This window comes from Oncorhynchus clarkii, chromosome 6 (assembly GCF_045791955.1).
Source record: "Oncorhynchus clarkii lewisi isolate Uvic-CL-2024 chromosome 6, UVic_Ocla_1.0, whole genome shotgun sequence".
Taxonomy (NCBI): domain Eukaryota; kingdom Metazoa; phylum Chordata; class Actinopteri; order Salmoniformes; family Salmonidae; genus Oncorhynchus; species Oncorhynchus clarkii.
Window position 1 is genome coordinate 50,237,302 of NC_092152.1, and position 122,924 is coordinate 50,360,225.

Consider the following 122,924-nt stretch of genomic DNA (forward strand, 5'->3'; position numbering starts at 1 on the left):
TTTGACTTTATGAATTTTTATATGTCCGAGTTTAACTTCAGAGGAACTAGTTGTCCAAACCTACGATGGCGCAACTGTAATGTGTCTGTTATTTGTATTTACTGTATGTAGAGTCAATCACATACACAATCACAGTATTACACATCAAAGATTTTACTCCTTGCTTAGACTAACTCATTCTTAGCTCTTTTGTCTAACTGTGTAGTGTCTTGTGTTATTGTTTTTTGTCTTCCCAGTAAAACCCTGTCCTGCGCTGGTCAAGCCTCTGAACACCTCAACTCATGCCACATACCCTCATTCGATCACTGCTGTGATCCCTTTCCAACACAGTGTAAGTAGCCCTCTCATCCCCCTTCCCCATAATATTGTACTATAAATGTATTTATTAAATGCCTTAGATTAAAATAATTTGTCTTTGATGATTTTTGAAACACACTTTGTGGTCTCCGTGCATTTCCCATCCTCCTTAATTTTTCAAGTTACTAGCCTCCACTGCTAAGGCTGCACTTATTGTTTCTGGGGACAAAAATAAAGGAAATCTGAGGAAAACGCTACTGAAGTTCTATAAACACATCTGTGCTACTCGCGCATCGAGCACTCTTGACCATTGCTACTGCGCTTTCCGGGATGGATACAAGGACCTCCCCTGAGCTCCCTTCAGCAAATCAGATCATGCCTCCATTGTGCACCTCCCCTCCTATAGGCAGAAACTTATACAAGAAGTACCCGTGGTAAGGATTGTTTAACATTGGTCTGACCAATCGGAATCTATTCTTCAAGCTTGTTTTGATCACGCGGACTGGGAACTGTTCTGGGTTGCCTCTGAGAATAGTATCGAAATATACACTGACTCAGTGACTGAGTTCATCAGGAACTGCATAGAGGATGTTGTTCCCACTGTGATGATTAGAACTTATCCAAACCAAAAACTGTGGATAGATTGCAGCATTTGCGCAAAACAGAAAGTGCCAATCACTGTATTTAACCACGGCAAGGTGACTGGGAACATGGACGTGTGAAAACAGACCGGCTATGCCCTTATTGTAAAGACGAATGTGGCCGGGACTCCAGACAAATGCCTCGCTCCCAGACAAGCTAAACACTTTCTTTGCCCCTTGGAGGAAAACAGAGCCGCCGACGCAGATCACCACCACCACTCATGAGGACTGTGAGTTCTCATTCGCTGTGGCTGATGTGAGTAACACATCCAGATGGCATCTAACGCCGCATCCTCAGCGCATGTGCAGACCAGCTGGCTGGAGTATTTATGGACATAATCAATCAATCCTTATCCCAGCCTTTTGTTTCCACTTGTATTTGGATGTATTATTGATCCCCATTTGCTGCTGTCAAGGGAGCAGCTACTATTCCTGGGGTCCGGCAAAATTAAGGCAGTTATACAATTTAAAAAACATTACAATACATTCAACAGATTTCACAACACACTAAGTGTGTGCCCTTGCTTCAAGATGTCCACCATTGTTCCTGTACCCAAGAAAGTGAAAGTTACTAAACTAAATGACTATTGCCCCATAGCACTTACTTCTGTCATGAACTTCTCCAACACAATGATCACGTTAGCTGACTACACAACAGTGGTAGGCCTGATTACCAACAATGATGAGAAAGCCTACAGAGAGAAGTTCAGAGCCCTGGCGAAGTGGTGCCAGAAAAATTACTTCTCCCTCAATGTCAACAAAACGAAGGAGCTGATCATGGACTTCAGCAGACAGCAGAGTGAGCACTCCCCCATTCATAGAGAGTGTGAAAAGTTTCAAGTTCCTCAGCATGCACTTTACTGAAATGGTCCATTCACACAAACAGTGTGGCAAAGAAGGTGCAACAGCACCTCTTCAACCCAAAGGTTGGCCCCTAAGACTCTCACGAACCTGTACGGATGCACCATTGAGAGCATCCGGTCAGGCTGTATTTTGCAATTGCACTGTCTGCAACCGCAGGGTACTCCAGAGGATGGTGCGGTCAGCCCAACGCATCACCGAGGGCACACTGCCTACCTTCCAGGACATCTACAGTCCCACTGTCACAGGAAGGCCAAGAAGATCATCAAGGATGTCAGCCACCCGAGACACAGCCTGTCCACCCCGTTACCAACTAGAAGGTTGAGACCGTAGAGGTACATCAAAGCTGGGCCCAACAGACTGAAAACCAGCTTCTATCTCCAGGCCATCAGAATGTTAAATAGTCACTACGTGCCAGCCTCCACCAACTAACCTGTGATAAACTATAGTCACTGTTACTAACCGGCTACCATCCAATGCTTTACTCTGCACCATAGAAACTGCTGCCCTATGTACATAGTCATTGAACACTGGTCACTTTAATAAAGTTTGCACACTGTTTTACCTACTTCATATTTATATACTCTATGCTAGCCTATGTAGCTGCTGCTGTACAGTACACAGCTTTTTCTATTCATATCCTAAAATGCAAATCAATTTATAAAACATTTTTGAAATGCGTTTTTCTGGATTCTTTTGTTGTTATTCTGTCTCTCACTGTTCAAATAAACCTACCATTAAAATTATAGACTGATCATTTCTTTGTCAGTGGGCAAACGTACAAAATCAGCAGGGGATCAAATACTTTTTTCCCCTCACTGTACATGTAGGTAGAGTGTTTATGCATGGATAATAAACAGAGGGTAGCAGCAGCGTAAAAATGGAGGTGGAGGGTACAATGCAAATAGTCCGGGTAGCCATTTGATTAGCTGTTCAGGAGTTTTATATCCCTGGGGTAGAAGCTGTTAAGGAGCCTTTTGGACCTAGACTTGGCGCTCCGGTACCGCTTGCCATGCGGTAGCAGAGAGAACAGTCTATGGCTAGGGTGGCCGGAGTCTTTGGCTATTTTTTGGGCCTTCCTCTGACACCGCCTGGTATAGTGGTCCTGGATGGCAGGAAGCTTGGCCCCAGTGATGTACTAGGCCGTACACACTACCCTTGTAATGCCTCTCTGGTCGGAGGCCGCACAGTTGCCATACCAGGCGGTGATGCAACCAGTCAGGATGCTCTCGATGGTGCAGCTGTAGACATTTTTGAGGATCTGAGGACCCTTGCCAAATCTTTTCCGTCTCCTGAGGGGGAATAGGCATTGTCGTGCCTTCTTCACGGCTGTCTTGGTGTGTTTAGACCATGGTAGTTTGTTGGTGAGGTGGACACCAAGGATTAGCCACAGCAAATTGGAATTCGTAACATATAGAAAATGGATGATGGACATCCACACATGAATACATACCATACGAAACATAACATATCATACTAATTGGATTGTGTTGGATTTACATTTAATATGTTACGTGTACCCCTGATTCCAGGTTGCATGAAATTACATCTAAATCACCTAAAGTATTAACAGCTTCTACCTGCAAGCCATAAGAATGCTGAACAATTAATCAAATGTCCAGACTGACTATTTACATTGACCCCCCTTTGTTTTTACACTGCTGCTACTCACTGTTTATGATCTATGCATAGTCTCTTAGCAAATTACCTCGACTAAACCGCACATTGACTCGGTACTGGTACCCCCTGTATATAGCCGTGTTATTGTTATGTCATTTTCTTGTGTTACTTTTTGATTTTGATTCTATTTTTTCCACTTGTGTTTATTTAGTAAATATTTTCTTAACTCTATTTCTTAAGTTGGTAAGTTCATTGTTGGTTAAGGGCTTGTAAGTAAGCATTTCACAGTAAGGTCTTTTACATTTTTTTTAACCTTTAACCTTTTTTTTAACCTTTATTTAACTAGGCAAGTTAAGAACAAATTCTTATTTTCAATGACGGCCTAGGAACAATGGTTTAACTGCCTGTTCAGGGGCAGAACGACAGATTTGTACCTTGTCAGCTCGGGGATATGACCTTTCGGTTACTAGTCCAACGCTCTAACCACTAGGCTACCCTGCCGCCCAATATGACAAATAACATTTGATTTATTTTGTTTATGAAGTGTAATGGCTGTTAAAAAAATATGTAAGCTACAATTAACCCTCGAACTTAGCCCCTATATGAGAGTATACAGTAGCTTAGATAGCCCTGAGAAAGATATGATTGAAGTTGCATTCACGATTCACATTCACCCCAGCGGTTTGTCTTGAGCCATTTCCCCTCAGATCTTCCATTTGATACCGAGAGGATGTTGGCTAATCAGCCTTTTGAGGCAACATTCTCTCAGTTTCACAACTACAACCTTTTTAAAAGTCTGCACTGCAGATGGGCAATGTGGAGAGAGTAACATGAGTATTGAGTACACTGTGTTGACCTGAAGGTCCTCAAAATGCTAAAGGATACATTTCTACAGACGATCATATTTGCTTAAGAGCAAGGAACTGATGGTTGTGGAAGTGATGTTGGCATGGATTTAACATGCCTAATGGATTTAACATACTTTAACTGAGAAAATTAATGAGTCTATGTACAAGATCTTCAGTTTCTTGGCAATTTCTCGCATGGAATTGCCTTCATTTCTCAGAAGAAATGTAATTGTTTCTGACCATTTTGAGCCTGTAATTGAACCCACAAATGCTGAGGCTCCAGATAATCAACTAGTCTAAAGAAGGCCAGTTTTATTGCTTCTTTAATCAGGACAACAGTTTTCAGCGTGCTAACATAATTTCAAAAGGGTTTTCTAATTACCAATTTAAAATGATAAACTTGGATTAGCCCACACACCGTGCCATTGGAACACAAGAGTGATGCTTGCTGATAATGGGCCTCTGTACTTCTATGTAGATATTCCATAAATTGTTATTTCCAGCTATAATAGTCATTCACAACATTAACAATGTCTACACTGTATTTCTAATCAATTTGATGTTATTTTAATGGACCAAAAAGGTGCTTTCTTTCAAAAACAAGGACATTTCTAAGTGACCCCAAACTTTTGAACTGTAGTGTGCATATTATCTCAATTACCTCAACTATCTCATACCCCTGCATATTGTCTCGGTACCGGTACTCCTTGTATATATCCTCGTTATTGTTATTTTATTGAGTTACTATTTCCCTTTATTTGCATTTTTTTCTTGCTTTTTAACTCTGAATTGTTGGTAAAGGACTTGTAAGTAAGCATTTCATGGTAAAGTCTACACCTGTTGTATTCGGCACGTGTGACAAATAACACTTGAATTGATTTATTTGGTTTATGAACTGTAAAAATAATCTAGGCTACAATAACCCTCAAGCCTAGCCCCTATGTGAGAGTATACAGTAGCTTAGATAGACATTAAAAATATATTATTGACGTTGCATTTACGATTCACATTCACCCCAGCGGTTTGTATTGAGCCATTTCCCCTTAGATCATCCATTTGATACTGGGAGGATGTGCGCTAATCAGCCTGTTGAGGCAACATTCTCTCAGTTTCACAACCACAATCTTTTCAAAAGTCTACGCTGCAGATTGACAATGTGGAGAGAAGAGTATGAGTAACATGAGTATTGAGTAAGCGGTGTAGATCTGGAGGTCCTCAAAATGCTAACGGATACATTTCTACAGACGATCATATTTGCTTAAGAGCAAGGAGTTGATGGTGTGGTAGTGATGTTGGCATGGATTTAACATGACTAATGGATTTAACATACTTTAACTGAGAAAGTGAATGAGTCTATTTACATGAGATATAGTTACACAATATAAATAGAATGCATTATGCACATTATTCATTGCCCTAAACACAACACACAGTCCAGGTTCAAATAATGGAAGTACTCTAGGGTGCATGGCACTAGTACAAATCAGGACATCACCATAAGCATAAAAACCACAGTAAAAACGTTGGTGCAACCCACTTTTGTCAGAGCAGCTCAAATGATTTAGAGTGTTATTTGAACCCTACAAATTGTGCATACATCTTGTCATCTTCCCAGCAAAATATCCCACCAACAGATCTTGACCCTTGACCTTTCAGAATCAGACTGACTACTTAACTCAGGGGAGAACGACTGTCCCCTCCCACTGAATAACGGAAGTTCAAGGCTGACCGAGGTACTTTAGGCATTGTTTGCAGAAAACAGGACCCACATTGTAGTGAATGGAAAAATGGCAATCTTCGTGGTCTGTCTTTGTGTAAACAAAATAATACTTAGAAGACAATCATGGTACCAATAATTGCTTCTAACACACCAGATGTACACTATATATACACAAGAGTATGTGGACACGCCTTCAAATTTGTGGATTCGGGCATTTCAGCTACACCCGTTGCTGGTGTATAAAATCGAGCAAACAGACATGCAATCTCCATAGAGAAACACCGTCAGTCAGTTCGTCAAGTCAGTTTATCACATTTCTGCCCCGCTAGAGCTGCCCTGGTCAACTGTAACGCTATTTATTGTGAAGTGGAAACAACTTGGAGCAACAACGGCTCCGCCACGAAGTGGTAGGCCACACAAGCTAACAGAACGGGACCACAGAGTGCTGAAGCGCATAAAAATATTCTGTCCCGGGGCCTCCCGAATGGCGCAGAGGTGCTAGAGCCGTCTCTACAGGCCTGGGTTCGATCCCGGCCTGTATCACAACCGGCCGTTATCGGGAGTCCCATAGGGCGGTGCACAATTGGCCCAGGCTCCTGATCTGATTCTAAGACTGTTATTCAAATGGAAAACCCAGACTATTTGCATTATACCCCCCCCCCCCCCCCTTTTACTTAGCACTGACATTCTTACATTGGCTCTGTACACACTCACACCTACTACCCTGACACTCCAAGACACACACACACACACACACACATACATATTGATGCCACACAGACACACACTTAGACACACTTTCACTCTCTTCATATACGCTGCTGCTATGCTGTTTATTATCTATCCTGATTGCCTAGACACTTTTACCCTTACCTACATTTACATATCTCAATCAGTGGTGGAGAAAGTACTCAAATGTCATACTTGAGTATAAGTAAAGATACCTTACTAGAAAATGACTAAAGTAAAAGTGAAAGTCACCCAGTAAAATACTACTTTAGTAAAAGTCTAAAAGTATTTGGTTTTAAATATACTTTAGCATCAAAAGTAAAAGTAATCACAAAAATATATCAAAAAATAAGTATAAATCATTTCAAGTTCCTTATATTCAGCAAAACAGACTGCACAATTTTTTTTTTGACAGATAGCGAGGGGCACACTCCAACACTCATACATAATTTTCAAACAAAACATTTGTGTTTAGTGAGTCCGCCAGATCAGATGCATTAGGGATGACCAGGAATGTTCTCTTGATAAGTGTGTGAATTGGAACATTTTCCTGTCAAAATGTGATACGTACTTTTGGGTGTCAGGGAAAATGCATGGAGTAAAAAGTACATTCGTTTCTATTCGAATGTAGTGAAGTAAAAGTAGCCAAAATTATAAATAGTGAAGTAAGGTACAGATACCCCCAAAAACTACTTAAGTAGTAGTTTACACCACTGATCTCAATTATCTCAACTACCTCATACCCCTGCACATTGACTCGGTACCGGTACTCCCTGTATATCCTCGTTACTGTTCTTTTATTGTGTTACTATTTCAATTTTTTTCTTTCTTAGTTAAATTTTTTTCTCACTTTTTAACTGAATTGTTGGTTAAGGGCTCGTAAGTAAGTATTTCAAGGTAAAGTCTACACCTGTTGTATTCGGTGCATTGTGACAAATACATTTTGATTTAGAAGTATAATTTAGTTGCTAGTGGCAGCCAACACCAGTCGGGCTTCAAGCTGAGTTATTCAATGAGAGGGGCAGCACTAAGCTAACCAGCAAAGTCACTTCCAGGAGTAGCTCAAACTGAGCATGTTATGTCTACATGACTGACTAAATTTGGCTTCAGTGCGCTATTAAGTCTTCACATAGGAATGAATGGTGTCATGTAATCAATGGCTTTGTCCATTCATATATACAGTCATTGACTTAACTAATGAGTCAGTGGTGATGTATCCATCAATATTCTCCAATTAATGCCCCTGGTCGTAACTGCGGCCCCTCAGAAGGCTCGCTGGTGATGAGATTGGAGAGCTTGATTGGTGAGCTGGAGAAGTCACTGCTGTCTGTGACTCTGATTGGTTTCAGCTCAACGGATTGCTCCGCCCCCACAGAGTGGAAATAACTTCTGTTGGTGAGGCTTGTCTGGACTGAGCAATCCCAGACTTCTGTGGGTGACTGTGGACAGTACCCTTTTTGGTGCAGGTGTTGAGTAGAAAAGGATGGGCAGGAAGGTGAGAGGGAGGGCAAGGAGGAAGACATGGATGAAGAGTAGGAGGAAGGGTGCACAGGGCAGAATGAAGAGGAGGGAATGGTGGTGGAAGAGGAAGAAAGGCGGGGGAGTTTGGGGTGAATGAGAGGCATCCTCTCTGACATGGTTGGCCTGATGTTCAGGATCTCTATGTCACTGCAGACGCAGTCCCCCACCTTGAGACACCGCAGCCTCTCACTGGTCTGTAGATGTGATGGACAGAATAGAGGATGAATGGAATCAGGCGAGAAGTTGCACAGTCATTCTATCAGATTGCAAAACAATAATTGTGACTATAACATATTGTACATCCGTTTATTGCCATCTGTTTAAGGTAAATCCAAATGAGAGAAAACACCGCGGACAAAGAGGCAGTACTCATCAACTTCAGACACATGAGACATATGAAAGCCTGTACAGAACTGCACAGTACCTCATGTATGTGTCGGTCCAGTTCAATTGGTTTGATGTTCATCCCAGCAGGGTACCCAAACAGCTCCACTATACAACTCCTCAGCCTGGAGGATAGCCACAGAGGAGGTTAGACAGGGTTCACATTACACTTTGACTGTTAAGGATGACATAGTGGTATGGAGGACCAATGTTAATCTTGAAAAATAAATTGTACGTGATAATGTTGAATGGATAGTGTTTAAAGCGTCTCACATTTTCCAGAATAGACACAGGAGGATGGCAAGCCCCAACAGCAGCAGGAGAGGAGTTAAGATCTTAGCCAGGAGAATAGAGGCTGTCACAGGACACAGTAACACCAGGTCATTAGTACTGGGCTCAGAATGTCATGATCTAAAATATAAATGTGCTTTCAGATTTAAAAAGAGTGAGCAACACACCACATAATTGTGTGCCTACTGGGCTTTATTTTACAGGTACAATTGTATGTCAAAATATAGAATTCCGCCTAAATAGACATACCCAAAAGTTATTATTTATCTTGAGAGAGCCATAAACAATACCTAGCAATTATTGTACTGCCAGAAAGATCAAAATATCCCCTTTCTGGTAAAAAAAAAAATATATGCATTGCGGAGATGTATTCACCATATTAATTTTTTCCTCTTCAACAAAAGTGGGAGTATAGGGCATGAAATGATTGAAATGCTTTCTAAATATAGTAACAATCAAATTATAAATAACTTACTATAATATTTCCACTTCTCTCTTAACTGTCAAATAAATATGATCATACTTAGTGACAGTGCAAAATTGGCACCATTTCATATAACTTATGACAGAGCGGCATGTGAAGCGGGACAACCAGAGCTTTCACGGTGTGCTGTGCCGTTCACAGAACGTTCTGTACACAGAAAAGTTGGTCTGAAATCAGTCCAGAACCACTCAAAGTCCCCAATATAAGGGACTTAACGTTTAAGAGGTTTTAATTAATACATTTCAATATGACCCAGTCTGCCCCTGCCCCTAGAGTGCTCCAGCCGGAGTTTGACTCACGGATTGTCTGGGTCTTGACAGTTACAGTAGTATGCGGGCCTGGTCCAACATTAGTGAGTGCACTCAGATGGAAGGTGTACTTCTGGTGCTCCTGCAGTCCTACTATGGTTAGAGACTTATTGTGGGGGTCTGCCACCGTCTTGGTAAAAGGACCTAGATACAGGAAACACTGTGTCAGAGGAACAAATCCTTTCATGACTTATTTTCAATTGAATAGCTTGTTACCCATGTTGACATTGATGATACCCACTTGGCACATGACCTGGTGACCTCTGAGACCCTGTCTTGTGCACGGTTACCAAGTAACCAGTGATGAACCCTGGGTGAGAGTGGTCGTCCTCATGGTAATGCCACTCCAGTGTCACAGAAGAGGAAGTTGTTCGAATGGGCTCAACCAGACTGGGAGACTGGACAGGCTCTATAGGTTCAGAGAAAGGAGGAAGAGAGAGAGAGGGGAAGAGAGGGGAAGGGGTTACCTACCACTTTCACAACCCATTTCTTAGTTGTCACAATACATAATCACAACGTAACCCACTCACTGAGTTCCTGGGAGTAGCCAGTGAGGATCTCCAGTAGTTTGTCTCCTTCGTCAGTGCAGCCATATATATCAAAGGTGTACCTATGACCCGCTTTAAAATCCCCTGCAAAATATATATATTGTAACTAAAAGGTAGTGCCAGTAGGTTTTAAGTTGAAATAGATTTTGGGCAGTTTCCCTTATCTTTGTTACTACTGTAATCACAGTATTCATGTACGATGTTACCTAAAAGGGTAATGGTGGTGTGTGTAAACCTGTTGTGTGATACCTGCTGGTAGGGACACTGATGTGTTTCCCACTGGCACCCTCCTCCATTGCAGAGTGCAGGAAACTCCGCTTCCCACTGTGCACCACTCTACAGTGTACCCACAAGTGACACCTTCCTGCTCTTTCCAGATGAGGTGGAAGCCTCCGCTGGCACTCCCACTCACACGCGTGGCATTCCAAAGATACTCTGGACAAAAGACAATAAGAGAGCTAGAGACAGTCTCACACACACAACTGCTGTAGGCCCAAAGAAGAGCAACCTGTGTACAACTGTAACAGCAATAAGACAAAAATGTTGGCTCAGTTATCAGCACAAGAATTGGAAAATATGTTGGTGCAGCCGTTTTGGAACAGGTGTTGGCACAAAGCAGGCAGGTATAGAGGGCTTGCAGTTGACGTATGGTGCCTCCTGGCGGCCATGTTGGAAGACCACCGCATGAATTCTTACGACATCAACAGCTAAATAGCTTCCCCAAATTGCATGATAACAGTGCCTAAACAAATATGTACACCGAGGAGATAAGACTCAAGAACTGTCAGAAAAGCAAAGAAACTGTTTTGCCTGTCAAGCTGTCATTACAGGGTCTGCTCCAATCATTTAATCACTGGTAGTAAGTCTGATTTCAAGTTTAATTGTTAGCTGTTATGCTAACCAGGTGTTAAAAACAAGACCAAGTTAGCCAACATTAGCTAGCTAGAAAGCTTGTAGTCTAGCTATTAGCATGTGTCTCAAACATAGGCAGTGCATGATTTTCAAGTTTTGGGGAAGCAACTTTTTCACCCCAAAAATTCACCTTTAATAAAGCATTGCATGCATCTATCATTGCACTTGCATACTAATGTAAGCCTACTATTCCTACTAATCCTAATTTGATTGAGTAGATTGGATAGTCATAATTGAGAGCTTGGTGGTGCAGGCCTATAGGCTATATCAGAGTCGTTTCTTTCCTTTGCACAAGAAAAATGTGGCGTTTGATAAACATGCAATTTTACTATACTTTATATAACTGGAAACAACTAGCAGAATATTTTTTAATACGGGAAATCACAGGGTAGAGGCCTAGGCCTACTCTGTTGACAACCCAGACTATTTGAATTGCACCTCCCCCCATTACGCTGCTGCTACTCAGTTTATTAGCAATGCAAAGTCACTTTAACTCTACCTACATGTACATATTACCTCAATTAACCGGTGCACCCGCACATTGATTGACTCTTGACCGGTACCCCCTGTATATAGCCTCACTACTGTTATTTTACTGCTGCTCTTTAATATATATTTTTTTACTTAACGTATTTTTCTTACAACTGCATGGTTGGTTAAGGGCTTGTATGTAAGCATTTCACTGTAAGGTATACCTGTTGTATTCGGCGCATGTGACAAATAAAATGTGATTTGATTTGACACTGACAACAGATCAATTAAAACAACCTTGTCATTGAATGCAACCATGTAATCTAGGCCTATGAAAAGGGGATACACAAATTGTACAATATGACATCCATCTACCCTGGAGGAGGACATTATTGTCCCAAAAAAATTCAGTTGCACTGAACCAATGATGATTTGAACTTTATTCAACTGAGGAGGTTAAAGGTATGGACATCACAGCATGGGACAAATGCCTCAATGGGATAAGACAACCTGCTGTGTTGCCTATTGGTTGTTCCAGCCCAACAATAGATTGAATCTTTATATGACACCAAAAGACCTGAATGAATTAAACACAACCAAAATAATCAAGAGCCCTGATGGTATAGTTGACCTGAAAAAGTGATATTCTAATAGCTGGTGTGCTTTTCATTTCTTTATGGTAGGTTCACCAGCTGACCTCTATCAAGACACCCATGTCGACTGGATTCCCACGGTGAAGATGAGCAATGCTGCAAGCAGCATCAGTTTTAACTTCTACTTCACCCTTTTCTAAATATGGAAGGAGATGGTGTCATTGGCTGTGCTTTGGTCAATCTGAATGATTCTGTTGTGCCATTTGAGTAGAGCAACTTGTCATCACAATAAAAGTGCCCCTTAAACCACACGAATATATAACATTTAATTTGGAACAACATGTAAAAATGATTGTTCATGATATTGTAAACATACTGTACTTTAATAATAGGCTATATTGTTGTATGGGTGAAATTAAGTATTTTGTCATCTCTGCTTTGCCCCATTAAATAAAAATGATTTCTTATAGCCCAACTATTTTCTTTCTTGATATTTTAAACACATGTAGCATAGACAATGTAATTGTTGTGGTCGTCTTATGAAAAGCATCTTCATTATGACAGTAGAACCTCCAAGTGCCACTCAGACCTTCTGGGAGAAAAGTATCTGGCTTTACTAAGTGGTAAAAGGTGTGTGTGTGTTTTAAGATTAGAATCCCATTATCTCCTGCTTCCATACATTTCACTACCTAGATTGCAAGGGTTGGCTTTTCTATGTCAGCCCAAGGCATGTACAACATCTAGTATAATGATTAGCCTCATACATTGTCTACTGGTATAATTTTTATATTGAGAAGATACACATTGTTTACATATTGTTGAGATACAGTGTATAAGTTCAGCTATTCTCTGCTTCAGATGCACAATGTCAAGGGGTGCATTGCAAATTCCCATAAGGCTAATGCCATCATTATGTAGACCAGTGGTTCCCAACTCTGGTCCTCGAGTACCCCCGACAGTACACATTTGTATTGTAGCCCTGGACAAGCACACCTGATTCAACTTGTCGACCAATCATCAGGCCCTCAATGAGTTGAATCAGGTATGTTTGCCCAGGTCTACAACCAACATGTGTGCTGTTGGGAACCACTTCTGTAGGGTGCTGTTTGGGGTACTGGAGGACTGGAGTTGGGAACCACTGCTGTAGACCTATGGTTGCATTGGCATTACATCCCATTATCAGCTGTAAAATGAGTTCACATGGCTGGTATCCTGAAAAAATGTTTGACACTCAGATAAAACTAGAGAGCTTACAACTGAACAAAAAGGGTTGTAATGTTCATTTGAGAATGCAACACAGAAACAGATAAATTAACAAGATTCCCTTCCCCTCTTTATTGCAGGATGGTGATCTGTGATTAATCAACATTGACACTAGTTTATCTTGAATAATAGTTTTAAGGCAGCAATTAAAAAAAGTTCCCTTCAAAGAATCAACACTCATATAAATTTCAAAATGTACAGTAAGATAACTTATATGTAAAGGTTAGACATGTTAGTAACAAGAAGGCTATTATTAGTAAAGCATTATTTCAGGTGAACAAAAAAAAGGGTAACAGTTTACTTGACACCCATACACAACACACTGTGTAATTCAGGCCGCTACTAAACCACTACCACATATCTACAGTACTAAATGTGTGTATAGCGCGTATGTAATCGTGTGTGTGTATAAATGTGTCTGTTTGTGCCTATGTTTGGGTTGCTTCACAGTCCCCGCTGTTCCATAAAGTGTTTTTTTAATCTGTTTTTAAATCAAATTTTACTGCTTGCATCAGTTACTTGATATGGAATAGAGTTACATGTAGTCATGACTATGTAGTACTGTGCACCTCCCATAGCCTGTTCTGGACTTGGGGACTGTGAAGAGACCTCGTGTCAAGTGGACCTAGCACGCCCACATTCTCATCGACGGGGCTGCAGTGGAAAAGGTTGAGAGCTTGAAGTTCCTTGGTGTTCACATCAACAACAAACTAACATGGTCCAAGAACACCATGACAGTCGTGAAGAGGGAACGAAAAAACCTATTCCCCCTCAGGAGACTGAAAAGATTTGGCATGGGTCCTCAGATCCTCAAAGGGACCTACAGCTGCACAATCGAGAGCATCCTGACTGGTTGCATCACTGCCTGGTATGGCATCTGCTTGGCCTCCGACCGCAAGGCACTACAGAGGGTAGTGCGAACGGCCCAGTACATGACTGGGGTCAAGCTTCCTGCCATCCAGGATCTCTGTACCAGGCGGTGTCAGAGGAAGGCCCTAAAAATTGTCAAAGACTCCAGCCACCCTAGTCATAGACTGTTCTCTTTGATACCGTATGGCAAGCGGTACCGGAGCCCCAAGTCTAGGTCCAAGAGACTTCTAAACAGCTTCTACCCTAAGCCATAAGACCCCCCCCCTCCACACCACTGCCACTCTCTGTTGTCATCTATGCATAGTCACTTTAATTAACTCTACCTACATATACTGTATATGTATATACTGTATATATATACTACCTCAACTAACCGGTGACCCCGCACGTTGACTCTGTACCGGCACTGTATATATTGCCGGTATTATATTGCTGTATATATTACTGCTGCTCTTTAATTACTTCTTAATTTAATCTCTTCTTCTTATCCGTATTTTTTTAAACTGCACTGTTGGTTAGGGGCTCGTAAGTAAGCATTTCACAGTATTCAGCGCATGTGACTAATACAATTTGATTCAATTTGATCTCAACTTGCTCAATTTCCACATTATTTATTACAAGATTTATTTGAGTTTTAGGGTTTAGTGAATGTTTTGTCCCAAATACAATGCTTTTAGTTTTAGAAATATTTAGGGCTAACTTATTCCTTGCACCCACTCTGAAAATAACTGCAGCTCTTTGTTAGGTGTTGCAGTCATTTCAGTTGCTGTAGTAGCTGACATGTATTGTGTTGAGTCTCCGCATACATAGACATTCTAGCTTTATGCAAAGCCAGTGGTATGTCATTAGTACAAATGGAAAAAAGCAAGGGGCCTAAACAGCTACCCTGGGGAATTCCTGATTCTACCTGGATTCTACCATGTTTGAGAGGCTTCTGTTAACCTGTTGCGACGACCAAACCCGGATCCGGGATTCTATTTATAGACCTAAGCTCATTACCATAACGCAACGTTAACTATTCATGAAAATCGCAAATGAAATGAAATAAATATGCTATCTCTCAAGCTTAGCCTTTTGTTAACAACACTGTCATCTCAGATTTTCAAAATATGCTTTTCAACCATAGGAAAACAATCATTTGTGTAACAGTAGCTAGCTAGTGTAGCATTTAGCAGGCAACTATCACAAAAACAAGTAAAGCCTTCAAATAAAATAACTTACCTTTGAAGAACTTCTGATGTTTTCAATGAGGAGACTCTCAGTTAGATAGCAGATGCTCAGTTTTTCCAAAAATATTCTTTGTGTATTAGAAATAGCTCCGTTTTGTACATCACATTTGGCTACCAAAAAAAAAAAAAAAAAAAAAAAAAAAAACGAAAATTCAGCCCTCAAAACACGAACTTTTTTCCAAATTAACTCCATAATATCGACTGAAACATGGCAAACGTGGTTTAGAATCAATCCTCAAGGTGCTTTTCCACATATCTCTTCGATGATATATCCTTCGTGGAAGCCTGGTTTCTCCTTGCTCTCAAATGGAAAAATAATTGCACCTGGCTTTGCGCTCCAATTTCGACGCAGGGACACCAGGCGGACACTTGGAAAATGTAGTCTCTTATGGTCAATCTTCCAATGATATGCCTACAAATACGTCACAATGCTGCAAACACCTTGGGGAAACGACAGAAAGTGTAGGCTCATTCCTTGCGCAATCACAGCCATATAAGGAGACAATGGAAAACAGAGCTTCAGAGATTCTGCTAATTTCCTGGTTGACGTATCATCTTGGTTTAGCCTGTAGAATGAGTTCTGGGGCACTTACAGACAATATCTTTGCAGATTCTGAAACTTCAGAGTGTTTTCTTTCCAAAACGGTCAATAATATGCATAGTCGAGCATCTTTTCGTGACAAAATATTGCGCTTAAAACGGGAACGTTTTTTATCCAAAAATGAAATAGCGCCCCTAGAGATCCAAGAGGTTAAAGAACACCCTCTGTGTTCTATTATACAACTCTTTAGCCACATTATAGCAGAGGGTGTAAAGCCATAACACATACGTTTTTCCATGATCAATAATGCCAAAAGCTGCACTGTAGTCTAACTAGAGAGCCAACACAATAATTGTATCCTCAATTTCTCTCAGCCAATCGTCAGTAATTTGTGTAAGTGCTGTGCTTGTTGAGTGTCCTTCCCAATAAGCATGCTGAAAGTCTGTTGTCAATTTGTTTACTATAGCATTGTATCTGGGCAAACACAATTTGTTCCAGAAGTTTACTAAGGGTTGGTAACAGGCTGATTGGTCGGCTATTTGAGCCAGTAAAGGGGGCTTTACAATTCTTGGGAAGCCGAATGACTTTAGTTTCCTTCCAGGCCTGAGGGTATACACTTTGTAGCAGGCTTAAATTGAAGATGTGGCAAATAGGAGTGGCAATATCGTCTGCTATTATCCTTAGTCATTTTCAATCCAGATTGTTGGACTCCGGTGGCTTGTCACTGTTGATAGACAACAATAATTTTTTCAACTTCTTACACACACTCTGGGGTATGTATTCTGGCCAACATCCAGTGAGATTGCAGAGCGCCAGATTCAAATACAGAAATACTCATTATAAAAATTCAGAAAACAAAACATATTTTGCATAGGTTCAAAGATTAACTTCTTGTGATCCAACCACGGTGTCAGATTTAAAAAATGCTTTACGGCGAAAGCATACCTTACGATTATTTGAGAACACAACCCAGTTGACAAATTATTACAAACAGTAACCAGCCAAGCAGAAGCGTTACAAAACTCAGAAAGAGATAAAATGAATCCCTTACCTTTGATGATCTTCATATGGTTGCACTCAGAAGACATTAATTTACTCAATAAATGTTCCTTTTGTTCGATAAAGTCTCTTTATATCCAAAAACCTCCGTTTTGTTTGCGCGTTTTCTTCAGTAATCCACAGGCTCAAATGCAGTCAAAACAGGCAGACAAAAAATCCAAATTGTATCTGTAAAGTTCATAGAAACATGTCAAACAATGTTTATATTCAATCCTCAGGTTGTTTTTAGCCTAAATGATCTATAATATTTCAACCAGACAATAACGTCGTCAATATAAAAGGTAAACAAGAAATGCACTCTCTCGGGAGTGCGCATGTAAAAGCTCTGTGACACGTCAGGGGTCCACTCATTCAGACTGGTCTTACTCCCTCATTTATACGAATACAAGCCTAAAACAATTTCTAAAGACTGTTGACATCTAGTGGAAGGCATAGGAAGTGCAAATTGAGTCCTAAGTCAATGGATACTGTAATGGCATTGAATAGAAAACTACAAAATCAACAAATAAAAACTACTTCCTGAATGGATTTTTCTCAGGGTTTTGCCTGTCAAATCAGTTCTGTTATACTCACAGACAGTATTTTAACAGTTTTGGAAACTTTAGAGTGTTTTCTATCCAAATCTTCTGGGCCCCGAGTAGCAGGCCGTTTAATTTGGGCATGATTTTCATCCAAAATTCCGAATACTGCCCCCTACCCTAGAGAAGTTATCTTGCCAATGAAAAGGTAATTAAAGTAGTTGGCAATATCATTGGGCTTTGTGATGAATGAGCCTTGTGATTCAATGAGTCTTTTTTCTCCAAAATGTCATTTAAGGTGCCCCAAAGCCTTTTACTATAATTCTTTATATAATTGATCTTTGTTTCATAGTATAGTTTATTATTATTTTTTATTTAGTTTAGACACATGATTTCTTAATTTGCTGTGCGTTTGCCAATCAGTTGGGCTGCCAGATTTACTTTCCATATCTTTTGCCTCATTTCTCTCAACCATACACTTTTTCAATTCCTCATCAATCAAAGGGTATTTTACAGTTTTTACAGTCATTTTCTTAATGGGTGCTTGCTTATTAGTAGCTGGAATAAGCAATTTCATAAATGTGTCAAGTGCAGCTACTGGTTGCTCCTCATTATACGCCACAGACCAGCAAATATTCTTTACACCATCAACATGTAAATCAGTACAAAACTTATTGTATGACCTATATTAAACCCAGCCTTTGGAACTTCGGTTTTCCTAGATATGGCTACTATATTGTGCTCACTACATCCTATGGATTTGGATACTGCTTTAAAGCAAATTTCTGCAGCATTAGTATAGATGTGATCAATACATGTTGATTTAATTCCTGTGATGTTTGTAACTACCCTGGTAGGTTGACTGTCAACCTGAACCAGGTTGCAGGCACTTTGAAGTTTTTTCTTGAGTGGGCAGCTTGATGATAGCCAGTAATATTTAAATCACCCAGAAAATATACTTCTCTGTTGATATCACATACATAATCAAGCATTTCACACTTATTATCCAGATACTGACTGTTGGCACTTGGTGGTCTATAGCAGCTTGCCACAAGATTGGGCTTTAAGTGAGGAAGATGAACCTGTAGCCATATTGCTTCAACAGTATTTAACATTAGTTTGTCTCTAAGCTTTACGGGAAGGTGGTTCTGAATATAGACCGCAACACCGCCCCCGTCGTGAATTTCTGTCTTTCAGGTAGATGTTATAACCATGTATTGCTACCACGCTTTCTTTGATTTCCACAGCGAGTGACGTACCTCCATTGTTGGTTGGTTGGGTCGAGAACAGCTCCGTTCTCCAGGAAAGGGGAAACCTCTTCAGGTATAAAACCCTGTCGAGTGCCGGACAGTCGGCTGTGGAGAGCTGAAACGGCGGCCAAACTGCCACCAGACCAGAGCGGAGTCCTGCTACTGGGGTGGAAGAAAATGAAAAAGTAGGCGGCCGTGTGTTCCCCAGTAGCTTGTGTAGGTTTGCTACTTGCTTGCTAAGAGTAGCTGCTTCACTCCTGTAATCCTCCGCAAGCAAGCAGTTGCTACATTGAAAGTCAGCACGGGTCCACATTGTCCTGGAACAAAGCAAAGTAAACACAGCTCCTGCAGTGCTGGAAACGTTCAATAGCGGCTTCCATTTGAGACCGCCGAGCCAACTAGGTTAGCTGGGTATTTGTGTCTCTCCCCCTATGCGGAATCTGACAGGATCCCGGGACAGACAGCAGCGCTCACAGCAACTTAGCCTAAGAGCCGCAGGATCCAAAATAAATAAAAACATATAAAAACACTGTCAGCTTTTTAACCGAGGTCTTTAGTTCAGGTTTCGGCATTCAACAGCGTTCTGTCACACCCTGATCAGTTTCACCTGTCCTGATTATTGTCTCCACCCCCCCAGGTGTCACTTGTGTTCCCCAGTGTATTTATCCCTGTGTTTCCTCCTCTCTCTGTACCAGTTCGTCTTGTATGTTTCCAAGTCAACCTGTGTTTTTCTCATTCTCCTGCTTTTTCCATTCTCCTATTTCTAGTCCTCCCGGTTTTGACTCTTGCCCGTTTCTGGACTTTGTACCCGCCTGCCTGACCATTCTGCCTGTCTTGACCATGAGCCCGTCTGCCACTCTGTACCTCCTGAACTCTGATCTGGTTTTGACCTTTTTGCCTGTCCACGACCATTCTCTTGCCTACCCCTTTGAATTAATAAACATTGCAAGACTCCAACCATCTCCCTCCTGTGTCTGCATTTGGGTCTCGCCTTGTGCCTTGATACATTCAACAACAAACATTAGTAGCACTCTGATGAAAAAGCATTATGACCATCATAATTATATAAGCGAGATAGGCCTCCTGTACATGTCCTTATGATAGTATCAGTCAAAAAAGAGGGTTTCCTGAAATCTGCTCCTACATTCATCCCAGTCATCAGCAACAGAGCGTTAGGGTAGGTGCATGTCTGACATCATTGTATGCGCAAATACAATGATAATTTCAGAAAATGTTATATGATAAACATACTGTTGACAAGTAGGCTATGGTGTAATGGAATGTTTTGCTTTGTGTGGTAGGTTTTGTGGGTTTTGACACGTATGGAGGTGTCATAACCAGCCATAGAATTACTACATTGGTAGGTTCTGACACTCTTATGTAGGTGTCATAACCAGCCACAAAATAACAATATACAGTGCCAGTCAAAAGTTTGGATACACCTACTCATTCAAGGGTTTTTCTTTATTTTTTACTATTTTCTACATTGTAGAATAATAACACATATGGAATCATGTATTAACCAAATAGGTTTTGAACAAATCAAAACATATTTTATATTTGAGATTCTTCAAAGTAGCCACCCTTTGCCTTGATGACAGCTTTGACACTCTTGCCACTCTCAACCAGCTTCATGAGGTAGTAACCTGGAATGCATTTAAATTAACAGGTGTGCATTGTTTCAAGTTAATTTGTGGAATTTCTTTCCTTCTTAATGCGTTTGAGCCAATCAGTTGTGTTGTGACATGGTAGGGGTGGTATACAGAAAATAGCCCTATTTGGTAAAAGACCAAGTACATTTTTTGGATCCATCCTCCGTGTCTTTGTCAGACGCAGAGTAGGTGAACGGATGATCTCCGCATGTGTGGTTCCCAATATGAAGCAAGGAGGAGGTGTGATGGTGTGGGGGTGCTTTGCTGGTGACACTGTCTGTGATTTATTTAGAACTCAAGGTACGCTTAACCAGCATGGCTACCACAGCATTCTGCAGCGATACGCCATCTCATCTGGTTTGAGCTTAGTGGGACTATTATTTGATTTGCACAGGACAGTGACCCAAAACACACCTCCAGGCTGTGTAAGGGCTATTTGACCAATAAGTGGATTGATTGAGTGCTACGTCAGATGACCTGGCCTCCACAATCACCCGACCAAAACCCAATTGAGATGGTTTGGGATGAGTTTGACCGCATAGTGAAGGAAAAGCAGCCAATAAGTGCTCAGCATATGTGGGAACTCCTTCAAGACCGTTGGAAAATCATCCCTCATGAAGCTGTTTGAAAGAATGCCAAGAGTGTGCAAAGCTGTCATCATGACTGGTACTATATGTCAAATGAGAGTGTTATGACCATATTTTGACAGGTTATGACAAGTTATGTCAGCTGTTATGACATATTATGACATGGCTATGACCGTGTCATAACGTGTTATGACGCTGGGTGTCATTTAAAGTGTTACCAAAGAAATTCAATACCAGATGTGGCCAACCTCTCTCCCTGATCTACTTGATGAGCATACTTCTATTTCAGCCCAGAAATAGCACACTTGATAATCAACCCTTTTAGGTTTGATAAACTGAATCAGGTGTGTTAGTGCGGAGCTGGAACCCAAACTTGCACACCCAGCAGGGTTGGCCTGCTCCAGACTTTAGAACTGTATTTTCGTTTACACAATTTGCTAACATAAGTACACATGTAACCCTTGGTATACAAGGAAGTCCCTTTGTTCTCTTGGGACATTCATTGGGACCTCTTCACCTGCAGACAGGGTGAAGAGTGCTTTGTATCTGAGGACAGAAAACATCATAAAGAAACAGACTGCATTATACTCAAATGATACAGTACTGAATGTTTCTATATCTCTCGTCCTTATAGTTTCTCACTAGGGACTGAAAGTGGATAATTTTTTCGTAACGTCCTCCCACAAAGGTACCCCCCCTATCCAGAGTAGCCTACTCTCCCTTCTTTGACAGCTGGAACTGCTAGCTAATCGTTTCACCCTATCCAGTGGATGTTAGCTAGCTAGCTACCAAGCTACAAATGCGTGTTTAAGTTACAATGATAAGCTCATTGTTAGATGGTGATATTTAATTCACTTAGCTAGCTATGCCGCTTGTAAAGCTAACAGCTCATTTGGGTTAGCCTGCACATTAAGTTCCTGTAGCTATCTTATAATACATAGTTAATATATATATATTTACTTACTTGAATAGGTTCTCCCACTGCCTCTGTTTTCTGGGTCCTTAGAGAGATTAAATAAAAGGCAATCTTCTAGAAATTTCCGGTGGTAGCAAAACGCAGCCATTCTGTAGACGATTGGAGGACTTCCACCATATTGACTCTGGTCATCCAACATGTTGCCTGGTGTGTTTGCTAGTTGATTTGTGACGCAACTGCGAGCCCTCTATTGCCACAGGTGTTGATAACTGACCTATTCTCTCCACCGGAGGTATGGTGATGTGGCCTGGGGGGGAAGAGCCAGGCTGAATAACAGCCTGGATGATCATGTCACATTGCCCTGGGCCAATGGAGATCTCAGTCTGGGTCTGCTCTCTGTCCTTCCACAGGATCCACTGGCACCCCTCCTGCCTCCAGCGTACCTTGTAGCCCTGGATTTTAACACTAGATGCCGAGCCACTTAATTGCTGAGGAGAAAGAGAGAGATGTTCATGTGCTGAGATTTGATCAGCACAATGTAAGACCGGGTTCAACACTCAATAAACCAATAATCTGAACTGTCTTTCTCTCCTTGTCTCCTCTCCTTCATCTCATCCAGCAGTAAGGCCTCACCGGGATCCAGAGCAGAGTGACGTTGCGCTGACCATGGGACAGCAATCTGACCCTCCTCCACACATCCAGCCTCACCAGGGGGTCTGCACAAAGAAGCAGGAAGTGGGTTCATCAACCCATCAATAAACCTTCAAAAAGAAATAACTTCACCACTCCACTATGATAGGACTCACAGGTAGTGAAGTGCGTGGGTTGTGTCCACTCTCCCTCTAGGTTCCCTCTCACAGCACAGCGCGCCCTGGTGGCATAACGGGTGTTGGGCGAGAGCTGCTCTAGGCTGACATCACAACGTTCGTCCGAGCCTCCATTGCACACCTGATGCTAACACAGCCACAAGACAGAATGTTACTGGGTTTATATCAGACCCATGTGGAACATTCATTAATGCAAACTGCAGCAAAACATTTTGCAATGGAAAACAGTTGAGCTGATGAGCTAGTGTGAGCTATATTGATAATTACATTTTGTCACCTGTCAATGATTGTTTTTCTCACCATGGATATGCTCTGTAAGTCTGCTGCTTCAGCCAGGTGTGTCGGTCTCCTAGGCTCTACTGGGTCTGCTGTTATCTGGCAGAAGAGCTCCACCCCAGACAGGTTCCCCCTCACAACCCAGGACACATTGGCTTCTGTCACCCCTGGACTCACTTTCACTCCCTCTGGGACTGGGAACACTTCACACACACAGCATGCAAATACAATAGATCTAGATACCACTGATGATCAAAACATTGTGACACTAAAGGTGGTATAGGAGCAAATGGAGACTTTTTTCCAATGTTGTGGGTGCACACCAACATTACTCATCGAATGTTAGCCATAAACAGTGTTGTAATATAAGAGCTGTATGACATTTATCTCAGTATTTCCTGTCCTCACCTCTGTCAGTGATGTTGAAGCTGTAGCTTTGTTTCTCCTCTCCTAGCTGGTTTTTGACTACCACTGAGACATGATACCACTCTAAGCCTGGGACAGCCTGGAACCTGCAGAACCACTCACCACACTTGATAGGATCCTCAACAGTGTTCCTGCACAAACACAGTGGAGAGAGAGGTAAGAGATGTGTCTGACACAGTATGATCATTATGCCTCCACGTGCTAATAATCTGTTGCGATAGAGAACACCAGAGGAAGCTGGTGGGTGGAGCTATACAAGTTTGTGTGTGTGTGTATGTGTGTGTGTGTGTGCATGTGTGTGTGTGGACTCACTTTATGTGAAGGGTGTGTGTACGTTTGTAGGGTTCATACAGGTTAGCAGGTCTACCAGGGTTCCAGGTGCAGATAACAGTTCTCAGGTCCTCAGTCCTGCAGCTCAGGTTCTCCGGCCTCTGGGGAGAAACTAGATCACAAACATAAAGTAGTGGTGAGGTGAACTAGAAAACGTAACAAAAATTGAAGAAAATGTATGTTCTTGCTTAATTAAGTTGTCTTAAAGGCCCAGTGCAGTCAAAAACGTGATTTCCTGTGTATGTACAGTGCCTTGCGAAAGTATTCGGCCCCCTTTAACTTTGCGACCTTTTGCCACATTTCAGGCTTCAAACATAAAGATATAAAACTGTATTTTTTTGTGAAGAATCAACAACAAGTGGGACACAATCATGAAGTGGAACGACATTTATTGGATATTTCAAACTTTTTTAACAAATCAAAAACTGAAAAATTGGGCGTGCAAAATTATTCAGCCCCTTTACTTTCAGTGCAACAAACTCTCTCCAGAAGTTCAGTGAGGATCTCTGAATGATCCAATGTTGACCTAAATGACTAATGATGATAAATACAATCCACCTGTGTGTAATCAAGTCTCCGTATAAATGCACCTGCACTGCGATAGTCTCAGAGGTCCGATAAAAGCGCAGAGAGCATCATGAAGAACAAGGAACACACCAGGCAGGTCCGAGATACTGTTGTGAAGAAGTTTAAAGCCGGATTTGGATACACAAAGATTTCCCAAGCTTTAAACATCCCAAGGAGCACTGTGCAAGCGATAATATTGAAATGGAAGGAGTATCAGACCACTGCAAATCTACCAAGACCTGGCCGTCCCTCTAAACTTTCAGCTCATACAAGGAGAAGACTGATCAGAGATGCAGCCAAGAGGCCCATGATCACTCTGGATGAACTGCAGAGATCTACAGCTGAGGTGGGAGACTCTGTCCATAGGACAACAATCAGTCGTATATTGCACAAATCTGGCCTTTATGGAAGAGTGACAAGAAGAAAGCCATTTCTTAAAGATATCCATAAAAAGTGTTGTTTAAAGTTTGCCACAAGCCACCTGGGAGACACACCAAACATGTGGAAGAAGGTGCTCTGGTCAGATGAAACCAAAATTGAACTTTTTGGCAACAATGCAAAACGTTATGTTTGGCGTAAAAGCAACACAGCTGAACACACCATCCCCACTGTCAAACATGGTGGTGGCAGCATCATGGTTTGGGCCTGCTTTTCTTCAGCAGGGACAGGGAAGATGGTTAAAATGGATGGGAAGATGGATGGAGCCAAATACAGGACCATTCTGGAAGAAAACCTGATGGAGTCTGCAAAAGACCTGAGACTGGGACGGAGATTTGTCTTCCAACAAGACAATGATCCAAAACATAAAGCAAAATCTACAATGGAATGGTTCAAAAATAAACATATCCAGGTGTTAGAATGGCCAAGTCAAAGTCCAGACCTGAATCCAATCGAGAATCTGTGGAAAGAACTGAAAACTGCTGTTCACAAATGCTCTCCATCCAACCTCACTGAGCTCGAGCTATTTTGCAAGGAGGAATGGGAAAAAAATTCAGTCTCTCGATGTGCAAAACTGATAGAGACATACCCCAAGCGACTTACAGCTGTAATCGCAGCAAAAGGTGGCGCTACAAAGTATTAACTTAAGGGGGCTGAATAATTTTGCACGCCCAATTTTTCAGTTTTTGATTTGTTAAAAAAGTTTGAAATATCCAATAAATGTCGTTCCACTTCATGATTGTGTCCCACTTGTTGTTGATTCTTCACAAAAAAATACAGTTTTATATCTTTATGTTTGAAGCCTGAAATGTGGCAAAAGGTCGCAAAGTTCAAGGGGGCCGAATACTTTCGCAAGGCACTGTATATATGTATCCAAACTATGAAGTTAGAATAATACTGTGAAATTGTGCAAATTATAGTAATGCCCTTTTAGTGTAAGAGCTGTTTGGAAAGACCGACTGCATTGGCGTATGTGGAATTAGAATGGAGCAACTGACTTAACACAGTCATGAAACGTATTTACTTGACTAGGTCATTCCTACAATCCAGTGCCTTTTCTGTCCCCGGGAAATATCACCTCTTATTTAGTGTAAATGTGGATTCCAAAGGCCTTTAAATATAAAGTTAGGTGTCGTTCAGCATAAAACAAAAAGCTATGGATCTCAAATAGAAGTTGATGCATTTTGTTTTTAGTGGACGAAGGCGTTTTTGCCACGTCCCCGCTATTCATCAACTTCTAAATTATGAGAAATAAGCCATTCAAAATATAATATTCAAAATCTTTCTTAATTTTTTATAATCCTACTTAAAATCTCTCTTATTATCCTTTTTTCATGATTATTGTATTTATTATTATTATTATATTTAAGATTTTCTGTGTGTCTTTGATTTCACTTTCCACCCTGTTAGTTTGTAGTAAATCCTTCAATAAAAAAAATAGCCCCCCTTGAATGTTTTGGTACATCTACCGGAAAGCTCCTCTTTGTTTACACCCATTCAGCATTGTTAACACCCTCTTAAGACTTAGCCCCACCTATCTCTTTAAGGATTCATGTCAGGCTAAACAGAGTGACTAAACAGAGTGACTAAGGTAGTGTAGTAAACAACCAAAGCTTTCAAGACTAAAAGTGCTTTAAGGTAAAAATATACTTTATCTAGTCCTTGGCCTATATCCTAATCTGATTTTGAAATTGTCCAGATAAAAATATGATATAAATATTTTATAATTATTATCTGATGCTTACCCAGACATTGATTGGTCATGTGAAAGAAATGCTATAACCACCACCCAGCCACATCTAGCTAAATGGAGAGGTCACTATTGTTTAGACATGTACACATGTCCATGAATACAATAGATGGCCGTAATCACCCCCAGACACAACTGGCTAACTTGATGGGATGTCTTTTGTTTAGACATGTAGCTAGCTAGCTCTCTTAACACTTCTTAGGGCTGAAATGCCGTTAACGGGATCGATATGACAACAGCCAGTGAAAGTGCAGGGCGCCAAATTCAAAACATCAAAAGTCTCATAATTAAAATTCCTCAAACATACATGTATTTTATACCATTTTAAAGGTTATCTTGTTGGTAATCCCACCACAGTGTCCGATTCAAATATGCTTTACAGCAAAAGCACCACAAACGATTATGTTAGGTCACCACCAAACGACAATAAACACAGCCATTTTTTCCAGCCAAAGATGGCAGTCACAAAAAGCACAAATAGAGATCAAATGAATCACTAACCTTTGATTATCTTCATCAGATGACACTCATAGGACTTCATGTTACACAATACATGTATGTTTTGTTTGATAAAGTTCATATTTATCAAAATATGAGTTTACATTGGCGCGTTACATTCACTAGTTCCAAAAACATCCAGTGATTTTGTATAGTCACATCATTCAACAGAAATACTGTTATACACATGGAATTATAGATATAACTCTCCTTAATGCAAACTTTACGGAATAAGCAAACCATGCAATAATCTGAGACGGCGCTCAGAAAAAGAGTTACAATAGCCGCCATGTTGGCGTCAACATAAACAAGAAATTACATGATAAATATTCCCTTACCTTTGATGATCTTCATCAGAAATCACTCCAGGAATCCCAGGTCCACAATAAATGTTTGTTTTGTTCGATAATGTCCGTTATTCATGTCCAAATACCTCCTTTTGTTAGCGCGTTTGGTATACATATCTAAACACTCATTCTGGTCAGCGTTACGTCGGACAAAAACTTCAAAAAGTTATATTACAGGTCGAAGAAACATTTCAAACTAAGTACAGAATCAATCATTAGGATGTTTTTAACATATAGCTTCAATAAACTTCCAACTGGAGTATTCCTTTGTGTCTTGATGAGCAATGGAACGCAAGTGGATACCATGAGGAATGCGCGTGATCAGAAAATGGCTGACTGCCAGTCACCTGATAGATTCTGCTCTCATTCAGTCACACAACACAGGAGAGTCTCATTAAAATTTCTATAGACGGTTGACATCTAGTGGAAGCCCTAGGAAGTGCAACGTCATTAATATCTCAAGGGGATTTCAATGGTAACTGTGGTGAATACATACCAAGCTCAGATTTCTCACTTCCTGTTTGGATTTCTCTTCAGGATTTTGCCTGCCATATGAGTTCTGTTATACTCACAGACATCATTCAAACAGTTTAAGAAACGTTAGAGTGTTTTCTATCCAATACTAATAATAATACGCATATATTAGCAACTGAGACTGAGGAGCAGGCCGTTTACTTTGGGCAACTTATACAAGCTACTCAATACTGCCCCCCAGCCATAATGAACCAAAATCCCAACCCATAGCTACAGTACAAACGGATTGTCATAGCTAGCCACCATGCATGAAATGCTGGAGTATGATTTTGCATGTAGCTAAAGCTAAAAAATGAGGTTCAGTTTTAGCAAGCTAGCTAACATTAGGCTATAACAAGCAATGTCATACTCTGAACTCTTTCACTCGTCCTTGTGATCGTCTCCACCCCTTCCAGGCGTCGCTTATTTTCCCTGGTGTATCTATCCCTGTGTTTCCTATCTCTCTGTGCCAGTTCGTCTTGTATGTCTTTCAAGTCAACCAGCGCGTTTTCCCGTACTCCTGCTTCTATTCTCTTTTTGCTAGTCCTCCCGGTTTTGACCCTTGCCTGTTTTCTGGACTCCGTTCCCGCCTGCCTGACCATTCTGCCTGCCCTGACCTCGAGCCTGCCTGCCACTCTGTACCTCCTGGACTCTGAACTGGTTTTGACCTTTTGCCTGTCAACGACCATTCTCTTGCCTACCCCTTTTGGATTGATTAATAAATATCAAAGACTCAGACCACCTGTCTCCCATGTCTGCATCTGGGTCTCGCCTTGTGCCCTTATAAGCAATGCAAATAGATTTCTGAGAAACAAATAATATTACTACACAGATTATACTTGTAACGTTAGCTTGCGAGCCAGCAAGCTAATGTTCACTAGCTAGCTAACAGTACTCTTTATATTTGTATTTATTATGGATCCCCATTAGCTACTGGCAAAGTAGGAGCTACTCTTTTTGGGGTCAAGCTAAAACAGTACAATACATTCACAACAGATTTCACAACACATTAAGTGTGGGCCCTCAGGCCTCTACTCTACTACCACATATCTACAACACTAAATTCATGTGTCCGTGTGTGTATAGTGCATACTGCATGTTATTGTGTGTTTGTATGCATGTGTCTGTGCCTATGTTTATGTTGCATCACAGACCCCTCTGTTCTATAAGGTGTGTTTTGATCTGTATTTTAAATTACATTTTATTGCTTGCATGAGTTACTTGATGTGGAATAGAGTTCTGACTATGTAGTACAGTCCATCTCCCATAGTATGTTCTGGACTTGAGGACTGTGAAGAGACCTCTGGTGGCATGATTTGTGGGGTATGCATGGTTGTCTCAGCTGTGTGCCAGTAGTTCAAACAGACAGCTCGGCGCATTCAACAATGCCTCCCAAAAATACAAGTAGTGATGAAGTCAATGTCTCCTCCACTTTGAGCCTGGAGAGATTGACTTGTTAACTCTCTGTGTGCATCCAAGGGCCAGCCGTGTTGCCCTGTTCTGAGCCAATTGCAATTTTCCTAAATCCCTCTTTGTGGCACCTGATCACACGACTGAACAGTGGTCCAGGTGCGACAAAACTAGGGCGTGTAGGACCTGCCTTGTTGATAGTGCTGTTAAGGCAGAGCAGGGATTTATTATGGACATCTCACCATCTTAGCTACTGTTGTATACATTTTTTTGGACCATGACAGTTGACAATCCAGGGTTACTCCAAGCAGTTTAGTCACCTCAACTTGCTTAATTTCCACATTATTCATTACAAGATTTAGTTGAGGTTTAGGGTTTAGTGAAAGATTTGTCCCAAATACAATGCTTTTAGTTTTTGAAATATTTAGGACTAACTTATTTCCAAGATGGGGTAGCAGTGCAGACGTGGTTTGTTGTCCTCTCATTTACTTTTCTTATTCTTCATCTTTTTTGTATATATTTCAATTTATTTTGTTGTAGTAACCAAGAAAGTGTTAAATCTAAATATATTTTATATTACATTTTTCAAAGTGGCCAACCTTTTCTTGATGACAGCATTGCACACTCTTGGCATTCTGGAATGCATTTCAATTAACAGGTATGCCTTGTTAAAAGTTAATTTGTGGAATGTCTTTCATTCATAATGCATTTGAGTCAATCAGTTCTGTTTTGACAAGGTAGGGGTGGTATTTAGTTTTTTTTAAAAATGGTAAAAGACAAAGCCCATAGTATGTCAAGAACAGCTCAAATAAGCAAAGAGAAATGACAGTCCATCATTACTTTAAGACATGAAGGTCAGTCCATCCGGAACATTTGAAGTCACAAAAACCATCAAGCGCTATGATGAAACTGGCTCTCATGATGACCACCACAGGAATGGAAGATCCAGCATTAACTCTGCTTCAGAAGACAAGTTACCAGCCTCAGAAATAAATGCTTCACAAAGTTCAAGTAACAGACACATCTCAACATCAACTGTTCAGGGGAGACTGTGTGAATCAGGCCGTCATGGTAGAATTGCTGCAAAGAAACAGCTACAAAAGGACACCAATAATAAGAAGAGACTTGCTTGGGCCAAAAAACATTTGATTTGTTTAAGACTTTTTTGGATACTACATGATTCCATGTGTTATTTCATAGTTTTGATGCAGATGGTAGTCCCCCTAAGAGCAAAGCAGATTGGAAGGTGTATCGCTGCAGAATGCTGTGGTAGCCATGCTGGTTAAGTGTGCCTTGAGTTCTAAATACGTCACAGACAGTGTCACCAGCAAAGCACGGCCACACCATTACACCTCCTCCTCCATGCTTCACAGTGGGAACCACACATGCGGAGATCATCCGTTCACCTTCTCAACTGTCCCCCGGCTACATCATACAGTGCTGTTGAGGCTACTGTAGACCTTTGCAAAATAGTGTGTTTTAATCAATTGTTCTGTGACGTGAATATATTCAGCATAGTTTTATCTAAAAATGACAACTTTAAATGTTTTACAATTGACATGTTTATGAAATTCACTGAGGAGGATGGTCCTCCTCTTCCTCCTCTGAGGAGCCTCTACTGGTTCCACCCTGTTATTGCTTTCCACCCTGTTTAAATAATAATTTATACAATACCAATAATATTAATACCATCAAATTATTATTATACCATCAAATGTTTTTTTTCTGTCAACTTGTAGAGATAGAAGAGGTCAACTGAACATGTAAAAAGGTTGACCAAGTTATTTTGTTATTCACTATTATTTGAGAAAATTAGGCTGGTTCTGATAATAGCATACGTTTCACTCAATAATCATTGTTTTATAATTATTTTAAGGTTGGAAAATTAGTGTTATGGGTTAAGGGACATTTGATGTCTTAGAAAATCTAAATCTAGATATATGCTGTACATGTATTGTTAACACTTTCAGATAGTTAGTGTATGTCCCTAAAAGGGAGGAAATATCTGATGGTCAATGTTTAATAAACAATCTGCCTATAATTATTAGGATTTATGTGTTTGACCAACAAGTTTCAAACATGTCCTTTTCCGACAGAATTATATATATATATATATATATATATATATATATATATATATATATATATATACAGTTGAAGTTTACATACACCTGAGCCAAATACATTTAAACTCAGTTTTTCACAATTCCTGACATTTAATCCTAGTAAGGTCAGTTAGGATCACCACTTTATTTTAAGAATGTGAAATGTCAGAATAATAGTAGAGAGAATGATTTATTTCAGCTTTTATTTCTTTTGTCACATTCCCAGTCGGTCAGAAGTTTACATACACTCAATTAGTATTTGGTAGCACTGCCTTTAAATTATTTAACTTGGGTCAAACATTTCAGGTAGCCTTCCATAAACTTCCCACAATAAGGTGTGATTTTTTGGCACATTCCTCCTGACAGAGCTGTTGTATCTGAGTAAGGTTTGTAGGCCTCCTTGCTCACATGCTTTTCAGTTCTGCCCACAAGTTTTCTATGGGACTGAGGTCAGGGCTTTGCGATGGCCACTCCAATACCTTGACTTTGTTGTCCTTAAGCCATTTTGCCACAACTTTGGAAGTATGCTTGGGGTCATTGTCCATTTGGAAGACCCATTTGCGACCAAGCTTTAACTTCCTGACTGAGGTCTTGAGATGTTGCTTCAATATATCTACATCATTTTCTGTCCTCATGATGCCATATATTTTGTGAAGTGCACCAGTCTCTCCTGCAGCAAAGCACCCTCAGAACATGATGCTGCCACCTCCGTGCGTCACTGTTGGGATGGTATTCTTAGGCTTGCAAGCCTCCCCCTTTTACCTCCAAACATAACGATGGTCATTATGGCCAAACAGTTCTATTTTTGTTTCATCAGACCAGAAGTCATTTCTCCAAAAAAAGTATGATCTTTGTCCCCATATGCAGTTGAAATCCGTAGACTGGCTTTTTTTATGGCGGTTTAGAAACAGTGGCTTCGTTCTTGCTGAGTGGCCTTTCAGGTTATGTCGATATATGACTCGTTTTACTGTGAATATAGATACTTTTGTACCTGTTTCCTCCAGCATCTTCACAAGGTCCTTTGCTATTGTTCTGGGATTGATTTGCACAAAGTACGTTCATCTGAAGTAGACATAATGCGTCTCCTTCCTGAGCGGTATGACGGATGCATGGTCCCATGGTGTGTATACTTGTGTACTATTGTTTGTACAGATGAAAGTGGTACCTTCAGGCATTTGGAGATTGGTCCCAAGGATGAACCAGACTTGTGGAGGTCTACATTTCTTTTTCTGAGGGTTTGGCTGATTTCTTTTGATTTTCCCATGATGTCAAACCAAGAGGCACTGAGTTTGAAGGTAGTCCTTGAAATACATCCACAGGTACACCTCCAATTGACTCAAATTATGTCAATTAGTCTATCTGAAGCTTCTAAAACCATGACGTCATTTTCTCAAATTTTCCAAGCTGTTTAAAGGCACAGTCAACTTAGTGTATGTAAACTTCTGACCCACTGGAATTGTGATACAGTGAATTATAAGTGAAATAATCTGCCTGTAAACAGTTGTTGGAATTTTCTTTTTTGTCAATCACTAAGTAGATGTCCTAAACGACTTGCCAAAACTATAGTTTGTTAACAAGAAATTTGTGGAGTGGTTGAAAAAAAAGTTTTAATGACTCCAACCTAAGTGTATGTAAACTTCCGACTTCAACTGTATATATATATATATTGTATTTATAATTTTTCCGTAAAAGTTAGGAGGTCCAAAAGGCACCACAATGACCCGACTAAAGTATGCCTAGGACAATGTGAAGTGCTTTAACGTTTGTTAAATCTGCTATAACATTGAAGGCCTTATGAAGGCCTTATGACAGAGGTCTCGATGTGAGAGAAAACACTCCTCCATACTAACAGCTGATGAAGTTGGAGCAGTAGTTGTTCCTCTTCTCTGTTGTATCCTCACACCAGGAGTACACCCCGGAGCCGGATGCTTGTGTGATGTTTAGGTTGTGGACAGCAATGGCTGTGACTCTGTGAGTGATGTTGATCAGGGGGTAGCTGGTGGTGGAGTTGAAGGTCATATTGGTGACGTGGATGCCTCTAGGAGGGACACAGCAGAACAAGATAGTGGAGCCCTCCTTTAACACCTGCTGGTAGGGAAACATCTTGGTCTTTTTCCAAACTCTGTCCACTGTGTCTTGGGCACCTGGTTGGGGAAGTTGGAGATACAGATTATTAGGGGTCCAAGCCCCAGAGGGGCTAAAACCAATTGAGGCTACTCTTCCTAAAATGTTTATTCAAATGTAACAACTATTGATATGAATGATGTATGTACCCATGTGATTTTAAACATGACATAATCAAGTCTATATCTCATTACTCAAGGCTGCAGTGAGCAGGTCTGTGACCCTATCTGCTGTATGGTAGCTGGACCTTTCACCAATTAACATGATTTTATTTTTGTACTATTTCCAAGCATACCCAAAACAAACATTTGAAGTTACAATATGAAACTTCAGTCCAATTCATTTGTGCAATAAGCCTGGGGATGAGGTTAAACTTGACTAGTTTAGCCTCTTTTACATAAATATGACAAAATTAATCAAGTAAAAATCCCCAGCCTCTAGCAAGAGTCTTGATTGAGCAACTTTGATGAGATGATAGTTACAAAGAGAAGAGGGAAAGGAAGAGGTTTTCTTTCTTAAAAATGGCAACACACACAGATCTGATAACATGACAAGTGTTAGAAGCATAGCCTTTTCTAACAGACATGAACAACTACATTTCTCACCATAATTTGTCTTCCATTGGCTCCAGTCACTTGGGTCTGCATGGCTGCAGAAATGTCGTATTCTGATTGAATGGTCAGCACATTGTAAAGGCAGAGTAGACACCCAGGTCCATGTTAACGTGGAGTCACTACCGAAAGGACAGCTACTCACTTTACTCTATATGATGGAAATCAGAAATGAAACATCATGAAAACACAGAACAGTCAAATCTGACTGGTAGTACTGATTTTAGCTGTCTTGTCATGTTTATTGTCCTACTGTCATGTCTTTGTTTATTGTCTTGCTGTCAAGTTCTTTCCTGTGTACATACAGTGGATTCGGAAAATAATCAGAGCCCTTCCCTTTTTCCACATTTCGTTACGTTACAGCCTTATTCTAAAATGGATAAAATTTTCCTCATCAGTCTACACACAATAAAACAGGTTTTTAGAAATGTTTGCAAATATTTACATTAGTATTCAGACTCTTTGCTATGAGACTCGAAATTGAGCACAGGTGCATCCTGTTTCCATTGATCATCCTTGAGATGTTTCAAAAAGTCCACCTGTAGTAAATTCAATTCATTGGACATGATTTGGAAAGGCACACACCTGTCTATATAAGGTCCCACAGTTGACCGTGCATGTCAGAGCAAAAACCAAGCCATGAGCTCGAAGGAATTGTCAGTAGAGGACCGAGACAGCATTGTGTCGAGGCACAGATCTGGGGAAGTTACCAAAAAATGGGATTCCCGAGTGGCGCAGTGGTCTAAGGTGCTGCATCGCAGTGCTAGCTGTGCCACTAGAGATCCTGGTTCGAGTCCAGGCTCTGTCGCAGCCGGCGGCGACCAGGAGACCCATGGGGCGGCGCACAATTGGCCCAGCGTCGTCCAGGTTAGGGGATGATTTGGCCGGCAGGGATGTCCTTGTCCCATCTCGCTCTCGGGACTTCTGTGGCGGACCGGGTGCATGCACGTTGACACGGTCAGACACGACAGGTTTCTGGTGTTTCCTCCGACACATTGGTGTAGCTGGCTTCCGAGTTAATTGGGCATTGTGTCAAGAAGCAGTGCGGCTTGGTTGAGTTGTGTTTTGGAAGATGCATGGCTCGCGACCTTCGCCTCTCCCGAGTCCATACGGGAGTTGCAGCGATGAGACAAGACTGTAACTACCAATTGTTTCCCAAAAGGCACCCAAAGGACTCAGAACATGAGAAACAAGATTCTTTCGTCTGATGAAACCAAGATTGAACTCTTTGGCCTGAATGCCAAGCGTCACGGTGAAGCATGGTGCTGGCAGCATCATGCTGTGGGGAGGTTTTTCAGCGGCAGGGACTGGGAGACTAGTCAGGATCGAAGAGAAAGATGAACGGAGAAATGTACAGAGAGATCCTTGATGAAAACCTGCTCCAGAGTGCTCAGGACCTCAGACTGGGGCGAAGATTCACCTTCCAATAGGACAACGACCCTAAGCACACAGCAAAAGGCAACGCAAGAGTGAATTCGGGACAAGTTTCTGAATGTCCTTGAGTGACCCAGCCAGAGCCCAGACTTGAACCCGATCTAACATCTCTGGAGAGACTTGTAAATAGCTGTGTAGTGACGCTCCCCATCTAACCTGACAGAGGATCTGCAGAGAGGAATGGGAGAAACCCCCGAAATACAGGTGCTCCAAGTTTGTAGTGTCACACCCAAGTAGAATTGAGGGTGTAATCACTGCCAAAGGTGCTTTAACAATGTACTGAGTAAATGGTCTGAATACTTATGTAAATATAATACTTCATTTAAAAAAAAATAATAATAACATTTGCAAAACCATCCAAAAACCTGTTTTTGCGTTGTCATTATGAGGAATTGTGTGTAGATTGATGAGGGAGAAAAACAATCAATTTTAGAATAAGGCTGTAACGTAACAAAATGTGGAAAAAGTCAAGGGTTCTAAATACTTTCCGAATGCACTGTATACAGTAATACAAGACAATGGTTCTCCTTGGAAACAAACACATACATAATCAATCAATTGGACAAATGGCCTGAACTGTTACTCACGTTGTGAACGATAGTGAGGTTGTCAGTGCGTCCGACCTGTATTTCATAAGTATCACCGCTTTCCCTTGTTAAACCAGTGTGATTGACCAGCCACTTCACCACAAGGCTCTGAGTAGCAACATTAGCCCGCAGCTCAGCGATTATTGGCCGAGGAGGTTTACTGCCTGCTAAAACAACATATAGCTAGCTCACTTATGGGCATGCTCTCAATTTAACAATTCCATCTGTTTCTGTGTAGATCATACATTTCATCTGACTGTTAATTGCTACGTACACTTACAATACTATACAACTTTGAGTTGACCTTTGACTTCATACAAGAAAGGTCTTACCTGATTCCAAGCAGGATCCATTTAGATATACAGAGGAAGTTAAAAGGAACAGAAGCACATGAATAAACCAGGATATACCGCAATGCATCCTCTAACCTCTCAGAGCAAACTGTGTTGTTCAAATTAATGATACTAGTAAAAGTACAGGTCTAATGTTGAAGGTTCTTGTAGCCTCTGTTCCTGCAGACCGGTGTTCATTCACAGTCCACGCTGACTGACTGTGAGTTGGCATCCAGGAATGAGTCAGAAGTAGTTATGATATTAACATTGGGCACTGTCATTGTCAGCTGACGGGCTCAGTATTGAGCAATAATATGGTTGTTTGAGTATGAGATGGGGGAACACTAGAGGGCACTGTGGTAAAGCAGCCTTCAGGATGAAATCTGTCCAATGGCAACCTGTTGATGGTGTGAGTAGCATGAAGTTTCCCCTGGAAACTGATCTAAGGTCAGTAAATGATCTGGGGAGGACATCATGATGTTGAAAAGTTATTATTACTGAGTAATTGCATAAGCTATTATATTGATAGTATCCTGGCACGAATGGGAACAAGACAACATGGCTAGTTACCATGAGGTAGAGCCTATGTAAAACTGAACAATTCACACAAAATAAAAATGCTATACAATTGCTGGTTATGCATTTTATAGTATATTGTTAATATGGCACAAGGCACAGGTTTCTTTCAATTATACATATATTACAACTTAAGGGGGAAAACATCCATATTACACAACATCAACAAAAACATAACATTATACGATGTGTCTTCCGCATTTAACCCAACCACTCTGACAGTGCATGAATACGTCACAATAAATAACAAACAAACCAACATGTAATCTGTATTTTCTCTTTAGAGTAATAAGCAAGCTCTATTAAACAAACTACATCTTGACAATGGACATTTGGCACATAGTAGAGTATGGGTGCTGCAGCACCCTGCAAAAAATCAGGATAAAAATAAAAATATTAGAAAATATATTTCCACAAAAGTAGTGCACTTGGCCTTTACTAGTCCTGTATTAGCGGACCGATATAGCCATCTATAGCGCATGCAACAACAACAACAAAATCACAGCAAACTCAAAGAGATCCCAAAAACTCCCCCCAAAATGGGCATGTCGTCAGTTAATTGTTTTGTTACATTTTTTTGCTGTGCACTGAAAGTGCTTTATCTTGAAAACTTAACTGCTTACTTTTTAAACATCTGATTAGTGAACAAAATACTAAAATTTGGTTTTTGAACAAACTACACCTTTAACACTATGAGTGTGTCCTAACCTCTTATGGGAGTGCCCTGCAATCCTGTATTTCAACGAGGGAAATTAAGAACATCATAAAAGTGCAACTAGTTTTGACAAGGGAAGCACAATAACACAAAGTGCACCAAATTAAAATACCTATAGTTTTAAGGAGCTTTTGTTCACAAAGGAAAATTGGTTTGAGTATCCACTAAAGAGAGGGTTACTTACATAAAACACATGCTGCACTCTTAGAATTAATGGCGACTCGAGGAACCCCGGAGATCCTCAAGGATCACCTGGAGTTCCTCAAGGAATCATTGCTAGTCAATGGTTCATATTTGCACCTTTGGTTAGTTGAAAGATCCTTGGAGGAACCTTTAACGTTGCAATGTAACAACAGGTTCCTGGAGGAACCATGTAGTGGAGGCGTGGCTGAGTAAGGGCGTGGCTATACATTCCTGTTCATATCTATTGTCATCACATGTTAAAGTTGAACACTGACAGTTTTGTAGCTTCATTGAGGCGTACAGAGATTTAGGAGTTCCTCGAGAGCCTATGCAATTCCCAAAGTTGGAATAGTTACAATTTATTACTACAGTGCCTTGCGAAAGTATTCGGCCCCCTTGAACTTTGCGACCTTTTGCCACATTTCAGGCTTCAAACATAAAGATATAAAACTGTATTTTTTTGTTTAGAATCAACAACAAGTGGGACACAATCATGAAGTGGAATTACATTTATTGGATATTTCAAACCTTTTTAACAAATCAAAAACTGACAAATTGCGCGTGCAAAATTATTCAGCCCCCTTAAGTTAATACTTTGTAGCGCCACCTTTTGCTGCGATTACAGCTGTAAGTCGCTTGGGGTATGTCTCTATCAGTTTTGCACATCGAGAGACTGACATTTTTTCCCATTCCTCCTTGCAAAACAGCTCGAGCTCAGTGAGGTTGGATGGAGAGCATTTGTGAACAGCAGTTTTCAGTTCTTTCCACAGATTCTCGATTGGATTCAGGTCTGGACTTTGACTTGGCCATTCTAACACCTGGATATGTCTATTTTTGAACCATTCCATTGTAGATTTTGCTTTATGTTTTGGATCATTGTCTTGTTGGAAGAGAAATCTCCGTCCCAGTCTCAAGTCTTTTTGCAGACTCCATCAGGTTTTCTTCCAGAATGGTCCTGTATTTGGCTCCATCCATCTTCCCATCAATTTTAACCATCTTCCCTGTCACTGTTGAAGAAAAGCAGGCCCAAACCATGATGCTGCCACCACCATGTTTGACAGTGGGGATGGTGTGTTCAGGGTGATGGGCTGTGTTGCTTTTACGCCAAACATAACGTTTTGCATTGTTGCCAAAAAGTTCAATTTTGGTTTCATCTGACCAGAGCACCTTCTTCCACATGTTTGGTGTGTCTCCCAGGTGGCTTGTGGCAAACTTTAAACAACACTTTTTATGGATATCTTCAAGAAATGGCTTTCTTCTTGCCACTCTTCCATAAAGGTCAGATTTGTGCAATATACGACTGATTGTTGTCCTATGGACAGAGTCTCCCACCTCAGCTGTAGATCTCTGCAGTTCATCCAGAGTGATCATGGGCCTCTTGGCTGCATCTCTGATCAGTCTTCTCCTTGTATGAGTTGAAAGTTTAGAGGGACGGCCAGGTCTTGGTAGATTTGCAGTGGTCTGATACTCCTTCCATTTCAATATTATCGCTTGCACAGTGCTCCTTGGGATGTTTAAAGCTTGGGAAATATTTTTGTTTCCAAATCCGGCTTTAAACTTCTTCACAACAGTATCTCGGACCTGCCTGGTGTGTTCCTTGTTCTTCATGATGCTCTCTGCGCTTTTAACGGACCTCTGAGACTATCACAGTGCAGGTGCATTTATACGGAGACTTGATTACACACAGGTGGATTGTATTTATCATCATTAGTCATTTAGGTCAACATTGGATCATTCAGAGATCCTCACTGAACTTCTGGAGAGAGTTTGCTGCACTGAAAGTAAAGGGGCTGAATAATTTTGCACGCCCAATTTTTCAGTTTTTGATTTGTTAAAAAAGTTTGAAATATCCAATAAATGTCGTTCCACTTCATGATTGTGTCCCACTTGTTGTTGATTCTTCACAAAAAAAGACAGTTTTATATCTTTATGTTTGAAGCCTGAAATGTGGCAAAAGGTCGCAAAGTTCAAGGGGGCCGAATACTTTCGCAATGCACTGTATATGTAATCAGCTATGTTTATATTATTATGGTGAAATTCTTATTAATATTATATTAGAATGTGCAACATGCATAAATATTGAAGGAAATTTGAAATTTGCAGTGTACAAACTTAACATGATGAACAGGAATAACATTTAATCTCACCCATGAGATTAAATGTTATTCCTGTTCATCATGTTAAGTTATATATATTTTACCCCCTTTTTCTCCCCAATTTCAATCTTGTCTCATTGCTGCCACTCCCCAACAAGCTCGGGAGGTGAAGGTCAAATCATGCGTCCTCTGAAACATGAACCGCCAAACCGCACTTCTTAACACCCGCCCGCTTAACCCGGAAGCCAGCCTCACCAGTGTGTCGGAGGAAACACCGTTCACCTGATGATCGAGGTCAGCCTGCAGGTGCCCGGCCCGCCACAAGGAGTCGCTAAAGCGCAATGAGCCAAGTAAAGCCCCCTAGCCAAACTTTCCCCTAACCCGGACGACGCTGGGCCACTCTATGGAACTCCTGATCACGGCCGATTGGGATATAGCCCGTGATCGAACTTGGGCTGTAGTGACGCCTTAGACCACTGCGCCACTCGAGAGGCCCTATCATATATTATTAAATTGATTCAGAATTGAACCCCTCCCATCACAAAAAGGTTCCGGTTTGAACCTTTACACAGGGGTTCCTCGAAGAGGGGTTCCTCAAACAACCTCTGAACTGGAAAGGTTCCGCTCAAAAAGGTTCTTCCAGGCAGGTTTACTTCTAACAGTGTGTACGAACAGGCACTTATTTCTGATTACATACAGGAACTCAAAAATTGGCAATATACACCTGTATTTTCTTAAAGATCATACTTTCAGTCATGGCAGTAGCTAAATATGAGGACCAAAAAATGAAAAAGTATACAAAACAATAAGAACACCTGCTCTTTCCATGACATAGAATAAAAAGGTGAAAGCTATGATCCCTTTATTGATGTTGCTTGTTAAGTCCACTTCAATTAATGTAGATGAAGAGGAGGAGGTAGGTTAAAGAAGGATTTTTAAGCCTTGACACAATTTAAACATGGATTGTGTGTATGCCATTCAGAGGGTGAATGGGCAAGACAAAAGATTCAAATGCCTTTGAACGGGGTATGGATAGTAGGTGCCAGGCGCACCAGTTTGAGTGTGTCAATAACTGCAACGCTGCTGGGTTTTTCAACAGTTTTCCGTGTGTATCCAAAATGGTCCACCCCCTAAAGGATATCCAGCCAACTTGTCACAACTGAAAGTATTGGAGTCAACAAGGGTCAGCATCCCTGTCGAATGCTTTCGACACCATGTAGAGTCCATGCCCCTAAGAAATTGAGGCTGTTCTGATGGCAAAAGAGGAGGTGCAACTCAATATTAGAAAGGTGTTCCTAATGTTTGGTATTGTCACATCTTCTCCTGCTCCTCCCCTCTGGCATACGACGTCGCCGGAATACTAACCATCGGTCCTGGGATTCATCATTACTTGCACCTGTTACTCACTATGATTCACACCTGGATTTTCTTCCCCTTTAAGTCACTCTCCTATGTTCACTCACCAGTTGGTATTATTATTGTGTACCGGAGTGTAGCCATATGGAAATGTTTTGTTGTTTTATTAAACGTTTCAACTGCACCTGCTTCCCAACTCACAGCTCCATTATTACAGGCATACTCAGTGTATAAAGCTCTATTAAGGGTCAACATCTAAATATGGCTCCCAGCGTTGATCAAAGCTCAGAATGCTTATATCATTGATCTGACTGAATTCCAATCACGCCTGCCTCTTTGCGAATGAGTGGAATCATGAACAGTGGTTTGTCCATTATGTATGCCTGGATTTGCCTTTTTAGCAGCTCATTCGCCACTCTCTCAAACGGTTAACTCTGCCCTTTCGCAGCACAGGCCGAGAGCGGCGTGAAATTAACTACCCCAGCTTGCAATCGGCTCAATAGGAAACTAGTCTAGAGACAATGTTGACAGTGTTTGCGAGATGTCGGACTAAAGGCAATTTAACTGTCCCGCACTCCAGCCATGTCTACAGACATCACCCAAACAAAAAACGATTATCAGAAAATGAGTGCACAACTGGTAAATAGTCGCTTATAGATATGTCAGTCAGGTGGCCATCTGCTGGCAGAGACTTATTGCAGTAAGTTGAAGGGCTCTGGCTAGTTTTACTTAGCCAGCTGGAAGGATGAAGTAAGAAGCTAACGTTAAACGGAGCCTACCTCAGCAGGAGAAAAAAAAAACACAAAGTTGTAACTTTGCTTTATAGAGTAAGCTACTGATACAGACAGTGATGTGAGGCTAAGGCAGGCTGCAAGGCGGAAGCAGATGAGAGAGGGAGCAAGCAGAGAGGGAGGTTAGTACAGTGGTTCCTAAAGTTGGGGTCAAGGCCCAAAGTGGTGTCCCCTGAGAAAATCTGTACTAATCTTATCAAACAAGCTATGAACTTAAATGTTTCAGTATAAACATTCAAATGGCATATCTTCCCTAAAGGCCTACATTAAAATGCAAACAATACAGTACAATACAGCTAAAAATGTAATGCTTTTTTGTTTTGTCGCTTCCGGACGAAAACTCAAACCCATTTTTTTGGTAAAAAACATTTACATGCACACACACAAAGGCAGAGAGGGGGTACATTGATAGATGTACATAAGGCAGTTGGCACTGCACACTTCTCTCCCATCACTCCATCAGTCTTGTCATTCCTCAGAGGTACACAATGTTCTCCTCTCCCCCATCCTCACTGTTCTTTCCATTCAAAGAGAAGTAGGCCTGTGGGGTGAGGAGAGGAGTGAGGGATGCCGAGGTGGGGAAGTTCTCCTCGTACAGACCCAGACCTGTGACCCCTGACCCCAATGAACCCAACAACCCCAGGGTCAGCCTGTCCTGTGGAGGGCTGAAATCTAACAGAAGAAAACAAGGAACATTATCGGCCAATCCCAAATCAACCCCTTGCACCTGCATCAACCTCTTGCCCCTCCCCATATGCATTTGGGTTGATCAGAATGGACAAAATATTTGTAAGAAATATGTCTATGTTGTTTAAAAGCTTAAATTACAGTGCATTTATGGGTTATTTTTTTTTACTTGGGGGGGGGGGGGATACATAATTGGTGGAGTACTGTGGATACACCAGTATACCTGTGAGCCTCCCAGGCCTTTGATGCCCAGGGTTAAGAACATCAATTATAGATTAATAATATTACATTGTATAACATTCTTTAAACGTATTCCACGTGTCCCTTGGCCAGAATCAATTTAATATGTTGTTAGTAATGTTCATATAATAAATGATAACAATAAATAAAAATATCTGTCTGCAGTACCCACATACCCCACTTTGAGAACCCCTGGCTTAAAATCCTCTAAATGCTCTGAGATACACAGCATCATACTCACTGTTGTTGTTGGGCCCCTCATGTCCTGTGGTGAAACTGCTCCTAAAGGGGTTGTTTTGGGAGCTTCCTGACTGGAGGTGACTGTGCTGGGGGTGAGTATAGTGTTGGTGTGTCAGTAATTCTGTGGATGGTTTACTGTGGGCCTGGCTGAGCAGAGTGTTGAGGCTGTTATAGAGGCTGGGCCTGAGGCTCAGTTTGGGGCTATGGAGGGGGCTGTCCTGGCTCTTTCTCAGGCCAGAGTGGAGGCTCTGGTGCTGGTGCTGGTTGTGGTGGAGACGATTCTGTTGGAGGGAATGAAGAAGAGCAGCCTCGTTGCCGTCCAGGCTGCCTGACCGACTGTGGTTAGACACCTGAGGGAAGAGGAGGGGGAGAGGGTGGGGAGAAGAAAGTAGTAGGTAAATCTCAGCAGAGAACACTCACAAACACAGACACACACAATCCTACCAACCTTCACAGTCGTTCATATTTCCAATTTTTCTCTCTGTCACACTTATTCACACTCCTTCCTTTTCTATGTCTCAAACCCCACCTCCCCTTTCCCTCCTTGTACCTTCCCCACCCACCTAATCTTGTTCACCAGACACTTCCACCCAATGCTCGGAAGGTCTGGTAGATCAACGTGTCAATCCTGACCTTCGTTAACCCAAAGAAAGAATGGAAAAAAGTCCCAGTCCAATAGAAAAAGTCCTGATCCATAGCCATTGATTATACCAGAAGCTACAAATTAGTAATGAATCTTCAAGCTCTTCCTTTGTGGGTCTATATATCCAAACAGCATGCAGAACACCAAGGTGTCAAAAGCATGGTTTCAAAAGCTAGCTAGGGAGACCCTCCCTCCTCTGATTGGTTATCGGACGGTCACGTTGTCACCGAGCTCAGAGTCGCCGACTGCTAAGTCACTGAATGTATCCTTGTGTCCTTGTATCCTTGTGTTTCCTGCCCCCAGGTGAAAACACCTGGTGACTGGTAGTTTGGTCGCTAGAGGTCTGTCCTAGTATTATTGGGCCATAATCAACCACCTCCCTCCAAACCTTCCCTCGAACATCACGTCTGATGCAACAAGGAGATTTCAGCTGTTTGAGTCCATTTTCTCATTTTTATTAGGATAATTTGTTTTCTCCCACAAGATTGACACACATTGACCACACAGATTTCGATGTATAGCCAGCAAGGCATTAAGTCAGCGAACTACTGTTTAGCATCTCAAATTTAGGGGAATGCTTTTATTGTCACACACACATGTTTTCTGATTCAGAGCCACGACTTGCATGTTCAGATATTATTATTATTTAAAAAAATGTACTCCCACATAGGCCAGATTTGAGTCATTGTTCTTCCAGGCTTATTTGCACCAATTAGCCTTGGGAAGGTTACCACCCACCTGTTCCACGTCCAGCGATATCATAATAGGCAGGGAGCTCTGGCGGTTGTGTCTCCAGCTCTGGAGCAGCCTGTGCTCGGCTTCCACCCTGTCCCTGTCCCTCTCCATGCTCCTCTGACCCTCCCTCAGCCTCTCTAGGTTCTGCCGGTACTCCAACAGCTGCTGCTCCAGCTCTTCCCGCTCGCGGCGCAGGCTCTCAGCCTCCAGGTGGCACTGTCGCTCGCGATGCTTCAACAGACTCACCTTCTCCCCCTATATGCAGAAGAATAGTATCAGAGAGATGGGACGATAGCAAGTTAAAACCTCTCTGCGCACGGAACCTGCTAGCGGGCTGAAATTCCACAACATACGGTGATCGCTACATAAATAGTCATATTAAACATTCATGAAAATACAAGTGTTTCACATGTATAGAAAGCCTAAAATCTTGCTAATCCGACTGCATTGTCAGATTTAAAAAAGGATTTACTGCGAAAGAATACTATGCGATTATCTGAGCATAGAGCCCCATAAAAAACAACAATTTTAACCAGCACAAGCGTAACATAATCACAAACTGCATTAAAATAAATTGTTTACCTTTGACGATCTTCGTCTGTTTGCAATTCCAATGCTCATTGTTACACAATGAATGTTCTTTCGTTTGATAAAATCCGTTTTTATAGCATTTTGTGAACCGCTTGTGTCGTGAATTCCGTCTCATTCCATTTTCGACGACACATTCCAGGTAAATAACCCACACAGAACGTGATTTTTCCAGTCATGTTTGGTTTCACTGCAATCAACTAGTTTGTTTATAACACAATCAAACCTGATGGGCCATTTCGCGGGACGTATTGACTGAAAGAAACCGATTTGAAGACAACAAGTCATGACATCATTGTGCACCAATGATTTGCCCGCTGTTTCGTTGATTGACTGTCTTTTAACCCAATGACCACTGATCGTCTTGAAATCTAGCTGGGTAGATAGCCAATGAGCTGAGGTAAACGGCAATAGGTCAAGTTTATGTGTTGCAAGACCAACCCATGTGGTAAGCTCCAGCGTAAAGAGAGTCATTCGCTATTGAAGTTTCATACCGGAAGGAGAAACACATATTACGCACTGCATTGTTTGGTAAACGCGCAGATTCAGCTGTTTATATGTCAATCAGTTTGGCGACTAAGTCAGGGAAAGCTAAATCTAAGTCTAGATATACAGATGTACACACAATTTTAGAATACATTTATTGGGAAAGTGAGACAGAGATTGTTGTAGGACGATTAATTTAGCGATTGTGGAGGAATATTTTTTGAACGGGAGAGGACATCGTTTTGGACTGGTAAGTTCTTATCATGCTAATGCCCTTGTTTGAAATTAATAATATAAAATATTATTTGTGATTTTTATTTTATTTTAGAAGCAATATATAAACATGTAATGTAATGAAATGTGAAATGCGTGTGTCTGCCGCCCCACCCCTTCCCACATGAAAATAGCCTATTTGAGGCTGTTGAGGGGAGGGCATGCCCACAACAATGGCCAAAGTAAAATGGAGACAGTAGATCTAGCTGTTCTGTCGTAATATAAAAGAGACAGTAGATCTAGCAGGTCATAATAATATATTCAACCTTATGTTCCCTGTACTCTATATATATCTGTTTATTATACCTGTTGAATAAGGTCTCATATGTGAAACTATTCTAACTGAACATTTTCTTTCACAGTGACACTGACTCCGAATGGGAGTCTTATCCGGTGTCCTGTGTGAATTTAAGTATGCTCTCTCTAATTCTCTCTTTCTCTCTCTCAGAGGACTCGAGCCCTAGGACCATGCGTCAGGACTACCTGGCATGATGACGCCTTGCTGTCCCCAGTCCACCTGGCCTTGCTGCTGTTCCAGTTTCAACTGTCCTGCCTGCGGCTATGGAACGCTAAACTGTTCATTTTTACTCTTGAGGTGCTGTCCTGTTGCACCCTCTACAACCACTGTGATCGCCACCCGGCACAGCCAAAAGAGGACTGGCCACCCCTCATAGCCTGGTTCCTCTCTAGGTTAATTCCTAGGTTTTTGCCTTCCTAGGGAGTTTTTCCTAGCCACCGTGCTTCTACACCTGCATTGCTTGCTGTTTGGGGTTTTAGGCTGGGACTATATAAATTGACTTGATTTGATTTGATAGAGGACTGAGGGTCTTCCAAACATTGAAAGTGTGTAAATAGTTACCCATGTTATTTTGTAAATGTATATATATATTTTTTTCATATTTTTTTAATCAATAATTCTATTTTTTCCCAATTTTTTTTTCCCATTTATTTCTCTCAATTTTTTTTTTTTTTGGGGGGGGGGGGGGTGTGTTAGAATACCATTTTGGTATTTTGTATATAGTTATTTGTCTCAAAATGTATACCTTCACCAATTTGGCCACCTGGGTACATTTGGGCTACTTGTGTGGGACACCTGGGTGACTTCATGATAAATGTCATGTAAGCACACTCATTTTGGAAGTTATCATTCTGAAACTTTGCACAAGTACTGTTGCCCTCTTATATTTTTCACTGAAATTGTCCCCATCATCCTATCTGAATGTTTGTTTTATCTTGTTCATTTTAAAGATGATGATACAAAAATCGTATGTTTTTTCCATTGTTTTATCTAAACCAGATCTATTGGGTTATATTCTCCTACATTCAATTCACATTTACACAAACTTCAGAGTGTTTTCTTTCAAATGGTACCAAGAATATGCATATCCTTGGTTCTGTGCCTGAGCTACAGGCTATTAGATTTGGGTATGTCTTCAGGCGGAAATTGCTCAAAGTAGGGGGGGGGGGGGCTCTAAGAGGTTTTAATAAAGGCTTAAAATGAACATAATGTGCTAAGGCACTCTTATGTCACCCTATGTCATTCTTACAGTACCAGTCAAACGTTTGGACACACCCACTCATTCAAGGGCTTTTCTTTGTTTTTACTATGTTCAACATTGTAGAATAATAGTGAAGACATCAAAACTATGAAAAAACACATATGGAATGATGTAGCAACCAAAAAAGTGTTAAACAAATCTAAATATCTTTGAGATTCTTCAAAGTAGCCACCCTTTGCCTTGATGACAGCTTTGCACACTCTTGGCATTCTCTCAACCAGCTTCCCCTGGAATGCTTTTCCAACAGTTTTGAAGGATTTCCCACATATGCTGAGCAATTGGTGGCTGCTTTTCCTTCACTCTGAGGTTCAACTCATCCCAAACCATCTCAATTGGGTTGAGGTTGGGTGATTGTGGTGGTCATGTCATCTGATGCAGCACTCCATCACTCTCATTCTTGAACAAATAGCCCTTACACAGACTGGAGGTATGTTGGGTCATTGTCTTGTTGAAAAACAAATGATAGTCCCACTAAGTACAAAGCAGATGGGAAGTCGTATCGCTGCAGAATGCTGTGGTAGTCATGCTGGTTAAGTGTGCCTTGAGTTCTAAATAAATCCCAGTGTCACCAGTAAAGCATTCCTACACCATCACACCTCCTCCTCCATGCTTCGCAGTGGAAACAACAAATGCAGAGATCATCCGTTCACCTACTCATCTGTCCTCCAGCTAGATCATTGTGCTACTCTACAGTGTGCTGTTTGTGGCTACTGTAGACCTTCTTTGCAAAATAGTGTGTTTTAATCAATTGTTTGGTGACGTAAATATATTCAGTGTAGTTATATCTAAGGACAACTTTTTAAATGTTCTACAATTGACATTTTTAGGAAATTCACTGAGGAGGATGGTTCTCCCCTTCCTCTTCTGAGGAGCCTCAACTGGTTCCACCCTGTTATTGCTTTCCAAAAATTTAAATAATAATTTGACAATACCATCAAATGTTATGCATTTTTTGGCAACTTGTAGAGATAGAAGAGGTCAACTAAACATGTAAAAATGTTGATCAAGTTTTTTTGTTATTCACTCTTACTTGAAAAAGAATAGACTGCAAATAACTAGCTGGTTCTGATAATAACATGTCTCACTCAATAAGCACCCCCACACCATCACACCACCTCATCCATGCTTCACAGTGGGAACCACACATGCGGAGAACATCCGTTCACCTACTCTGCATCTCACAAAGACACGGCGATTGGAACCAAAAATCTCCAATTTCGACTCATCAGAACAAAGGACAGATTTCCACCAGTCTAATGTCCATTGCTCGTATTTCTTGGCCAAGCACGTCTCTTCTTCTTATTTGTGTCCTTTCGTAGTGGTTTCTTTACAGCAATTCGACCATGAAGGCCTGATTCACGCAGTCTTGACAGTTGATGTTGAGATGTGTCTGTTATTTGGGCTGCATTTCTGAGGCTGGTAACTCTAATGCACTTATCCTCAGCAGCAGAGGTAACTCTGAGTTTCCTTTCCTGTGGCGGCCCTCATGGGAGACAGTTTCATCATAGCGCTTGATGGTGACTGCACTTGAAGAAACGTAAAAAATTCTTCAAATTTCCTGCATTGACTGACCTGTCTTAAAGTAATGATGGACTGTAGATTATTTTTGCTTATTTGAGCTGTTCTTGCCATAATATGGACTTGGTATTTTACCAAATAGGGCAATCTTCTCCATACCACCCCTATCTTGCCACAACACAACTGATTGGCTCAAACGCATTAAGATGGACGGAAATTCTACAAATTACCTTTCAATAATGCACACCTGTTAATTGAAATGCATTCCAGGTGACTACCTCATGAAGCTGTTTGAGAGAAGGCCAAGAGTGTGCAAATCTATCATCAAGACAAAGGTTGGCTACTTTGAAGAGTCTCAAATATTTGTTTAACACTTTTTTGTTTACTACATCGTTCCATATGTGTTATTTCATAATTTTGATGTCTTCACTATTATTCTACAATGTAGAAAATGGTAAAAATAAAGAAAAACCCTGGATTGAGAAGGTGTGTTCAAACTTTTGACTGGTATAAGGGGCTTACGTAGTGTTCTCTTTGACCTAAATCTTCTATCAGATTGTGCTTTGACAGTACTATGTCACCCTATGTAATTCTAAAGTCAGTGTTATGACAAGATTATGTATTGTGAGTTCTTACCTGTTGTTTCTCCCTGGCCAGGCACTCTCTCTCCCAGCGCTGCTGGTCCTGTCTCAGCCTCCCCTGTAGCTTCTGAATCCCCTCTACCTCCTCTCTCCTCCTTTCCACACTCATCCTCTCTACCTCCTCCTTTTTCTTCTCAGTACTCCGCTGTTTCTCCTGCTCCTGGGCCACATTGCCATGGAGACAGGAGGGGGTGTGTGGGAGCGGGTGCTCTAGCTCCAGTAGGATGAGCTTTTGAACCTCATACCAGCTGTCCTGGATGGTCACAGCTGCCTGCACACACCAATACATGGTATTTACAAACAGACCCTTTGGTGTAGGCGGATCTGAATTTATCAAAATAGGTTTAAGTAATTTGGTGATGGCTATAAGTAGCCTTCCAGGCTAAGGGATGCTACCGCCAGGTGGTTGTTTGGGCACTAGGGTTAAAGAGTGTGTGACGTTTCTCACCTGCAGACTGTAGAGCAGCTGGGTCAGGCTCTGGACACTCTCTGCCACCTGCAGGATAAAATATGCCTTTACAAGAGGACAGACAAAACTATGAAATCTGTTGGCACTCCTTTGCCACACACACACACACACACACACACACACACACACACACACACACACACACACACACACACACACACACACACACACACACACACACACACACACACACACACACACACACACACACACACACACACACACACACACACACACACACACACACACACACACACACACACAATCCTCGTGGTGACCTAACATTTGCTTCCATTCAAAATTATATTTTCCTTAACCTCTAACACTAAACCTAACCCTTACCCCTGACCTTAACCCGTAACCCGAATCTAAACCCTAAACCTAAACCAAACTCTTAACCCTAACCACTAACCCTTATCCTAAATCTAATCCTAATTGTAACCCTAACCCCTAACCTAAAAATAGCCTTTGTCATCAAGGGGACATGAGAAATGTCCCCAAGAGGGAGAATTTTTATTGTTTGACATTTTGGGATTTTAGGTCCCCACAAGGACCCACACCTATCCACACACACCTTCATTGGTGCTCCATTGGTGTCTCTTCTCCTCAGCTCGGTTATAGAGTGCCACAAGATGGTGTCTGGCCCTGCCCACTCGCCATCCGACACCAGAGAGGCCGAGCTCACACTGAGCGTGCTCGGATAGTCCACTACAGTAAGAGGACACCAAAAACAGTCAATTTAAAGAAACAGTTCATGATTATAGTAGAATCGAACACTTTTGACATTCTTTCTATTTTGGGGTAAACTATTCCTTTACTGTGTGGTTGTGTGTCTCATACTCACTCTCTGTAGGCGATTCCTGGGTAATTCCATAGTCGTTGGGGGTCGTGGTTAGGGTTAGAGTTAGGGGGTTATTAGGGTTAGGGTTAGTGTATTGACTCACACTCAGCGGGTGACTCCTGGATCCTGCAATGGCTGTTGTAGCTGCAGTACTCTGGGACTCTGACAGGGGGGCTGTGGCTGGGCTCAGTATGGGCCTCACTGGCCTGCAAGGTAGACATCAGCTTCTCCGCTACATACAAAGAGAGCGAGAGAGAGAACAAGAGAGCGAGCGAGGAAAGAGAGAAGAGATATCTCTCAATATACTCTCTAATATAAAAGGAGAGGATGCAGCTGTGCATAGTGCGCCTGTGTGTGTGGTTCTCACCCTCTTTGAGTGCAGCTATGAGTAGTGCAGTGGTCTGCGGTGGCATTTGAGCATCAGGGTCTGGTTGGACCAGTAGGTGGTGCTGTGGCAGGGGCTCTGGTGTATGAAGGGTTAACTCTGTCAGCTCGGCATACAGCTGTAGCTTCTCCTCCAGACCACTGCAGATACGCTGGTCCTGACTTGCCAGGGTGTCTGAAAGAACGATATAGATCATGGATCACACTCAGTTTAAAGGGAAGTCCTGTAAATTGCAACATAATATTGGATGGTTCCTCAACCTGAAATTGGTCTATTGGCCAGGAGAAAATGTAATCTATGGTAATAAAGTCAGCTGAAGTTTGTAATGGCTATTTATAAGAAAAGCAAACAATGGACTACAGTTTCTCCTGGCTCACAGACAATTTTTTTCGTGGGGGGGGAAAACGCTACAAAGTGTCTGTGATGAGAATGGTTAAGTCCATGATGAATGTGTAGGGATGACTGATGTCTTACCTTGGAGTTTGTAGATCTTCTGAACTCTCAGCTCAGTGTTCCGTCTGACCTCAGTCTCAACACATCTCTCTTCCTCCTCAGGACAACTAACACACACACACACACACACACACACACACACACACACACACACACACACACACACACACACACACACACACACACACACACACACACACACACACACACACACACACACACACACACACACACACACACACACACACACACACACACACACACACACACGCTCTGTTTGGCTCAGTCGGTAGAGCATAGCACTTGACACGCAAATAGTCGTGGGTTTGATTCCCGCTGGGGCCACAAATGTGTGACTGTATGTCGCTTTGGATAAAAGTGTCTGCTAAATGGCTTATTATTGTTATATTATCAACACACAAACACTCACACACACTCCTCACCTCTCTACGGCCCGTCGTATGTGTCTCATCCAGGCGTTCCTCTCTTCTTTCGAGAAGGTGTGAACCTCGTACATCTCAGGCCCCACTGAGGAGGCAGAGATTAGGAACATCCCTCTCTCCTCATTGGCTACCTCTCTCACAATTAGCTTCTGCAGGGGGATGACTGGGGGCTTCTGGTCCTGGAGAGGGACAGTTTAAATAAGGTCATTTTCCGGGAAAGAAAACTATTGGCATCCTGTCTGACTGACGGTTCTCCCTGGCTCCCTGTTTAGTTGAATAGTTCTTCGTTTTTTCGTTCTCCTTTTTTGTTTTGTCTACTTTTCAGCCTGTTCTCTGTGAAGTACCGGAGTTCTGCAAAAAATGTTTTTGGTAAACAGCTAAATGATGGGGCTGGAGAAGTGTATACACTCTTAAATTCATAGACGGAACTATGGATACAAGGACTGACCATACATTAAATTAAAATGACAGTACCAATACCAGTTTACCCCTTTAAAACCTGTTACGGCTAGACGTTCCGCTAGCGGAACCCCTCGACAACATCCGGTGAAATGGCAGAGCGCCAAATTCTAATTAAATTACTATAAATATTAAACTTTCATGAAATCACACATGCAATACACCAAATTAAGGCTACACTTGTTGTTAATCCAGCCAACATGTCAGATTTCAAAAACTCAGAAATAGCGATATAATTCATGCCTTACCTTTGAAGAACTTATTTTGTTGTTATTCCAAAATGTCCCATAAACATCACAAACGGTCCTTTTGTTCGATAAATTCTGAAAATTTCCATTTATTTGGCACGTTTGATCCAGAAAAACACTGGTTCCAACTCGTGCAACATGACTACAAAATATAAAGTTACCTGTAAACTTGTTCCAAACATTTCAAACCACTTTCCTAATACAACTTTAGGTATTTTTAAACGTAAATAATCAATCAAATTTAAGATGGGATATTACTGTGTTCAAAAGCGGACGAAAACAAAGTGGAGCGTGCTTTCAGGTCGCGCTTCCCAACCACAACAGTACACTAGACTCGACCCTCATTCTGAACAGCCCTGCTTCTTAATTTCTCAAAGGAAAAACATCAACCAATTTCTAAAGACTGTTGACATCTAGTGGAAGTGATAGGAACTGCAAGCAAGAGCCAGAGAAATCTAGATCCATAGAGAAATCCCATTGAAAACAGAGTGACCTCCATTTCTTTTCCCTGAATGGATTTTTCTCAGGTTTTTGCCTGCCATATCAGTTCTGTTATACTCACAGACATTATTTTAACCGTTTTGGAAACGTTAGAGTGTTTTCTATCGATGCATATCTTAGCTTCTGGGCCTGAGTAGCGGGCAGTTTACTTTGGGCACGCTTTTCATCCAGACGTGAAAATACTGCCCACAAGCCCGAAGAGTTTAAATTGCTCTTATGCCATGTACAGTTCATTTGGAAAGTATTCAGACCCCTCCCCCTTTTCCAAATTGTGTTACTTTACATCCTTATTCTAAAATGGATTAAATAAATATTTTTCCTCATCAATTTACACACAATACTCCATAATGACAAAGCAAAAACAGGTTTTTAGAAACGTTTTCAAATGTATTACAAAGTAAAAACAGAGATACTTTATTTCCATAAGTATTCAGACCCTTTGCTAAAGACTCGAAATTGAGCTCAGGTGCATCCTCTTTCCATTGATCATCTTTGAGATGTTTCTACAACTTGGAGTCCACCTGTGGTAAACTCTATTTATTGGACATGATTTGGAATGGCACATTCGTAGATCTCCGAGACAGGATTGTGTCAAGGCATAGATCTGGGGAAGGGTACCAAGACATTTATGCAGCATTGAAGGTCCCCAAGAACACAGTGGCCTCCATCATTCTTAAATGGAAGAAGTTTGGAACCACCAAGACTCTTCCTAGAGCTGGCTGCCCGGCCAAACTGAGCAATCGGGAGAGAAAGGTCTTTGCCAGGGAGGTGATCAAGAACTCGATGGTCACTCTGACAGAGCTCCAGAGTTCCTCTATGGAGATGGGAGAACCTTCCAGAAGGACAACCATCTCTGCAGCACTCCACCAATCAGGCCTTTATGGTAGCGTGGCCAGACGGAAGCCACTCCTCAGTAAAAGGCACAACAGCCCACTTCGAGTTTGCCAAAAGGCACCTAAAGTACTCACCACCATGAGAAACAAGATTCCCTGGTCTGATGAAACCAAGATTGAACTCTTTGGCCTGAATGCCAAGCATCTCATCTAGAGGAAACCTGGCACCAGGTTTGAAGCATAGTGGTGGCAGCATCATGTTGTGGGGATGTTTTTACAGCAGCAGGGACTGGGAGATTAGTCAGGTTGAGGGAAAGATGAATGGAGCAAAGTACAGAGAGATCCTTGATGAAAACCTGCTCCAGAGTGCTCAAGACCTCGGAAGGTGAACCTTTGGCCCAGTCTAATAGGACAAAGACCCTATGCACATAGCCAAGACAATGCAAGAGTGGCTTCGGGACAAGTCTCTGAATGTCCTTGAGTGGTCCAGCCAGAGCCCGGACTTGAACCCAATTGAACATCTCTGGAGAGACCTGTAAAGGGAGTAGTACACAGCGTTGTTCCAGATCTTCAGTTTCTTGAAAATGTCTCGCAAGGTATAGCCTTCATTTTTCAGAACAAGAATAGACTGACGAGTTTCAGAAGAAAGTGCTTTGTTTCTGGCCATTTTGAGCCTGTAATCGAACCCACAAATGCTGATGCTCCAGATACTCAACTAGTCTAAAGAAGGACAGTTTTATTGCTTCTTTAATCAGAACAACAATTTTCAGCTGTGCTAACATAATTGCAAAATGGTTTTCTAATGATCAATTAGCCTTTTAAAATGATAAACTTGGATTAGCTAACACAACGTGCCATTGGAACACAGGAGTGATGGTTGCTGATAAGGGGCCTCTGTACGCCTATGTAGATATTCCATTAAAAAAATATGCAGTTTCCAGCTACAATAGTCATTTACAACATTAACAATGTCTACACTGTATTTCTGATCAATTTCATGTTATTTTAATGGACACATTTGTTTGTTTTTCTTTCAAAAACAAGGACATTTCTAAGTGACCCCAAACTTTTGAACGGTAATGTAAGTGTCGAGATGGTGCGCTAAATCCCTGACGAAGCCAATGTATCCCATTGAATCCATTTCAGCCATTACAGGGATGTGTTTGAGAGGTCATTACAAACATTGATGGGAACAATCTAAAGGCACAAGCAAAAGAATGAAAGAGTCGCAGGAGTAAAATGGAAGCAATCAAGCCAGTGTTACAAGTGGATTTTGCACCCCTCAAACACAGGAAATAGATGGCTAAAAAAGACAGACCCTCGGGTGGGCGGGGCATGCGCGATGCCAGTTAGAGGTAGTTTCGCGAGCCAATCATGCTAGCATGCTAGCTGTCCCCATATACTTCCAGTCATTGTGCTAACACTAATGAATTCATCTGACTCTGGGGAAGTAGGCCAAGGGCTTGATTGTCAAAATCCCGAAGCATCCCTTTAACAAATCCTTTTTGTTACTTTTTGGGGGATTTTTTAGGTATGTAATCTAATTGCAGATAAGGCACGAGGTAATGAAATAATGAATGAAGTGTAATGTAACGAGATTGACCAGACCGGCATACCACGGCAGCAAATATGAGTCTCTGGTCCTTCTCCTGCAGGAACACCAGGACATCAGTCAGCAGCAGAGCCAGGGTGTCTGCAGAGAGAGTGGGTGAGGGAGAGTGTTAGAATAGACACTGTTGCGACCTAGGTTGGTGCCACAGTATAAGCCACTGCCTCTGGAATGCATTCCGCTGCAGCATGGGTTCGAAATCGACCCACTGCTATTTCAGAAACTCTCTCCTCTATCTTTCCACTTGATCTATCCGATCATATAAAAAGAGTGGGACTGCCACATTCCTAAAAAAAAAAGAACAGAAAAAATAAATAATGTTATACACACACACACACTGACCTCACCCTACCTTTTAGTCGTCCAGTAGCGGTTTTCCAGTAGACAAGTCCCTTGTGCTGCAGCTCCCTCTGTTGGTGTTTTCCTAGCAGGTCGTCCTTGCGGAACACCTCGCCGCTCTTCAGCTTGGAAAGGCTCTTGTTCTCCACGCGGCTCAACACCTCCTGCAGCTCCTGGGCTTTCTCGTACTTGCTCACACTCGTGTCCACTGCAGTGATGATGTCACGCACCTGAGTGAGTGCCCGCGACAGCTCAGTGTGCTCCTCACTGCCCTCTGGAGGTAGAAGGAACAAAACGCTTAAATTCAGCGGCTAAAAACGATCTATACTGGCATACTAGACAAAGTTTAATTGTATAGTTGTATACATAGTGCAAAGAAGCACATACTTTCTCTCTCATGCTCTCTCCCTCTCTTGCTTTTATGCTCTCTCTCTCTCTCTCTCTCTCTCTCAATTTTGCTCTCTCTCTCTGTCTGTCTCTCTCTGTCTCTCCCTCCCTCCTTCCCCCCTCTTTGTAACTGACCGGGTGTATAGTGCAGTATCCTCTCCAGTAGTACAGGGTACTTGGTGATGCGCTGAGTCACTAACAGGATGAACTCTGGCACCTCCCTTCTTCTGACCAGAGAGTTGTTACTCTGTTGCTGAAGAAGAGACAACAACTGGTGTGTGTTGAGTGAAAGATAGACATTTTAAAGAGGAGCAGTTGCCAAACAACTTTCCCAGTTAAAAACGGCCTCAGTGGCATCGGTAGTCATAAGAAAAGTGTAATAACACACACAAAACCAAGGTAAAATCATCTTGTTCAGTCCCTCCTTAAGGACATTATTGACCAAACATAAAAACCAAGTTGGACTCAAAAAGAAAGCTTCCATCAGAAACATACTTTGACAAACACCTGGAACTTCTTGTTCTGCTGCTGCAGCTCTTTGAAGACTTTGACAGCCTCCGTGTGGTGACTACAAAACTCTCCGTACACTTGCTTCATCTTCACAGCGTTGTCTTCTGAGAACTAACAACAGAAATAGGGAATATGAATAGGCCTTGAGTTGTCCAGAAGTGTGTAAATGTGGTGTTTGTATGATGTGGTGTTTGTGTTTGCATGTTAACAGTGAATGTGCATTTGTGAGTAATAAGCATACATGCATGTGCTTGCATCTGTTGTTGTGTGTGCGTGTCAACCTGTTGCAACAGTATATCCCCTATACTGTGGATGCAGTAGTTGTGTGGGTGTCCGGGCTGGGCTGAAGCGTATCGCCGCTCCTGTAAAGATCCGAAGAGATTCCTGTGGAAGAGCAGGAGAGGATCCAGACAGGGAAAGATGCGAGCCACACACTCCCAGTCCAGTTGGAGCTCATCCAGCATCCCTCGACGAAACACCTCAGACATCACCGTCAGTGTCTGGATGTGGTGCAACTCTGTCTGCATCAGCTCTACACGGGGAGAGAGAGAGACAGACAGAGAGAGGATTATGTATAAATGCTTGTTCACGCACACACACACACACAGGTGCACATGCACAAACGCATGCGCACACACACACATCAACACACCGTAGATATGAGACACTGAAATGTGTTGCCATTCCTTTCTCATGGGTACATGACCATTGTACGTACACACACTCTCACACATGCACACACACTAACACACCGTAGATGACATCCTGACGTTTGACGGTGTGTTTGTCGTGTTTTCTGCAGAACTCAGTTGTGACGGCCAGACTCCAGGACTCAACCTCAAACCCCACCAGGTCAGCCGATAGGTCGCTGAGCAGGGGGGTGTCGACCGACTCTGATGGAGATAGGTCAACTTATTAGGAAAGGCACTGCAATAGACTAGCATCCTGTCCATGGGTGTATTTGTGCTTTCAGCTGCCTCACACTACAGAAACAGGAGATGGAACAGAGACAGATCCTGCCCTATGGGCCATTCTGGCTTGGACAAGGCTCCATCTGAGAAACTTAACACACACTTCTGCTGTTGAATCTTGTCTGTTTTGTATGTTTACAGTATGTGTTGATGATGTACTTTAACAGGTCTGGTCCTTCTAATACCCTGGTGTTGTGCAGTTGTACAGTTCAAGCCATTACCCTGTGTGGTGAGATGGTAGTCTGTGGATGATGCGGTCCCTGTGACCTGTACCCCCTCTTCATTAAGGGAGCAGCTGTTCCACACGTCACTGTCCACACTGACCCCCACAGCATCCCTCAGCCTCCTAGAGAGAGCGAGACGGGATCTATTAATGAAGCTGGAGAGACCTGTGCAGTGTGTGTGTGTGTGTGTGTGTGTGTGTGTGTGTGTGTGTGTGTGTGTGTACTCACCTGTCTGTAGACTCAGAGGGGCTCTTAGATAGGGGAGCAGTCATATATTTTCTGCCTCGGGGCAGCATGGTGAGGAGGGAGGAGGAAGAGGTGAGGGAGGCAGGGGAACCCTCCCTCATCACTGAATATGGGGACAGGAGAGAGAGGGGGGAGAAGAGGGAACATGTCAAAGATGACAACATTCATCCAGCCCCATTAGAAGTTGTATATAACAACAACAATTCTACTAATTGTGTTTCAAATTATCAAAACTGAGAATGTCTCCTTCAGTCACCTGATCTGACCTTGACTTCTTAACTTGACCTCTGTCACAAACACCCATAACAGGGACAAAGCCTCACACTGTAGTTATAGTGCAATGGCGCATTCATTCAGTGTGTGAGAAATGCTCAATGTCCTCACACTGCAGGCACACACACGCACCTGGCCCCCATTAAACTTTAACACATTATCAGAGAGGAGGAGGGAGGAAGGGGGAGGGAGGGAGAAGGTATACCTAACTTACTCGGCAGGAGAGATGAAGGAGAAGAGGAGGAGGATGTTGATGAATGGAGATAGTAGAGGAGAGGAGGAATGGCAAACTTACTGTGTGGGAGAGATTTGGACTTTAACATCGCCACATTCTTCTCCAGAGGCCTCTGAGGACAGGATAATCAAATCAAGATTTATTAGTAGCACTTACTTAGTAGTTCATTATCAGTACATCTACTAGCCTTCTCTAATTTGCACATGAGATTGACTTAACAGTATGGGGGTGGTCCCGATAAATCTGTAGTTTATCATATGCAGTGGCGACGCGTCATTCAGGGCAGGTGGGGCATGTTATTTTGCCATTAATATGTGTCACATATCAGTTTACAAACAATATAAAAAAATAAATAATAATTGAGTTAATAAAGCCGCACACAAACTAGGTGTCTTTTTTGCTTTCATGGGTAAGGCAGCTCCAAAATGCTGGTGTTTCAGCCTAGCTCAGTGCTTTCTGTGTTGGTGGGGCAGCCAGTGGAAAATACGGAGTGTAGGGGTTGGTAAAGGAAGAACCCCATGAAATGGACAAAAATGAATGGCATCTATTGGCATTGGGCCAACCATACACACAATCGCGAATACCACTCAATTGGATGGCAGTTGGTCAAAAACATATTGCAAGATAAACATGTCAAATGCCAGGTGTTATAAACCAAAAATACAAAAGGTGGCGAGCGAGCTCCGCCGTAGGATTTCATATATGAAATGGTCAGAAAGTCAAGTCTCAAACGTGAAATCTTCAAAATTTAAAAAATAAATTTTAAAAAAGTGTGTTTTGGACCATTTTTTGAAATGTTTTAAATTTTTTGGTAAATCATACATACACTACCGGTCAAAAGTTTTAGAACATCTACTCATTCAAAGGATTTTCTTTCTTTTTACTATTTTAGACATTGTAGAATAATAGTGAAGGCATCAAAACCATGAAATAACACATATGGAATCATGCAGTAACCAAAAAGTGTTAAACAAATCAAAATACATTTTATATTTAAGATTCTTCAAATAGCCACCCTTTGCCTTGATGACAGCTTTGCACACTCTTGGCATTCTCTCAACCAGCTTCATGAGGTAGTCACCTGGAATGCATTTCAATTAACAGGCGTAAAAGAGAGAGGTAGCCATTTTCCCTCCCGGTCCTACTGAAAAGCCAACTGTCCCGGTTGATATATTATCAAATAGATATTTGATATTTATCGGCGTTGTCGTGACCGCTATTTCTGGTGGATTTCTGAACATAACGTGACAAACAAACGGAGGTATTTTGGGTATAAAAATAATCTTTATGGAAGAAAAGGAACATTTGCTGTCTAACTGGGAGTCTCGTCAATGAAAACATCCGAAGATCATTAAAGGTAAACGGTTAATTTGATTGCTTTTCTGATTTTCGTGACCAAGCTTCCTGCTGCTAGCTGGACATAATGCTATGCTAGGCTATCGATAAACTTACAAACGCTTGTCTTGCTATCGCTGTAAAGCATAATTTCAAAATCTGAGACGTCAGGGTGATTAACAAAAGGCTAAACTGTGTTTCGCTATATTTCACTTGTGATTTCATGAATATATATTTTCTAGTAAGATTATTTGACCGTTGCGCTATGCTAATTAGTGTAGTTGCTGACAATTCTCCCAGATCCGGGATGGGTAGTTCCAAGAGGTTGAAAGTTAATTTGTGGAATTTCTTTCCTTCTTAATGCGTTAAAGTTTCTTCAAGTGCAGTCACAAAAACCATCAAGCTCTACAATGACAATGGCTCTAGTCACAGGAATGGAAGACCCAGAGTTACCTCTGCTGCAGAGGATAAGTGCATTAGAGTTACCAGAATCCGAAATTGCAGCCCGAATAAGTGCTTCACAGAGATCAAGTAACAGACATCTCAACATCAACTGTTCAGATGAAACTGTGATTCAGGACTTCGTGGCCGAAATGCTGCAAAGAAACCACTACGAAAGAACACCAATAATAAGAAGAGACTTGCTTGGGCCAAGAAACACGAGCAATGGTCTGTAATTCTTGTTAATCTAACTGCACTGTCCAATTTAAAGTTGCTATTACAGTGAAATAATACCATTCTATTGTTTGAGGAGAGTGCATAATTAAGAACATGAAATGTTATGACAAAAATTTGAACAGAAATGCAGTGGTTCATTGAATCAGTCTAAACCGTTGCACATACACCGATGCCATCTGGTGGCCAAAATCTAAATTGCCCCTGGCTGGAATCATACATTATGGCCTTTCTCTTGCATTTCAAAGATGGTACAAAAAAATACAAAATATATATTTTTTTCTTTGTATTATCTTTCACCAGATCTACTGTGTTATATTCTTCTACATTCCTTTCAAATTTCCATAAACTTCAAAGTGTTTCCTTTCAAATTGTACCAAGAATATGCATATCTTTGCTTCCAGGGCCTTAGACTTGGGTATGTCATTTTAGGCGAAAATTGGAAAAAAGGGGCTAATCCTTTAAGAGGTTTTAAGCAAATCAGCCATATCAGCTGTTTTTTTAAAGGCAGTAAATAAGGCTGAATAAACTGTTGCCCTGCTAGACAAGGCTTCGCTGATAGCCAGGTGTAGCAGTGGTACAGTGCCTTGCGAAAGTATTCGGCCCCCTTGAACTTTGCGACCTTTTGCCACATTTCAGGCTTCAAACATAAAGATATAAAACTGTATTTTTTTGTGAAGAATCAACAACAAGTGGGACACAATCATGAAGTGGAACGACATTTATTGGATATTTCAAACTTTTTTAACAAATCAAAAACTGAAAAATTGGGCGTGCAAAATTATTCAGCCCCCTTAAGTTAATACTTTGTAGCGCCACCTTTTGCTGCGATTACAGCTGTAAGTCGCTTGGGGTATGTCTCTATCAGTTTTGCACATCGAGAGACTGAATTTTTTCCCATTCCTCCTTGCAAAATAGCTCGAGCTCAGTGAGGTTGGATGGAGAGCATTTGTGAACAGCAGTTTTCAGTTCTTTCCACAGATTCTCGATTGGATTCAGGTCTGGACTTTGACTTGGCCATTCTAACACCTGGATATGTTTATTTTTTAACCATTCCATTGTAGATTTTGCTTTATGTTTTGGATCATTGTCTTGTTGGAAGACAAATCTCCGTCCCAGTCTCAGGTCTTTTGCAGACTCCATCAGGTTTTCTTCCAGAATGGTCCTGTATTTGGCTCCATCCATCTTCCCATCAATTTTAACCATCTTCCCTGTCCCTGCTGAAGAAAAGCAGGCCCAAAACATGATGCTGCCACCACCATGTTTGACAGTGGGGATGGTGTGTTCAGCTGTGTTGCTTTTACGCCAAACATAACGTATTGCATTGTTGTCAAAAGGTTCAATTTTGGTTTCATCTGACCAGAGCACCTTCTTCCACATGTTTGGTGTGTCTCCCAGGTGGCTTGTGGCAAACTTTAAACAACACTTTTTATGGATATCTTTAAGAAATGGCTTTCTTCTTGCCACTCTTCCATAAAGGCCAGATTTGTGCAATATACGACTGATTGTTGTCCTATGGACAGAGTCTCCCACCTCAGCTGTAGATCTCTGCAGTTCATCCAGAGTGATCATGGGCCTCTTGGCTGCATCTCTGATCAGTCTTCTCCTTGTATGAGCTGAAAGTTTAGAGGGACGGCCAGGTCTTGGTAGATTTGCAGTGGTCTGATACTCCTTCCATTTCAATAGTATTGCTTGCACAGTGCTGCTTGGGATGTTTAAAGCTTGGGAAATCTTTTTGTATCCAAATCCGGCTTTAAACTTCTTCACAACAGTATCTCGGACCTGCCTGGTGTGTTCCTTGTTCTTCATGATGCTCTCTGCGCTTTTAACGGACCTCTGAGACTATCACAGTGCAGGTGCATTTATACGGAGACTTGATTACACACAGGTGGATTGTATTTATCATCATTAGTCATTTAGGTCAACATTGGATCATTCAGAGATCCTCACTGAACTTCTGGAGAGAGTTTGCTGCACTGAAAGTAAAGGGGCTGAATAATTTTGCACGCCCAATTTTTCAGTTTTTGATTTGTTAAAAAAGTTTGAAATATCCAATAAATGTCGTTCCACTTCATGATTGTGTCCCACTTGTTGTTGATTCTTCACAAAAAAATACAGTTTTATATCTTTATGTTTGAAGCCTGAAATGTGGCAAAAGGTCGCAAAGTTCAAGGGGGCCGAATACTTTCGCAAGGCACTGTAAGTTGGGACTGCTGTTTGGACAGCTCTATGTAGGCCCTGACAGTTTGTTGGCACCGTTTCTCACCGTTATAGTGCAATTAATGTATTGTTTAGTGCTGTGTTGTGTAGTGTAGTGGCTTTGCTGTCATGCATTTTTTGGTTTGCCACACCAAGATGTACATGCTAAAATCGACACTGGCGAGTACATTTACAAGACAAAGCTAGACTGGATGCCATGTATTCTCCCAGCTCAGCTATAGTTTGAATAGGATCCTAGCATAGGTCTCCATGTTCTTTATGACGCGTTCAAAACATGTCTGACACTCGGAAATTGTAGTTTCCGAGGGTAAAAAAATCTATTTGAATGGCCCTCCAACTCTTAATAACAAATCGGAAACTCGGGTAAGATCTGAGTACTCCCACTTCTCCGACATGTTGAACTCTGATATCACCTACCAAGGAAATTACCGTTGATGACAAAATGTTTTCGGCAGTTAATTATAAACAACAAAATGTTATTCATCAAAAACAGCCTATTTACATAAATATGTTTTAGAACATTATAATTTGTTTGTTTGCGAGCATGTTAGCCGTAATTCTCGTTTATGGTTGAAGTAACTAGTCAGATGTTAGTCAATTGTCATTCTCTCTGAATTCAAATCATATGAATGCAAACAACTTGTTGCTCTGAATTTAGAAGTTGTATTTCCGAACACATGGCATAAATGTAGCATTAGTTCTCAGTGATATACAGTACTCATGGGGTCAAAGGTGAAAGAATATGTTCAGTAGGTGACCCATACCTTCCCACAGGCTGCAGTCGAGTCACGACAGCCCTTATGGACACTCAGAGAGCAGTCTAGGGAGGAAGTGACATTTTATGACTTTCACTCAGTATGTTAATTGTCACAGTAATCAGATACTAGTGCTCAGCAGAGCCAATTGTGCACAGAGTTTGAACAAACTATCCTCCATGTTAGCATTAAAGATTTTATAAATACATTCTAATTAGCAATCTTAAGGGATTGGAATTGCTATCAAATTGCCTTGTTATTAGACATGGCCAAAGACCTGAGCAATAGTCCCCTACAGGGAATAGAGAGCGACAAAAAGTACAGTACTCACTGGTACACTGCAGAAACTCTTTCCCAGGGACAGGCTTGTCACAGGCCACATATACAGACAGCCCAGAGGGTCCTGAGGGAGAGACTGGCACAAACTGGTGTACGTTAGTTGCTCCTGTCTTCTCCTTTCCAGTCTTCTCTTTTCCCTCCTTCACCTGCAGTGCAGAAAGCCCCAGAGAAGCCAAAGCCATGGGTGGGGGGGTGTTTTATTTGATGTACCAGTGAGGAAGAGAGAGCTTGAGAGAGTGATTAAGGCACAGTCAGATGTTGCTATTACCTGCTACTGTTGTGTAGACAGTGACATATTCTATTGCACAGTAATATGTAGAGTTGAAGTCGGAAGTTTAAATACACTTAGGTTGGAGTCATTAAAATTCCTTTTTCAACCACTCCAGGAATTTCATATGAATAAACTCTAATTTTGGCAAGTCGGTTAGGACATCTACTTTGTGCATGACACAAGTCATTTTTCCATCAATTGTTTACAGACAGATTATTTCACTTAATTAAGTGTGTGTTCTCTGGTGTACAATAAGATGGTTAGATGTCGTAAAAGTCTTTCCACAGTCCTCACAGCTAAAAGGTTTATTTCCTGTGTGTGTTCTCTGGTGTGATACCAGGATGCCTGACTGTATCACAATTTCAGTGGGTCAGAAGATGACATACACTAAGTTGACTGTGCCTTTAAACAGCTTGGAAAATTCCAGAAGATGATGTCATGGCTTTAGAAGCTTCTGATAGGCTAATTTACATTATTTCAGTCAATTGGAGATGTACCTGTGGATGTACTTCAAGGCCTACCTTCAAACTCAGTGCCTCTTTGCTTGGCATCATGTTAAAATCAAAATAAATCAGCCATGACCTCAGAAAAATAATTGTAGACCTCCACAAGTCTGGTTCATCCTTGGGAGCAATTTCCAAACACCTGAAGGTACCACGTTCATCTGTACAAACAATAGTACGCAAGTATAAACACCATGGGACTACACAGCTGTCATACCACTCAGGAAGGAGACGTGTTCTGTCTCCTAGAGATGAACGTACTTGGGTGCGGAAAGTGCAAATCAATCCAAGAACAACAGCAAAGGACCTTGTGGAGATGCTGAGATGCTGGAGGAAACAGGTACAAAGGTATCTATATCCAAAGTAAAACAAGTCCTATATCGACATAACCTGAAAGGCCACTCAGCAAGGAGGAAGCCACTGCTCCAAAACCGCCATAAAAAAGCCAGACTACGGTTTGCAGCTGCACATGGGGATCTTACTTTTTGGAGAAATGTTCTCTGGTCTGATTAAACAAAAAAAGAACTGTTTGGCGACAAAGATCATTGTTATGTTTGGAGGAAAAAGGGGGAGGCTTGCAAGCCCAAGAACACCATCCCAACCGTGAAGCACGGAGGCGGCAGCATCATGTTGTGGGGGTGCTTTGCTGCAGGAGGGACAGGTGGCTTCATGAGAAGGGAAAATTATGTGGATATAGTGAAGCAACATCTCATTACATCACTCAGGAAGTTAAAGCTTGGTTGCAAATAGGTCTTCCAAATGAACAATGACCCCATGCATTCTTCCAAAGTTGTGGCAAAATGTTTTAAGGACAACAAAGTCAAGGTATTGGAGTGGCCATCACAAAGACCTGACCTCAGTCCCATAGAACATTTGTGGGTAGAACTGAAAAAGTTTGTGCGAGGAAGGAGCAAGGAGACCTACAAACCTGACTCAGTTACACCAGCTCTGCCAAAATTCACCCAACTTATTGTTGGAAGCTTGTGCAAGGCTACCCGGAATGTTTGCCCCAAGTGAAACAATTTAAAGGCAATGCTACCAAATACTAATTGAGTGTATGTAAACTTCTGACCAACTGGGAATGTGATGAAAGAAATAAAAGCTGAAATATATCATGCTCTACTATTGTTCTGATATTTCACATTCTTAAAATAAAGTGGAGATCCTAACTGACCTAAAACAGGGAATATTTACTTGGATTAAATGTTAGGAATTGTGAAAAACTGAGTTTAATTGTATTTGGCCAAAGTGTATGTAAACTTCCGACTTCAACTGTATGTATAGCTAAGTTATTGTTTGTCATTGTATTCCTCGTGTTATTATTTTTCTATTTTCTTTCCCATAGTTTCTCTCTGCATTGTCGTAAGGGCCCTTAAGTACGCATTTCACTGTTAGTCTACACCTGTTGTTCAGGAAGCATGTGACAAATAAAAGTTTATTGGATTTTTGTGTTCTTTTCAGTGCACATGGGTATATTACTGATTGAGTATAATGGGATGTGTTTTGGATCCCAGTCCTGCGCTGGGGGTCTGTAGATTATTTTAGAGGATGTTTTCATTGTGTCCTGTTGCTAAAATGTATAGAAAGGGAATTTTCCCTTCCCCGAGCAAAGGCACCATTCCCAAACAATGGCTCCCAGCGGAATAGTAATCCTGACAGAGGTGTTTAAAGGTTTGTGTGGGAGAGTCCAACAGGTCCACTAGCATGTCTGGTGTGGATTATCTTAAACTTTTAACCCAATAACTGGATTTTTCTGTAGTACTACAGTATATTTTGTTGTAACTTGGAGAATAACCAACAGAGTGTTTGTTGTCTATCTCACTTGGGTGTACGTAGGTTGAATTTGCCCCTAGATGCTGATCTTGGGTCATTCTTGCATTTCTGCTATTTATGGTTAAGGTTGGGGGAGGGGAAGATGATTCTAGATCTGTACCTAGGGGAAACTTCACCCCGGAGCGCTCACCTTGATCTTGTTACGTGGGCTGGACATCCTGCTCTTCAGGAAGCTGAAGGTTCTGCTGACTTTGTATTTCTCTGACTCAACTTTGGAGGGAATTATGTATTTATCCCACTCCTCGTTCTCAATCCTGTTTTTAGGAAAGGAATTTCAGTATGACATTCCATAGTACAGTAAAGCTAGGTTTTAGCCTGGGATACAGTCTGTTTCTGGCTTGACAGTGAGCCATGGAGTTGGCAAGAGCACACACAGATCTGGGACCAGGCTAGCTAGGTTTATCTCATTAATCTAGACCAGGAGTGGTCAACTCAAACACCTTAACACGAGTAAAACTATTCAGGGTGTAGAGATTGAAGACCATGATAAATTGATTGGCCTCCAGGATTGGCCACCCCTGGTCAAAAAGACCAGCACTCTTAGTAACATACTTGGAACGTTTGGAATAGCCCAACAATTTAAATTATGCATCGATGCTATTCAAGGCATGACCTTGACACATAATGTCAGCTATTCATAACACTACTAGTAGGTAGAGTAGACATTCCAGGTGATAGGTAGTCTGTTAGAGGCAGGAGGACAGTTAGAGTACATGCAATGCAATAAACAGTTTTTCCATGTCAAAGCAGAACTGAGCCATACTGATAACATCTGGTGTAACAGACTTCAAAGAAAAGGGCTGCCTCCCAAATTGCACCCTATTCCATATATAGTGCCTTACTTTTAGACAAAAGCCCGTTGGGATCTGGTCATTAAGTTGACTGAGAATGTGTTCTCAGTCAATTTACCTGGTAAAATAAGGGTAAAATGAAAATTAAATTAAAGTAGGGCACTACATAGGGAATAGGGTGCCATTTGAGATTCCTTAACTATCCTGCCATTGGCTAGAAGCATAGTTGACATCAGGTAGGAGCTCCACTTGTCTTCAGATGGACAAAGTAGCGATGAAGGGTTACTCCTCTCCCCTGTAACTAATGAGTTCTCAGTCAATTTACCTGGTAAAATAAGGTAAAATAAATGAATATATAGATATAAAAAAAACTTTAGGATAGGGTTAAGACAAGTGTATCGTGGCTGGTTAAGAAGCTGCGGTATGGTTCAGTTTTGTAAAGAGGTAGGTGTCGTATTGAGTTGTTATTAGATTAGTTTAAAAAAAATTAGATTGGGTGAACAAGACAGAGTAGGGTGAAGTTGCCACTAGACACTGCTCATAGGTCAGTTTTGCCTTTCCCCCACTAATGGTTAAGGTTAAGATTGGCTGAGGGTAATCTGATCCTAGATCTGTAACCAGTGGAAACTTCACCCTGGAGCATACCAGGCTTAGTCCAAGAAAATGGTGGCCAGGGTTAATGGGTTATTATAGGTGGGTCTTGCGCTACTCATGCGTGGAATGGGAGCCAGATTAGTGAAATGGGACATACTCTTTGAGGAACTCCGAGAGGGTGAGGTGCTGGAGTGATGATGACGAGCTGCCTTCGTCCTCAGCAGACTGGACCCTCTTACGGAAACCCACATCCCTATGGTGAAACACACTGAATGACTGAGTTCTGGTGGTCACTGCTTACCAGGTCTGTCTTGAACCCTTTTCAACAGATCTTGAGGCTACTGCACAGGCCTCATGGCCTGGTGGTCTAAACACATGTATGCTAGGGTTGAATATTTTCCAGGTATTTTACAAATGTTCCATCCTAAGAATAAATCACCTTTCCCGGTATTTCCAGCCAAAACCATAACTGTCATTCTGAAGCATATTGCATTTAAATATGTCTGGATTTGATTAGAGCATTGGTCACCAACCTTTTCTGAGTCATGATCACTGAGCACCGCTCAGATTTTTTAAACATGACTTAAAAAACATAAACCTATGCAATATTAATCTACTAAAAACAGTTCTATAGCAATAAGGATTGTGTGTCACGTTCGTCATAATAACTGGACCAAAGTGCAGCGTGATCTGGGTTCCACATCTTTATTGCTATGTGAACCTCAAAGCAAAACGAAACAATAAACAAACAAAACGTGAAGCTACAAATATGCTCACAGGCAACTATACATAGTCAAGATCCCACAAAGCACAAAAGGAGAAATGGCTGCCTAAATATGATCCCCCAATCAGAGACAAGGATAAACATCTGCCTCTGATTGGGAATCATACCAGGCCAGCATAGATATATAATCACCTAGATGTCCCACCTTAGTCACACCCCAACCTAACCAACATATAGAATAACAGACTCTCTATGGTCAGGGCGTGACATTGTGCAGTTGTCTATAAGCCCAATACATTATCACTACATATTGGCTATGATTGAACTGCCCTGCCAATGTTGTTCTCAGACCGTTTTTAAATTATATTTCAAAATGTTAAGTATATGATCACACTGGTATGAATAATTTGTTGTATTACTTGTGAGGCACAGCTGAGTGAGCGTAATAATTTGCTTTTTTTTTTTTTTTACTGGACAGATGGCCTGCATCTGATGGGAGGGAGGGAGAGCGCAGCAGTGAGGCTGCCTCTCACCCGACTCACCGTCCCTCCTCTCTCCCTTCCTCCTCATCTCAGAAAAGGGGACACAGTCTTCCAGCTGATGGTGAAACTCAAGTCGCATTGCATTATTTCTGCCTCATGCACCAATTCATGTTGTTACTCGTATGACCAGAGAAAGTGAAATATTCCTTGATGTGAAAAAATACACAAGGTGTTAATAATAACAACCCAAGCTTATTGAAACACTTTGCTCTACTCATTCATTGCAGCTGCAGAGCTGGTTGTAGCCTTAGTGAAAGTAGGGAGAACGTGCATTTTATGGCTTATAAAAGTCATGAACAAATTATTGACAGTGCTAAATAACAACTTAAACATGAACATATAAAAACAGCATATTTTTTGCTATATTAATTGAGTCTCTCTCTAGTCATGGTTTTAAATGTTTTTAAATCCTACAGTATCAAATTTGCTATTCTTTTTACAGCCCATGGCGCAAGGAAACTGTGGAGAAACAGTGATCTTCGCTATCTGAATGACCAGCGTAGGCCTATAGGTGCACTTGATTTGCTCTCTGGGCCTGCCAGGTATAACACAGATAGAATAATGAGACAGACATTTCACTAGAAATATGGTGATTAGTGGAAGCCCGGTGGCCGGCACTGGGAGAAGATGGATTTTGGCTGACATTCTTCAAATTTTCTCATCAATGAAACATTCGATCTCCATACAGTTTTCTGTTTCCAAAACTATAATATGTACAAAACAGAGTGGACTGCATTGTAGACTTTACCTTTTCCAAAGTTTCAAAAAATAGTTTTTAGTTATTGCACACACACTCTTTACAGAGTAGTCCTTCCCTATCGAAAATATGCAAATAAATGTTAGTATGCGCCAATAGGATCTCACTAGCTCGTGCTTGGCTCTGCCCACCTTGTTCTGCCCACTATGATTCCTTTGCTCTCATTGGAAACGACAGGCTCTGTTCTATCTTGGGATAGTTAAACAAATATTTTGTTCTACCTTCAGACACATGAAATGGTTTAAAATGGGAACACTTTACCTTCTCGGCGCTAGGGCTGCTGAATCAAGTGCACCTACTGCCAACAGCGCAAAAAATAATCATTAGGAACGCAAGGCTTTATCGTTGTTGTTTTTTACAGAAATGTTTGGTGATCAACTTTGAATGCCTTGTAGATCGAGCCACCAAAACAATAGTCACATATTGCCATACCCCTTAATCCTGGTTGATGTGTCAACAATCATCTGCAGGTTAATAGCAGTCTGCAGTTCACACAGTAAGTAGGCTAATGGGAAGACAGGCAGCCTACTAAAGTAGATTGACCTAGTTAGCAAAAAAAACAGTACTAGACAATAACAGATGAAGACAAAATGTATACGTATCACTCCTGGATATATCAGGAGTCGTCAAGCTATAGAATGAAGCACACTGAGATGGAGATTGAGGAAAAGAGGTGAAACCACTCCACCTCCAATACAGCCACGGATGACCAAAACTGATTACACACCTGGATTGTGCAACATTTACCCATTATTATTTTCGAAATTCTTCAAGCTCTGTCAAATTGGTTGTTTAACATTGCTAGACAACCATTTGCAGATCTTGCCATAGATTTCCAAGAAGATTTAAGTCAAAACTGTAACTTGCCCACTCAAGAACATTCACTGTCTTCTTGGTAAGCAACCCCAGTTATTGTCTTGCTGAAAGGGGAATTAATCTCCCTGTGTCTGGTGGAAAGCAAACAAAACCATTCCATATATTTTAAATCCTGAAGAACTCCCCTGTCCTTAACGATTACAAGCATACCCATAATATGATGCAGCCACCACTATCCTTGAAAATATGTGGAGTGGTACTCAGTAAAGTGTTGTATTGGATTTACCCCAAACATAACACTTTGTATTCAGGACAAAAAGTGAATTGCTTTGCTACATTTTTTGCAGCATTACTTTAGTGCAGAGTTTATGAAACTCGGTCCTCGGGACCCCAAGGGAAGTACATTTTGGTAATTGCCCTTACACTACACAACTTCAAATAATCAAATAATCATCAGCTTTGTAGTGTTAGGGCAAAAACCATAACGTTGCTTTAGTGGCTAATTTCAATCAGAATGCATGTTTTGGAAAACATTTATTCTGTACAGGCTTTCTTCTTTTCACTGTCAATAGGTTAGTATTGTGGAGTAACAACAATGTTATCGCCAATCACAGCCATTAAACGTTGTTTTAGAGTCACCAGTTGTGAGGACAGACGCTGGGAGACAAGAAGCAAGTACAGGGAGTGAATAAATAAATAACTGACATGAAACAAAACAAGGACAGCGTCTGGACATTAATGTTGACACAGGGATGAAACTGTGGAACAGACAGATATAGGGGAGGCAATCAATAGGTGATAGAGTACAGGTGAGTCCAATGAAGAGCTCATGCGCGTAACGATGGTGACACGCGTGCGTAATGACGGGCTGCCTGGCACCCTCGAGCGCCAGAGAGGGGGAGTGGGAGCAGACATGACAGTCCCCCCCCTAGGAGCGGCACCCGGCATCCCACCTGGGCGAGCCTGGCAGGCCTGCCGAGGCGTGGGAGCCTGACGAGCCGGCTGAGGTATGACTTGGGATGGGAGCCTGCTGAACCAACCGAGGTAAGAAAACCTCTCGAGCCAGCCAAGGCATGGAAGTCTGACGAGCCAGCTGAGGCTCCCCCAGATTCCTTCGGCAGGGCACCCGGACCCAACGTCACCAACAAAAAAACTCCCTGATGCTTCCAATTATGTGGTGTCAGCATTCTGTAGGGACAGATGCTGGTAGACGAGAAGCAAGTACAGGGAGTGAACATGTAATATATAACCGACATGAAACAAAACAAGGACAGCGTCTGGACAAAGGGAACAAAAAAAAACAACATTCATGCTGACACGGGGATGAAACTGAGGAATAGACAGATATAGGGGAGGCAATCAATAAGTGATGGAATCCAGATGAGTCCAATGAAGCGCTGATATGCGTAACAATGGTGACATGTGTGTAATGATGGGCCGTAATGAATACCCATCCACGACCCATTTTCAATGCCCTGGCTGAGGGAAGGAAGTTCTCACCCAAGATTTGACGGTACATGGCCCCATCCATCGTCCCTTTGATGCGGTGAAGTTGTCCTGTCCCCTTAGCAGAAAAACACCCTCAAAGCATAATGTTTCCACCTCCATGTTTGACGGTGGGGGTGGTGTTCTTGGGGTCATAAGGCAGCATTCCCCCTCCTCCAAACGCGGCGAGTTGAGTTGATGCCAAATTCTGGTCTCATCTGACCACAACACTTTCACCCAGTTGTCCTCTGAATCATTCAGATGTTCATTGGAAAACTTCAGACGGGCATGTATATGTGCTTTCTTGAGCAGGGGGACCTTGCGGGCGCTGCAGGATTTCAGTCCTTCACGGTGTAGTTTGTTACCAATTGTTTTACTGTTGACTATGTTTCCAACTGTCTTGAGATCATTGACAAGATCCTCCCGTGTAGTTCTAGGCTGATTCCTCACCATTCTCATGATCATTGCAACTCCACGAGGTGAGATCTTGCATGGAGCCCCAGGCCGAGGGAGATTTACAGTTCTTTTGTGTTTCTTCCATTTGCGAATAATCGCACCAACTGTTGTCACCTTCTCACCAAGCTGCTTGGCGATGGTCTTGTAGCCCATTCCAGCCTTGTGTAGGTCTACAATCTTGTCCCTGACATCCTTGGAGAGCTCTTTGGTCTTGGCCATGGTGGAGAGTTTGGAATCTGATTGATTGATTGCTTCTGTGGACAGGTGTCTTTTTTACAGGTAACAAACTGAGATTTGGAGCACTCCCTTTAAGAGTGTGCTCCTAATCTCAGCTCGTTACCTGTATAAAAGACACCTTGGAGCCAGAATTCTTTCTGATTGAGAGGGGGTCAAATACTTATTTCCCTCATTTAAATGGAAATCAATTTATAACATTTTTGACATGCGTTTTTCTGGATTGTTTTTGTTGTTATTCTGTCTCTCACTGTTCAAATAAACTTACCATTAAAATTATAGACTGATCATTTCTTTGTCAGTTTCTTTTTCCCTCACTGTATATACAAATACTAATCAGTGGGAATAGGGGACAGGTGTGCGTGATGAAAGTTCCAGAGGGATCCGTGACATTTCATTTTCAAAAATAAACATAATTCCACTTTTATATAATGGGGTATTGACCCAAAAATCTATATTCAATCCATTTTAAATTCAGACTTCAATACAACAAAATGTGGAAAAAGTCAAGGGGTAGGAAGCATAAACGTAACCACATGTAACAGATAGATTTGCATTAGTGTATGCATCAAAGGTCCCCATTCAAAGTTACACCTCACTTTACTATTTTTCGAGTTATTACATAAAGCCAATCAGAATTCTGAAGAATGCCAACGTCATGTCGGAAAATGTTTTTCTGGGGTGTGATGTAATATAGAGGACCCGGCAAGCCAGCCTATTCCCTATAATATAAACTCCAACAAAAATACAGTAATTTACAATGTGTAACTTAAAATTAAACTAAATTGTATGACTACTGGTTTCAATTACATTTTCCGCTAACTTACAAGCAACTACTTTATGACTTTATTGTTACAAATCAACTTGCAAGGTTGCTAGCCAACTAGCCTGCTAACGTTTGCCCTACCAGCCTAGAGCCCAACTACTGCAGACCACACAACACAACACAACTAAAACATAACCACAGATCAAAAACAAAGAGAGAGCAGAGACATACAGATTTAAGGCTAGGGCCAATTCAATGACAACACTTTTAATAGAGCGCAGGCTGAGTTATCAATCAAAGTGAGGGGCTCACGAGTGCTTCACCAGGCCTAGGGAGAGTCAGGGAAATCCGTTACCTAGCTATATAGTGAGAAAAATAGATTGATTCCAGATAGGGATGTGACGATACGAGTATCACAATATTTGTTCCATGGCAAAAATGAAAACATGAAGCAGACAAAACTTGTTCGCCCTGAAAAGAACTGCTGTATGTAAAATATTGTGTGCTACAGCTAGGAAAATAAATAAATGCGATTTTGGATGACAACATAATGATGTTTGTTTCCAACATTAGGGCTGTTTTCTTAGTAAAGTTAAATCCGCTTTGTCTCAGTCAGCTAGCATGCAGCACTAAGCCAAGGTGGAAAATGTTACAAAACTACCGTAGCCTTTTTCACAGAGAACAATGGCGAAAAATACAAATAAATAAAAGGAGAACCGATGAGGACTCCTAGTACAATTAGAGCAAGCAGATATGATTTTCTACTTCGTTTTGAGCCCAAGGCAAAAAGGCACCAGAGCGGGTTCCCACAAGATAATACAGAGCATGAGGTGTGAAGAGCATGAGGTGTGGCTAACATTAGATAGCTTGAGTTAGCTACTGAGCAAGGATATGAAGTCAGTAACCCAGAGTTGATCCTCCACATGATGTTGAGAAATAGCGCATTGTGGGTATTTTAGAAGATATACGGAAATAAGTTAATAAATATGTAATAACCCAAAAACATTATGTTTGTACTTATAAGTAACCAGATTGTGACTACAACTTACTAAGTATAAGTTACTAAGTCTTTGACCACACACTGGTGAGGTAAAACTAGAAATGCTTCCTACCCTTTAAAGCAACAATATTTGGGTGATAGGGTGTTTTAACTTTGCAGCTGCAGTTCCCTTCACAATTATTATTATTTTTAAATGTAAATGGCATGTTATAGAAGGGTCTAGACACCTTTATTATGATTCACTTCCTCATCCAACATGAACAAAGGCATGAAAAACACCCTAATATAACGCCCTTTTAGAAATTACAAAGCACTCAGTATAGTGATGGAGTTCCTTAGATGTTGTGCTTGTTTCATTCCGAACTATATCTGCAATGTTTTATTCCATTTTGTGCGACTCGAGCCATTTCCCATATACAGCTGTGCAGGCCGGGTGTGTCCGTATACAACATCTAAAGACCTGCATCACTATACTGAGGGTTTTGCCATTTCTAAAATTATGTATTTTAGTGTTTTTGGAGCCTTTGTTCATGGTTTTTCAAGATATTCAATGCATTTATATGGGCTACAGCAATAAAGGCCTAATTCAAAATCAAATGGCTAAATTATCCATTTTATGACCATCTTAAAAAATTCCATAACTTACTGTACCTTAGTACATAAAATGAATAAAATAGTTTTCCCCCTCATCAATCTACACACAATACCCCAAAATTACAGAGCAAAAACAGGTTTTTAGAAATTTTTGCAAATGTACACTATTATTCAAAAGTTCGGGGTCACTTAGAAATGTCCTTGTTTTTGAAAGAAAAGCACATTTTTTTGTTCTTTAAAATAACATCAAAATTGATCAGAAATACAGTGTAGACATTGTTCATGTGTAAATGACTATTGTAGCTGGAAACAGCAGATTTTCTATGGAATATCTACATAGGCGTACAGAGGCCCATTATCAGCAACCATCACTCCTGTGTTCCAATGGCACGTTGTGTTAGCTAATCCAAGATTATCGTTTTAAAAGGCTAATTGACCACAAGAAAACCCATTAGCAATCATGTTAGCACACCCGAAAACAAGCTATAAAACTGTCCTTCTTTAGACTAGTTGAGTATCTGGAGCATCAGCATTTGTGAGTTCGATTACAGGTTCAAAATGGCCAGATACAAAGTACTGGGGCATGGGATCTATTGGGCAGTAAGCAAATTGAAGTGGGTTTCGGGTGGCAGGTAAGGTAGAGGTTATATGATCCTTGACTAGTCTCTCAAAGCACTTCGTGATGACAGTGGTGGGTGCTACGGGGCGATAGTCATTAAGTTCAGTTACCTTTGCCTTCTTGGCTACAGGAACAATGGTGGCCATCTTGAAGCATGTGGGGACAGCAGACTGGGTTAGGGAGAGATTAAACATGCAAGTAAACACACCAGCCAGCTGGTCTGTGCATGCTCTGAGAACGCGGCTTGGGATGCTGTCTGGGTCGGCAGCCTTGCGAGGGTTAACACGTTTAAATGTTTTACTCACGTCAGCCACAGACAAGGAGAGCCCACAGTCCTTGGTAGCGGGCCGCGTCGGTGGCACTGTGTTATCCTCAAACCGTGTGAAGAATGTGTTTAGCCTGTCCGGAAACAAGACGTTGTTCTTGGCGACGTGACTGGTTTTCCTTTTGTAGTCCATGATTGTCTGTAGTCCCTGCCACATACGTCTTTTGTCTGAGCCGTTGAATTGCGACTCCACTTAATCTCTATACTGACGTTTAGCTTGTTTGATTACCTTGCGGAGTGAATAACTACACTGTTTATACACTGCCATATTCCACGTCACCTTGCCATGGTTAAATGCGGTGAATGCTACCATCTATTCACGGTTTCTGGTTAGGGTAGGTTTTGATAGTCACAGTGGGTACTACATCTCCTATATACTTCCTTATAACCTCAGTCACCGTCTCCGTGTACGCGGCTACATTATTTTCGCAAGCTACCCGGAACATATCCCAGTGCACATGATCAAAACAATCCTGAAGTATGGATTCCGATTGGTCAGACCAGCTTTGAATAGTTCTTAGCACGGGTACTTCGTGTTTGAGTTTCTGCCTATAGGAAGCGAGGAGCAAGATGGAGTCGTGGTCAGATTTGCCGAAAGGAGGGCGGGGAGGGCCTTGTAAGCATTCCGGAAGTATGAATAGCAATGGTCGAGAGTCTTAGCAGCGCAAGTAGTACAGTCGGTATATTGATAGACTTCGGGCAGCCTAGTACTCAAATTAGCTTTGTTACAATCTCCAGCATAATAAATGCAGCCTCTGGATATGTGGTTTCCAGTTTGCATAAAGTCCAGTGTAGTTCTTTGAGGGCCGTCGTGGTATCGGCTTGAGGGGGGATGGAAATGGCCGTGGAAATGACGGTGGAGAATTCTCTTGGGAGATAATATGGTCGGCATTTGATTGTAAGGTATTCGAGGTCGGGTGAACAAAAGGACTTGAGTTCCTGTATGTTCCTAGAATTACACCATGAGTCGCTAATCATGAAACACACCTCTCCGCCCTTCTGCTTCCTGAAGAGATATTTATTCCTGTCTGAGCGATGTACTTAGAATCCTGCCGGCTTTACCAACTCCGACAGAGTATCCCGAGAGAGCCATGTTTCCGTGAAACAAAGTATATTAAATGCCCCGATGTCTCTCTGGAAAGAAATCCTTTCTCTCAACTCATCTACTTTGTTATCCAAAGACTGAACATTATTGAGTAATATACTCGGAAACGGTGGGTGGTGTGTGCGCATCCTAAGTCGAACCAGCAGGCCACCTCAAGTGACTCTCCTCCGCCTGCAATATTTTGGGTCGGCCTCTGGAATAAGTTAAATTGCTCTGGGGAGAGTGAACTAAGGATCTGCTCCAGGGAACGTCGTATTCCTGGTCGTAATGCTGGTAGTTCTGGTGTGTTACCGCTGCTCTAATATCCAAGAGTTCTTCCCGGCTGTATGTAATAACACAAAACATTTTCTGAGCTAATAATGTAAAAATAGTACACAAAAAAAACAAAATACTGCAAAGTTTCCTTAGAGCTAGTCATGATGTTGCCATCTCTGTAGGCGCCATCCCTTTTACTGAGCTGCGTAAAGACAGAATGACAGGGGTGAGACAATTAATTATAATTTGTCTTACTGTTCTTTTGTTGTTTGCAGGTGCTCTATCCTTCTGACCCTATGCAGCCAGGTCCCATCTACTTTTTAACTCCTCGCAAGTGCGTCTTGTTTGTTTTCTGCTGGGAAGGAATACCACAACAAGTCAACTACTTGATTTATGAAGGCACGTCATGGTGCTGTGAAGGACAGCACTGTCACAGGGATCCACATCCCATAGCTGGTTGGATTGGAGGATGATACGGTGCTGGTGGAAAGCTATGGCTGGCAACAACACCTGACTCAATACTTCAGGCCGCTGCCACAGATCAACCAGTACCAGCACTTCAGGTGAAAATAATTTTCATTGCATCGTATGAGGTTATTCTTCTTATATAAACTTGGGAGCTGAATTGATGTTGTGGAAGGTTGTAATGTCTTCAGATTTGTTGTTATTCCCTGTTTTACATCTTCGATTCTCTGGAACCTGGTGATGTTGTCGCCAAGGAGTGTTCGCACTCAGTCTGGACGAGGTTTCAGCTGCTGCGCAATGCTGACATTCTTCCTCCCATAGATGGTCAGCCTGTACAAGCACCACCTGGACTGGACACAGCTAGACAAACTTATCTTTTGAGAAGATCAGGGAGTTTTGCGCCAAAAAAAGCTATGGACATCACATGCCCTAAACCAAAGTCAAGGGCAGGACATTAACAGGCTCTGTTAATATAGATTCCCTTGTTCATGCGTGGTTCGGACGGACCAGTCATCAGCACCCTCTGCATTGCCTCTATTCAAATGAATCTCTCCTAACACACACGCCATACGTTGCTGCTACAATTTTTTTTTTATCCTGATGCTCAGTCACTTTACCCCTGATTTTATGAATGTAACTACCTCGTCTATCACTGATATTGTTATTGATATTGTTCTTGTACATACTGCATATTATTTTATTTATATTGACACCATCTATTTCATATATTGCTACTTTGTAAGTAACCATTTGGCTGAACAGTTTACACCTCCTGTAGAGACCAATCCACTTAGCAAGACTTGCATATTGGCAATAATATGGACATCATCCGTCTGTGTTAAAATGGAATACCATTTTAGAATTTCGATGTTGTAGAGACGGAGTAAGACTGTCTGTGTATTAACTGAGATAATGTATGTAGTTTAACTAGCTATACCATCATCCCATATGCTCTCTGTGCTGTTAGCAATGCATTAATGTTTCTTCAACGATGGCAATATATTAGGGAATGAGACCTCATATTTATGAGACGTTAGTGAGATGAACTGAGACGCAAGTATGAGTCATCATGAATGATTTAAAAAAAACGTACATGGAAAAGACTCTTTACAAACAATCTGATAACGTCACCAGATAAATAAAACATTATGGACAAGTAAATAATTACAAGTAAATCAACAACTATATCTGTTTCAAATGATGATGCATGTTGTAATTGTATTAGTATCACATTCAAAAAGTTGTGTATGAGTTCAGATGTTTAGGAAAGCCCTGTTTGTGGTGTCTGTGTGTGTGTTGTATTTGGGGTTATTTTGAGGTTGTAATCCGAGTTTATTCTGACCCGTGGGCCATGTAACAGGGAGTATGTCACATCCTGCCCAGCCAGTCACTGACCACAGGGCTAAACTAGAGAGGCAACTAAGACCGTGTTACACACACACAGGCACACGCACAAATGCGCATACACACACACACAAACAAGCACGCATGCATACACACACTAGAGAGGTGGGGCATTGCACCTAGGGCATTGGGGGCATTGCAACTAGAGAGGTGGGGCATTGCAGACTCTAAAATAAATACTGTAGAATGAAAGATTGTCCATACCTCTTCTCTCTGGGTGTCTCAGTCAAGTTGAAGTCTCTATGCTCTGGAAGGGTAACAAGGAATGACAGTAATGTGAGTAACAAGGAAAGTGAGACTCACCAGGAGTCCCCATCAACTAATAAACACCAGAAGCAGAGTTCATTTCTACGTCACAAATGGCACCCTATTTCCCATATAGTGCATTACTTTTGACCAGGGCAGATAATACTCTGGTCAAAAGTAGTGCACTACATAGGGAATATGGTGCCATTTGGATCACAAGCAATGATCAATTATAGCTAGGTCAGATTTGCTAAGACTGCAAATGTATGGTAAATGTTAATGTTTTTGGGATAATATTGCATCATATTCATCATATACAGTATACCTTCTTTCTTCACAGATGACATACTCACAGATGGAATACTTATTTTAAATTGGTGGGGGATCTACAAAGATAACATATCTAATTATATTAAGATGGTCACACCATGGATTATTATCTATTTGATTTAGAATTTTAGGACCCCAGTAGGAATTTAAAAAATATTGAATTTGGCCTTTACTACTACATCCCATAGAAATGTATTGAAGATCACATACATAAATGGCAAAACAGACAGTCAAAATATAAATCATAAGGAATAAGGTTTTGAAGTGTCTGTCCTACATCTAGGGGATATAAGAAGCTCAGGAAATATTTGTGTTTTGGACACATATTTAACCCCCTTTTTTGATGCTACAAACCTACAGTTGAAGTCGGAAGTTTAGCCAAATTTAATTAAACTCAGTTTTTCACATCCCTGACATTTAATCCTAGTAAAACTTCCCTGATTAATGTCAGTTATGATCACCACTTTATTTTAAGAATGTGACATGTCAGAATAATATTAGAGAGAATGATTTATTTAAGCTTTTATTCCTTTTATCACATTTCCAGTCAGTCAGAAGTTTACATACAGTCAATTAGTATTTGGTAGCATTGCCCTTACATTGTTTAACTTGGGTCAAATGTTTTGGGTAGCCTTGCACAAGCTTCCCACAATAAGTTGGGTGAATTTTGGCCCATTCCACCTGACAGAGCTGGTGTAACTGAGTCAGGTTTGTTTGTAGGCCTCCTTGCTCGCACACACTTTTTCAGTTCTCCCCACACATGTTTTATGGGACTGAGGTCAGGGCTTTGTGATGGCCACTCCAATACCTTGACTTTGTTGTCCTTAAACCGTTTTGCCACAACTTTGGAAGTATGCTTGGGGTCATTGTCCATTTGGAAGACCAATTTGCAACCAAGCTTTAACTTCCTGACTGATGTAATGAGATGTTGCGTTCATATATCCACATAGATGGCATCATGAGGCAGGAAAACTATTTTGTGAAGTGCACCAGTCCCTCCTGCAGCAAAGCACCCCCAGAACATGATGCTGCCACCCCTGTGCTTCACGGTTGGGATGGTGGTCTTCGGTTTGCAAGCCTCCACCTTTTCCTCCAAACATATCAATGGTCATTATGGCCAAACAGTTCTATTTTTGTTTCATCAGACCAGAGGACATTTCTCCAAAAAGTACGATCTTCGTCCCCATGTGCAGTTGCAAACCTTAGTCTGGCTTTTCCATGGCGGTTTTGGAGCAGTGGCTTCTTCCTTGCTGAGCGGCCTTTCAAGTTATGTCGATATAGGACTCGTTTTACTGTTGATATAGATACTTTTGTACCTGATTCCTCCAGAATCTTCACAAGGTTCTTTGCTGTTGTTCTGGGATTGATTTGCACTTTTTGCACCAAAGTACGTTCATCTCTAGGAAACAGAACGAGTCTCCTTCCTGAGTGGTATGAAGGCTGCATTGTCCCATGGTGTTTATACTTGCGTACTATTGTTTGTACAGATGAACGTGATACCTTCAGGCGTTTGGAAATTGCTCCCAAGGATGAATCAGACTTGTGGAGGTCTTGGGTGATTACTTTTCATTTTCCCAGGATGTCAAGCAAAGAGGCATTGAGTTTGAAGGTAGGCCTTGAAATACATCCACAGGTACACCTCCAATTGACTCAAATGACGTCAATTAGCCTATCAGACGCTTCTAAAGCCATGACATAATTTTCTTGAATTTTCCTAGCTGTTTAAAGGCACAGTCAACTTAGTGTATGTAAACCTCTGACCCACTGGAATTGTGATACAGTGAATTATAAGTGAAATAATCTGTCTGTAAACAATTGTTGGAAAAATTACTTGTGTCATGCACAAAGTAGATGTTCTAAACGACTTGCCAAAACTATAGTTTGTTAACAAGAAATTTGTGGAGTGGATTAAAAACGAGTTTTAATGACTCCAACCTAAGTGTATGTGAACTTCCGACTTCAACTGTACCTTCATACTTCCATAATGTTTTATTAACCGGTAGCTGGTTACCGTCAGACGAGTCCAGTGACACTTGTGGGGGTCGTAGAACAAAACGGAGAACACGATCGTGTTTGTGAGAATCTCATCTTTTTTAAGAGTTGACAGACATTTTTGTGATATTCGGGATGTCTCATGTTCTGAAACACCACTGTAGCTTGGCCACCTTCCACCGCAGATGCGGAAGGCCGACATAGGCGGATGCAGTGGATTTAGACCAGTCCATGCAAAAATATATATCTATAGCTTAATAAAGTGATGGATTTTGATGGGGATTTTTTTTATTTTGTTACTTAGATTGACACAAACATTGACAGTTTGAGTATGTCATCTGTGAAGAAAAAGGTCAACATTAGGGCTACAAATACAATCACACATCTGCCTATGTTAAACCTTGGCAGGCAAGTGTGTTGTGCACTTCCATTGACCTTGGCCCCTACGGCTCTGGTCAAAAGTAGTGCATTATATAGGGAACAGGGTGCCATTTGGGAGGTAACCTAGAACATTTATAAAGCCCCAGGCCCAGCAGACCCCTACAGAGAGAGAAGAAACACACACAGGAAAGAGCTGCTGAGGAAGAACAGATCACAGAAAGAGAGAACAGGAGGAGAAAAAGATAAGACAAACGGTAGCAATTCCAAAACATTTCCCCATGAGAGAAACAAAACAATCTCCCCATAAAGAACCACAACATTTCCACGAAAAAAAATCAAACCAACCCTCAAAGAGAATTTCTGTCAAGCCTCAAGGTACAAAACACATGTACTGCATCCCAAATGGCAACCTATTCCCTATATAGTAGAGTAGTTTAAACCAGTGCCCTATGCTAAATAGGAATAGGGTACCATTTGGGACAAGCCCATGTTCATTTCATATCCTGTTATCATTGTATTAGACTGGCCTCAAGTTAATGTAAGGTTTACAGTCCAAATAGGATTCTGACAGGACCATGCACTTTGTAACCATAGCTACACCCCCACCATAGCCTGGGTACCAGTCTAGTTCCTGTTTCAGACAGTTTGTCTTGATATGATAATGATGTAGACTGCTGAATGTAGAAGTCAGGCACCCAGGCTACATCACTGCAACAATAGTGACGATATGGTCAGCCCCATACATCAGCAAGCGCAACCATAGATTCATATAGCAGAACTCGGGGGACCGGTGTTTCTAAAAGGGCTGTTCAAGACTGTACTTACTAACTGGGTTGAGGAGAGAGTTTAGAGAGAGAGAGCCTGAAGAAGGGAGCAGCCACTGCTGCTGAATGCACAACCTACACAGGATAATGACACACGCTGGCTAACTGAGTAGGAGTTACACACACACACACACACACACACACACACACACACACACACACACACACACACACACACACACACACACACACACACACACACACACACACAGAGAGAGAGAGAGAGAGTTCACTGTGTTGACCACAGGTCCTGAAGAGCTACAGAGAGAACCCAGCTGCAACGTTATCCTAAACAGGCTTCTGTCTGACAAATGGCGGATGGCCCTGGGAAGAGAGAAGTCAGGGGTCAGGGGTTTAAGGTGACTGACCTTCTGTCAGGTCAGAGATCGCTGCATCTCGGTTGAACAGGGGGCGTGAAAGCTGGTTCTTGGGGGAGGAGTAGGAGTAAGAGCGAAGACGAAGCTGTGGGTCTGACTGATCCTGAGCGAAACACACAAGAACCATAGATTATTAGGGAAGGGAGTATCACTAAAATGAGAGAAAGTAAGTGATGCTTTCAGCCACATTTAACCAGTAACCGAATGTGGGGACAACTATAACAGCACAACACAATCACACGTCTGTCTATGTGGAACCTTGGCAGGTGAGTGTGTGCAGTCTGAGTGTATATCTGTGAAGTAACTTGGCAGGTGTGTACGTGGAGTCGGGGTGTATGTGTGTGAAATACCTTGGAAGGTGTGTGTGAATTGTTAGAGTGTGTAGGGTTGAAGTGCAACGAGTTGTCAAAGGAGTCCCTCTCGTCCCCAGAGCTAGTATGCAGGTCGGAGCGTTGCCAGGGAGATGAGAATTTGGGGAGTGAGGGGGGAGACTGGCACAGGGTGTCCTCCTCCCAACTGTCACACTCTACTGGTTCCAGACTGGAACTGAGAGAGAAAGAATATAAATATAAATATATATATATATATATATATATATATATATATATATAAATATATATATATATATATATATATATATATATATATATATATATATATATATATATATATATATACACAGTGCCTTGCGAAAGTATTCGGCCCCCTTGAACTTTGCGACCTTTTGCCACATTTCAGGCTTCAAACATAAAGATATAAAACTGTATTTTTTTGTGAAGAATCAACAACAAATGGGACACAATCATGAAGTGGAATGACATTTATTGGATATTTCAAACTTTTTTAATAAATCAAAAACTGAAAAATTGGGCGTGCAAAATTATTCAGCCCCTTTACTTTCAGTGCAGCAAACTCTCTCCAGAGGTTCAGTGAGGATCTCTGAATGATCCAATGTTGACCTAAATGACTAATGATGATAAATACAATCCACCTGTGTGTAATCAAGTCTCCGTATAAATGCACCTGCACTGTGATCTCAGAGGTCCGTTAAAAGCGCAGAGAGCATCATGAAGAACAAGGAACACACCAGGCAGGTCCGAGATACTGTTGTGAAGAAGTTTAAAGCCGGATTTGGATACAAAAAGATTTCCCAAGCTTTAAACATCCCAAGGAGCACTGTGCAGGCGATAATATTGAAATGGAAGGAGTATCAGACCACTGCAAATCTACCAAGACCTGGCCGTCCCTCTAAACTTTCAGCTCATACAAGGAGAAGACTGATCAGAGATGCAGCCAAGAGGCCCATCATCACTCTGGATGAACTGCAGAGATCTACAGCTGAGGTGGGAGACTCTGTCCATAGGACAACAATCAGTCGTATATTGCACAAATCTGGCCTTTATGGAAGAGTGGCAAGAAGAAAGCCATTTCTTAAAGATATCCATAAAAAGTGTTGTTTAAAGTTTGCCACAAGCCACCTGGGAGACACACCAAACATGTGGAAGAAGGTGCTCTGGTCAGATGAAACCAAAATTGAACTTTTTGGCAACAATGCAAAACGTTATGTTTGGCGTAAAAGCAACACAGCTGAACACACCATCCCCACTGTCAAACATGGTGGTGGCAGCATCATGGTTTGGGCCTGCTTTTCTTCAGCAGGGACAGGGAAGATGGTTAAAATTGATGGGAAGATGGATGGAGCCAAATACAGGACCATTCTGGAAGAAAACCTGATGGAGTCTGCAAAAGACCTGAGACTGGGACGGAGATTTGTCTTCCAACAAGACAACGATCCAAAACATAAAGCAAAATCTACAATGGAATGGTTCAAAAATAAACATATCCAGGTGTTAGAATGGCCAAGTCAAAGTCCAGACCTGAATCCAATCGAGAATCTGTGGAAAGAACTGAAAACTGCTGTTCACAAATGCTCTCCATCCAACCTCACTGAGCTCGAGCTGTTTTGCAAGGAGGAATGGGAAAACATTTCAGTCTCTCGATGTGCAAAACTGATAGAGACATACCCCAAGCGACTTACAGCTGTAATCGCAGCAAAAGGTGGCGCTACAAAGTATTAACTTAAGGGGGCTGAATAATTTCGCACGCCCAATTTTTCAGTTTTTGATTTGTTAAAAAAGTTTGAAATATCCAATAAATGTCGTTCCACTTCATGATTGTGTCCCACTTGTTGTTGATTCTTCACAAAAAAATAAAATGTTATATCTTTATGTTTGAAGCCTGAAATGTGGCAAAAGTTCGCAAAGTTCAAAGGGGCCGAATACTTTCGCAAGGCACTGTATATATATACACACACACACACACACACACACAGTGGGGAGAACAAGTATTTGATACACTGCCGATTTTGCAGGTTTTCCTACTTACAAAGCATGTAGGTCTGTGATTTTTATCATAGGTACACTTCAACTGTGAAAGACTGAATCTAAAACAAAAATTCAAAAAAATCACTGTGTGAATAGTAAGTAATTCATTTGCATTTTATTGCATGACAAGTATATGATACATCAGAAAAGCAGAACTTTATATTTGGTACAGAAACCTTTGTTTGCAGAGATCATACGTTTCCTGTAGTTCTTGACCAGGTTTGCACACACCGCAGCAGGGATTTTGGCCCACTCCTTCATACAGACCTTCTCCAGATCCTTCAGGTTTCGGGGCTGTCGCTGGGCAATACGGACTTTCAGCTCCCTCCAAAGATTTTCTATTGGGTTCAGGTCTGAAGACTGGCTAGGCCACTCCGGGACCTTAAGATGCTTCTTACAGAGCCACTCCTTTGTTGCCCTGGCTGTGTCTTTTGGTTCGTTGTCATACTGGAAGACCCAGCCACGACCCATCTTCAATGCTCTTACTGAGGGAAGGAGGTTGTTGGCCAAGACCTCGCGATACATGGCCCCATCCATCCTCCCCTCAATACGGTGCAGTCATCCTGTCCCCGTTGCAGAAAAGCATCCCAAATAATGATGTTTCGACCTCCATGCTTCACGGTTGGGACGTTATTCTTGGGGATGTACTCATCCTTTTTCTCCCTCCAAACACGGTGAGTGGAGTTTAGACCAAAAAGCTCTATTTTTGTCTCATCAGACCACATGACTTTCTCCCATTCCTCCTCTGGATCATCCAGATGGTCATTGGCAAACTTCAGACGGGCATGGACATGCGCTGGCTTGAGCAGGGGGACCTTGCGTGCGCTGCAGGATTTTAATCCATGACGGCGTAGTGTGTTACTAATGGTTTTCTTTGAGACTGTGGTCCCAGCTCTCTTCAGGTCATTGACCAGGACCTGCCGTGTAGTTCTGGGCTGATCCCTCACCTTCCTTGATGCCCCACGAGGTGAGATCCTGCATGGAGCCCCAGACCGAGGGTGATTGACCGCCAATCAGGAAGTTAAAGCTTGGTCGCAAATTGGTCTTCCCAAGCAGACTTCCAAAGTTGTGGCAAAATGGCTTAAGGACAACAGTCAAGGTAGTGGAGTGGCCATTACAAAGCCCTTACCTTAAACATATTGAAAAGTTGTGGGCAGAACTGATAAAGCTTGTGCGAGCAAGGAAGCATACAAACCTGACTCAGTCACACCAGCTTTGTCAGGAGGAATGGGCCAAAATTCACCCAACTTATTGTGGGAAGCTTGTGCAAGGCTACCCAAAACGTTTGACCCAAGTTAAACAATTTAATGGCAATGCTACCAAATACTAATTGAGTGTATGTAAACTTCTGACCCACTGGGAATGTGATAAAAGGAATAAAAGCTGAAATAAATCATTCTCTCTACTATTATTCTGACATTTCACATTCTTAAAATAAAGTGGTGATCATAACTGACCTAAGACAGGGCATTTTTACTAGGATTGAATGTCAGGAATGGTGAAAAACTGAGTTTAAATGTATTCTTAAACTTCTGACTTCAACTGTTTCTAACATGCTATTGGTTGCAAGAATTTTGAATATTCATTTTTGAATCATTTTCATTTTGCATATCAGTTCATAAACCATGTGCCATGGAATCGGTACATCGAAAATCTCTTCCCAAATATTTTCCAATCTACATGACACAGCTGTCAATTTTTTGGTCATTAAATGAAACTGGTATACTTTTTTATTCATCACAATTTTCTTTAACCAATTATGGTCTTTAATGCATTACCGTCAGACAAGTTCCACTTTCCTATTCCATTTTAGTACATTTAGTTTCTACTAGACTTGATGAATATTCATACTTTTGTCTTTCGTAAAAGAAGCTGAAACCACAAGTCCTTGGATGCAGAATGATAGCACTGTTCAGTGTCTGCTCACCTCGGCATCTTGACCAAAGAGAATGGTTCATTGTGACTTCCTGTGACTTTCACCCCTACTGCTGTTACAGCTACTGTGCTGTCCATACAGTAATGGACCAAAAAGCTTATTTTACATTTAAGTTAGTTTTGGTTTTTGATTGACACCTTTAGAGGAATTACATTGTAAAATACATTAACATGGAGATCTTTGAGACCCCAGTAAGTATGCAACAATAACATATTATGAAACCCCCCAAAATATTTTTGGTCGGCTTTTGACTTAACTATAACTAACCAAGCATGGTAGAGCAGAGTGCGGGTGTTTGGGTGTGGTACTTACCTCAGTACACAGGTCTTCTCAGGCTGACTGGTTCCTCTGTGACTGAGCCCAGAGGAGAGGGAGACGGACTGCTGGATCCTCCCCCTATTTCCACCACCAGAGAAAGGAAAGGGGTAGGCCAAGGGAGAGGAAGGAAGGGGGAAGGCCTGGTCCCTGTGAGGAGCCATGGAGCCAGGGAGACTTCCAAAGAAGGAGTCCCAGGCAGGGTTGTTCCTCTGTGGCACAGAGCTCACCTCCTCCTCCACTGGAGAACGGTACTTTATATCCAGGTCATCCACCTGAGCAGGGGCACAGGTGAGAGGTCAGTGTCTGGGACAAAAACAGTCCAATCCCTGGTTATGGCTGGTTATAACCTGGTTATGACAGCTCACCTGGTCCACCAGCATCTACCTGGTTGTAACCTCGTTGTGTGCAGATCACCTGGTCCACCATATTCTACCTGGTTAAAAACCTGGGTATGACAACTCACCTGGTCCACCAGCATGGCATTAGTGTGCATCTGGTCCTTCACTGGTTGGTGGATCATGGCTGAGAGTCTGGAGGCAGCAGCCAGAGTAGAGGACAGAGCCTGAGCCCTCCTCATTGACTGGCTCTTCTCTACACACCGAGAGAGGGGGAACATTTTATATTACATTATTAGTTACCTTTCCTACTAGTACAATACAACTTCATTAATCCCAAGGGGCAATTCATTCCGGGCTGACAGGGTACTTCAAAGAGGACAAACACAACACTGACAATATAAAAAACAAATATAAACACTAAAGGCATCAGTTACGGTCAGTTTAGTACATTAGTACAGTATGTAACTACAGTATGTTCCTCTCAATATGTGAAAGTCCTGTTTTTCCATGTGGTTTCCAAAGAAATGCCTTGTCATGTTTCACAAACACAGGATGTGACATCATACATCCTGCATGGTAGCTTGTCTTTGTTTGGGAACAGGAGGCTGACACCCAGTGTTTCTGCATGACTCCAACGCAGACTAGGGCTGCACCTCAATAATGTAGGTGGCCTCTCCTCACTTCCCTTCTCCTCTCATCTATGGCCTCCTACCAACATGATATTGATATTAATGGCTCAGAAGGTTGTGCACAACAGGGTCACTCACTGGTTCCCTTTCTTAATTTGGTATTTTTTTTGGTGCGGTCCAGACCGGCCTTGATTTCAACGTCAACTGACATAGAACAGCCAGAACGGCCTTGATTTAGCCCAAACATACAGTAGATGTCTATGATTGGTTCAGATTGGGTCTGGTTTCACAAGTTTGGACAGCACAGTACAGCAAAAAGAATGTCTCAAAAGATGGTATGGGCAGGCAGGCAGGCAGGCAGGCAGGCAGGCAGGCAGGCAGGCAGGCATAAGCTATGGAAAATGAACACAATTGCATTTTATCTTTGGCAAATTGAATGCACAGACATACCGTGACGATATCCTGAATCAACAGCCTGATCAACTCTATGCTAAGGAGATGTGTTGCACTGCATGTGGAAAAAGTGGTCACAGTAGACACTGCTTTTCTGATCCACCCCCTTACTTTTTTTTATCTGTGGTATCTGTGACCAACAGATGCATATCTATATTCCCATGAAATCCAAAGATTATAGACTAATTAATTAATTTCAATTGACTGATTTCCTGATATGAAACAGGTAAAATTGTTGCACATGTGGTCTGCGGTTGTGAGGCCGGTTGGACGCACTGCCAAATTCTCTAAAACAAAGGAGGAGGATGCTTATGGTAATTCACATTAAATTCTCTGGACACATCTCTGGTGGACATTCTTGCAGTCAGCATGCCAAGTGCACACTCCCTCAAAACTTGTCACATATGTGCACATTTTAGTGTGGCCTTTTTTTGTGTGTGTCCCCAGCACAAGGTGCAGCTGTGTAAAGATCATGCTGTTTAATCATCTTCTTGATATGCCACACCTGTCAGGTGGATGGTTTATCTTGGCAAAGGTGAAATGCTCACTAACAGGGATGTAAACAAATTTGTGCACAAAATTTGAGAGAAAATCAGCTTTTTGTGCTTATGCAACATTTCTGGGATCTTTAATTTCAGCTCATGGAAAATGGGACCAATGCTTTACATATTGCGTTTATATTTTTGATCAGTGTCAATTAAGAACGGGCTGGCACGCTTAAGACCTTTGCTTGATATACCAATTGGTTTCATACAACCGCTCTCAACACTGCGGCAGACTTCCTCGTTGGTTCAAGCATAACACATAGCGGAAGAGGCGAAGCGAAAGGTTTTACGCAGCCAAAAGTCTGTCCACAAAAATAAATAATACTTTTTTTTGAATGGAGGTCAATAAGTGTAGAATTTGGTCAATAGAAATGTAATTGCTAATTTGCTACGTGAGGCTTATTTGATTTAAAATCATTTTCGTAATGGTTAGGTTGTTACGAATGCACTGACATAAGTTGATTCACATGGCATTTCGGGGTTGTGCCTGTTGTCATGAAGATAGATAGAGGACTCATCATGGATATAACATGTTTTAGCATGGACATTGCCATTTTAGAGGAGTCAACTGGGTGGGGATTCCTATGAGTTGGGAGCAATAAGCCAATGAAGAAGAAGAAAATGTATTACCTTAAATGTAGATAACCTCAAGAGTATCTGCTAAATGACCAAAATGTAAATGTAAATACAAACAAAGCAAAGCATGTTGGGAATTATTCCAATGAGCTCAGCTCCCAAACAAGTACACATTTGGTCGTTGTGGCCCAGATCCAAATCTGAATTAATCCAAATGTCCAGGCTATGTTTAAACAGTTTGAACATCACATTACAGTACGACACAGTTTAGTACATTAGAACAAAATAGAGTACAACACAGTACAGTACGGCATGGTACGGTGCAGTCAAGTTTTATTCAGTAGAGTACAGTAGAACACAGTACAGTACGGTACAGTTCTGTTTTATTCAGTACAGTACAGTGTATTTTAATTCAGTAGAGTACAATAAGGTCCAGTACAGTAAAGTTCAGTAGAGGAGAGTCCATTAGAGTAAGGTAGGGTACAATACAGTACACTATACTTGACCTTTCTTTACTTTACAGCTCTACTGTTCTCTACTGTCTCTGGCCCCCTCCCAGTTAGGGGGGAGTGATGAGCTCTACAGCAGTCTCACAACTCAATCGCTGGTTGAAAACTGTTTCCTGCCCCTCCCAAAAGATAGAATTTGTAGATAATTGGCCCTCTTTCTGGGACTCACCCACAAACAGGACCAAGCCTGGCCTGCTGAGGAGTGACAGACTCCATCCGAGCTGGAAGGGTGCTCTGATCTTATCTATCAACATAGACAGGGCTCTAACTCCTCTAGCTCCACAATGAAATAGGGTGCAGGCCAGGCAGCAGGCTGTTAGCCAGCCTGCCAGCTTAGTGGAGTCTGCCACTAGCACAGTCAGTGTAGTCAGCTCAGCTATCCCCATTGAGACCGTGTCTGTGCCTCGACCAAGGTTGGACAAAACTAAACATGGCGGTGTTCGCCTTAGCAATCTCACTAGAATAATGACCTCCTCCATTCCTGCCATTATTGAAAGAGATCGTGATACATCACATCTCAAAATAGGGCTACTTAATGTTAGATCCCTTACTTCAAAGGCAGTTATAGTCAATTAACTAATCACTGATCATAATCTTGATGTGATTGGCCGGACTGAAACATGGCTTAAGCCTGATGAATTTATTGTGTTAAATGAAGCCTCACCTCCTGGCTACACTAGTGACCATATCCCCCATGCATCCTGCAAAGGTGGAGGTGTTGCTAACATTTCGATAGCACATTTCAATTTGAGCTCTAGTCATGAAATCTATGCAGCCTACTCAATCACTTTTTATAGCTACTGTTTACAGGCCTCCTGGGCCATATACAGCGTTCCTCATTGAGTTTCCTGAATTCCTATCGGACCTTGTAGTCATAGCAGATAATATTCTAATTTTTGGTGACTTTAATATTCACATGGAAAAGTCCACAGACCCACTCCAAAGGGCTTTCGGAGCCATCATCGACTCAGTGGGTTTTGTCCAACATGTCTCTGGACCTACTCACCGTCACAGTCATACTCTGGACCTAGTTTTATTCCATGGAATAAATGCTGTGGATCTTAATGCTTTTCCTCATAATCCTGGACTATCGGATCACCATTTTATTACATTTGCAATTGCAACAAATAACCTGCTCAGACCCCAAACAAGGAGCATCAAAAGTCGTACTGTAAATTCTCAGACAACACAAAGATTCCTTGTTGCCCTTCCAGACTCCCTCTGCCTACCCAAGGACGTCAGAGGAAAAAAAATCAGTTAACCACCTAACTGAGGAACTCAATTTAACCTTGCGCAATACCCTAGATGCAGTTGCACCCCTAAAAACTAAAAACATTTGTCATAAGAAACTAGCTCGCTGGTATACAGAAAATACCCAAGCTCTGAAGCAAGCTTCCAGAAAATTGTAATGGAAATGGCGCCACACCAATCAGCCAATAAATTCATGAACTTCTTTGAGGCTACTCTGAGGCGGCAGGACTAGTAAACTGTGCGTTGAAGATGTTGTTCCCATAGCAACGATTAAAACATTCCCAAACCAGAAACCGTGGATTGATGGCAGCATTTGAGTGAAACTGAAAGCGCGAACCACTGCTTTTAATCAGGGCAAGGTGACCGGAAACATGACCAAATACAAACAGTGTAGCTATTCCCTCCGCAAGGCAATCAAACAAGCTAAGCGTCAGTGTAGAGACAAAGTAGAATCGCAATTCAACGGCTCAGACACAAGAGGTATGTGGCAGGGTCTACAGTCAATCACGGATTACAAAAAGAAAACCAGCCCCGTCACGGACCAGGATGCCTTGCTCCCAGGCAGACAAAATAACTTTTTTGCCCGCATTGAGGACAATACAGTGCCACTGACACGGCCCGCAACCAAAACATGCGGACTCTCCTTCACTGCAGCCGAGGTGAGTAAAACATTTAAACGTGTTAACCCTCGCAAGGCTGCAGGCCCAGACGGCATCCCCAGCCGCGCCCTCAGAGCATGCGCAGACCAGCTGGCTGGTGTGTTTACGGACATATTCAATCAATCCCTATCCCAGTCTGCTGTTCCCACATGCTTCAAGAGGGCCACCATTGTTCCTGTTCCCAAGAAAGCTAAGGTAACTGAGCTAAACGACTACCGCCCCGTAGCACTCACTTCCGTCATCATGAAATGCTTTGAGAGACTAGTCAAGGACCATATCACCTTCACCCTACCTGACACCCTAGACCCACTCCAATTTGCTTACCGCCCAAATAGGTCCACAGACGATGCAATCTCAACCACACTGCACACTGCCCTAACCCTTCTGGACAAGAGGAATACCTATGTGAGAATGCTGTTCATCGACTACAGCTCAGCATTTAACACCATAGTACCCTCCAAACTCGTCATCAAGCTCGAGACCCTGGGTCTCGACCCTGCCCTGTGCAACTGGGGACTGGACTTCCTGACGGGCCGCCCCCAGGTGGTGAGGGTAGGTAACAACATCTCCACCCCGCTGATCCTCAACACTGGGGCCCCACAAGGGTGCGTTCTGAGTCCTCTCCTGTACTCCTTGTTCACCCACGACTGCGTGGCCAAGCACGCCTCCAACTCAATCATCAAGTTTACGGACGACACAGTGGTAGGTAGGCTTGATTAGTGGTAGGCTTGATTACCAACAACGACGAGACGGCCTACAGGGAGGAGGTGAGGGCCCTCGGAGTGTGGTGTCAGGAAAATAACCTCACACTCAACGTCAACAAAACTAAGGAGATGATTGTGGACTTCAGGAAACAGCAGAGGGAACACCCCCCTATCCACATCGATGGAACAGCAGTGGAGAGGGTAGTAAGTTTTAAGTTCCTCGGCGTACACATCACAGAAAACTGAATTGGTCCACCCACACAGACAGCATCGTGAAGGAGGTGCAGCAGCGCCTCTTCAACCTCAGGAGGCTGAATAAATTTGGCTTGTCACCAAAAGCACTCACAAACTTCTACAGATGCACAATCGAGAGCATCCTGTCGGGCTGTATCACCACCTGGTACGGCAACTGCTCCGCCCACAACAGTAAGGCTCTCCAGAGGGTAGTGAGGTCCGCACAACGCATCACCGGGGGCAAACTACCTGCCCTCCAGGACATCTACACCACCCGATGTCACAGGAAGGCCATAAAGATCATCATGGACAACAACCACCCGAGCCACTGTCTGTTCACCCCGCTTTCATCCAGAAGGCGAGGTCAGTACAGGTGCATCAAAGCTGAGGCCGAGAGACTGAAAAACAGCTTCTATCTCAAGGCCATCAGACTGTTAAACAGCCACCACTTGAGTGGCTGCTGCCAACACACTGACTCAACTCCAGCCACTTTAATAATGGGAATTGATGTAAAATATATCACTAGCCACGTTAAACAATGTAACTTAATATAATGTTTACATACCCTACATTATTCATCTCATATGTCTACGTATATACTGTACTCTATATCATCTACTGCATCTTTATGTAATACATGTATCACTAGCCACTTTAAACTATGCCACTTTGTTTACATACTCATCTCACATGTATATACTGTACTCGATACCATTTACTCTATCTTGCCTATGCCGTTCTGTACCATCACTCATTCACATATCTTTATGTACATATTCTTTATCCCTTTACACGTGTGTGTATAAGGTAGTAGTTTTGGAATTGTTAGTTAGATTACTCATTGGTTATTACTGCATTGTCAGAACTAGAAGCACAAGCATTTCGCTACACTCGCATTAACATCTGCTAACCATGTGTATGTGACAAATAACATTTGATTTGATTTGGAAGGTTGCAAGTTCAAACCCCTGAGCCGACAAGGTACAACAAATCTGTCGTTCTGCCCCTGAACAGGCAGTTAACCCACTGTTCGTAGGCAGTTAAGAATTTGTTCTTAACTGACTTGCCTAGTTAAATAAAGGTAAATAATAATTAGAAAGCAAATTACAGACTCCTCTTTAAATCTGCCTATTCCTCCTGAGCTCAGTTGTCCAGGACCTAGGATCAAGAGAGACACTCAAGTGTTTAAGTACTATATCGCTTGACACAATGATGAAAATAATCATGGCCTCTAAACCTTCAAGCTGCAAGTGACCCTATTCCAACTAAACTACTGAAAGAGCTGCTTCCTGTGCTTGGCCCTCCTATGTTGAACATAATAAACGGCTCTCTATCCACCGGATGTGTACCAAACTCACTAAAAGTGGCAGTAATAAAGCATCTCTTGAAAAAGCTAAACCTTGACCCAGAAAATATTTTTTTTAAACTAAATCGGCCTATATCGAATCTTCCATTCCTCTCAATTTTAGAAAAAGCTGTTGCGCAGCAAGTCACTGCCTTCCTGAAGACAAAAGATGTATACGAAATGCTTCAGTTTGGTTTTAGACCCCATCATAGCACTGAGACTGCACTTGTGATGGTGGTAAATGACCTTTTAATGGCATCAGACCAAGGCTCTGCATCTGTCCTCATGCTCCTAGACCTTAGTGCTGCTTTTGCTACCATCGATCACCACATTCTTTTGGAGAGATTGGAAACACAAGTTGGTCTACATGGACAAGTTCTGGCCTGGTTTAGATCTTATCTGTCGTAAAGAAATCAGTTTGTCTCTGTGAATGGTTTGTCCTCTGACAAATCAACTGTAAATTTCGGTGTTCCACAAGGTTCCGTTTTAGGAAAACTATTGTTTTCACTATATATTTTACCTCTTGGGGATGTCATAATGTTAACTTTCATTGCTATGCAGATGACACATAGCTGTACCTTTCAATGAAACATGGTGAAGCCCCAAATTTGCCCTCGCTAGAAGCCTGTTTTTCAGACATAAGGAAGTGGATGGCTGCAAACTTTCTACTTTTAAACTTGGACAAAACAGAGATGCTTGTTCTTTGTCCCAAGAAACAAAGAGATCGTCCCAAATAAAACTGAAGGATATCGGCGTTGCTCTGGACCCTGATCTCTTTTGACGAACATATCAAGACTGTTTCAAGGAAAGCTTTTTTCCATCTACGTAACATTGCAAAAATCAGAAACTTTCTGCCCAAAAATGATGCATAAAAATGTATCCATGCTTTTGTTACTTCTAGGTTAGACTACTGCAATGTCCTACTTTCCGGCTACCTGGATAAAGCACTAAATAAAAAATGTATCATATTACTCCAGTGCTAGCCTCCCTACACTGGCTTCCTGTTAAGGCAAGGGCTGATTAAGGTTTTACAGCTAACCTACAAAGCATTACATGGGTTTGCTCCTACCTATCTTTCTGATTTGGTCCTGCCGTACATAACTACACGTACGCTATGGTCACAAGAGGCAAGCCTCCTAATTGTCCCTAGAATTTCTAAGGAAACAGCTGGAGGCAGGGCTTTCTCCTATAGAGCTCGATTTTTATGGAATGGTCTGCCTACCCATGTGAGAGACTCGGTCTCAACCTTTAAGTCTTTACTGAAGACACATCTCTTCAGTGGGTCATATGATTGAGTGTAGTCTGGCCCAGGAGTGTGAAGGTGAACGGAAAGGCTCTGGAGCAACGAACCGCCCTTGCTGTCTCTGCCGGGCCGGTTCCCCTCTTTCCACTGTAATTCTCTGCCTCTAACCCTATTACAGGGGCTGAGTCACTGGCTTACTGGTGCTCTTTCATGCCATCCCTAGGAGGGGTGCGTCACTTGAGTGGGTTGAGTCACTGACGTGATCTTCCTGTCTGGGTTGGCATGATACCCCCTGGGTTTGCCGTGGCAGAGATATTTGTGGGCTATACTCGGCCTTGTCTCAGGATGGTAAATTGGTGGTTGAAGATATTCCTCTAGTGGTGTGGGGGCTGTGCTTTGGCAAAGTGGGTGGGGTTATATCCTTCCTGTTTGGCCCTGTCCGGGGGTATCATCGGATGGGGCCACAGTGTCTTCTGACCCCTCCTGTCTCAGCCTCCAGTATTTCTGCTGCAGTAGTTTATGTGTCGGGGGGCTAGGGTCAGTTTGTTATATCTGGAGTACTTCTCCTGTCTTATCCGGTGTCCTGTGTGAATTTAAGTATGTTCTCTCTAATTCTTCTCTTTCTTTCTCTCTCTCGGAGGACCTGAGCCCATGCCAGGACCTGAGCCCAGACCATGCCTCAGGACTACCTAGCATGATGACTCCTTGCTGTCCCCAGTTCACCTGGCCGTGCTGCTGCTCCAGTTTCAACTGTTCTGCCAGCGGCTATGGAATCCTGACCTGTTCACCGGACGTGCTACCTGTCCCAGACCTACTGTTTTCAACTCTCTAGAGACAGCAGGAGTGGTAGAGATACTCTTAATGATCGGCTATGAAAAGCCAACTGACATTTACTCCTGAGGTGCTGACTTGACCATGCTGGTCATTTATGAACATTTGAACATCTTGGTCATGTTCTGCTATAATCTCCAACCGGCACAGCCAGAAGAGGACTGGCCACCCCTCATAGCCTGGTTCCTCTCTAGGTTTCTTCCTAGGTTTTGGCCTTTCTAGGGAGTTTTTCCTAGCCACTGTGCTTCTACACCTGCATTGCTTGCTGTTTGGGGTTTTAGGCTGGGTTTCTGTACAGCACTTTGAGATATCAGCTGATGTACGAAGGGCTATGTAAATACATTTGATTTTGATTTGATTTCCTGTATTATACTGTACTATATTATACCTTTCTTTACTGTACTGTGTGCTGAATTGTGATGTAGTGCTCTACTGTACTGCTGTGTTCTACTGTACTATGCTGTGCTCTACTGTACTGTACTGTGCTGTTCAAACTTGTGAAACAAAGATGTTTGTAATTTGTTCCGGATCAGAATAAATCTGAACCGAACATGGATGTCTATGCTTGATTCAGATTTGATCCGGACCGGACCATGTCCTTGGAATGATACAGAGAAAATGTATAAATGCTCACTAGCTTTGTCCTCCTTCCCAGGATCATGCCCCATGCTCAAAATAACTCAACCGCTAGTTTGCCTGTCTGTAAAGAGAAGCGCAGGCTGTAAATTGATCCTGCTGCTCTGATTAGATAGAGATAAGCTGTATCCGTTCACTTGCTTCATATTTCAACCGGTAACTTCTCATCGCACTTCATTCAATTTTACACGCAAAAACTGCAGTTTACACATTTGACCACAACCACACTCTTCGAAAAAAAGGTTATGGATAGAACCAAAAAAGGGTTATTTTGCTTGCTTCATATATAGCACCCCTAATGATTCTATATAGAACACATGTTGTAGGGTTCTTTGATCATAACCCCAGGAGTTCTTATTCACTGAACTAAAATTGGTTCCATATAGGGTAGTGATACATGGGTTGACTCATAACCCACAGTCCCGCAGTTAAATATGCTGGGCGGGAAGGTTTAGGGTCATGAAATATTATGTGGGCAGGTGGGTGGCAGTCGGTTTGAATACAAAGAAAACACAACCTTAAAAAATCCATAAATGTGTAATTCTTGTGCAATTTATGTCTTTAGGCTACATTTAGTTTTTTCTTTCATTATTTTAGGCTATCTGGCATTAGTGTGTAAGCCTAAACTTTAGGGTCTAACTGTACACGAGCCAAATAGCCCACATGTCAATTACCAAATGATTTTGGGAATAGGCAGAAAAGTTAACGTCATCCACAGAGGCAAAAAGGACAATATCAGAGTTTAATTCAATAAGAGAAAAGCTGTGAAATGAGCGTTGAAAATAAAGAGAAGGTACAGCCAGAAAAGTAATGTTTGAAGTGTTAAAAGAGGATGATAGCGGTGCTGGCTATGTTATGTGAGATGATTGTGACTGTCGAATTGCTATACAAATTCGACAGTCACAAGACTTCAAACAGGCCTATGTCACGTCAAGGGAACTGTAGCTTACTGTTCAGAAGGGTCAAATGAAAACTGAAATATGGACACTGACTCTAGGTCTGTAACCTTTCGCATAGCCTTAATATTAACTCCTGCAGAATTAAGCATTTCTTGCAGTACAAATATACACTAAATGTAGGAAATTATTTGACTCGGAGAATGTTTTTATGACTACCTCATCTCTGCACCCCACACAGTCGAGCAGTGAATTTCAAACACCGATTCAACCACAAAGAACAGGGAGGTATTTCAATGACTCGCAAAGGGCACCTATTAGTCAGTGGTGTAAAGCACTTAAGTAAAAATACTTTAAAGTACTAATTAAGTAATTTTTGGGGGTATCTGTACTTTACTATTTATATTTTGGACTACTTTTACTTCACTACATTCCTTAAGAAAATAATGTACTTTTTACTCCATACATTTTTCTTGACACCCAAAAGTACTCATTACATTTTGAATGCTTGGCCAGTAGGGATATCCTTGTCTCATCGCGCACCACCGACTCCTGTGGCGGGCCGGGCGCAGTGTGCGCTAACCAAGATTGCCAGGTGCACGGTGTTTCCTCCGGCCAGCTGTGTTAAGAAGCAGTGTGGCTTGGTTGGGTTGTGTATCGGAGGACGCATGACTTTCAACCTTTGTCTCTCCGGAGCCCGTACGGGAGTTGTAGCGATGAGACAAGATAGTAGCTACTAAACAATTGGATACCACGAAATTGGGGAGAAAAAGGGGTAAAAATGTAAAAAAGAATATATATTTTTTTCAATGACACTGCTGTAAGGTATACAGTGTTTCCTCCGACACATTGATGTGGCTGGCTTTTGGGTTAAGCGGGCATTGTGTCAAGAAGCAGTGCAGCTTGGTAGGGTCATGTTTCAGAGGACGCATGGCTCTTGACCTTCGCTTCTCCCGGGTCTGTATGGGAGTTGCAACAATGAGACAAGACTACCTATTTTTTGTATAAACAACTGACCACACAACTACTGACGGCAACAACACATAACCATAACTACTGCACACAACTCCCGACCATGCAACTACTGAACCACAACTATTGACCACAACCACATAACGACTGACCACAACTACTGACTACAAGCACACAACTACGGACCCCAATCAAACAACTACCGACCACATACTGACTGCAACATCAGCATTACAGACCAAAACTACTGCACACAACTCCTGACCACAACTCCTGACCAAGCAACTTCTGAACCACACAACTAACGATCACAACTAGAGGTCGACCGATTATTGGAGGACAAATAAAGCCGATACCGATTAATTGGACGATTTTTAAAATGTATTTGTAATAATGACAATTACAACAATACTGAATGAACACTTATTTTAACTTAATATAATACATTAATAAAATCTATTTAGCCTCAAATAAATAATGAAACGTTCAATTTGGTTTAAATAATGCAAAAACAAAGTGTTGGAGAAGAAAGTAAAAGTGCAATATGTGACAAGTAAGAAAGCGAACGTTTAAGTTCTTTGCTCAGAACATGAGAACATATGAAAGCTGGTGGTTCCTTTTAACATGAGTCTTCAATATTCCCAGGTAAGAAGTTTTAGGTTGTAGTTATTATAGGAATTATAGGACTATTTTCCCTCTATACCATTTGTATTTCATTAACCTTTGACTATTGGATGTTCTTATAGGCACTTTAGTATTGCCAGTGTAACAGTATAGCTTCCGTCCCTCTCCTCGCTCCTCCCTGGGCTTGAACCGGGAACACAATGACAACAGCCACCCTCGAAGCAGCGTTACCCATGCAGAGCAAGGGGAACAACCACTCCAAGTCTCAGAGCTAGTGACGTTTGAAACGCTATTAGCGCACACCCCGCTAACTAGTTAGCAATTTCACATCGTTACACCAGCCTCATCTCGGGTGTTGATAGGCTTGAAGTCATAAACAGCAGAGCTGCTGGCAAAACGTACAAAAGTGCTGTTTGAATGAATGCTTACGAGCCTGCTGCTGCCTACCATCGATCAGTCAGATTGCTCTATCAAATCATAGACTTAATTATAACAATCCAGAAACTATCATCTCGAAAACAAGACGTTTATTCTTTCAGTGAAATACGGAACCGTTCCGTATTTTATCTAACGGGTGGCATCCATCAGTCTAAATATTCCTGTTACATTGCACAACCTTCAATGTTATGTCATAATTACGTAAAATTACTGAACACTAATGACCACAACTAATGACCACAACCACACAACTACTGACCACAACTATTGATCACAACCATACAACTACTTACAAAAAACTACTGACCACAACTACTGACCACAACCACACAACTACTAAACACAACTAATGAACCACACAACTACTGACCGCAACATCACAATTACAGACCATAACTACTGCACACAACTCCAGACACACAACTACTGACCACGCAACTACTGAACACAACCACACAACTACTGACCACAACTACTGACCACAACCACTGGCCACAACTAATAAACCACAACTACTGACCACAACACTACTGACCACTAATGACCACAACTACTGACAAGAATGACTGACCACACTTATTTATCACAACCACACAACTACTGACCCCAACTACTGAACCACACAACTACTTACTAAAACACTTACCAAAATGATTGACCACAACTACGGACCAAAACTACTGACCACAACCACACAACACAACTCTCACATGTTCAGACTATCCTATCAATCAACCAAAATCAAACTTCAACTTCAACTAAAATCAAACTTAATTTACACTGAAGTTTGGAATCGGAACAGAAATATATTACACAGATCTCACGATACAGCTGTTTTAGTAATGGCATCAACAACTTTTTCTATACAAAACTGCCGTTTTGACCACTTTCCGAACAAGTCAGACAATGAAACCTTTCAAAACTTTCAAATTATAACAGTGGGATGGCACATTTTAAGCATGGGACAATGAGCAAACACAGTAATTTGACGAAAATCAGCTACCATGCCCACTTTTCCTAACAACGTAGCAAAATCATAAAGGGTATGACACCTTTGTCTCCTTCTTTGCTATTCAAATCTGAAATAAGAACGGAAATATCTACTACCAGTCAAGAGGTACAGCTGTTTTAGTAACCACATCAACTAATTTAGGTAACTTCCCACTGTTGAATAACTGCCATGGAACTTTTTAGAACTTTCAAATTATAATAACGGGGGAGCACATTCTAAGCATGAGACAATGAGTAAACATTGTGACTTCGTCTACCTTGACCACTTTTCCCAACAACGTTTCGTAGACAAAAATGTAAAGGGTATGACACCTTGCTTTACTTCTATTATATTCAAATCTGAAATTAGAACAGCAATAACTACTACCAATCCCCCTTCAACAATACATTGATTCCTTTATCGTACCAATCAGTCCAATTCAACCTCCTTTCATATGTTAATCCCTCCATCCATTATTATTATTGTGGTGCTTGTAAAGCAAAACCCACCACTTAAATCTTCAAAAAACTTACATCTTCAACTTACTTCTGATTTATTATTATTATTTAACATGCTACTCCTTAAGAAATGCTATTCAAACTTTAAGATGTGTAGACTGGCTTGGACCATTGGGCTCACATACAACTTTTTGATATCTTTTAACTACTGACCACAAACATTTAACAAATCATTGACCACAACCACACAACTACTTACAATAACCACACAACTACTGACCACAACTACTAAACCATGAAACTACTGACCACCACACTATTGACCACAGCCACAAAACTACTGACAACAACCACAACAACTGACTGCAAATACTAACCCCAACAACACAACATACCATAGCTACTGACCACAACCAATGACCACATCTTCAGAAGAAAAACTCCTGACCACAACCACACAAATACTGACCACAGAAACACAACTAGTGACAACAACCACACAACTACTGAACAAAACTCCTGACCAAAACCACTGACAACTACAATGAAACTACTAACCTCAACCACAGAACTACTGAACCACACAAATACTGATCACAACTACTGACCACAAACATTAATCAAAATCACAGACCACAGCCACACAACTACTAACCAAAACAACACAACTGCTGATCACAACTACTGGCCAAAACTACACAACTACTGGCCACAACCACAAAACTACTGACCACAACCACACAACTACTTACAATATCCACACCACAACTGACCACAACTACTCACCAAAACCACTGACCACAACTACTCACCAAAACCACTGACCACAACTACTGACCACAACTACAGACAAATACAACTGACCACAAGCATTGTCCAAAATCCCTGATCACAACTACTGACCACAAGCACACAAATACTGACCACAAGCACATAAATACTGACCACAAACACACAACTACTTACCACAAACAGATTACTAGTGACCACAAATCTACTGAACCACACAACTACTGACCAAAACTACCGAGCACAACTACTGACAAAAACAACTGACCACAAACATTGACCAAAATCCATGACCATAACTACTAACCACAAACACACAACTAATGGCCATAACCACACTACTGAACAAAACTCTTGAGCACAACTCCTAACCACAAAAACACAACTACTGACCACAACCACAAAACTACTGACCACAAACGTTGACCAAAATCATTGACCACAACCACACAACTACCTCCGGTAGTAGTTGGCAAACCCTAAGAACCGCTGCACTACCTTTACCGTGGTTGTAGTCAGCCAATTACGCACGGCTGAAATGCGGTCATTCTCCGTCTCCACCCCTGACTCGGACAGGCGGTACCCTAGGAAGGAGACGGACTGTTGGAAGAACAGACATTTCTCAGCCTTAACGTACAGGTCATGCTCCAATAGTCGACCAAGCACCTTGAGCACCAGAGACACATGCTCGGCGCATGTAGCGGAGTATATTAGAATGTCATCTATATACACAACTTCCCGTGCAGGTCCCTGAAAATCTTGTCTGGAAAGGATTGGAAGATGGGTGGAGAATTCATCAACCCGTAAGGCATGAAGAGGTACTCATAGTGCTCAGAGGTGGTACTAAATGCCGTCTTCCACTCATCCCCCTCCTGGATATACACCAGGTTGTATGCACTCCTGAGAACCAATTTGGTGAAGAAGCCCGCCCCATTCAATGACTCGGTCACACTGGCTATGAGAGACAGCGGGTAACTATACTTCACCGTGACCTGATTTAAACCCCTATAGTCAATGCACTGGCGTAAACCGCCATCCTTCCTCTTCCCAAAAAAGAAACTCGAGGAGGCAGGTGAAGTGGAAGGTCGAATGTATCCCTGTCCCAGAGATTCGGTGACATACGTTTCCATAGCCACCGTCTCCTCCTGTGACAGAGGATACAGGTGACTCCTGGGGAAGTGCTGCGTCTACCAGGAGATTTATCGCACAATCCCCCAGTCGATGGGGTGGTAGTTGAGTCGCCTTTCTTTTACAGAAGGCGGAGCCAAATCGGCATATTCAGGGGGGATGTGCATGGTGGAGATCTGGTTTGGACTCTCCACCGTAGTTTCACCTATGGAAACACCTATACACCTCCCTGAACACTGACGTGACCCTCCCTTGAGGGCCTTCTGTTGCCACGAAATAGTGGGGTCATGATAGGCCAACCAGGGAAGCCCCAACACCACAGGAAACGCAGGAGAATCGATCAGAAAGAGACTAATTCTCTCCTCATGACCCTCCTGCGTTATCATACATAGTGGAGCTGTGACCTCCCTAATCAGGCCCGACCCTAAAGGACGACTATCTAAGGAATGTACAGGAAAGGGCACATCAACAGGAACAATAGGGATCCCTAATCTAAGAGCAAACTAACGTTCCCAGCTGCGCCTGAATCTACTAGCGCCTTATTCTAGGAATGCGGGGAAAACTCAGGAAACAGGAAGCTCTGGGTGAGTTGGGTGCCTACACACCTGGGATGAACCACCAGTGCCCTGCCTGCTGCCTCGACTTCCTGGGGAACCTCTCCAGCACCCACCAGCAGTGTGTCCTCTGCGGCCACAGGTAGTGGCCTCCGGTCACCCTTAGAGCAGCACCTCCAAGCTCCATAGGTGTAGGATCGGAGGTGCTGGGAGATGGAATGGACGGACCCCGATCCGGACGTCCGCGGGTGGCAAACAGGTTATCCAGCCGGATGGATAAATCCACCAGCTGGTCGAGTGTAAGGGTGGTGTCCCTGCAGGCCAGCTCCCGACAAACGTCCTCACGTAGACTACACCGGTAATGGTTGATCAGGGCCCTCTCATTCCATCCCGTGCTGGAAGCCAGGGTCCTGAAGTCCAGTGAGAATTCCTGTGCGCTCCTCATCCTCTGTCTGAGATGGAACAAGCGTTCCTCATAGCGTCTATACTTCCCCATTCAGCGTTGGCCCACTCAAGCGCTTTCGCCGACAGACAGGAGATGAGGGCGGACACGCTCTTGTATCCCGAGGGAGCCGGGTGGACTGTCACCAGGTAGAACTCCAACTAGAGCAGGAACCCCTGGCACCCAGCAGCCGTCCCATCATATGCGCTCGGGAGCGAGAGCCGAATCCCACTGGGTCCAGATGAAGGAGGAGTGGACAGCGGAATGGGTTGTGGTGTTGGTCGGGGTGAAGTTGATGGGGGTGTGGGAAAACCCCCTCTCTCCCATGGCTCCATGGTGAGCAGCATGTGATCCATGGCTGTGCCAAGATGTTGGAGCATTGTCGCGTGCTGCTGGACGCCTTCCTCCACTGGTACCGGAGGACTGGGTGCACCTGCTGACTCCATATTAGTTGGTGCGTGATTCTGTCAAGTGTCATTGTGCAGCGGTGAGGATAGAGTCAGGCGCAGGACACAGAACTGAGTAAAATAACGTACTTTACTCGAAAAGAAACAACGATAAAATTCCACGCAGGGAAAACACACCATAACACAGCAGTCTAATAACACTCAACAAGGACCAATCACGCACAAAACATATTGGGAACCAGAGTTATATTGGGAACCAGGGTTATATAGGGAAAATAATTCTAATGTAATGGGAACCAGGTGTGTACAATCAAGACAAAACTAATAGAAAAAAAACATAGATCGGTGGCAGCTGGAAAGCCGGTGACGACGACCGCAGAACACCGCCCGAACAAGGAGGCACCAACTTCGGTGGCAGTCGTGACAGATGTATTATTAGCTACAGTAACTAGCCACAATGCATTTGAACGCAAATGAGCTACTTACGTAGCTAGCTAATTTACATACTATATAGATAGCTAGCTAAGTTAATTACATATGACCAGCTACTAGGCTGGACACATGATATTTTTAACAGGGCGCCAGGCTGCCCTGCATCACGCATTCCTGGCATCAATTACTCACATTTGCCTTCCCTCGTCCTCCCCTATATTTGTCAGTTTCCCTGCTCTATTCCCTGCTGATACATTGATAGTTTTTTTCTTTGTATGCTGACGCTGTTACTGTCTCGTTCCATGTCCGTTCCTTATTAAATGTTTGGCTCACCGTACCTGCTTCGTCTCTCCAGCGTCATCCATGTGACAGAGAGAATATAATGAAGTCTATTTCTTGTAAGGTTTTCTGTCTTCAGATACAGAGAGCTATGAAAGCGTGTATGCAGATTAAGAGGTCTCAATGAAGAGCAGCGGTTCTCAGTCCTGATCTTGGGAACTCAAAGGGGTCTTTGTTTTTGCCTTAGCACTACACAGCGAACTTCAAATTATCAAGACATCATCAACCAGACGGGAAAAAAATTCTAGATCACCTGTACTCCACACATAGAGATGCATACAAAGCTCTCCCTCGCCCTCCATTTGGTAAATTCGACCACAACTCTATCCTCCTGATTCCGGTTACAAGCAAAAATTAAAGCAGGAAGCACCAGTGACTCGGTCTATAAAAAAAGTGGTCAGATGAAGCAGATGCTAAACTGCAGGACTGCAGAACTGTTTTGCTATCACAGACTGGAATATGTTCCGGGATTCTTCCGATGGCATTGAGGAATACACCCAATCAGTCACTGGCTTTATCAATAAGTGCATCGAGGACGTCGTCCCCACAGTGACTGTACGTACATACCCCAATCAGAAGCCATGGATTACAGGCAACATTCACACTGAGCTAAAGGGTAGAGCTGCTGCTTTCAAGGTGTGGGAAGCTTACAATAAATCCTGCTATGCCCTGCGACGAACCATCAAACAGGCAAAGCGTCAATACAGGGCTAAGATTGAATCGTACTACGCTGGCTCCGACACTCGTCTTATGTGGCAGGGCTTGCAAACTATTATAGACTACAAAGGGAAGCACAGCCGTGAGCTGCCCGGTGACACAAGCCTACCAGACCAGCTAAATCACTTCTATGCTCGCTTTGAGGCAAGCAGCCCTGAGGCATGCATTAGAACATCAGCTGTTCCAGGCGACTGTGTGATCACACTCTCCGTAGCCGACGTGAGTAAGACCTTTAAACAGGTCAACATACAAAAGGCTGCGGGCCAGAGGGATTACCAGGACATGTGCTCCGGGCATGTGCTGACCAACTGGCAGATGTCTTCACTGACATTTTCAACATGTCCCTGATTGAGTCTGTAATACCAACATGTTTCAAGCAGGCCACCATAGTCCCTGTGCCCAGGAACACAAAGGCAACCTGTCTAAATGACTACAGGTTGGAGTGTGACTGTTTGAGGTTGTGGACATGTGTCTTTTATACTGATAACAAGTTCAAACAGGTGCCATCAATACAGGTAACGAGTGGAGGACAGAGGAGCCTCTTAAAGAAGAAGTTACAGGTCTGTGAGAGCCAGAAATCTTGCTTGTTTGTAGGTGACCAAATACTTATTTTCCACCATCATTTGCAAATAAATTCATAAAAAATCCTACAATGTGATATTCTGGATTTTTTTTCTAATTTTGTCTGTCATATTTGAAGTGTACCTATGATGACAATTACAGGCCTCTCATCTTTTTAAGTGGGAGAACTTGCACAATTGGTGGCTGACTAAATATTTTTTGCCCCACTATAGAATGAGCATGAACTTTCCAGTTGAGGGAATCAGCCCAACTAGAGCTCCAACAGCCAACAGAGGCAAAGACAAAAACAGCAGTTAGAGCCAGGTTTCTAGAGTTTCCAGTAAAACAGAGCGTGCCCTCCAACCAGCTTACAGACCCCCGGGAGAGAGATGGAGATGGAGGGAGGGAGAGAATGAGAGGGAGAGGGCAGAGCTGTCACGGGCCTTTTCCAAGGTTCTGTTCTGTTTAGAAGCTGTTGTGCTTCATTTGAGAAAAGAACCCCTTGGAAAAACACAAGATTTAAACAATGATCACCTGTGGGGCTTGTTTATCAAGACCGTAAAAACCTGATTTGACTGTGAAATCAAATGAGTACACAGTGTCACAATATCAATATCACAATATCATAGAGTGAATAGTTACAATTGCTCAAGACCAGCATGCATCATGGAATTTGAAATGGGAGAGTGCAAAATAACAAAATCTTGGATAAAAGATAGCTATAATTCTTTCAATTGAACTGTTCTTGGGAATAGGTAAATCGTTCAAACAACCTCTAAAGTTCAAGCAACTATTCCGTGCTATGACACCTGTGCAGTCAAACAATCCTGATCATTACAATGTGCGTGTTTAAGCGTTTTCACATATTTCTCAGTCGGAAAGCTCAAATTCACAAATAATTAAGAAATACACTTTTGCACACCAGATGTTACCTCACAGACGCATGGGAGAGGTGCAAAAACAACCAGGAAAACTGACTTCCACAAACTTTGCATACACAAAATGAACACTTAAATTGGACATATATCATAATTTAGTCCGGCAGTCATGTTTATGCAGATAACATTTTATTAAGAAGAATACACTGTGGGCTGGATTCCATTCACCTAATCTTCATATGAATAACAGAAATAACACTTACAGCATCATTCTCAATTATGAGGCAATAATGTGTGTTATCGCCTATCACATCCAGCAGTGCAACAGGAGGAGAAGAGAGTTCAGCAGTGATGAAACAGACATGGCAGTAACTTAATCTCTCCCAAAGCTGAACTGTTTAAATCATTACAGAGAGTATATCTTGACACCAAAATACTGTTATTCTACAAAACTCTTTCCATTCACTACAGATATCGACACGTGCATTTTTAACAGACACCAGCCCATTTGATCCCCTTGAGGCCCCCACACCGGCTTCTCGAGGCCCCTATTATCAGCCAAGTCATGATCATGCTGTGCAAACCCCCCAATTTAGACAGGACTACCAGCCCTTCTGGCATTTGTCAAAACTGACCTTATTCTGGTGGAGTTCATCTGGAACAAAACATGGGATTACATTATCATACATTAAAGATTACTTACACCTTGACAACATTCCGCTGAAAAGGCAGCGCACGAAATTCAAAAATGTTTTTTTGAAATATGTAACTTTCACACATTAACAAATCCAATACAGCAAATGAAAGAAACATCTTGTTAATTTACCCATCGTGTCCGATTTCAAAAATTCGTTACAGCTAAAGCACAACATATGATTATGTTAGATCACCGCCAAGTCGTAAAAACACACAGCCATTTTTCCAGCCAAAGATAGGAGTCAAAAAAAGCAGAAATACTGAGAACATGAATCACTAACCTTTGATGATCTTCATCAGATGACACTCATAGGACATCATGTTACACAATACATGTATGTTTTGTTCGATAATGTGCATATTTATATCCAAAAATCTTAGTTTACATTGGCGCCTTATGCGCAGTAATGTTTTGATTCCAAAACATCCGGTGATTTTAGCAGACATACTCATAATAAACATTGATAAAAGATACTAGTGTTATTCACATAATTAAAGATAGACTTTTCTTAATGCAACCTCTGTGTCAGATTTTTTTTTTTTTTACAGAAAAAGCATAATCTGAGAACGGCGCTCAGAACCCAAAAAAGCAAGAGGAATAGCCGCCATTTTGGAATCAACAAAGTTAGAAACAACACCATAAATATTCACTTACCTTTGATGATCTTCATCAAAATGGAACTCCCAGGAATCCCAGTTCGACAATAAATGACTGATTTGTTCCATAAAGTTCCATCATTTATGTCCAAATAGCCACTTGTTGTTAGCGTGTTCAGCCCAGTAATCCATCTTCATGAGGCGCAAGCATTTCATCCAGACAAAAACTCAAAAAGTTCCGTTACAGTCCTTTAGAAACACGTCAAACGATGTATGGAATCAATCGTTAGGATGTTTTTAACATATAACATCAATAATGTTCCAACCGGAGAATTCCTATGTCTTCAGAAAAGGCACTGGAACGAGAGGCAACTCTGTCGGGAGCGCGCGTCATGAGACCAAGGCACTATGCCAGACCACTGCCTCAAACAGGTCTCATGAGCCCCTCTTTTATAGTAGAATCCTCATTCAACTTTCAAAACACAGTTGACATCTAGTGGAAGCCCTAGGAAGTGCAAACTCATCCATATCTCATTGGGTACTCGGTAGGCAAAGCTTTGAAAAACTACAAACCTCAGATGTCCCACTTCCTGGTTGGATTTTTCTCAGGTTTTCGCCTGCAATATGAGTTCTGTTATACTCACAGACATAATTCAAACAGTTTTAGAAACTTCAGAGTGTTTTCTATCCAATACTAATAATAATATGCATATATTAGCATCTGGGACAGAGTAGGAGGCAGTTCACTCTGGGCACGCTTTTCATCTAAAAGTGAAAATGCTGCCCCCTATCCCAAAAAAGGTTTTAAGAGGTGTAAGAACTCAAGAGCAGCCTGATTTTCTCAAGCATTCGGAAAGTATTCAGACTCCTTCACTTTTCCACATTTTGTTACGTTACTGCCTTATCCTAAAATTGATAAAATTGTTTTTTCCTCATCAATCTACACACAATACCCTATAATGACTAAGCAAAAACTGGTTTTAGAAGTGTTTTCAAATGTATAAAATTAAATACATTTCCATTTATATAAGTAATCAGATCCTTTACTCAGTACTTTGTTGAAGCACCTTTGGCAGCGATTACAGCCTTTAGTCTTCTTGGGTATGATGCTACAAGCTTGGCAGACCTGTATTTGGGGAGTTTCTCTCATTCTTCTTTGTAGATCCTCTCAAGCTCAGTCAGGTTGGATGGGGAGAGTTGCTGCGCAGCTATGTTCAGGTCTCTCCAAAGATGTTTGATCGGGTTCATGAATGGGCTTTGGCTGGGCCACTCAAGGAAATTCAGAGACTTATCCCGAAGCCACTCCTATGTTGTCCTGGCTGTGTGCTTAGAGTCGTTGTACTGTTGGAAGTTGAACCTTCTCCCCAGTCTGAGGTCATGAGCGCTCTGGAACAGGGTTTCATCAAGGATCTTTCTGTACTTCAATCTTGGTTTCATCAGACCAAAGAATCTTGTTTCTCATGGTCTGGGAGTCCTTTAGGTGCCTTTTGGCAAACTCCAAGCGGGCTGTCATGTGACGTTTACTGAGGAGTGGCTTCTGTCTGGCCACTCTACCATAAAGGCCTGATTGGTGTAGTGCTACAGAGACAGTTGTCCTTCTATAAGGTTCTCCCATCTCCACAGAGGGAGGTTCTCCCATCTTCACCTCCCTGACCAAGGCCCTTTTCCCCTGATTGCTCAGTTTGGTCGGTCGGCCAGCTCTAGGAACAGTGTTGTTAGTTCCAAACTTCTTCCATTTAAGAATGATGGAGGTCACTGTGTTCTTGGGGACCTTCAATGCAGAAGAAATGTTTTGGTACCCTTCCCCAAATCTCTGCCTCGACACAATCCTGTTTTGGAGCTCTACGGACCATTCCTTTGACCTCATGATTTGGTTTTTGCTCTGACAACTGTGGGACCTTCTATAAACAGGTGTGTGCCTTTCCAAATCATGTCCAATCAATTGAATTGCTGAAACATCTCAAGGATGATCAATGGAAACAGGATGCATCTGAGCTCAATTTAGAGTTTCATAGCAAAGGGTCTGAATACTTATGTAAATAAGGTATCTATTGTTATTTGTAATAAATTTGCAAACATTTCTAAAAACCTGTTTTCACTTTGTCAGTATGGGGAATTGTGTGTTGCTTGATGAGTTTTTAATTTTTTTTAAAATTTAACCCATTTTAGAAGTCCGTAACGTAACACAATGTGGAAAAGTTTAAGGGGTCTGAATACTTTCCGAATGCACTGTAAACGTCACAGAAATGAAGCACAGAGCAGGATGGATGAAGCTAAGAGGTTACTTTGCTGATAAAATCATTGAGAACAAAAATTACCATAAAACGCTTTGGAAATCATTCTAGGAACTAGGCTGTAGTACTACTACGAAAAACAAACTAAACAGTATTGGACTGATCATCAGGGCGGAGATGGTATATGACAAAGCTTGGTTGCCAATGAATTTAACTCTTTTAATTTACTTCTGCTTGGGGGGTGTGAACATGGTCACTAAAGTGCTAGGGAAGGTTTATGCCAGAAACAAGTTTTTGTCTAGAATGTCCAAGCTGCTTGATAAGGAATCTTTGAGTGCGTGCCACTGCTCTCATTCAATGACATTTTGACTACGCTTCCTGGTTTGGGGGCTTATTGAAGCTTCTGAAGGGGAAACTCCAGGTATCCAAAATAAGCTGATCAGGGTAGTATTGAAGGTGAGTCCACATAGTCACAAAGGCAGGAGCTGCTTTCAGAAACTCAACTTACTGCATGTTGAGGTTAGGGTGTCCCAGATAAGACTGGGTTTGGTTTACAGGAGACTTTATGGTTCTGCACCCAGATATCTAAATGATTACTTTCCCAATGTTAGGGATGCACAAAATCACAGCACCAGATCAGGTGTTGCTAATGTGTGCTTATACAGGTTCAGGAGTAATGCTAGGATACTGGTATACTGGAGCATCAGCGTGGAATGAGTTGCCTCTGCCCATAAAAATGACGTCCTCTCTGGGCAGCTTTAAAAATAAAGTTAAAAACAGTTTGATGTCTTCTGTGTAACTGCAATGATGAGATAGATGTTCTTCTTCTTTGTTTTTATGTTTTATTATCTCACTCCATACTGTGTTGAAACATGTTCGATCTTGCCTCGCCATCTTGCCTCAAGATGACCACAATTGATATAAATCCCAGACTTTATTGTGTGTCATCCTCAATGATTTTGCTCATGTGGGGCGGCAGGGGTGGCAGCGTAGCCTAGTGGTTAGAGCGTTGGACTAGTAACCGAAAGGTTGCAAGTTCGAATCCCCGAGCTGACAAGGTACAAATCTGTCGTTCTGCCCCTGACCAGGCAGTTAACCCACTGTTCCTAGGCTGTCATTGAAAATAAGAATTTGTTCTTAACTGACATGCCTAGTAAAATAAAGGTAAAATTTTTTTTTGCATGTATGGCTTTTATGTGTGTCAAATTAAAAAACTAAACTAAAATAAGGGGAGGTAAGACAACCAAATATCACAGTCATAGCAAGAAAACATTCCTCAGTAAAGCAGCTGATCAGGGAAATCAGTTATAGTAAGAAAACACAAATAGTTCAACTGGGTTGAGTAGCCACAGACAGTGTCAGTCACTGTCAATGAAGTACAACAGTCATGCAGAGGGCAACATTTATGTTCTCCCTGCCATCATAGGAAGTGCGTGTGATCTGGCCTCAGGAGATGTCTGTCCACAAGATACAAGCCAATCCATTATCCTAGACAGAATGTCTGACATTCCACTATTAGTTGTCAGCTATCCCAGTTACATCATTAGCAAACACACTCTCACTGCAACTGTATACAGCTAAATATGGGTAATAATAATAAGAAAAAACATTGAAACATCACTGCCAAAAAGACTGATTATCATTCTTCATTCTGCTAATGTCTTTGTAGAATATAGAGTTGTGACTACCACTAAGCTTTCCTGTAAACCTTGTATGACTTAGGGACATGAAGGATAGGCAAGGAAACACAGACTTACTGCACAGCTTCTGCTATATACCAACTAATTACAAACATAACATAATATCTGGGATATTGACTGGAATGGGTTTGGGGGCAAAAATAAATAGCATTTGGAGACAGTATCAAGGTAATCAAAACCAAAGCATTGACGGCTGTTATACCTTGTCTATAGACTGCTTACAGGGTAAGGAAACCCATATGTCATTTTGTAATTTAGGTGAACTATCCCTTCAACTTGGTCATACTCTGCAACAAAGTAAGGGTGCAGTCACAAATCTTTGGACATTGCTCTCAACATGTCAGTGACCAGATTGTTTTCAAGGAGATGTTCCACTAAGGGAAAACATTGGAAAGGGAAAACACATTCTGAAAAAGATTCCAAATTCAAGCATTTAGTCCACATGGAAAGTGATCCTCTCACAATCCATTGAACCACATCTAACCATCAATGTAAATTGCAATCAATGGATAGTTAAAGCACAGGAGACTCCAAGGTCTTTCTTGAAAATACATTTATTCCGGACCAACCTGGATGAATAAAGGTTTCATAAAATTAAATGAAAATATGTCAAATAGTCCCAGTGTTACCTTGCTTGTCCATCTTCTTGTGTATCCTCGTCTTGGGGAAAGAGGGCCAGGAGTAGTTAAAAGGAGAGTCAGAGTATGAATCCATGACTCTGTGTTTCGTCTATGAGTCTCAGAGCACCCTGCAGCCTGACCAAGGCTTTAACACCAAAACACCTTTGTTTTTAATGAAAAAAATAAACATATTTTACTCAACCTCAATTTTCCTCCAGGTTGGATATTCCTGACTATCTCTTGTACATTCAGTGTGTTCTTCAGGAGTCTTGGTTGGACTGATGTTGAACCAGTTTACTCCTTCCTTCCGTCTGAGTCTCAGCAGAGTGCAGACACTGACACTTCAGCAGTGAGCCAGCATGTTCCCACATCTCCCCCTCCCCCTTCCCCGACTCCAAACGCCCCTCCTACCCTGTTCCCCTCAAAACTCCAAATCATCTAGCATATCGAGACTGCTCACTTTCTCTTTTTTCTCTTGCTTTCTTGCCTTCTCCACCTCCTTTTCTCTTTTTTCTCCCTTCTTCCCCAACCTTCGCTCTATCCTACCCTCTCCTGTCCGGTCTCTCTTTTTTCTTCCTTCTTCCCCAACCCTCGCTATATCCTACCCTCTTCCATCCAGCCTCTCTTTCTTACATTCTCTTCCTCCTTTTCTCTTTTTTCTACCTTCTTCCCCAACCCTCGCTCTATCCTACCGTCTCCCATCCAGTCTCTCTTTCTCACCTTCTCTTCCTCCTTTTCTTATTTTCCTTTTCTTCCCCAACTCTCACTCTATCCTACCCTATGCCGTCCTGTCTTTCGTTCTCCTCATCTTTTTCTCTTTTTTCTCCCTTCTTCCCCAACCTTCGCTCTATCCTACCCTCTCCTGTCCAGTCTCTTTCCTTCATTTCAATTTTTTTCTCCAACCTTCGCTCTATCCTAACCTCTCCCATCCAGTCTCTCTTTATTTCCTTCTGTTATCTTGTTTCTCCCTTCTTCCCCAACCCTCTCTAACCCACCCTCTCCCGCCCAGTCTCTTTTCTTCTTCTCCTCCTTTTCTCTTTTTAATCCCTTCTTCCCCCAACCCTTGCTCTATTCTACCCTCTCCAGTCCAGTCTCTCTTTTTTTCCTTTTCCCTCACTCACCCACCACGCTCAGCAGAGAGGGGGTGAGACCAGAACATGAGGGGAGGAGGAACGAGTGACAGGGATAAAAATGACTAAAGGCGAAGGAGAGAGAGAGAAACAGAGTAGAGAGGAGTGCCCGCCTCAGACCATCTTGAAAGACAAACACAGGGCCAGACAGCTGGTCCTGACCTGAGGAATCCACAAGGAGGTCAGTTAGAGTGAGACGAGTCAGAGATAAGAATAATTAATCTCAGTCCTAGAGTTAACGCTGTGTAGAGAACACAACACACACGGCAACACTACACATCCCCCTACTGCACAAGCCCAGGGCAGAACACTACTCACTAAACACACGGCCTCACCACACATATGCACAGAGAAATGTTCTAAATTAATCCTCAGAGAGGCTGTATCCTAAATGACACCCTATTCCTGATACAGAGCACTACTTTTGACTAGGGCCCATAGGGTCAAAGTAGACGTAACCAGAGTCTTCAGCAGTCTTCAGAAAGGAAGAAAGCTCTTTGAGAGGATAGTGACTGAGAAACAGAGGGGTTTCAAGGCAGATTGCCATGTCAGTAAAGTGGAAACAGGCAGCAGCAGCACAAAGAAACCAAGAGACTGTCAGAGATTCTCTCACACACACACCAAGTTGCCAGTGCAGTATTCTATATCCAAACACAGTTTGCACTCCCCCTGGAGGTCTGATCGAGAGTTAAAAACAGAGACCATGTGTGTCCACTCTATTCCACCACAGTTGGCTGCAATAACCCTTCAGACAAAAACCTTAAGAGGAGACGAGGAGAGGAAAGAGGGAGCGTCAAGGTCTGGCACTTTAACAACTCGCTTTCTTTCCCTGGGGAGGGGGTGATGAAAAAAATCAAGGTGTAGAGGAGGATGAGAGCAAACAAAAGGAGGGAGAGTAGTAGCAAGAGGGGGCAAAGGGATAGGGACAGAGGGTTAGAGAGCGGCATGTGTTAATTGGAGGTAAAGAGCAATAAAGAGACAGCTTATCAAGAGAGGAACAGGAAGAACATGAAAACTACACTCCAGATTCCTCATCCCCTGACTGAACCTTCATCTATTGGAGTAATGTTTGTCTATTAGCTACCAAATTAAGTGCAGTCAGAGCACCATATTGCAGGTATACATATTGCTTTGTGGATACTTGTCATACTCCACAAACTTGTTAACAAAAATACTGGAGGTCATTTGTAACGCTTGAGAGCCTGACAAATATTTTGAATGTGTCATGTTTGGTATTTGTGATAAGGAATTTCATTGGATTGCATGTGTGTGTCCACTTTATTCCACTACAGTTGTGTGTGTGATAGTGTACGTGTGGTAACCAATACAAAGAACAGAGAGACTAGTAAATCTGTTAACACATACATAAAATGTACACACACACACAGGCACGCACGCACGCTTGCACTCACATACACACACCCATCGACACACAAACATGCACACACATTTTAGTCACTAAAATGGCTTAACCATACAGGGTGAAAACAACACCGACCGCGGGATATTACAATTACAGCTGCCAGTGCCAAGTGTTAAAACCCAAGCCCTGAGCATGCAGCCACAACATTCTTACCCAGAAACATGTGTCCGATTCCTAAATGGTAGCGCACTATTCCCTGCATAGTGCGCTACCTTTGTCCAGGGCTGGTAATGCACTATGTAGGAAATAAGGGGCCATTTAGGACGCAGCTCACACCAGCCAATCATTAACCCGCAGGATGTTCACCAGCCAATCATTAACTCGCAGGATGTTCACACAGTCTCCAACCAAAGGTCAGCCAAACCCAGTACCACTAGACCCTGATCTAAGGTGAGTTTTGTGTTTTCTCTTCAAATGGTAAAGGTAAGAATCTGGGGAAGGGGAAGCTGATCCCATATCTGTGCTAATGCAGAGCAAAAGGACTCCAGGAAATGTGTGGAAGGGCCCAGTGGAGGCCAGCAAGCAGAAACATGATCCTACATTTTGTGGAGAGATTATGGCTAGGGGAGACAAGGAAAGGAAAGAGGGAGAGAGACTAGAAGAGAGAGAGAGAGAAGTGGTGAGAGAGTACGCGAAAGAGAGAAGTGTGTGGTTTTCTGAAGTATAGTACAGTAATGGTGCCCCTGTGGAGTCTGCTAGCTTAAATCTTCCTTTTCCGTTCGCCAATTAGATCCTGCAGATGAGGTCTCCTCACTTGAGCAGCGTCAAAGTCTGACACTTCAACTCTCTCTCTCTCTCTTTTCCTTCTTGGTTCAGTTACAAACATAATAATCTATGGTAGGAAGGAAGCTATAGGCCACATTCACTGTGACATTCATTTTGTGCTAATTATTTCATGATACACCTGGCCCTGTATTCATAAAGCGTCTCAGAGTAGGATCTAGGATCAGTTTGGCCTTTTAGATTATAATGAATACGTTTACACGGGCAGATCCTAGAACAGCACTCCTACTCTGAGAGGCTTTATGAACAAGGGCCCTGAAATACTGTGATCTGATGAGACATAAAAAGCCTTACCAGAGTATGTCAGGGATTCTTGTTCTTCTTCTTTTAGACAAAACATGAGGTGCTCCTCCAAGTCCTGAATGGAGACACAAAGAGGCTTTTCACAATGCTACACACACTGAGAAAAATGTTAGTGAGAAGTACGTTTGTGCATGGTACCTGGACTCTCTGTGTGTGTGTTGTGCACGCGCCAATGTCTGTGTGTTTGTGTGTGTGTGCGTGCACGTGTGTGTTTGTGTGTGTGTAGTCAATTTCCTACCACCTGCATCACATAAATCTATCCTGAAGGATGTAGCACACTATGAGCATGAACACAAACACGAGCACACACACACACCTCTCATAAAAGCCACTTTTCACCAGTTTGATGCCAACTTCAAAACCCTAACAATACTTCAGAATTTAACAATGTAGAATATTGAATCAGAACACAATTCCCCAATGTTTTGTTTTAGCCAACATTCTACCATTTAGCCGGTTGAATTCACTTTCATATACAGCATGTAACATGGAGTAAGGTAAAGACATTGGGGTCATAATACAGGTAATACTCAAAGAATAAAAAGGTATTTCTTAGTCACTACTCACATTGTCTACTGTAGCGGTACTGCCTGCAGTGATGACAGGATATAAACCTCGACAAAGAAATGGTAAAATAAGCATGATGATGATGATGTCATACAGAAATCATAACATTTCAAACAGCCATTCAAAACAAGTCCAGTAGTTGTTCAAAGACTGCTCTATGACATACAGGCAACTGTCAAAGTAAAGGAAACACCAACATAGTGTCTTAATAAGGTGTTGGGTTACCAGAACAGATTCAATGCACTTTGGCATAGATTCTACAAGTGTCTGGAACTCTATTGGAGGGATCCAACACCATTTAGTTGGTACAAATGTCAGTTCAACGTCTAGTTTTGATTGACATTTTGTTGAGTTGTCAAGTAAAGTGATTTCAAAACATAAATCAAAACATTTCAACATGCCATTGTATTTAGATTAAAAGTTGGGTGAAAAAAAGACGAAAAGCCCTTAAGTTGATTACTTGTTGCAAATCCAATTAGTTTTGGGGTTGAAATGACGTGGCAACAATGTTGGGTTGTTGATGCTGGTGGAAAACGTTGCCTCAGGCGCCGCTCCAGAATTTCCTATAAGTGTTCAATTAGGTTGAGATCTGGTGACTGAGACACACACACACACTTTAAACCCTCTATTATCCTTTGAGACCCCTCTTTCAAAGTCACAGAGACATCTTCTTCTAGCCATGGTATTTGTATTTATTATGGATCCCGTTTTGGTAGGCAGCAGCTACTCTTCCTGGGGTCCAGCAAAATGAAGGCAGTTATACCATTTTAAAAACATTACAATACATTCACAACAGATTTCACAACACATTAAGTGTGTGCCCTCAGGCCAGTACTCTACTACCACATATCTACAACACAAAATCCATGTGTACGTGTGTGTATAGTGCATATGTTATCTTGTGTGTGTATGCATATGTCTATGCCTTTGTTTGTGTCTATTCACAGTCCCTGATCCAGTTATTTAGAGGTTTGGATAATGTTTAGAGACCCTATGGACCCTTGTAATATTAGTGCACTTCATAGAGAATAGAGTACCATTTGGAACTCAAACTGGGACTGCCCTGTCTGCCTGCCTGGCCTGATCTAGAATTATAAAGGTTTGGAGAAAGTTTAGAGAACCGAATAACCCTTGTCAAAGAAGTACACTACACAGAGAATAAGATGTCATTTTGGAACTAATGCTGGACCTGTCCTGTCTGCCTGCCAGGCCTGATCCAGACAAATAGACGTTTGGAGAACGTTTAGAGACACTATGGACCCTTGTCAAAGTAGGGCACTACATAGAGAATAAGGTACCATTTTGAACTCCCCCTTGGCCTGCCCTGTCTGTCTGCATGCCAAGACTGATCAGGATATATATATATATATATATATACAGTGCCTTGCGAAAGTATTCGGCCCCCTTGAACTTTGCGACCTTTTGCCACATTTCAGGCTTCAAACATAAAGATATAAAACTGTATTTTTTTGTGAAGAATCAACAAGTGGGACACAATCATGAAGTGGAACGACATTTATTGGATATTTCAAACTTTTTTAACAAATCAAAAACTGAAAAATTGGGCGTGCAAAATTATTCAGCCCCCTTAAGTTAATACTTTGTAGCGCCACCTTTTGCTGCGATTACAGCTGTAAGTCGCTTGGGGTATGTCTCTATCAGTTCTGCACATCGAGAGACTGAATTTTTTTCCCATTCCTCCTTGCAAAACAGCTCGAGCTCAGTGAGGTTGGATGGAGAGCATTTGTGAACAGCAGTTTTCAGTTCTTTCCACAGATTCTCGATTGGATTCAGGTCTGGACTTTGACTTGGCCATTCTAACACCTGGATATGTTTATTTTTGAACCATTCCATTGTAGATTTTGCTTTATGTTTTGTATCATTGTCTTGCTGGAAGACAAATCTCCGTCCCAGTCTCAGGTCTTTTGCAGACTCCATCAGGTTTTCTTCCAGAATGGTCCTGTATTTGGCTCCATCCATCTTCCCATCAATTTTAACCATCTTCCCTGTCCCTGCTGAAGAAAAGCAGGCCCAAACCATGATGCTGCCACCACCATGTTTGACAGTGGGGATGGTGTGTTCAGCTTTGTTGCTTTTACGCCAAACATAACGTTTTGCATTGTTGCCAAAAAGTTCAATTTTGGTTTCATCTGACCAGAGCACCTTCTTCCACATGTTTGGTGTGTCTCCCAGGTGGCTTGTGGCAAACTTTAAACGACACTTTTTATGGATATCTTTAAGAAATGGCTTTCTACTTGCCACTCTTCCATAAAGGCCAGATTTGTGCAATATACGACTGATTGTTGTCCTATGGACAGAGTCTCCCACCTCAGCTGTAGATCTCTGCAGTTCATCCAGAGTGATCATGGGCCTCTTGGCTGCATCTCTGATCAGTCTTCTCCTTGTATGAGCTGAAAGTTTAGAGGGACGGCCAGGTCTTGGTAGATTTGCAGTGGTCTGATACTCCTTCCATTTCAATATTATCGCTTGCACAGTGCTCCTTGGGATGTTTAAAGCTTGGGAAATCTTTTTGTATCCAAATCCGGCTTTAAACTTCTTCACAACAGTATCTCGGACCTGCCTGGTGTGTTCCTTGTTCTTCATGATGCTCTCTGCGCTTTTAACGGACCTCTGAGACTATCACAGTGCAGGTGCATTTATACGGAGACTTGATTACACACAGGTGGATTGTATTTATCATCATTAGTCATTTAGGTCAACATTGGATCATTCAGAGATCCTCACTGAACTTCTGGAGAGAGTTTGCTGCACTGCAAGTAAAGGGGCTGAATAATTTTGCACGCCCAATTTTTCAGTTTTTGATTTGTTAAAAAAGTTTGAAATATCCAATAAATGTATTTCCACTTCATGATTGTGTCCCACTTGTTGTTGATTCTTCACAAAAAAATACAGTTTTATATCTTTATGTTTGAAGCCTGAAATGTGACAAAAGGTCGCAAAGTTCAAGGGGGCCGAATACTTTCGCAAGGCACTGTGTATATATATATATATATCATGACGTGGCCCTCTTTGGGTATAGCGAGTACCTTCCCCCTCTCTCTCCCTCTCATACACCCAGGTTCTGTTATCTCCGGTCATAAATTCCTGGAGGTGACTCTCTACCCCTGGCCAGGCAGTATAGAGAGAGTTTCACAGTAGAACAAAATAACTTCTTCTACACCACAGAACTTGAGAACTGA

General features: G+C 42.0%; 2 protein-coding genes across 2 annotated transcripts; both read right to left on the minus strand.

Moving 5' to 3' along the window:
* Window positions 1-7,647: 7,647 nt before the first annotated feature.
* On the minus strand, window positions 7,648-36,910 carry LOC139412395 (oncostatin M receptor). Its single transcript, XM_071159204.1, is given in 18 exon segments — window positions 7,648-7,950; window positions 7,952-8,431; window positions 8,662-8,746; window positions 8,895-8,976; window positions 9,696-9,848; window positions 9,946-10,113; window positions 10,235-10,336; window positions 10,502-10,687; window positions 22,388-22,601; window positions 22,747-22,829; window positions 22,920-23,067; window positions 23,241-23,419; window positions 23,625-23,773; window positions 23,955-24,084; window positions 33,451-33,744; window positions 34,330-34,486; window positions 36,357-36,523; window positions 36,689-36,910. Coding segments are annotated over 18 exon segments (2,946 nt in total). The 5' UTR covers window positions 36,777-36,910; the 3' UTR covers window positions 7,648-7,869.
* Window positions 36,911-40,371: 3,461 nt separating this feature from the next.
* On the minus strand, window positions 40,372-116,082 carry LOC139411274 (rho guanine nucleotide exchange factor 28-like). The gene is made up of 29 exons (XM_071157341.1): window positions 115,528-116,082; window positions 89,556-89,683; window positions 89,087-89,364; window positions 84,805-85,000; window positions 84,446-84,557; window positions 80,509-80,551; window positions 68,915-69,010; window positions 67,503-67,626; window positions 64,758-64,911; window positions 64,436-64,491; window positions 59,502-59,553; window positions 58,916-59,036; window positions 58,685-58,809; window positions 58,245-58,385; window positions 57,774-58,024; window positions 57,478-57,603; window positions 57,118-57,235; window positions 56,609-56,869; window positions 56,264-56,340; window positions 52,607-52,785; window positions 52,185-52,270; window positions 51,693-51,884; window positions 51,429-51,557; window positions 51,059-51,192; window positions 50,464-50,511; window positions 50,011-50,286; window positions 44,954-45,205; window positions 43,574-43,922; window positions 40,372-43,077 (listed from the first exon to the last, which is right to left on the minus strand). The coding sequence occupies exons 1-29, from the start codon at window positions 115,610-115,612 to the stop codon at window positions 42,881-42,883; spliced, it is 4,386 nt and encodes a 1,461-aa protein (XP_071013442.1). The 5' UTR covers window positions 115,613-116,082; the 3' UTR covers window positions 40,372-42,880.
* Window positions 116,083-122,924: the final 6,842 nt, after the last annotated feature.

What these genes read in the sequence shown, in the direction of transcription:
- LOC139411274 (XM_071157341.1), bottom strand. Translation starts at nt 115,612, where the DNA reads ATGGATTCATACTCTGACTCTCCTTTTAACTACTCCTGGCCCTCTTTC. An exon ending in GAGAAGACCTGTGTACTGAG is followed by an intron (nt 85,001 to 89,086) that starts GTAAGTACCACA and finishes TTTCTCTCTCAG; the next exon opens with TTCCAGTCTGGAACCAGTAG. An exon ending in CCAGGAGTCACCCGCTGAGT is followed by an intron (nt 51,193 to 51,428) that starts GTGAGTCAATAC and finishes CTCTTACTGTAG; the next exon opens with TGGACTATCCGAGCACGCTC.